General features: G+C 42.7%; 8 protein-coding genes and 1 pseudogene across 10 annotated transcripts; 4 read left to right on the forward strand and 5 right to left on the reverse strand.

The window, feature by feature from the left end:
• The first annotated feature begins 2,363 nt into the window (after positions 1–2,363).
• LOC111971009 (T-cell-specific surface glycoprotein CD28) lies at positions 2,364–13,863 on the forward strand. Its single transcript, XM_023997806.2, has 4 exons — positions 2,364–2,544; positions 7,562–7,918; positions 8,757–8,896; positions 13,647–13,863. Exons 1-4 carry the CDS (start codon positions 2,460–2,462, stop codon positions 13,767–13,769), a joined length of 705 nt encoding a protein of 234 aa, XP_023853574.1. The 5' UTR covers positions 2,364–2,459; the 3' UTR covers positions 13,770–13,863.
• Positions 13,864–16,230: 2,367 nt separating this feature from the next.
• On the forward strand, positions 16,231–24,469 carry LOC111971010 (T-cell-specific surface glycoprotein CD28). Of its 2 annotated transcripts, none has more exons than XM_023997807.2 (4): positions 16,231–16,642; positions 19,988–20,344; positions 21,106–21,281; positions 23,059–24,469. In XM_023997807.2, exons 1-4 carry the CDS (start codon positions 16,564–16,566, stop codon positions 23,179–23,181), a joined length of 735 nt encoding a protein of 244 aa, XP_023853575.1. In that variant the 5' UTR covers positions 16,231–16,563; the 3' UTR covers positions 23,182–24,469. The 2 variants fall into 2 exon arrangements, with proteins under 2 accessions (XP_023853575.1, XP_023853577.1); XM_023997809.2 differs by having other exon boundaries at positions 16,234–16,642; positions 21,106–21,245.
• A 9,049-nt stretch (positions 24,470–33,518) lies between these two features.
• On the reverse strand, positions 33,519–43,856 carry fastkd2 (FAST kinase domains 2). 2 transcript variants are annotated; one of them, XM_023997811.2, is made up of 12 exons: positions 43,770–43,856; positions 42,525–43,227; positions 42,115–42,218; positions 41,869–41,977; positions 39,855–39,978; positions 39,525–39,664; positions 38,093–38,265; positions 37,399–37,562; positions 36,903–37,130; positions 34,736–34,829; positions 34,431–34,545; positions 33,519–34,048 (listed from the first exon to the last, which is right to left on the reverse strand). In XM_023997811.2, exons 2-12 carry the CDS (start codon positions 43,158–43,160, stop codon positions 33,935–33,937), a joined length of 2,001 nt encoding a protein of 666 aa, XP_023853579.1. In that variant the 5' UTR covers positions 43,161–43,227; positions 43,770–43,856; the 3' UTR covers positions 33,519–33,934. The 2 variants fall into 2 exon arrangements, with proteins under 2 accessions (XP_023853579.1, XP_023853578.1); XM_023997810.2 differs by lacking the exon at positions 43,770–43,856 and adding an exon at positions 43,697–43,717.
• Positions 43,857–44,063: 207 nt separating this feature from the next.
• Positions 44,064–47,874, forward strand: mdh1b (malate dehydrogenase 1B, NAD (soluble)). Its single transcript, XM_070445980.1, is given in 12 exon segments — positions 44,064–44,106; positions 44,233–44,345; positions 44,472–44,606; positions 44,756–44,898; positions 45,180–45,205; positions 45,208–45,448; positions 45,630–45,656; positions 45,658–45,860; positions 46,118–46,259; positions 46,584–46,759; positions 47,351–47,490; positions 47,756–47,874. Coding segments are annotated over 12 exon segments (1,410 nt in total). The 5' UTR covers positions 44,064–44,084; the 3' UTR covers positions 47,798–47,874.
• Positions 47,875–49,534: 1,660 nt separating this feature from the next.
• Positions 49,535–53,807, forward strand: LOC111971015 (tubulin beta-4B chain-like). Its single transcript, XM_023997813.3, has 4 exons — positions 49,535–49,703; positions 50,016–50,124; positions 51,572–51,682; positions 51,776–53,807. The coding sequence occupies exons 1-4, from the start codon at positions 49,647–49,649 to the stop codon at positions 52,834–52,836; spliced, it is 1,338 nt and encodes a 445-aa protein (XP_023853581.1). The 5' UTR covers positions 49,535–49,646; the 3' UTR covers positions 52,837–53,807.
• On the reverse strand, positions 52,879–64,596 carry retreg2 (reticulophagy regulator family member 2). The gene is made up of 9 exons (XM_023997812.3): positions 64,270–64,596; positions 63,521–63,624; positions 63,232–63,262; positions 62,341–62,470; positions 62,077–62,161; positions 61,380–61,517; positions 59,004–59,092; positions 57,940–58,075; positions 52,879–55,977 (listed from the first exon to the last, which is right to left on the reverse strand). Exons 1-9 carry the CDS (start codon positions 64,515–64,517, stop codon positions 55,208–55,210), a joined length of 1,731 nt encoding a protein of 576 aa, XP_023853580.1. The 5' UTR covers positions 64,518–64,596; the 3' UTR covers positions 52,879–55,207.
• Positions 64,597–65,055: 459 nt separating this feature from the next.
• Positions 65,056–70,310, reverse strand: LOC111971018 (5'-AMP-activated protein kinase subunit gamma-3-like; annotated as a pseudogene).
• A 2,249-nt stretch (positions 70,311–72,559) lies between these two features.
• cnppd1 (cyclin Pas1/PHO80 domain containing 1) lies at positions 72,560–82,880 on the reverse strand. Its single transcript, XM_023997815.2, has 8 exons — positions 82,679–82,880; positions 82,050–82,152; positions 81,863–81,944; positions 81,655–81,775; positions 80,834–80,962; positions 76,854–76,915; positions 76,095–76,212; positions 72,560–75,262 (listed from the first exon to the last, which is right to left on the reverse strand). The coding sequence occupies exons 1-8, from the start codon at positions 82,739–82,741 to the stop codon at positions 74,609–74,611; spliced, it is 1,332 nt and encodes a 443-aa protein (XP_023853583.1). The 5' UTR covers positions 82,742–82,880; the 3' UTR covers positions 72,560–74,608.
• Positions 82,881–83,013: 133 nt separating this feature from the next.
• LOC111971019 (ATP-binding cassette sub-family B member 6-like) lies at positions 83,014–113,453 on the reverse strand. The gene is made up of 20 exons (XM_023997817.1): positions 113,261–113,453; positions 111,472–111,999; positions 109,416–109,559; positions 107,372–107,561; positions 107,036–107,128; positions 104,651–104,843; positions 102,831–102,952; positions 102,466–102,575; positions 102,143–102,208; positions 99,378–99,503; positions 98,525–98,601; positions 98,187–98,250; positions 97,488–97,573; positions 94,091–94,148; positions 93,823–93,927; positions 93,370–93,544; positions 92,895–93,007; positions 85,918–86,012; positions 85,555–85,623; positions 83,014–85,273 (listed from the first exon to the last, which is right to left on the reverse strand). Exons 2-20 carry the CDS (start codon positions 111,985–111,987, stop codon positions 85,114–85,116), a joined length of 2,562 nt encoding a protein of 853 aa, XP_023853585.1. The 5' UTR covers positions 111,988–111,999; positions 113,261–113,453; the 3' UTR covers positions 83,014–85,113.
• Between the last annotated feature and the right edge of the window lie 30,726 nt (positions 113,454–144,179).

The raw sequence follows: 144,179 nt of genomic DNA on the forward strand, positions 1-144,179 counted from the left end.
AGCGTCGCTGCACAGCTATTTCCAGGTCTCTCCAGAGATGGGTTCAAGTCTGGGCTCTGGCTGGGCCACTCAAGGACATTCACAGACAAAGCCAGTTCTGCGCTGTCTTGGCTGTGCTTACGGTCGTTGTCCTGTTGGAAGGGTAACCTTCGCTCCAGTCTGAGGTCTTGATCGCTCTGGAGCAGGTTTTCATCAAGGATCTCTCTGTACTTTGCTCTGTTCATCTTTCCCTCAATCCTGACAAGTCTCCGGCCGCTGGAAAAATTCCCACAGCATGATGCTACCACCACCTCCCCACTGAAGGGATGGTGCCTGGTTTCCTACAGACTTGACACTTGGCATTCAGGCCAAAGAGTTCAATTTTGGTTTCATCAGATGAAAGAATCTTGTTTCTCATGGTTTGAGAGTCCTTTAGGTGCCTTTTGGCAAACTCCAAGCGGGCTGTCATGTGCCTTTTACTGAGGAGTGGCTTCCGACTGGTCACTCTACCATAAAGACCTGATTGGTGGAGTGCTGCAGAGATGATTGTCCTTCKGGAAGGTTCTCCCATCTCCACAGAGGAACTCTGGAGCTCTGTCAGAGTGACCATCAGGATCTTGGTCACCTCCCTGACCAAGGCCCTTCTCCCCCGATTTCTCAGTTTGGCCGGGCGGCCGGCTCTAAGAAGAGTCTTGGTGGTTTCAAACTTCTTCCATTTAAGAATGATGGAGGCCACTGTTTCATTGCAACAGAAATGTTTTGGTACCCTTCCCCAGATCTGTGCCTCGACACAATCCTGTCTTGGAGCTCTACGGATAATTCCTTCAACCTCGTGGCTTGAGTTTTGCTCTGACATGCACTGTCAACTGTGGGACCTTATATAGACAAGTGTGTGCCTTGTCAAATCATGTCCAATCAATTGAATTTACCACAGGTGGACCCCCTTTTGCTCTCAGAACAGCCTCAATTCGTCAGGGCATGGACTCTACAAGGTGTTGAATGCGTTCCACAGAAATGCTGGTGCATGTTGACTCTAATGATTACCACATTTGTGGATGTCCTTTGGGTGGTGGACCATTTTTGATACACATGGGAAACTGTTGAGCGTTAAAAAAAACAGCAGCGTTGCAGTTCTTGACACAAACCAGTACGMCTGGCACCTACTACCATACTACTACCACACCCCGTTCAAAGGCACTTCAATCTTTTGTCTTGCCCATTCACCCTCTGAATGGCACACATACACAATCCATGTCTAAATTGTCTAAAGGTTTAAAAGTCCTTATTTAACCTGTCTCCTCCCCTTCATCTACACTGATTTGAAGKTGATTTAACAAATGACATCAGTAAGGGATCAAAACTTTCACCTTGTCAGTCTATGTCATGGAAAGAGCAGATGTTTGTGATCTTTTGTATACTCAGTATATGACAGGCACTAATTTGCAATATAGCCTGTGTCGTTAGCTTCGCTTTTAAAACAGATAAGGCTTAAGCAGACAGACAGAAAGATGGAGAACAAGAAGAAGCAYAGTGTGACCGCAGAGAAGATGCTGAGACATGCTGGCTGGGAGAAGCTCTGCGTTTGGTGTTCATGTAGGCACTCTGGGAAGATTCCACTCTCTTTAGTCTCAGTTGGTAGAGCATGATGCTTGCAACCCCAGTTCTATTCCCGCTGGGGACACCCACACCAAAAATGTATGTATGCATGACATGACTCTGTGTGTGTGTGTGTGTGTGTGTGTGTAGCTGTAGTGTGCAGGAGATCAGTAAATCTCTCTGTTCCCCCCAAAACAAACTATAGCATACTACATTTCCAATGAAGATACTTGTATGATATGATGTGTCTCTGGAAAATTCTTGCACAGAAAAATCATGACAAACAGGAAATGTTGGCCTATACAGTGACCACAACGAGATGTATGGTGATACGATTCGATGTAATACTCCCTTGTCTCTGTGATCATACCAGAGTTTTCCTGACTGTCTGTCACAGGAGACAGTCACATAGCAACAGAGAAACCTGGGTGGGTCTCTGCGAGTTCTACCAGAAGCAGTGAAATATGATATGGAGAAAATCAAACATGAGTAATGCGATACGAGGTTCCAACCCCATCAAAGGTCACACACCGGTAGAGCGCGGAAACTTCTGATGAAGTTCAGAGTGCACTGCCACAGAGTGCGGATATTTTTTACTCAAGAGTCTGTGCAGTCAGTCACCCAGCTAGATGTGCAGCAGAGAGAGTTGCTTACAGTCGACGAGGGCCAGATTGTTGTTCACAGTGAAGTGACAGGGAAGGATGTTATGAGAYGCACGCTGTCATCGTGTGACRAGCATGTGTTGTATGTTTAGGTAGAGCAGAGCGGTCACTGTCTCGTTCGGTTTGGCATACAGTGTATCATTACATTTACCCTGATTGTTGTGCACTGCAAAGGGATATCAGGGGAGCTTCAGTTTCACGACAAAACTGAGAACTTTCAAGATGATSGTTTACTGTATACCCACGATCCTCCTCTCCCTCTGCCTCTCCAGTGCTGCAAACATGATAAGCTCCCACAACTGTAACGGTAAGATCTGAGCCTGTTTAGTAGGGTGCAATGTTATAGAATGTTCATAGAGTATTGTGTAGAACAGATGTAAATGTCAGTCAGGTAGAATAAGAAATCGTTTCAGCTCTAATTATTACATTTCTGTCTGAATGTTTCACCATTGGACTTTGTCATTAACGTTCATCTATATTCTCAGTATCAACAAATGTCACATCAGGCATGATCCATAGCACTACCAGAACATTCTGATAACTAGAACAAAAGCCAAAGGTTGCCCAATCAAAGGGTTGCAGATTATTCAAGATTGCAATGTTCACCAAGCTGCATGGTTTTATCAGGTGTGGATGCTAGTTGCAGTGGTTTGGATCTCTCCAACACATTACTCAAACTACTGTAGTTAAACCCCAATTACAGATGTGGATATGCTTTAACATCTAGACTACAGCTATATTATGAATAGAATAAGCAGGTCTATGTACAGTTSAAGTCGGAAGTTAGGTGCTTAGGAAAGTTAAGTGCTTAGGAAAGAGACRCGTTCTGTCTCCTAGAGGTAAACGTACCGTGGTGCGAAAAGTGCAAATCAATCCCAAAACAGCACAGGACCTTGTGAAGATGCTGGAGGAAACCAGTACAAAAGTATCTATATCCACAGTAAAACGAGTCTTGGTCGACATAACTTGAATGGACGCTCAGCAAGGAAGAAGCCACTGCTCCAAAACCGCCATAAAAAAGCCAGACTACGGTTTGCAACTGCACATAGGGACAAAGATTGTACTTTTTGGAGAAATGTCCTCTGGTCTGATGAAACAAAAATAGAACTGTTTGGCCATAATGACCATCGTTATGTTTGGAGGAAAAAGGGGGAGGATTGCTAATATTATTCTGACATTTCACATTCTTAAAATAAAGAGGTGATCCTAACTGACCTAAGACAGGGAATTTTTACTAAGATTAAATGTCAGGAAATGTGAAAAACTGAGTTTAAATGTATTTGGCTAAGGTGTATGTAAACTTCCGAATCAACTGTAAGTAATGCATTGAATTGGCTGTTTCCTAATTTTGATAGGACTTTGCAGAAAAGAATAGGCAGGGTGACAGGGATGAAACTAAGTGACTCACGTTTTCTATTCCACACAGTTCTGTGACTGCCTCTCTCCACCACTTTATGAAAGCTCTCTCGCTCTCTCTCACGGAAMATGTTCAATGTGTGGGTTAAAATACAAGGAAATTACAAATAATGAAATATGAATAATCCAGATTTGGGGCTAGGTACAATATGAGTAAGTGAAAGCAATCTGAATTGTTTGAATCCCCTTGAGATTGCTGCCTGTCGCTTCATTGTTTGCTAGAGATGTCAGGTTTTCAGTTGTGATATTAACTTGTAGTTGGGATTTACATTTGGTTGTGAATTCAACATGAAATCCCCCCCCAAAAAAAGTTAGGTTGAAAAAAAATACTCTTATGCTCAGCAACACATTCAACGTCATCACATAGATTATATATAATCTAATCAATTTTTTAAAAACCTTTTATTAAGCCAAATCAGTTAAGAACAAATTCTTATTTACAATGACGGCCTACCAGAAGGCAAAAGGCCTCCTGGGGGATGGGGGATGGGGGCTGGGATTAAAAATATATTTTTTTATTTAAGTATAGGACGAAACACACATCATGACAAGAGAGACACCACAACGCTACATAAAGAGAGACCTAAGAAAACAACACAGCATGGCAGCAACACATGAAACACATCATGGTAGCAACACAACAACATGGTAACAACACAACATAGCAGCAGAACAACATGGTAGCAGCACAACAACATGGTACAGTACAAACATTATTGGTCAAAGACAACAGCACAAAGGGCAAGAAGGTAGAGACAACAATACATCACCCGAAGCAGCCACAACTGTCAGTAAGAGTGTCCATGATTGAGTCTTTGAATGAAGAGATGGAGATAAAACTGTCCAGTTTGAGTGTTTGTTGCACCTCGTTCCAGTCGCTAGCTGCAGCGRACTGAAAAGACGAGCGACCCAGGGATGTGTGTGCTTTGGGGACCTTTAACATAATGTGACTGGCAGAACGGGTGTTGTATGTGGAGGATGAGGGCTGCAGCAGATATCCCAGGTAGGGGGGAGTGAGGCCTAAGAGGGTCTTATAAATAAGCATCAACCGGTGGGTCTTGCGACAGGTATACAGAGATAACCAGTTTACAGAGGWGTATAGAGTGCAGTGATGTGTCCTATAAGAAGCATTGGTGGCAAATCTGATGGCCGAATGGTAAAGAACATCTAGCTGCTCGAGAGCACCCTCAACTGCCGATCGATCTATAAATTACATCTCCGTTATCTAGCATGGGTAGGATAGTCATCTGAATCAGGGTTAGTTTGACAGCTGTGGTGAAAGAGGAGTGATTACGATAGAGGAAACCAAGTCTAGATTTAACCTTAGCCTGCAGCTTTGATATCTGCTGAGAGAAGGACAGTGTACCATCTAGCCATACTCCCAAGTACTTGTATGAGGTGACTACCTCAAGCTCTAAACCCTCAGAGGTAGTAATCACTCCGGTGGGGAGAGGGGCATTCTTCTTACCAAACCACATGACCTTTGTTTTGTTCAGAACAAGGTTAAGGGCAGAGAAAGCTTGTTGGACACTAAGAAAGCTTTGTTGAAGAGCGTTTAACACAAAATCCAAGGAGGGACCAGCTGAGTATAAGACTGTATYATCTGCATATAAATGGATGAGAGAGCCTCCTATTACTTGAGCTATGTTGTTGATGTAAATTGAGAAGAGCGTGGGGCCTAGGATCGAGCCTCGGGGTGCTCCCTTRGTGACAGGCAGTGACTAAGACACTTTATACACTGCACTCTTTGAGAGAGGTAGTTAGCAAACCAGGCCAAAGACCAATACTCCTTAGCCGGCCCACAAGAATGGAATGGTCTTTGKYCAAGTCAATAAAAATAGCAGCACAATATTGCTTAAAATCAAGGGCAATGGTGACATAATTTAGGACCTTTAAGGTTGCAGTGACACATCCATWACCTGTGCGGAAACCAGATYGCATACCCGCGAGAATACTATAGACATCAAGAAAGCCAGTCAATTGATTATTGACAAGTTTCCAACACTTTTGAKAAACAGGGCAAAATAGAAATTGGCCTATAACAGTTAGGATCAGCTTGATCTCACCCTTTAAATAAAGGAWGCACCGTGGCTGCCTTCCAAGCAATGGGAACCTCCCCAGARAGKAGAGASAGGTTAAAAAGGTCRRAGATAGGCTTGGCGATGATAGGGGCAGCAACCTTAAAGAAKAAAGGGTCTAAACCATCTGAACCAGATGTYTTTTTAGGGTCAAGTTTAAGGAGCTCCTTTAGCACCTCGKACTMAGTGACCGCCTGCAGGGAGAAACTTTGTAGCRGGGCAGGGGAAAAAGATGGAGGAGCTTCGGGGATAGTCACATTAGAAGGGGTGGGAGATGAGGAAATGTTGGATGAGCAAGGGGGCATGGCAGAGTCAAATAGGAATCCTGACTTAATGAAGTGGTGATTAAAGAGCTCATCCATGTGCTCCTTTTCAGTAACAACCACACCATCAACATTATGGAACATTATTTAACCGTTTTCACAAACTTCTTGGGGTTAGACCCACAGAGAGAGAACTGCTCCTTAGAGTAACTAACGTTGGCCTTCCKGATAGCCTGAGTGCACTTATTTCTCATTTGTCTGAACGAGAGCCAGTCAGSCTGAGTAWGCGTGTGCCGAGCGATTTGCCAAATAGAATTCTTGAGGTGGAGTAACTCAGATCACAGTCGAACCAGGGGCGGAACCTGTTTTTAATTCTCATTTTCTTTATGGGTGCGTATTTGTTAACGATACCACTGAAAATATCAAAAAAGAAGGTCCAATTGTCTTCGAGCTGATTCTATACCATTTTACAGAGGCAAGATCATGAAGGAAGACTTGCTCATCAAAGTTTTTTAGCAAGCGTCTATGACAAGTCAGGACAGGTCGTTTCACTGAACAGCCATTACGAACACAGGCTGTAAAACAGTGATCTCTAAGGTCATTACAGAAAACACCAGACTGATACCTATCAGGATTATTTGTGAGGATAACATCAAGGGGAGTAGCCTTTTCTGGATGTTTGGAGTCATACCTTGTGGGATTGGTAATAATCTGAGAGATTTAGGGAGTCCCATTGCTTTAGGACTTGGTCAGGTGGTTTAAGCATGTCCCAGTTTAGATCACCTAGCAGGACAAATTCAGACTTGGTGTAAGGGGCCAGGAGAGAGCTTAGGGCAGGTAGGGTACAGGCCGGTGCTGATGGAGGACGATAGCACCCAGCAACAAGTCAACAAAGAGTTATTTTAAAGTGTAATGTGTAAAACCAGCAAATCAAATTGTTTGGGGACAGACTTGGTGGAGACAATCAAGCACTGTAGTTGTTCCTTGGTAAAGATTGCCACTCCACCACCTTTGGAAGATCTGTCTTATAGAAGATTTGTCTTCTAGAAAGGTTAACATCAGTGTTCCAAACACTCTTAACCACAWCTCAGTAATGACCAACACATCTGGATTGGAGCTGTGAACCCACACTTTCAATTGATACATTTTAGGTAATAAGCTTCTAGTGTTAACGTGCAGAAAACCCAGGCTTTTACGAGAGCAGAAATCAGTGAAGCAGATATCAGAGCACAAATCAGAATTGAGGCTAGCAACAGYAGATGGGCCAGGATGTGCATGCACATCTACAGATATAATCAGCAGTAATACAATCAGGTCACGGCAGAGGACAGGGAGAGCTCTGCAGTGTTGATTTATAACATTTGAATGTGCATTAGATGGCAACAAGATCATATTGTACAGCAATTTCCTTAGGTAACATGAATACAAAGCCGGCGAGAGGTGATTAGAATAGGATGGGAGGCCAAGAGTCCGTGTAACCAATAGAGAGTCAGAGTCCCGAGTGTGGGAACAAACAGGACACGCACAACTGACTGCCTCTGTTTGACTTTTGACCTTCCCTCACCAGACAAGCTCAGAACGTTCAATGTGGTCCGTGTGTCTGTCAACGGCACTGCATCGGTCAGATGCCCCAACCTGACAGGCAAGGACCAGGAGGAGATGAGATTCCACCTTTACCTGGGCTTGGTCGAGGTTGGCAACCACACTCACGACAATGCTCACAAYCACAACTCCACAGAGRCCGTGAGTCCTGTTGGGRAGGGTCTGGGGCTGAGGGTGAACAAACAGGACCATACGGTCAGTTTTGTCCTCTCTGGAATGACCACGGAGCGCGCTGGAGTCTATACCTGTGAGGGGCACCCCATGTACCCACCTCCCATTGAGAAAGTACCAGACGAGCCTCAGACCTTGGTCCTGGTTGAAGGTATGTTTACTTCAAAAGGAACTGATCTATACAAGCACACACAAATACACACGGGTGCGCACAGGCATGCACAAAATGCTATATATTGATTTACAGAAATAGATACACTTGAGTGTACAAAACATTAGGAACACCTGCTCTTCCATGACAWAGACTGACCAGGTGAATGGTATGAGCCCTTATTGATGTCACTTGTTAAATCCACTTCAATCAGTGTAGACGAAGGGGAGGAGACAGGTTAAAGAAGGATATTTGTGCTTTGAGACATTTAAAACATGGATTGTGTATGTATGCCATTCAGAGGGTAAATGGGCAAGGCAAAAKATTTAAGTGCCTTTGAACGGAGTATGGTAGTAGGTTCCAGGTGCACCGGTTTGAGTGTGTCAAGAACTTCAACGCTGCTGGGTTTTTCACGCTCAACAGTTTTCTATGTGTATCAAGAATGGTCCACCACCCAAAGGACATCCAGCCAACTTGATACAACTGTGGGAAACATTGGAATCATCATGGACCAGCATCCCTGTAGCACGTTTGACACCTTGTAGAGTACATACGGTGACGAATTGAGGCTGTTCTGCGGGGAAAAGCGCGTGTAACTCAACATTAGGAAGGTGTTCCTAATGTTTTGTACACACACAGTATATTCTAAGGATCTATTTACACTTAAAAAGCCAAACTGGCCAGTTTCCTGAACCTATACAAGCCTACTTCTGGACTGAAATGTATTTTCAATGTAAAAACGAAGTTACTCCAGGAGTAGGMTTATTCTGGATCCGGAAAACTGCCCCTTAAAGCTTAAAACTCACATATCTATCTCTCTCTTTCATTGGTTGGTCAGCTCTCCAGTGCCAGGCAAGGAAGACTGTGGGATGTGTCGATTCTGGAGATGATGGTGTCCCTGCTTGGGCATGGGTGCTGGGGTTCTGGGTCACCACCATCTATGGCCTKGTTGTCACGGTCATCGCCTTTGCCATCCGGGTGAGTGACATCTTGCTTCCTTTCCTCAGAGAGKGTAACTTGTCTTACATCCATGAKATGCTGCCTCCTGTGATGAAAACATTTAAGCAAGCCTTGGCATAATTTCAATGCACAATTAACTATTTAGTCCATTRWGAGGTATATACCTGTCTATTTAAGGAAMAATTACCTTGATTAACTCCTTAGTCATAGCTGCCTACTCCTGATGGCTTGGTTTTCTCAAATCATACTGTATGAGCAAAAATATATAGCTTCATCTGGAATGCTAAACCGGACAAGATAAAACGTTCTTATCTATAAAATGAATATGAACTGGGTGGGCTGAGATGATTAAATATAAAAGCACTAAACCTCTTAAAGCTTTACTTATACAAAAGTTTTACTTAGACCCAAATGGTTCTCAAGTTAAATTAAAGTAATCCTTGTTTAAAAATGGCCTTAATTAATTAATTGAAACCTTGTTCAAGTATTCTTTTTCAAATAAGCAATGCAGAGCTGTTTACAATTTCGATTTCATCCCCCAGAAAATAGAACAAATATTACAACACATTGTTGAACTCAAATGTCTGGTTGATAAAATACCTGTATTTTGAGGACCAGGATGTTGACAGCTGTGCCATAACACTTGCAAAATAGCTAGGAAGAGAATTTTGATGTACCATTCCATGGCACAGGTATATATATATATATATATATATATAGTACCAGTCAAAAGTTTGGACCTACGTACTCATTCAGGGTTTTTTTTTCTTCGTAAAAAGTATGGTCTACATTGTAGAATAATAGTGGACATCAAAACTATGAAATAACACATGGAATCATGTAGTAACCAAAAAAAAGTTTTAAATATATTTTTATTTGCCTTGATGACAGCTTTACACACACTTTGCATTCTCTGAACCAGCTTCATGAGGTAGTCACCTGGAAAGCATTTCAATTACACGTTGTGTCTTGTTAATTGTGGAATTTCTTTCCTCTTTAATGCGTTTGAGGCAATCAGTTGTGTTGTGACAAGGTAGGGTGGTATACAGAAGATAGCCTATTTGGTAGAAGACCAAGTCCATATCATGGCAAGAACAGCTCAAATAAGCAAAGAGAAACGACAGTCCTTCATTACTTTAAGACATGAAGGTCAGTCAATCCAGAAAATGTCAAGAACTTTGAAAGTTTCTTCAAGTGCAGTCGCAAACCATCAAGCCTTATGAGAAACTGGCTCTCATGAGGACCGCCACAAGAAAGGAAGACCCAGAGTTACCTCTGCTGCAGAGGGTAAGTTCATTAGAGTTAACTGCACCTCAGATTGCCGCCAAATAAATGCTTCACAGAGTTCAAGTAACAGACACATCTCAACATCAACTGTTCAGAGGAGACTGCGTGAATCAGGCCTTCATGGTTGAATTGCTGAAAAGAAAAAACTACTAAAGGACACCAATAAGAAGAAGAGACTTGCTTGGGCCAAGAAACACAATCAATGGGTTAAATCCTCGGGCCGACTCTCTTCTCTGTATACATCAATGATGTGCTCTTGCTGCTGGTGATTCTCTGATACACCTCTACGCGACGACACCATTCTGTATACTTCTGGCCCTCTTTGGACACTGTGTTAACTAACCTCCAGACGAGCTTCAATGCCATACAACTCTTAAACGCAAAGTCAAACTAATGCATGCTATTCAACGATCACTGCCCGCACCTGCTCGCCCATCCAGCATCACTACTCTGGACGGTTCTGACTTAGAATAGTGGACAACTACAAATACCTAGGTGTTGGTTAGACTGTAAACTCTCCTTCCAGACTCACATTAAGCATCTCCAATCCAAAATTAAATCTAGAATCGGCTTCCTATATCGCAACAAGCATCCTTCACACATGCTGCCAAACATACCCTCGTAAAACTGACCATCCTACCGATCCTCAACTTCGGTGATGTCATCTATAAAATAGCCTCCAACACTCTACTCAACAAACTGGATGCAGTCTATCACAGTGCCATCCGTTTTGTCACCAAAGCCCTATACACTACACACATTGCGACCTGTACGCTCTCGTTGGTTGGCCCTCGCTTCATCTCGTCACCTAACCCACTGGCTACAGGTTATCTACAAGTCTCTGCTAGGTAAAGCCCCGCCTTATCTCAGCTCACTGGTCACCATAGCAGCACCCACTCTAGCACGCGCTCCAGCAGGTATATCTCACTGGTCACCCCCAAAGCCAATTCCTCTTTGGTTGTCTTTCCTTCCAGTTCTCTGCTGCAATGACTAGAACGAACTGCAAAAATCTCTGAAGCTGGAAACACTTATCTCCCTCACTAGCTTTAAGCACCAGCTGTCAGAGCAACTCACAGATTACCGCACCTGTACATAGCCCATCTATAATTTAGCCCAAACAACTACCTCTTCCCCTATGGCCTTTTTTTTGCCTTTACCTCCCTTATCTCACCTCTTTTGCTCACATTTGTATTAGACTTATTTTTTCTACTGTATTATTGACTGTATGTCTTGTTTATTCCCTGTGTAACTCTGTGTTGTTGTATGTGTCGAATTGCTTTGCTTTATTCTTGGCCAGGTGCAGTTGCAAATGAGAACTTTGTTCTCAACTAGCCTTCCTGGTTAAATAAAGGTGAAATAAAAATGTAAAAAAATAAAATAAAAATGTAGTCTGGTGGAAATCTGTCCTTTGGTCTGATGAGTCCAAATTAGAAATTTTTGGTTTAAACCCGTGTCTTTGTGAGACGCAGAGTAGGTGAACGGATGATCTCCGCATGTATGGTTCCCACCATGAAGCATGGAGGAGTGTGAGAGGGCTTTGCTGGTGACACTGTCTGATTTATTTACAATTCAAGGCAACTTAACCTGCATGGCTACCACAGCATTCTGCAGCGATACACCATCCCAGCTGGTTTGTGCTTAGTGGGCTATCATTGATTTTTCAACAGACAATGACACCTCCAGGCTGTGTAATGCTATTTGACCAAGAAGGAGAGTGATGGAGTGCTACATCAGATGACCTGGCTTCCACAAATCACCCGACCTCAAACCAATTGAGATGGTTTGGAATGAGTTGGACCGCAGAGTGAAGGAAAAGCAGCGAACAAGTACTCAGCATATGTGGGAACTCCTTCAAGACTGTTGGAAAAGCATTCCTCATGAAGCTGGTTGAGAGAATGCCAAGAGTGTGCAAAGCTGTCATRAAGTCAAAGGGTGGCTACTTTGAAGAATATAAAATATATTTWGATTTGTTTAATTYTTTGAGGTTATGTGTTATTTCATAGTTTTGATGTCTTCACTATTATAGTACAATGTAGAAAATAGTCATAATGAAGAAAAACCCTTGAATGAGTAGGTGTCCAAACTTTTGACTGGTACTGTATATAAAATGACGAGTTGATAAATAAAATGATGCAAGATTCAACATTTCATGCGCTTCAGTTAAACCTCTTAAGGATCGGACCCTTTTTATCCCATTTTCGCCCAAAATGACATACCCAAATCTAACCACCTGTAGCTCAGGACCTGAAGCAAGGATATGTATATTCTTGATACCATTTGAAAGGAAACACTTTGAAGTTTGTGGAAATGTGAAGTTTGTGGAAATGTGAAAATAATGTAAAAGAATATAACATATTAGATCTGGTTAAAAATAATACATCATCTTTGAAATGCAAGAGAAAGGCCATTATCTGACTTTGGACTCTTAGCACAATTTAAATGTTGGCCACTAGATGGCAGCATTGTATGTGCAAAGTTTCAGACTGATTCAATGAACCATTGCATTTCTGTTCAAAATGTTGTATCAAGTCTGCCCAAGTGTGCCTAATCGGTCAATATATACACATGTTCAAGTACATAACTGTGCACTCTCCTCAAACAATAGCATGGTATGTTTTCACTGTAATAGCTACTGTAAATTGGACAGTGCAGTTAGATGAACAAGAATCTAAGATTTCAGCCCATATAAGATATGTCTATGTCCTGRGAAATGTTCTTGTTACTTACAACGTCATGCTAATCACATTAGCGCACGTTAACTCAACCGTCCCGAGGGTGGGACACCGATCYTGTAGATCGTTAAGAGGTTTTAAAATGATTGTACAGAATTCTTGCCAACAACAAAATGTTGAATATTTGGGGCATACAACCATCRCAGCTCTGCAGATTTTGATGTGAGGATACAGAATCAATAGATCATTTGTGCTGGTATTTCCCTCAAGTAGACGGTTTCTGGTCTCAGTTTCAGGAATGGCTGAAAAGCATAATAATCTAATATTGACCCTATAAATAGCATTGTCGGGAGATCGAGAGACCTGGTCAGTCATTTACTAACACTCTTAGTAAAAGTATTTATCTTCAACTCGCAATCTATGGATTCTTTTCGATAGATTCAAAATTGCATGTTAAACATCACAGCATAGTTGAAAGATGTTTTGCGAAGAAATACGAAGAGGGTGGCAAGCTGAGATAGGTGGGATGAGCTGAGGGAAATTGAGGGTTGGGATGTGGAACTGGAGACAAGTGGGAGTGAAGTTGCTGGGATGACGGTCAAAGATAAAAGTCAAAAATAAAGTCAAAATAAGCAAAAAATACAAGTTTAAATGACACAAAAAGTCAAATAAAGTCAAATAATGAAATATAGTATATGTATTTAAAACATAAATGATGCATGGAGACAGTTGTATACAACTACAACTGCATACATATACACAGCTCACCCTACTCACTCTCCACCTCTTTCTGTGAATTTGATCCTCAGCTCAGACTGAGGAGAGTGGAGTGTTCCCAGAGCGACTACATGAGTACCAAACCCAGAGCTCCACTCGGGTGGCCCAGGAAGAAGCAGGGGGTCCAGCATCCAATCCGAATGGGACGATACTGATCACGGTCATCCTCAGATCAGTCATTCTCATACAAAAGCTACACGAGAGTTGAGCCTTTATTGGCMCTTGAGAGCTGACTTCGGAAACCCACCAAGTTCTTTATGTAAACCAGTTCTTCAAGTCACATGGTGTACATCTAAATTGTACAACTGATTGTGTGTAAATAAAGATTGAGTTATCTTATAAGTGTTGATCAAATAATTATAGTCTGATGTAATATGATCTTCCGGGAAACTATTGAGAATGGACTCTTGAAGTTGTGGGCAGCATACCCCCAACAACAACAAATAATAYGAAATGAATGTTCATGTCTCATATCCCCATGCATACTGTAGTTAACGCGCACATACAAACAGGTTAAGCTTACAGACACAGGGACACCCTCAGTGATATGTAGTGCGCGTGTGGCGTAGCTAGAGGAAGACCCTAGTGAATGGGTCTCACGTGAAACAGTGGTTTCCAAATACGAGGGGACTAAAACCACATRCTCTCTCTCTGAGAGCCACTGTGATTGTCATGTATGGGTCAAMATAAGGGACTGTCCTACATTGAAACTGACACACTGAATTACAAATCCCTGCTTGTGTTTTAGGACATGACCTTGAYGTAAKGTACATCTCTCTATTTTCACTAAGGAGCACACTTAACTTGTGTAACTCGGCGGATAAGGAAAYGATAGGAAAGAAACTGCTGCAATGACTAAAAAAACAAAAACACCTAGCATCATTTCCTGTTTAAGGTTCCCTTGGAGGTTGTTTTTTTGTGCCATTGTGCACTTTTGTATGCATAAGAGGCACCGCTCCTTGATGTTGCACACCTTGCAGTTTCTATTTAGTTAGGGTAAACACACTGCAGCAGACTACGAGGGCTGTACAGGTTTCATGTCACAATGTARTAGTSACTATGTTCCAAATGGAAACCTTTTCKCTTTATAGTGCACTACTTTTGCCCAGGGTGTGCACTATAGGGAATAGGGTGCCATTTGGAACGTATACCGCATAAAGGTCTGAGGTTAACACAAGCGTARGAGATTTTTATATGTTTTGTTCTATGAGATAATATTAGTCAGTTATCATGAACTTCATGAATTATAAAGCCTTGTGTGCTGTATGTGTTTTTTTAAATAACATAAATGCTTCAAAATGACCAAGATTATCTCATAGAACAAAACGTATAAGATCTCCTAAGCCTGTGTTTACCACAGACTTATTTTTCGGCATTTAACCAAAAACTCAGTACATTTTCCCATAGGCTTTGTCCAACGAACCATGAATGAGTTTGTGCCTACAAAAAAAAAAATACAAAAAAAACCTGACATTAATATTGCTTTCAATGACGGACTCCCAATTGCTAAAGTGTTGCAAGGCCATTACGATGATCATGAAAGAATCATCCGCAGCGCTTCAGCCATGATATGACTGACAGTCACGTGTGAGTGTGTGTTTGTTCTGGGGGAAATTCTGGGTTTGGTGTTCATGTAGTCACTCTGGGAAGACTCCTCTCTTTAGTCTGAGTTGACTATCATTTACAGACAAATGTAATAATGAATCATGTCCTGTGGGGCCCAGTCGGTAGAGCATGATGCTTTGTATGTATGCATGACTGTAAGTCTCTTTGAATAAAAGTGTCTGCTAAATGGCACATATTTGATTATTATTTTATAAAGATGTAAATGTAGAGAGTGGCTAGGGTGAGCTACAGTAGGTGTGTGTGTGGGGGTAAAGTCTACACCTGTTGTATTCGGCGCATGTGACAAATCAAATTTGATTTGACTTGTGTATGTTTGCCTATAGCTGCAGTGAGATTTAAAGKAGACCAGTAAATCTCTCTGTTCCCCCCAAACAAACTATAGGCCTCTCAATTTCTAATTAAGGTATCTATCTGTATGATGTGAAGTGACTCTGGATAATGATGCTCACTGGAAAGTTTACTCAAAAATATCATGAAAAACAGGAAATGTTGGCCTACACATTCGCCACAACGTGGTGAATGGTTATACGGTTTGGCGCATTACACGTCTGTGATAATATAAGTGCAACATTATGTTAGTTTACCTGACTGACTGTTGCAGGAGACAGTCACATAACCACAGACCAAGTGCGATGGTCGTCACTGACAGGTGCTAGGTAGACCTATGTAACAACCGCGTGATGAGTAACTCTGCCTGAGACTCAAACACTTGCATTATGCTCTAGCTTAGCAGGCTAACACAGTCTTGTGGGCAAGACGCAGGTTCGAACCCCGGTCACTCACATTGGTGCCGTGGCCCAGGTGGGTCTCTGCGAGTTCTACCAGAAGCAGTGAAATATGATATGGAGCGAGTCCATATAACAGTCCCGAGATAAGAGGGGGAAATCAAACATATGACTAATGCGATACGAGGTTCCAAGCCCTAACACACAGAGAAATATCAAATTCGAAGGGCATCAAAAGTCACATACCGTTTGAGGGCAGAAACTTTGTGAAGTTCAGAGTGCACTGCCAACAGAGTGCGGATGTTTTTTACTCAAGAGTCTGTGCAGTCAGTCACCCTGCTAGATGTGCAGCAGAGAGAGTTGCTTACAGTCGACGAGGGCCAGATTGTTGTTCACAGTGAAGTGACAGGGAAGGATGTTATGAGATGCACGCTGCCATCGTGTGACGAGCATGTGTTGTTTGTTTAGGTAGAGCAGAGCGGTCACTGTCTCGTTCGGTTTGGCATACAGTGTATCGTCACATTTACCCTGATTGTTGTGCACTGCAAAGGGATAGCAGGGGAGCTTCAGTTTCACGACAAAACTGAGAACTTTCAAGATGAACGTTTACTGGATACCCACGATCCTCCTCTCCCTCTCCAGTGCTGCAAACATGATAAGCTCCCACTACTGTAACGGTAAGATCTGAGCCTGTTTAAAAGCTCACGCTCTATAATAGTTATGACTGAAAACACGATGCATAATGTACTATCTATCCAGGTGTAATGTATAACAAATTACTTTATTATTGCTGTGGAACTATTGTGAAAAAAGTGGCATGTATGTAAAATGTACATGTAACAACAAAATAAAAAGCTGGGGGGGGGGATATGGGCCAAAAATGTAAACATATAACAGATCTGGGTCAGTCCAGGATGGTGCAACGTTTGTAAAAAAGAGAATCGTTTCAGCTCTAAATTATTACATTTCTGTCTGAATGTTTCACCATTGGACTTTGTCATTAACGTTCATCTATATTCTCAGTTTCAACAAATGTCACCTCAGGCATGATCCATAGCACTACCAGAACATTCTGATAACAAGAACAAAAGGTTGCCCAATCAAAGGGTTGCAGATCATTCAAGATTTCAATGCTCACCAAGCTGCATGGTTTTATCAGGTGGGGATGCTAGTTGCAGTGGTTTGGATCTCTCCAACACATTACTCAAACTACTGCAGTTAAACCCCAATTACAGATGTGTATATGCTTTAACATCTAGACTGCAGCTATATTATGAATAGAATAAGCAGGTTTATATAATGCATTGAAGTTGTTGTTTCCTCATTTTGATAGTACTTGCAGAAAGGAAACGGCAGGGGTGGGGGTGATAACGATTCAACTAAGTGACTCACATGTTCTAGTCCACACAGTTACGGGACTGCGTCTCTTTTTGAAATCTCAGGCCACAACAGTTGTTTTGGAGCATGTTCAATGTGTGGGTTAAAATACTGTGAAATTATGCATATGAATAATCCAAACTTGAGAGAATAAAAAGACTAGGTAAGCCTCAGAAGCCATTTTCCTGTGCTGTGTGTCGTGTGGTGTGTGGTGTGTGTGTGGTGTGTGTGTGTGTGTGTGTTGTGTGTGTGTGTGTGTGTGTGTGTGTGTGTGGTGTGTGTGTGTGTGTGTGAAAGAGTGCACTGCACATTGATGGAGGAATGCACAGTGTGTGCAGAGGGTTGCATTCCACTGAATTGGGAGTAGTTTAACCAAAATATGCCACAAGACCTAGAATTGCCTTATGTGTTATCCCACACAAAACGTTTCACTGTTATAAGCTAACTTTTTGGAAGAATTTAAACAAAATGTTCAGGTTTGGGTTAGAATTAAGGTTAGGTTTAGAATTGGGCTAGGGTTTGGAGTCAGGGGTTAAGGTTATGGAAATAGGATTTTGAATTGGAATCAATTGTTAGTCCCCCAAAAGTCCTCACAAGTTAGAAATACAGTGGCTTGCAAAAGTATTCACCCCTTGGCATTTTTCCTATTTTGTTGCCTTACAACCTGGAATTAAAATATATTTTTGGGGGGGCGGGGGGGGGGGGGGGGGGGTGTATCATTCGATTTACACAACATGCCTACCACTTTGGAAGATGCAAAATATTGTTTTATTGTGAAGCAAACAAGAAATAAGACAAAAAAACGGAAAACTTGAGCGTGCACTACTCACCCCCCAAAGTCAATACTTTGTAGAGCACTTTTTGCAGCAATTACAGCTCGAAGTCTCGTGGGGTATGTCTTTATAGGCTTTGCACATCTAGCCACTGGGATTGTTGCCCTTCTTCAAGGCAAAATTGCTCCAGCTCCTTCAAGTTGGATGGCTTCCACTGGTGTACAGCCATTTGTAAGTCATACCACAGATTCTCAATTGGATTGAGGGTCTGGGCATTGACTAGGCCATTCCAAGACATTAAATGCTTCCCCTTAAACCACTTGAGTGTTGCTTTAGCAGTATGCTTAGGGTCATTGTCCTGCTGGAAGGTGAACCTCAGTCCCAGTCTCAAATCTCTGGATGACTGAAACAGGTTTCCCTCAAGAATTTCCCTGTATTTTGCACCATCAATCATTCCTTCAATTCTGATCAGTTTCCCAGTCCCTGCCGATGAAAAACATCCCCACAGCATGATGCTGCCACCACCATGCTTCACTGTGGGGATGGTGTTCTCGGGGTGATGAGAGGTGTTGGGTTTGCGGCAGACATAGCGTTTTCCTTGATGGCCAAAAAGATAGTGTCATCAGTCTCATCTGAACAGAGTACCTTATACCATATGTTTGGAGAGTCTCCCACATGCCTTTTGGCAAACACCATACGTGTTTGCTTATTTTGTCTATAAGCAATGGCTTTTTTCTGGCCACTCTACTATAAAGCCCAGCTCTGTGGAGTGTACGGCTTAAAGTGATCCTATGGACAGATACTCCAGTCTCCGCTGTGGAGCTTTGCAGCTCCTTCAGGGTTATCTTTGGTCTCTTTGTTGCCTCTCTGATTAATGCCCTCCTTGCCTGGTCCGTGAGTTTTGGTGGGCGGCCCTCTCTTGGCAGGTTTGTTGTGGTGCCATATTCTTTCAATTTTTTAATAGTTTATTTAATGTTGCTCTGTGGGATGTTCAAAGTTTCAGATATTTTTTTATAACCCAACCCTGATCTGTACTTCTCCGAGCTCCTTGGTCTTCATGGTGCCGCTTGCTTGGTGGTGCCCCTTGCTTAGTGGTGTTGCAGACTCTGGATCCTTTCAGAACAGGTGTATATATACTCAGTTCATGTGACACAGATCATGTGACAGATTGCAAACAGGTGGACTTTATTTAACGAATTATGTGACTTCTGAAGGTAATTGGTTGCAGCAGATCTTATTTAGGAGCTTCATAGCAGAGGGGGTGAATACATATGCACGCACCACTTTTCTGTTTTGAATTTTTTGAAACAAGTTATTTTTTTCATTTCACTTCACCAATTTGGACTATTTTGTGTATGTCCATTACATGAAATCCAAATAAAAATCCATTTAAATTACAGATTGTAATGCAACAAAATAGGAAAAACGCCAAGGGGGATGAATACTTTTGCAAGGTACTGTACATAGCTGTTTATGTGTGTGTGTTCAAGATCAAAGAGCCAAGAAATTTGGCAAAGGACAGGAGTGGAACGTTAGCTAAAAAGACTTGTAACCAGAGTAGGTTTCTACTAGCCTGGTCCCAGATCTGTTGACAATGACTCAAATGCTGTCATTGTCAAACTGAAAAGTCTGGCCTCACAGTAATCTGTTTGGCATGACAATTCCAAAAGGACTTGGCAAGAGAGCTGAAACAGACTGGCACCAAGGCTAGGTTTACACCTCATTGCACTCACCAAATCTTGCTGTGTCAGATCATTGATTTCTTCAAGTAAAGAAGAAGGGAAGTGTTAAAACAGGGCCCTTGTCTACTTCCCTTTGATATAATGCGTACAACTGACTGCCTCTATTTGACTTTTGACCTTCCCTCACCAGACAAGCCCAGAACGTCCTACGTGGTCCGTGTGTCTGTCAACGGCATTGCATCGGTCAGATGCCCCAACCTGACAGGCAAGGACCAGGAGGAGATGAGATTCCACCTTTACCTGGGCTTGGTCGAGGTTGGCAACCACACTCACGACAGTGCTCACAACCACAACTCCACAGAGACCGTGAGTCCTGTTGGGGAGGGTCTGGGGCTGAGGGTGAACAAACAGGACCATACGGTCAGTTTTGTCCTCTCTGGAATGACCACGGAGCGCGCTGGAGTCTATACCTGTGAGGGGCACCCCATGTACCCACCTCCCATTGAGAAAGTACCAGACGAGCCTCAGACCTTGGTCCTGGTTGAAGGTATGTTTACTTCAAAAGGAACTGATCTATACAAGCACACACAAATACACAYGGGTGCGCACATGCACGCACAGTAGTTCAAAATGCTATATCTTGATTTACAGGAATATACACTGAGTGTACAAAACATTAGGAACACCTGCTCTTTCCATGACAAAGACTGATCAGGTAAATCCAGGTGAAAGCTATGATCCTTTATTGATGTCACCTGTGAAATCCACATCAATCAGTGTAGATAAAGGGGAGGAGACAGGTTAAAGAAGGACTTGAGATATTGATTGTGTATATTTGCCATTCAGAGGGTGAATGGGCAAGACAAAGATTTAAGTGCCTGTGAATGGAGTATGGTAGCAGGTGCAAGGCACACCGGTTTGAGTGTGTCAAGAACTGCAACACTGCAGCGTTTTTCATGCTCAACAGTTTCCTGCGTGTATGAAGAATGGTCCACCATCCAAATGTCATTCAATTAACTTGACACAACTGTGGGAAGGCTGTTCTGAGGGCAAAAGGGTTTGCAACTCACTATTAGGAAGTAGGATGGTGTTYCTAATGTTTTGTGCACTCAGTGTATATTCCGATGTACTTGTGCTTAAAGGCCAAACGGGCCAGTTTACTGGACCTAGATAAGCCTATGTCTTTTACTTAAAATGCACTTTCAGTTGTAAAAGTAAAGTACCCCAGGAGTAGGCTTAATCTGGATCTGTAAAACTACTCCTTGAAGTTTAAAACTCACATCTCTCTCTCTCTGATTGGTTGGTCAGCATACCAGTGCCAGGCAGGAAAGACTGTGGGATGTGTAGACCCTAGAGTGCATGGTGTCCCTGTTTGGGCATGGGTGCTGGGGTTCTGGGTCACCACCATCTATGGCCTGGTTGTCACGGTCATCGCCTTTGTCATCTGGGTGAGCGACATCTCGCTTCCTTTCATCAAAGAGAGGGTAACTTGTCTTACATCCATGAGGTGCTGTGATGAAAACATATAAGTCATCTCTCAAGCCTTGGCATAAATTCAATGCACAATTAACTATTTAGTCCAACAATGCAATATAGTATTCAGTACCAGTCAAAAGTTGAGACACATCTACTAATCAAAGTTTTTAAAAACTATTTTCAACATTGTAGAATAATAGTGAAAACATTCAAACTATGAAATAACACATATGGAATCATGTAGTAACCAAAATAAGTGTTAAACAAATCAAAATATATGTTATATTTGAGATTCTTCAAAGTAGCCACCCTTTGCCTTGATGACAGCTTTACACACTCTTGGCATTCTCTCAACCAGCTTCACCTGGAATGTTTTTACAAAAGTCTTGAAGGACTTCCCACATAGGCTGAGCACTTGTTAGCTGCTTTTCCTTCACTCTACGGTCCAACTCATCCCAAACSATCTCAATTGGGATAAGGTTGGGTGATTGTGGAGGCCAGGTCATCTGATGCAGCCCTCCATCACTCTCCTCGGTCAAATAGCCCTTACACAGCCTGGAGGTGTGTTTTGGGTCATTGTCCTGTTGAAAAACAAATGATAGTGGGACTAAGTGCAAACCAGATGGGATGGCGTATCGCTGCAGAATCCTGTGGTAGCCATGCTGGTTAAGTGTGCCTCGAATTCTAAATAAATCACTGACAGGGTCACCAACAAAGGACCCTCACACCACCTCCTCCATGCTTCACAGTGGGAACCACACATGCGGAGATCATCCGTTCACCTACTCTATATCTCACAAAGACACCGCGGTTGGAACMAAAAATGTCAAATTTAGACTAATCAGACCAAGGTCTAATGTCCATTGCTCGTGTTTCTTGGCCCAAACAAGTCTCTTCTTATTATTGGTGTCCTTTAGTAGTKGTTTCTTTGCAGCAATTCAACCATGAAGGCCTGATTCACACAGTCTCCTCTGAACAGATGTTGAGATGTGTCTGTTACTTGAACTCTGTGAAGCATTTTTTTGGGCTGCAATCTGAAGTGCAGTTAACTCTAATGAACTTACCCGCTGCAGCAGAGGTAACTCTGGGTCTTCCWTTYCTGTGGYGGTCCTCATGAGAGCCAGTTTCATCATAGCGCTTGATGGTTTTTGCGACTGTACTTGAAGAAACTTTCAAAGTACTTGACATTTTCCGTATTGACWGACCTTCATGTCTTAAAGTAATGATGGACTGTCATTTCGCTTTGCTTTTTTGAGCTGTTCTTGCCATRATATGGACTTGGTCTTYTAMCAAATAGGRCTATYTTCTGTATACCACCCCTACCTTGTCACAACACAACTGAGTGGCTCAAATGCATTAAGGAAAGAAATTCCACAAAATAACTTTTAACAAGGCACACCTGTTAATTGAAATGCATTCCAGGTGACTACTGCATGAAGCTGGTTGAGAGAATGCCAAGCATGTGCAAAGCTGTCATCAAGTCAAAGGGTGGCTACTTGAAGAATCTTCAATATAAATATATATTAAGATTTATTTAACACTTTTTTGGTTAGTACATGATTCCATATGTGTTATTTCATAGTTTGTACAATAATAGTGAAGACATAAATGTAGAAAATAAAGAAAAACAATTGWATGAGTAGGTGTGTCCAAACTTTTGACTGGTACTTTATGTATTGAAAACATAAATGATGCATGGAGACAGTTGTATACAACTACRACTGCATACATATACACAGMTCACCCTACTCACTCTCCACCTCTTTCTGTGAATTTGATCCTCAGCTCAGACTGAGGAGAGTGGCGTGTTCCCAGAGCGACTACATGAACATCAAACCCAAAGCTCCACTCAGGGGGCCCAGGAAGAAGCACGGGGTCCAGCATCCAATCCGAATGGGACAATACTGATCAGTCATCCTCAGATCAATCATTCTCAGACAAAAGCAACACGAGAGTTGAGCCTTTATTGGCCCTTGAGAGCTGWTTGGAGATACAGACCAAGTTCTTGATGTAAATACGAAAGCTAGCTCTTCAAATGATGAGGTGTACATCTAAATTGTACATCTGATTGCGTGTAAATAAAGATTTGAGTTATCTTATAAATGTTGATCAAATAATTATAGTCTGATGTTATATGATCTTCTGGGAAACTATTGAGAATGGAGTCTTAAAGTTGTGGGCAGTATACTATATAAAACAATATCGCCTTGCATACTGAGCGAACGCACACGCCCACACACACAAATGGGTTAAGCGTACAGACACAGGGATATCATATCTGATTTGTAGTGGGTGTGTAGTGAAGAGGAAGACCCTAGCTCTGTGGTGAATGGGTCTCACAGGAAACAGTGGTTTCCGAATATGAGGGGACTGAACCACATTTTCACTCTCTGAGAGGCACTGATTGTCATGTACAGTATATGTATTTAAAATAAGGGACTGCCTTACATTGAAACKGGCACACTGAATTACAAATCCCTGCTTGTTTTTTTAATGGACTAATACTTTTACTGTACTTAAGTAGTTTTTTAAAAATCAAATCAAGCTGGTGCTTCAAATCGAGTATTCCCAAGCTACAGGCCTCTTTCAACTGTTTCAGTGTATTGCAATATTTTAGTTTTAACCATTGTTTACAGATTTTTATAGGACAACTTACAACTCGTCATTTGAGGGTTAACTTAACAAACTCAGCCACAAGGAAATGTTGAAATACAAAAAAACTGCTGTAATGACTAAAACAAAAAAAACACACACCTAGCATCATTTCCTGTCTACTGTTTCCTTGGAGGCTTGTGTTTTGTGCCATTGTGCACTAGAGTATGCATAAGAGGGCCTGCACCTTGATGTTGYACACCTTGCAGTTTCTATGTAGTTAGGGCAAACACATTAAACCAGCAGACTATGAGGGCTGTACAGGTTTCATGTCACAATGAAACAGTAGCTACATCCCAAATGGAACMCTTYTCTCTTTATAGTGCACTACTTTTACAWTATACATTACATATACTGTATGTATTCCTGCATTCGTGAAGGATTCAGACCCCTTGACTTTTTCCAAATGTTGTTACGTTACAGCCTTATTCTAAAATGTATTAAATTGTTTTTTTCTCCTCATCAATCTACACCACAATACCTTGTACCTGAGTTTAGACATTTTTGCAAATGTATAAAAAAATAAACTTCAAATCAAATCAAATCCAATTGTATTTGACACATACATGTGTTTTGCAGATGTTATTGCGAGTGTAGCGAAATGCTTGTGTTTCTAGCTAACAGTGCAGTAATATCTATCAATTTTACAACAATACACACAAATCTAAAGTAAAGGAATGGAATTAAGAATATATAAATATTTGGGTGAGCAATGTCAGAGCAGAATAGACTAAGATACAGTAGAATAGGATAGAATACAGTATATACATATGAGATGAGTAATGCAAAATATGTAAACATTATTAAAGAGACTAGTGTTCCGTTATTAAAGTGGCCAGTGATTCCATGTCTATGTATATAGGGCAGAAGCCTCTAAAGTGCTACTGATGGCTAACAGTATTCTAACAGTATTTAACTGTCTGATGGCCTTGAGATAGAAGCTGTTTTTCAGTCTCTCGGTCCCACCTTGTACTGACTTCGCCTGCTGGATGATAGCGGTGTGCCCGGTGATGCGTTGGGCAGACCGCACCACCCTCTCGAGAGCCCTGCGGTTGCAGATGCTCTCAATTGCATCTGTAAAAGTTTGTGAGGGTTTTAGGTGCCAGCCTTCTGAGGTTGAAGAGGGGCTGTTGCGCCTTCTTCACCACACTGTCTGTGTGGGTGGACCATTTCAGTTTGTCAGTGATGTGTACGACGAGAACTTGAAGCTTTCCACCTTCTCCACTGCAGTCCTGTTGATGTGGATAGGGGGGTGCTCCCTCTGCTGTTTCCTGAAGTCCACAATCAGCTCCTTTCTTTTGTTGACGTTGGGTGTGAGATCATTTTCCTGGCCCCACACTCCCAAGGCCTCACCTCCTCCCTGTTAAGCTGTCTCGTCATTGTTGGATATCAGGCCTACTACCGTTTGTGTCGTTTGCAAACTTGATGATTGAGTAGGAGATTTGCGTGGCCACGCAGTCATGGGTGAACAGGGAGTACAGGAGGGGGCTGAGCACACATCCTTGTGAGACCCCAGTGTTGAGAATCAGCAAAGTGGTGTTTTTTCCTGCCTTCGCCGCCTGGGGGCGGCTTATCATGCAGTCCAGGACCCAGTTGCACAGGGCGGGGTTCAGACCCAGGGCCTCGAGCTTAATGATGATCTTGGAGGGTACTATGGTGTTGAATGCTGAGCTTCAGTCAATGAACAGCATTCTTACATAGGTATTCTTGTTGTCCAGATGGCATAGGGCAGTGTGCAGTGCGATGGCATCGTCTGTGGATCTATTGGGGCGGTAAGCAAATTGAAGTGGGTCTAGTGTGTCAGGTAAGGTAGAGGTGCTATGATCCTTGACTAGTCTCTCAAATCACTTCATGATGGCAGAAGTGAGTGCTACGGGGTGATCGTCATTTAGTTCAGTTACCTTTGTTTTCTTGGGTACAGGAACAATGGTGAACATCTTAAAGCATGTGGGGACAGTAGACTGGGATAGGRAGAGATTGAAKATGTCCGTAAACACTCTAGCCAGCTCGTCTGCACATGCTCTGAGGAAGCGGCTAGGGATGCCATCAGTTTGGGCCGGCAGCCTTGCGAGGGTTAACACACTGTTGTGGAAATTCTTACACAGGGACACGAAGTCAATCTTAAATGAATCATTGTTTATTGTCAGTGCGCTGAAGAGGTTCCAACCAGCTCACTGCACCATACTACACATGTTAACCAGGAGCTCTTCCTGGGCATACCCAGCAGTTGTCTTATATACGGCTATACACAGACAAGTTATATTTGCATGATTTAGCAGAATTAATTAATCATTACCGTTTTGTTTCATAACATGTGACAGACCAACACCTCACGAGGCTTCTCCTCTCTAAGCTGAGACCTTGAAACAAAATGGAGTTCACGATCAGATTTGCGGAAAGGAGGGGAGGGTGGGTCTTGAAGGCATCCCAGAAGTTGGAGTAGCAGTGGTTGAGTGTTTTAAGCAGCGGCGAGTACTAAAGTCAATGTGCTGATTAGAACTTTTGTAGGATTTTTTCTCAAATTTGCTTTAATTAAATCCCCAGCTAACAATAAATGCAGCCTCAGGATATGTGGTTTCAGTTTTGCATAAAGTCAGTGACGTTCTTTGAAAGACGTTGCGGTATCGGCTTGAGAGGGGATATATACACAGCTGTGACTTTAACCAAAGAGTATTCTCTGGGAGATAATACTGTCGGCATTTGATTGTGAGGTATTCTAGGTCGGATGAACAAAAGGGCTTGAATTTCTTTATGTTATCACAATCACATCATGAGTTGTTAATCATGAAATATACACCCCCGCCCTTCTTCTTCCCGAGAGATATTTATTCCTTTATGCGCGATGAACTGAGAACCCACTGGCTGGACGGACTCAGACAGTAATATCCAGAGAGAACCATGTTTCCGTGAAACAGAGTATGTTACAATCCTTGATGTCTCTCTGGAAAGAAATCCTCACCCTGAGCTCGTCAACTTTATTATCCAGAGACTGAATTTCAGCAGTAATATACTTGGAAGTAGGTCTAGAAAGACACGCCCGAGTACCTTCCTCCGCCGGCTGTGTTTTAGATCAGCCTCTGGAATCAGTTCACTACCTGCCCTCCAGGACACCTACACCACCCGATGTCACAGGAAGGCCATAAGATCATCAAGGACAACAACCACCGAGCAACTGCCTGTTACACCCGCTATCATCCAGAAGGCGAGGTCAGTAAGGTGCATCAAGAGGGACCGAGAGACTGAAAAACAGCTTCTATCTCAAGGCCATCAGACTGTTAAACAGCACCACTAACATTGAGTGGCTGCTGCACCATACTGACACAATCCAGCTCACTTTAATAATGGAAATTGATGGAAATTGATCAAATAATGTATCACTAGCCACTTTAACAATGCCACTTAATATAATGTATATGTACAAGTGGGGCAAAAAGTATTTAGTCAGCCACCATTGTGGCAAGTTCTCCCACTAAAAGATGAGAGAGGCCTGTAATTTTCATCATAGGTACACTTTCAACTATGACAGACAAAATGAGAAGAAAAAAATCCAGAAAAATCACATTGTAGGATTTTTAATGAATTTATTGCAAATTATGTGGAGAAATAAGTATTTGGTCACCTACAAACAAGCAAGATTTCTGGCTCTCACAGACCTGTAACTTTTCTTTAAGAGGCTCCTCTGTCCTCTCACTCGTTACCTGTATTAATGGCACTGTTTGAACTTGTTATCAGTATAAAAGACACCTGTCACACCTCAAACAGTCACACTCAAACTCCACTATGGACAGACCAAAGAGCTGTCAAAGGACACGAGAAACAAATTGTAGACCTGCACCAGGCTGGGAATACTGAATTGCAATAGGTAAGCAGCTTGGTTTGAAGAAATCAACTGTGGGAGCAATTATTCAGGAAATGGAAGACATACAAGACCACTGATAATCTCCTCGATCTGGGGCTCCACGCAAAATCTCACCCCGTGGGGTCAAAATGAATCACAAGAACAGGTGAGCAAAAATCCCAGAAACCACACGGGGGGACCTAGTGAATTGACCTGCAGAGAGCTGGGACCAAAGTAAAAAGCCTACATTAGTAAACACTACCGCCAGGGACTCAATCCTGCAGTGCCAGAGCGTGTCCCCCTGCTTAAGCCAGTACATGTCCAGGCCTGTCTGAAGTTTGCTAGAGAGCATTTGGATGATCCAGAAGAAGATTGGGAGAATGTCATATGGTACGATGAATCCAAATAGAACTTTTTGGTAAAAACTCACTCGTCGTGTTTGGAGGACAAAGAATGCTGAGTTGCACTCAAAGAACAATACCTACTGTGAAGCATGGGGGTGGAAACATAATGCTTTGGGGCTGTTTTTTCTGCAAGGACAGGACGACTGATCCGTATAAAGGACAGAATGAATGGGCCATGTATCGTGAGATTTTGAGTGAAAACCTCCTTTCCTCAGCAAGGGCATTGAAGATGAAGCTGGGTCTTTCAGCATGAAATGATCCCAACACACCGCCCGGGCAACGAAGGAGTGGCTTCGTAGAAGCATTTCAAGGTCCTGGAGTGGCCTAGCAGTCCTCCAGATCTCAACCCATAGAAAGTCTTTGAGGGAGTTGAAAGTCGTGTTGCCCAGCACAGCCCCAAAACATCACTGCTCTAGAGATCTGCATGGAGGAATGGGCCAAAATACCAGCAACAGTGTGTGAAAACTTGTGAAGACTTTACAGAAAAACGTTTTGACCTCTGTCATTGCCAACAAAGGGTATATAAAAGTATTGAGATAACTTTTGTTATTGAGCCAATACTTATTTTCCACCATAATTTGCAAATAAATTCATTAAAAATCCTACAATGTTGATTTTCTGGATTTTTTCCCCCTCATTTTGTTCTGATCATAGTTGAAGTGTACCTATGATGAAAATTACAGGCCTCTCTCTTTTTTAAGTGGGAGAACTTGCACAATTGGTGGCTGACTAAATACTTTTTTGCCCACTGTATATACTGTACTCTATATCATCTACTGCATCTTGCCATCTTTATGTAATACATGTATCACTAGCCACTTTAAACTATGCACTTTTACATTTACATACCTACATTACTCATCTCATATGTATATACTGTACTCGATACCATCTACTGCATCTTGCCTATGCCGTTCTGTACATCACTCATTCATATATCTTTATGTACATATTCTTTTATCCCTTATACACTTGTGTGTATAAGGTAGTAGTTGTGGAATTGTTAGGTTAGATTCTCGTTGGTTATTACTGCATTGTCGGAACTAGAAGCACAAGCATTTCGCTACACTCGCATTAACATCTGCTAACCATGTCTATGTGACAAATAAAATTTGATTTGAATTGCCCTGGGGGATACGAACAAAGGATCCAATTCGGGAAAGTTGTAATGCTGGTGGTTCTGGTGAGTTACCGCCACTCTGATATCCAATAGTTCTTCCCGGCTGTATGTAATAACACAACAAAAATTCTGGGCTAATAATGTAAGAAATAACACAAAAAACWAAATACTGAAAAGTCTCCTAAGAGCTAGAAGCACAGCAGCCCTCTGTCAGTGCCATTTTCATCAGTATTTTTAGATAAGTATTCAGACCCTTTACTCAGTACTTTGTTAAGGCACCTTAGGCAGCGATTACAGCCTYGTGTCTTCTTGGGTATGATGCTTCAAGGTTGGCACACCTGCATTTGGACMGTTTCTCCCATTCTTCTCTGCAGATCCTCTCAAGATCTGTCAGATTTGATGGGAAGCGTTGCTGCACAGCTTTTTTCAGGTCTCTCCAGAGATGTTCGATCGGGTTCAAGTCCGGGATCTTGYTGGGCCACTCAAGGAGTCAGAGACTTGTCCCGAAGCCACTCCTGCATTGTCTTGGCTGTGTGCYTAGGGTCGTTGTCCTGTTGGAAGGTGAAGCTTCACCCCAGTCTGAGGTCCTGAGCRCTCTGGAGYAGGTTTTCATCAAGGATCTCTCTGTACTTTGCTCCGTTCATTTYCCCCTYTACTCTCCCAGTCCCTGCCGCTGAAAGACATCCCCACAGCATGATGCTGCCACCATGCTTCACCGTAGGGATGGTGCCAGGTTTCCTCCAGACGTGACACCTGGCATTCAGGTCAAAGAGTTCAAACTTGGTTTCATCAGACCAGAAAAACTTGTTTCTCATGGTCAGAGTTCTTTAGGTGCCTTTTGGCAAACTCCAAGTGGGCTGTAATGTGCCTTTTACTGAGGTGTGGCTTTCATCTGGCCACTCTACCATAAAGRTCTGACTGGTGAAGCGCTGCAGAGATGGTTGTAATTCTGTAAGGTTCTCCCATCTCCAGAGGAACTCTGGAGCTCTGTCAGAATACAGAGTAACCATTGGATTCTTGGTCACCTCCCTGACCAAGGCCCTTCTCCCCGATTGCTCAGTTTGGCCGGGGGGCCAGCTCTAGGAAGTCTTGGTTCCAAACTTCTTCCATTTAAGAATGATGGAGGCCACTGTGTTCTTGGCGACCTTTGATGCTGCAGACATTTTTTGGTACCCTTCCCCAGATCTGTGCCTCGACACAATCCGGTCTGAGCTCTAATTTCGAAAAACMCGTTTTCTCTTTGTCATTATGGGGTATTGTGTGTAGATTGATGAGGAAAATGTTTTATTTAATCAATTTTAGAGTAAGGCTGTAACGTATCTTTATTTTTTTTAAGTCAAGGGGTCTGAATACTTTCCCAATGCACTGTAGGGAATCGGGTATGATTTGGGACGCATTCTATACATCTCATCCATTTTTGTCAGCAAGTCTACATATGCACAATAGCAAGTTAATAAAGGAAAATAGTAACCAGTTATGTGACAAACATTGTGAAAACCTTTGACAGTTTCTCCAATAAATTAAACGMATTTTTAAAAACAGAAATTTTAGTAGATTCCTGTTTCTATGACATTTTATTTTAGTTACWGGCATGAATATAGACCACTTAGTTATCACATCAGTTCCCAACTCTACTAAATGACATGCCWATAATTTGAACAGTTTCACTCTTGGTAAGGCCACCAATTCATCACATCAGTATTGTTCTCAAGTGCAAACATATTCTATATGACTAGTGCCCTGATTTTGTTTATCATGTCACATGACCTGGATTTTAACCGTTATTTTAAGCCTTTTTCAAAAATGAGAATTTGACCAGAAATGAATTTTAGAATAACGTAAAAAAATGTGGAAAAGGTTAAGGGGTCTGAATACACTGTACGTATATATGCACAGCACCAGTCAAAAGTTTGGGCACACCTACTCATTCAAAGGTTTTTCTATATTTTTTACTATTTTGTACATTGTACAATAATAGTGAATACATCAAAACTATGAAATAACACATATGGAATCATGTACTAACTAAAACAAATGTTAAACAAATAATTTTTGATTCTTCAAAGTAACCACCCTTCGCCTTGATGAGAGCTGTGCACACTCTTGGCAKTCTTTCAACAATCTTTATGACATAGTCACCTGGAATGCATTTCAATKAACAGGTGTGCCTTGTTAAGTTATTTTGTGGAATTTCTTTCCTTCTTAATGCATTTGAGCCAATCAGTTGTGTTGTGACAAGGTACGGGTGGCATACAGAAGATAGCCCTATTTGGTAGAAGACCAAGTCCATATTACGGCAAGAACAGCTCAAATAAGCAAAGAGAAACGACAGTCCTTYATTACTTTAAGACATGAAGGTCAGTCAATCCAGAAAATGTCAAGAACTTTGAAAGTTTCTTCAAGTGTAGTCGCAAAAACCACCAAGCGCTATGATGAAGTTGGCTCTCATGAGGACCGCCACAGGAAAGGAAGACCCAGAGTTATCTCTGCTGCAGCGGGTGAGTTCATTAGAGTTAACGGCACCTCAGATTGCAGCCCAAATAAATGCTTCACAGAGTTCAAGTAACAGACACATCAACATKAACTATTCCAAGGAGACTGAGTGAATCAGGCCTTCATGGTTGAATTGTTGCAAAGAAACCACTACTAAAAGACACGAATAAGAGGATACTTGGTTGGGCCAAGAAACACGAGCAATGAACATTAGACTGGTGGAAATCTGTCCTTTGGTCCAAATTTGAGATTTTTGGTTGCAACCGCYGTGTCTTTGTGAGACTCAGAGTAGGTGAACGGATGATCTCTGCATGTATGGTTCCCACCATGAAGATTGGAGATGGTGTGATGGTGCTTTGCTGGTGACAAGGTCTGTGATTTATTTAGAATTCAAGGCATACTTAACCTGCATGGCTACCACAGCATTCTGCAGCGATACACCATCCCATCTGGTTTGCCCTTAGAGGGACTATCATTTGTTTTTCCAACAGGACAATGACCCAAAACACACCTCCAGGCTGTGTAAGGGCTATTTGACCAAGAAGGAAAGTGACCGAGTGCTGCATCAGATGACCTGGCCTCCGACAATCCAATTGAGATTGCTTGGGATGCGTTCGGCCGCAGAGTGAAGGAAAAGCAGCCAACAATTACTCAGCATATGTGGGAACTCCTTCAAGACTGTTGGAAAAGCATTCCTCATGAAGCTGGTTGAGAGAATGCCAAGAGTGTTCAAAGCTGTCATCAAGCCTAAGGGTGACTACTTTGAAGAATCTAAAATATATTTTGATTTGTTCAACACTTTTTTGGTTACTACATGATTCCATGTGTTATTTCACAGTTTATGACTTCACTATTATTCTACAATGTAGAAAACAGTAAAAATAAATAAAAACCCTTGAATTAGTAGGTGTGTCCCACTCAAAACACAGGGGGATGTGTGTGTCTGATATACACACAGACATGAAAACAACTTACACACACACACACTACTGTGTTAGCATCGGTTTTTGATACTATCACTCAGCGTGATATCTGTCCAGCAATTATGCTTGTCAGTTAACACTGTGACATTGTAATGGAGGTGACATGTAGGTTTGAACAGCTGTATGCCCCGCAGTAGCATTTTGTTTGGTTAATACATGATTCCATATGTGTTAGTTCATAGTTTTGATGTCGTCGCTATTATTCTACAATGTATAAAAAAAATAAAAAAATGAAGGCTGAAATGAGTAGGTGTCCAAACTTTTGACTGGTACTGTGTATAGTGGATGACTGTTTCTATCATTTTATTTTCAGCATAAGTGACAGTCATGATTATAAACCCTTTCTTTGTTATAACATCAGTTCCCATAACCACCTCTCCTCAACACATTTCAATGACATGGCATCAATCTGAACAATTTCAGGCCCAATCCCAAATCAACCACTAGACACTCACCCTATGCACGTGAGATGTAAGAGGATTTAACGGGTATAAGCAATTCATTCCAACTGGCCCTCTGGTAGGTTAGGTTGAAGTTTCACCAATCTCCACAAGTGCACAGGGTGTAGGGTCCATTTAGGATTGGGGCCTCACTTTGGGCAAGGCCACAGAGTCATCTCAAGTGACGTATTCTAAATGAGACACACAAACCCAGTAGAAACACGGCTCTGTCTCAATAGTCGACAGTAGCTTCTTCTCCTCGTCTCCTTTCCTTCCTCTGGTCAGGCTGGTCAGTTCCTTCAGGTCAGTGCAGGTGAAGGAGAGGAGGCGAGGATATGAATTTAGACTATTTAGGAATAACCCATGAGAGGTATTAAGATGCTTAAAGTTATGTTACTTAAAGTTAAGTTACTTCAACAGGATTGAACTTACTTAAACATAAACTGGAACATTTACGCTCCAACACAGATTCCTTCAAAAATATGAGGAGCAATGACACAGATGGGAGTTTGTTCCCATTTACTWTCTAGTTAAATAGTGAGACATCACGCAGTGAACTGTATAGTCCAGACACTCAGAGATATTCGACAACAGTCTTCATGTAGTCAATTCAGTATACCAGCAGTTCCTGTGCAACGAATGACAGGACCGGATCGTGACCAGACTGACCACAGAACCAGGTCGRGGTTCTCTTGACTGAACGAGCCATGTCCCCGCTCTCTCCATGTCCGTCAGTCTGTCATCTGTTCGACGTTAGCAGGTCTCTCCTSTTCTGGAAAGATCCGTGTTTTGAGGAACTCTGTTCTCTCCTCTTCGGACAGATTGTCCAGCTCGTGCTCCAACACCTAGGAATGGAGAGGAGGGACGGGAAATAACGTACTTAGAAATGAGGGATGWGTAAAAGTGGGGATACCTAGTAGGGGGCCTTGAAGTCGAGTCAAGTTCAAGATGGGCTCTGCAACATTTGTCTTATTTTAGTGTATTACAATGTCTCTCAAATATACCAAGTTAAGACTCATAAATAACAATGCTAAACATGGCTCACATTTCACCTTATCAAAATAGGATGGTACAAAGAGTTTCAATCAGAGGAGCATATCAAGTTCATCATCTCAGAAGGAAAATTGTTTGTTAATAAAAGTCAAACGAGAGACAGTTAAGACACAATCACATTAGCGAGAGCTTAAAACAAGAGCCTAGGCTACGACATTGGGGTGCAAGACTCACCACGACTGGGGTGTATCCTAGGACCGTCAGATGACGCATCTTGATAGCCAGGTTGCCACGGGGACGGGAGGTACCATAACAGAAAGAGGACGGGGGTGCGCAGAACACTGCAATTCTACAYCAGGGGGAGAGAATACAAGAATAGTTTGCTCCTAATTTGGATAACATTGATGTGACTGAAACAGTAATTGAATGAGTCTGAATGGCAGAGACTACACCCTAAGCTCTAATTCAGATGAACTGAATCATATAATCCTGTAAATTTAACAGATAGTAATTGTTTTCCCACAACATTAGTTAGTAACCTTTGACTGTGCTCAGGTGGAGGAAACTCGCCCTCAGATGGTGCCCTCCCTCCTGTGGCTTCTTGTAGAGGTTYGGGTTGGGTTATCACACCATCTGTAATACAACCCAGACAACTCGTAATATGACATCCTTTTATCAACAGAGACAATAACTCGCTAAAATAAAGCACAAGCACTGTTGAGCATTGGTGAAGAAATAATTGGGGGACACATCTTATGCTGACAAGTTCAAATACATTACCTAACTCAACACATAAGTAAAAGCTGTCCGACTATCTTGTCCCACATAATAAATACACAACATAATGACCCCAAACAGTGAGGGAACCAGGTCCCAGATCTGTTTGTGCTGTACAGCCAACTCCTATGGTCATTGTAATGCCAAACAACCATATGAGTTAGCTATCCAGGGTTTCCCAAACCCGGTCCTGGCCCCAACCCCCAGGTGCACGTTTTAGTTTATGCCCTTGCACTACACAGCTGATTCCAATAATCAAAGTGTGATGAGTTTATTTGAATCAGCTGTGTAGTGCTAGGGCAAAAACCAAAGCATGCACCCAGGGGGGGGGGGGTCCCAGGACCAAGTTTGGGAAACCATGAGCTATACAACACAAACAGATCTGGGACCAGGCAATGTTCCCTCTAAGCTCGGGCTGCCGCACAGAAGAAATAGCAGCCCATGCAGAAAAGCACGAGATTTACATTTCTAGAGTTTTCCCTTACTGAACACTATCAACGTTTCGCTCTACTGTGGGAATTGTGCTCGAATCAACACAATATTTTCTAATCAAATCWAATTTTATTTGTCACATGCGCCAAATACAACAGATGTAGACCTCACTGTGAAATGCTTACTTACAAGCCCTTAACCAACAATGCAGTTCAAGAAATAGAGTTAAGAAAATAAAGTCAAAAATAAAATAAAAAGTAACACAAAATAACAATAACGAGGCTATATACGGGGGTACCGAGTCAATGTGCAGGGGTACAGTTTAGTTGAGGTAATTTGTACATGTAGGTTGGGTAAAATGACTATTCGTAGATAATAAACGGGGGGCAATGTAAATAGTCCAGGTGGCCATTTGATTAATTGTTCAGCAGTCTGGGGGGGGGGGGTAGAAGCAATATTAGCCACTTTCAATGTAACATACCGAAACAAAATGAACTATGCAAGAGATTTTCTTGTAGGCAAAGCACATTGGAGTAGGATTCTATTTCATTGACAGCCACGACTCAGGCCCGTACTCTACACAGACTGGTGCGCCATAACTAATCAGAGCTGCAGTAGGCCTRTATGCAAATAGCCATTGTCATATATGGATCTGTGCCATTCACTTTGAACTGGAATGTGTTTACAGCATGAGCGTTAGCGAGTAGATGCGCTTGTTTTGAAAGCGAGAGTTGCATGTAGCCACCTGTGCACATTTGTTCATATTCTTTGCTAGTTAGTGAGTTATTAGCCCAGTTATAGCTAATTTCTCGCCAACAAATGGGGAAGTAGTTGCTTCCTACAAGAGCACAAAATGTGTGCATTTCTAGCCATCTTTGAAAAGCGAGTTAGGTAAAGAGTTTTTTTTGTCTTAAAGGGGCAGTGTTGTAGCCAATAGGCAAAGGGTAGCATMATTTGTTTGATTCTCTGTAATAATGGTATAGGAATAATAATGCATTTGATTTTGTAAAGTGGTTTCTTGCACCAAACAACAACATTCAGTCACCTTGTCTGAAGGACAAGTGGATAAACAGGTTAATGTCAAGCCCTGCATGTTTTTTCCCCAAAAGGCTCATGGAATGTAGGCCTACATTGAACACCACACATTGGCTGCTACTGTAGGCTGAATGATAGAACAGCTATTTCCATATTAAAACGTTTTACATTTTACATTTTAGTCATTTAGCAGACGCTCTTATCCAGAGCGACTTACAGTAGAGTTTTGGGATGCATTTTTCTCCATTGTTTTTGGCCACTCTGATAGGCCTACATTACGATCAAATAGCCATAGTAGTCTACTTGGCCACTTAAAAAACGAACTTAAAACAGGTACAGCCTCAGTAAACGCGCGCAAAAGGTTGCACAGAATTTTGCACTCAGCAGACCTGAAATTTGCTCAGTGCCTAAAAAGAATTTGAGGGAATATTGGGACCAAGCTAACAGTGAGATCCTATTTACCTATGAAGTATAGGCCTTCAACCATCACACCCTCCTGTAGCAGCCCTTCCTGGGCGATGCTCTGCAGGGTCATAGACAGCCCTGCGTTAATGGACAGGTCGTTAGGGGCTGGAGAGCCCAGAGCCTCGGGAGGGACGGTCAGGGGCTTAGGGAGAGAAGGTCGGTCCAGCCTGAGACACAGGTCCACCATCTGCAGCTTTTTTTCCATCACCTTCTGCAGCCGACCACCTGTATGGACATGGAGGACAAGGGATCAGCTGGTTGGATAGGTTTAAGTAAGATGGTAATCGCATCCTCTTGCCTTCTTATTGGCTGGGTAGAAATATTGCTTACACCCATTTCACTTCCTACAGGAGCATCTAAGGGGTAGGGGCTAGCAGTTCGATTTGGAATTCAGCATATCTGTATTATAATAATGATGTATAAGTGTTTTATTCCAAAATCRAATGATTTGAAAATCGAATCAGTATCTTTATTTAGGCTGACAGTGTCTGACCTCTGGCACTGATCTCCTTCAGTGTCTCCTGCTGCAGCAGCTGTTCCAATGGGGCGGCAGGAAAGTGGCCCAGCAGACACAGGCAGTAGACCACCTTCAGCAGCTCGGAGGCAGCCATCTTGGGAAGGTAGGACACCACCACGTGGGTCATGCCCTCCAGGAACCTATGGCCAGGGAGAAACCAGTTAGGTCAAGAGAAACATATAGAGTTAGGTTGCATTCAGCGGGATATGGTGGTAATCTGTATTATGTGACTCTTATGTGGCTGCTTTGAATATTGATTGACAACCCATCTCCATTTACAAATACAGCTGTAGCTGTGCACACTGCAAAAGTGCTATATAGCAGGGAGCAGAGATTACTGTAGGTTCCTTCAAAATGTAATGCGGTAACTACTGATCTGTAAGTAATTGAATAAGTGAGAGACCCTACTGCTTCAACTTTCACCAACCTCGACGAATCAGTAAATACTGTAACTTAAGGTTTGGGAGAATGGAAGCCTGCATTTAAGGTATTCAAACAGGGTATAGGCCTCTGTAAGTACAGTTAGCCATTCTTTAACTTCGCATATTAAGGTAATGCAGAGAAGAGGGGGGAGGGAGAGGGTATGGCRAGTTAGAGACCATAGAAATAAAAATGTCAACAATGTCATTCTATTTCTATAGTACATTCTATTTCTATGGTGGAGACTCACGGCTCTCTGTAGCCCTGTAGGTTGTGGTTTAGGGACGAGTAGGTCTTCAGAACGCTGAGGACGTCATTGAGCCCCAGGGCGTCCGGGTTCTTAGTCACTCTCTCTGCGAAGGCGTCCAACATGGCCGTGGGGCAGAACGCTAGATCCGCAAACGCAGACAGGAAGAGAATCAACTGGAACCGACAGAACACGTTAGAGGAGAGGAGTAAAGTTCCGATTTCAAACACAGGCTCTTATGGATCAATATCACCACTGAACAGTATGCTAGGTGCTAGAAGCTATGGGAACCTTATCAAAGGCCGGTTTATCAGTAACAGTGCACCCATGCTGCATAAATCTATGTGATTGTATTAGGGTTGGGCGATGTCAATCTTTTCCCCATCGTGATTATGCACTCCTAAAACATTGTGCTATACGATGGTATCACCCCCTACTGGCCAACCGCCTGCATAATTATAAACTGATTCGCATTTGTCCTATTCCATATTAGACCTAGGCTACTATGCGTTTAAGGTAGGTTGCACATAGCGAGAATAATATGAAAATAGGCCTATGCCACTTAGGCTACACATTGTTCTCTTTCACAAGCTTTCTTTAGATTTCTAACTACATTTTTCAATCTTGGTATTGTTGGCACAATTTCACTTCTTGTGGCCCGAAATATAATTTGGCATTCAAAATAAAGTTGTGATTGAGAATAGCACAGACTCCGACTTACATAGTTGTTCACATTTAAAAAGGAGAAACTTTAGGACAAACACGTTATTAGAATATTTGGGAAAAACTTTTCATAACTTTAATTGTCTTAGTGCTTTTATGATATTTCATTTAGTAGGATTAGACTTGACAGTTTGGTTCACAATGGGAAGAAKGGATTTTTTCTCTCGTCGCATGTATGCATTATTTCTGTTATATAATGCTTTGATCAACTAAGTTTTGTTCAAATTTCTCATTAAATGTTTACATCTTGCTATTGTTTGTTCTCTCTCATTATTACCGTAGGCCTACCATATTTGTAGGTTATTCAAAAACAACTAACAACTTTCTGAGATGATCTAACAGAGTTGAAGGCTAATTTTTTGATCATGAAATAGAGCGGCTGGAGAATTCATTGGCGAGAGAAAAAAATTTGAACATATTTTCTGAAAGAACATTTAGCGCCGCTTTGGTGAAACTTAGCAATGTCCATCGTCCTCGTGCATTCGGTAAATATAACATGAATTGAAATAGGCTACAACAAATAAGAATATAGGCAATATTACTCTAAATAATGTGGCTAAGGGGGTAAGCAGTATAGTATTAGTATATATAGTGTAGTATAGAATACTGTAGTATGGTAAATTATAGTATACATTAGTATGGTAAATTATAGCATAGTATACAGTAGTATGGTATATTATAGTGTACAGCAGTATGGTATAGTATAGGTCACCTGTTTGTTGTTCCACATGGCGATGCTGGAGGCCACGTAGTCAGAGATGGCGGTGAACAGGGCCACGTCTCTGGAGTGCAGCTCCTTAWAGGCCCTCAGCACATTCACCAGGCGGTGGAAGGGGACTCCGTGGACGTGCTCTGTGATGCAGGAGGGAGGAAAGAGTACAGTAGTCTATCACATATAAAACAGTTGCACCATTAGTTGAGAATGATGAGCCGACACTGATCAAATAACTGATCCTGTGAAACAAACACATGAAGCAGAGTACAGTGGCTTACGTCCACTTGTTTCCGGTCAGTCAAGTCTGGCATATAGGATGTGTCTCACCTGCAATCTTTCTGCTGCAGATGGCCAACAATGGCTTGGAACAGAAGCCCATAGAGGCCAGAGTAGTGATCATATACTGGGAGTTGGGAAGAGTGAACTGGTTTGCCAATGACAGGGCCTTTCTCTGGATGGAGGGACGGCAAGAGAAACATTGTTATTACTGGTCAGGGACCATATTCAAAATCTCAGAGTAAGACTGCTGATCTAGGAGTTTTAGGGCTGAACCCATTTCGTCGACCTACTATTTTTTTTTTTWGTCGGGCAGTTGCACAATTTATAAAATAAATGCTGCAGTAGCTGTTTTCAAAGTATTTCCGCCATTTTGTTTAATAGCTGGTAAATGAATCGCACCAAGTCTAAGAACTACGAATCCTATATAGCCTATTCCACCTCTCGCTGCAACACTGCCTGGCTGGGCTGTGCGCACTTGAAGAGCTGAGGGAAAGATTCATTTTTAGAAGAGCTGCGCACAGGCATAAAAGTCTACTGCAGTGAGACTTTGTCCTTGTGTTTCTTGGCTATTTACATTGTTTTTCCATGTTTGAGTTTCAACTGCTAAGGAAGAGAAGACAATGCTTCTACTATTCATACTCAATCTCACAGCAGGCACAAACATGTCTGGAGTCGCACCACCGACGTAACATCGTGAAAATGTTTGTCTCAGCTGTGATATCTTGGTTAAAAGAATCAGATCACAAAATGTTTAATTAAATAATATACAACATTACTTCTTACTAGAAATACATGTATTGTTTTAGAAACATTACAAAGCACTGTCATCCATTTTTTGTGTTTTGTTGGTGTAATTTTAGCAGAAAAAATACATTTTGTCTGGTAAAAATCAGTGGTTGGTATTTTTTTAAATATCTACCCGCCACAGTGGCTGGTGGACCAAAATGTTAATTTTATGCTCTGAGGCCTAGGCTACCGGCCTCAATGTAGCCTATTTGAAAAATCTTTCTATTTCTCCCCCTTTCTATAACCATTTGAGTGAAAGGGAGAAAAAAAAGTCATGCTCCAATTCGGTGGAAACATAAAATAGGCCTACTTGATTACTTCTTATCCCAAATAGYCTACAGCTGTATCTGAACAGAGTTCACTGGCGCAGGAAACTGAGGGTCCAGAATATTTTATACAATGTTGCAAGAGCTTCCACTGGACCAAGTTGATACAATGTTTCACGTTCCTTGCAGACAGGCCATGTGTAGCCAATGTGATTCAGGATATTTTCTACCTGCAGGCTGCAATGTTTTTATTTGTTGGCTTTATGTAGGATATTTTTACATAGTTGGCAATGGCAATAGAAGTTACTTTTAGATTTGTATACTTTTAATTTAGATATAATTTTTATTAATCACATGACAATGATTTTGAGATAAATTAAACTGTTCCACGACAATGCGCATATGAAAATCATAACTGGCATGCAGATTGGTAAGATAAATTGGTACTCCAAATGGAAAAGGTTGTCAACCCCTGGTGTAGCCTATTACAGGCAACTTCGGGAGCGTAATGGCAAAATCTGCGAAGGCGAGCAGCAGCGGGAGGAACAGTTTMTTTTATTCTGGTTAGGCTACCTTGATCTCTGGCTCCCTCATGAGTAATTTGTGTGTCTTAATTATTTAATCACAGCATGCTTAAAGCATCAGATAAGTTCAGTAGCCTGTGCAAATTATGTGCAAGCCTGGTTGATTTTATTAAAACACACAGGGTGTGTCTATACATGGAAAAATAGACATTTAAAAATTTCGACCAGTCGATTGGTCAAATGAACAGACGACTCTTGGTCGACAAATATTTTTTGTTGTTGTCAGGGACAGCTGTAAGGACTTTTCCTTTTAGATCACAATGAAAAAGATACAGAGAAGACCTAATCCGAGATCAGCACTCCTATTCTGAGAYGCTTTATGAATACTGGCCCAGATGTATATAGTTTGCCACAAGGTACCACAGGGTACAAGGCTCGCTAAACTGTGATTTAACTCAATGGCTCAACGGATGAGCCCTAACACACCTCCAGTTTTTTCTTCATGTCCACCGGGGTATCCCGGCCCATGTGGCGCATCAAGGTCTGCAGGGACATGACGTTCTGGATGCTCGGCAGTAGAGCCTCGATCATTAGCCTAGAGAACAATACACACACGGTCATACACTGTACTGGAGAAATACACTGGACCTGGGGGAGTTAAATAGGAAAAGGCACTCTAGTCATTTTTGAAGAATCACTGCCGCTGTTAAAACAGATGTCACTGGAACCCACCTGACTCCCTCCTTCAGTGCGTCCCCATTGGGGCTGCTCTCCAGGTGCTCCAGACAGGAAGCMAGCACTGACAGGGACTTCTCATCAAACTCATTGAGGTTCTCCTGTGGGGACAAAGCATGGCATTACACCATCATATAGGAAAGCTGCCCAGTGTGCATTTGAAAATATTGAGAGAGAGTTACAGCGCTACTCTTGGTGGGTGCCAGTCTGTGAGGTTACTGTTCACTGACAGGCTGGCAACCGGGCTAAGTCAGGACTCCAAAATAAATATAAAAATATGTAAAATATGAATTCCGCCAGACACAGATGAGATAAACACTTGCATGCTGAACAGCGCTAACATGACTCAAGTATCTGATTGGTGGCCTGGCCTGTAACACACTAACAACCTGTCTCCGATTGGTTACCTGGCAGACTCGGAGGAGGGTCTGGACCACGCGGCTGCGCTGCGGCACGCCCAGCTTGACTGTGGCCAGCAGGCTGTAGGCTAGGTCCTCGCTGCGCATGTGCCGCGCGTCCTGCATGGTCCTCTGGAGGAGCTCCTCGAAGCCAGCGTGCTCGAACATAATGCGCAGTTCGTAGCGTCGCTGCTCCTCCGACATCTTCTTGGTGGACTCCCAGCAGCGCGTCAGGCAGTTGCTCACCCGCCGGTGTGTGGCTGTGTACTGGCCGGCCAAGTCGAGCACATCCGAGGGGGAACCGCACTCCCTCAGCTGGTCATAAAACGGCACCCTTTTGGCTGGCTGGTCAGGGGATGTCCGACTTTGTGAAGACCAGGTTTCAGAGCTCTGAGTCTGTATGGAGTTGCCTTGCTTTCTTTCCACCACGTCCTGCCCATATGTTTTACCCTGAGAGTAATACCTCACGTTGTATATAGTTAGTCCAGCCAACGGTCTATGACTTGGTCCTGTGCTCCAGATATGAGACAGTCCTCTGTCAAAGCTCTCTATCATCATCTGAGGGCCACGGGGTTGCCATGGACGTCGGTGGTTGCATATCCGCAGGGCCCACCTGAGCAGCACCTCTGCTGTACGGGCTGTCATTGTGTTGTTTTGTTGCACAGATACCAGTCCACTGGGTAGTGGTTTAAAAATGCAATATGGAAGATATCTGAAATTATATAACACGATACATACAGTCAATGAGTGTTTCATACAGCAACACCTTTGAGTCATCAAAGTATCCTCTTGAACAGCTAACGTTAACGTTACTAGAACAAAAGGGAAAGCCAAATAACACAGCGTAGAATTGCACATGTGACATTACAAAGTCATTAACCTTAGATAAGTTTACCACTGTGCTTAGTCTTTCCTTAGCTAAATAGACTGATACTCGGGTCAATTCTGCATCTAAACGCGTGTCTCCACTATCTGAAAACAATAAAATGTTGTTTGTAAGACAATMATTACTTCCCATTGTGAAAATTGCAATGCGATGTAAATTGGTCACAAGGCCAACAAGCGCATGATGCTAGGGGACACTAGCTAGCTAACGTCGCGTCAAACATTAGCCAGCTAACTACAGTAACGTCAGCCAACTCGCTAAATGACAAGTTGCGCTAGCTAACTCACTCACTCACGTTAGAGTTTCCATACATTAAACATACATAACGACATGTCATCATATTTGAATATAAACGAATTTACCCTGACCTTATCTATGTTGTCCAATCCATTTCACATGCCAGTTGTCTGTGTGTGCAGCCATAATGGGTCCKTCGTCATCCATTACAAAACGACGTTACATCATGTTAAGTTTTAGTTCTTTGATATTTTAAATATTTATATTCATAATTTGTTTGGAAAATTATAGTGAATATGTATTGAATTTTCATATAATATTTAATATCACAATTCAAAAAATATTCAGCTAAACGTAGCGACTTTCGTATACATCTGTTTCCTATCGGACACAATTAAAATAACACCTCTGGTTTCCTAGCAACAACTGACATCCGGCCATCAAACATGGCAAAATTTGTACTTGCTGGTAAGACTTGTTTAAGTTTAGGTTGTATTAGCTATGTAGACATAAATGTCTGACTTACCTAAATGGGAAGAGCTTATGACCTGCTGGCAATGACATTCCGTACATGACAACTTGTTTTTCTCTCAGGCAAGGCAAATTGCCCGTACTTTGCCAAAGCTGAACTTCTTGCAGATTTACTGCAAAGATCTCTGCCAAAGTTCAGCATCCACACGCTCTGCATGCACCCCGAYGAGTGGCAGGTAGATGCATTTATTACATTCAGTCAATTCTATTTTCATATGGTCTCTTTACTTTGTCAGTGTGTAGCCTAAACTAGAGATATTCTGTCCAGACAATCTGTGTCACCCTCTCTTTCCACCTCCCAGCAATGGCTGGAAACCACTTGCAAGGAAAATGGCTGGCAGCATGAGCATTCCCCCATGATATGGAGGGAACTGATCAACCGTGGGGGTAAAGGAATGCTTCTAGGGGGCTTCAGCGACTTCCTAGAACATGTACAGGTAATGTTACTACATCACCCTTATTCAAAGATAACAATCAGTCTGGCATTGTTTCAATTATTACTTTGTTGATAATTCCACAATCAGTTGATTCAGCAAGAATAGAAACATCCTGATCAAATCATGTCAAAGTGCTGCTTGTCTTCCAGGCTTACTATGGCATCACCTCAGATATGACRACGGAACTGATGATGAAGATTGCAACAGAGAACCTGCTGACACGGGAGCTGTGCATGAAGGAGGAGGTGTACCATCAGAGCCTCATCAAGCCACTGCACATATGGATCAGCAGGTACGTAGGGTAGCTAGCTGCGTCTCAATGTGAGCGCAGGCTGGATCATTCCATTTCCAATTGAGTCCAATCGGGAAGGAAAATGACATTTCTATTGCCATTGAAATATGAAGTAAAATATTGAAAATGTTTGGCTCAAATATGTTCTTGTACAGAAGTTATAGGCAGCGAAGCATCCTAATCTACCAGACCAGTTTGTGCTGTCTGCCAACTCCTATGGCTTTAGGCCTACATCACAAACATATTTTAACCCACTGTTCCCTCCCTTTGCTACCCTGCAGTGCTCTTAACCCGACCTGCTACATCCTGATCCCCAGCTGTTTGCCCCTGGGTATTCCGGGACACCCCAACCATCAGCCCACCTGTTGGATGTGGGGGCCATCGAGGAGGACCTGCAGGGGGTCAGGATGGAGACAGAGGATCTGGCTCTCACACAGCTCCATAAAGTCACTGTCTACACAGAGCTGGACCAGGCCTTCCAACAAGCACACTTCATCATCCTCCTGGATGACAGTTGGCCTGAGTGTGGAGGGGAGGACGAGGAAGAAAAGCAAGGTGTGTAGTTCGAATGGCTCGCTGGGTTGATTAGAGCACGGTGCAAGCAACACCAGGGTTGTGGGTTGGATTATTGTATCATCCACTCCACAAATACGCTGAACATGTGTCAGTGTTGACAGTTCTGTAAGTTGCTTTGGATAAAAACATCTGCTAAATTACCATATTATTATTTTTAAGGTGAGGAATGTGTCGGAGCGTTACACAGTATGGGCGCCTTATCGACGAAAGGGCGCACAAGAACGTGGCGGTGATTGTGGCTGGGAACTCCTTGGTTAACCTGAAGTGCTCCCTTCTGCTAGAGAACGCTCCCTCGGTTGACAGCGGACGCTTTGTCGGCGTGGCAACTCAACTGGAGTACGAAGCCAGAGCCCACATTGCACAGAAGCTATCTGTGAAGACTGCAGGTAACAAATCAAAATTGTACATTTACATTAATTTTGCTCTTATACAGAGCGACTGAGTCAGTGCATTCAACTAAAGTAGACAACAACATATCCCAGTCATTCCAAGTGAAACTTCCCTCAAATCAAACTTTTAGCGCAATCATTTTTTACCATATATATACCATTTATATATTATCTATAAAATGGATAAACATTTTCACCTTAAATTGGAAAAAACCTCAAACCTTCAAGTGATTCTTCTTTATCGTCTCCGTCAGATGTGACAGATGTCATCGTTTGGGGCAACATCAGCGGCAGTTCCCATGTTGACCTGCAGAGGGCGAAGGTTTTCCAATACGAAGGGGCCATCTGGGGACCATCAGATTTTTCTCAGCCAGTCCTAAAGATGATATATGACAGGTAACTTAACTGTTTGCTAAGACATTATTGCCAAATTATGTTTATCAATGAATCTGTACTGTTCCTGCAGTCCAGATCTGTTTGTGCTGTGTAGCCGACTCCTATGGTCATTGTCATGCTAAAATGTCCTTCGGATTTGGCAAGACAGCACAGTCAGATCTGGGACGAAGCTACTGTTCCTGTGCTATTTCATACCTAAATTCAACACCATAAAATACCAAAATACCACTAAGTTTTGATAATATACCTCCCTGTCATCAGTGCTCTAGTTCTAACACACACATAGTACACCCAAACTTTTAAATACTTTTTTTTTTCTCAAAGGAAATGGCTACAGACTGACTTCCTGAATTTGGTCAGTTCCCAACGTGCCACTGTAGCCTCCAAGTCCCAGAGGACCACAGCCATATCAGCCACTAATGGGATCATTGCAGTTCTAAAGGCCTGGAACTGCAACTCTTCTGCTGAGGAGGTCCTCTCCTTAGGCATACTCAGCACAGGTTGGGTCAAAAGTCAATATAGTGACAGTTGCAGATAGGAGGGAATAATACTAGTCTGGTCCCAGATCTGTTTGTGCAGACTTGCCAACTCCTAGAGTCATTGACATGACTTGGCTATAGAAAGACTGYATCATTAAGCCTGATCCYAGATCYGTTTGTGCTGTAACATTAGCATTGACAACAGCCATAGGATTTGGCTATTAAAGCACCTAAAGATCTGGGACCAGGCTATGTAGTCATTTTTATATATTGTATCAGCATTTTATATAGTGTGTTCCAGGATAAGTTTCAATGTCACATGCACAAGTAGAGTGAAATGCCTTTCTTGCAAGCTCTAACCCCAACAATGCAGTAATCAATAACAATGTAATACTAAAAATAGCATAAGGTATAACAAAAACAAACAATAAATAAAAATAACACAAAGAAGTAAGCATACTAAATAAGTGCTGCCTATGAAGCCTATATTCATAAAGTGACCTCAGAGTATGAGTGTCTAAAAGGTCAAACTGATCCTAGATCGGCACTCCTTCTCTAAGACACTTTATGAATAAAGGCCCTGATATCTGTCTTCTCTTGGCCTCTCGGCAGGACAGTACAAYCTCCCAGCTGGTGTAGTCTTCTCAATGCCAGTGAGCTTCCAGGATGGTAGATGGTCCGTGTTGTCTGATGTCATCATTGGTGATGAGATGAGGGCCAAACTGCAGATTGCTGCAGACCAACTCAGGGAGGTGAGTATAGTAACTAGGACACAGGTACAGCAATCACATGTCTCATAGCTTAGTATGCTTCTGTGCCAGTGTTTGTAGATTATTTTCCAGGACCTCTTAAGATTTCAATTGAAAACAATTGTGGGGGGACCTGATCTGTACTAATGGTAGGGGAAACATTTGTACTGCATTGCCCTCATTCCTTTGGATTCATTGATTTTTCATGAACCTTTTATTGCAAAGTAATGTTCCATTTGTGTTTCTATTTTGTTTACACTATCCATAGGAGAAAGAGCTTGCATCAAGGACAAGAAAAGACACTGCATGAATTTAYACTACTTTCTGAAGCGCTTTCTGTCAGAGTTGTTATATGTTTGTTCAAAATAAACAAAAATGGTCTTTATACTTTTTGATAAAGACATCTGACATTCAGTTGCATATTAAAGGTTGAATGTATTTGGTGACTAAATAAATASTGATGACCTCAATGAATATCATCATCACTGGACTTCTGGTTGCCCCTCTCCCCACTGTATCCTTCTTCCCCACTGCATCCTTCCCCTTCAACTTATTGTTTGACCTATGAAGTTATTTTTACGTAGTTCATGCCATTATCAGATTCCATGTCTGTAAGCCTTATGTAACTGGTGGGGTGTGAATCCAAAAATCAAAGGCTGGAACTCCAAGGTTTTAGTGAGGAATGTTTGCAGAGTTGCATGTCTCGTTTTCAAGAGGCTGTCTTCATACATACCAGCCGAGTGTTCATGTCAGTACTGTAACACAGCATTGGGCTGGCTAGCTCACCATTTGTTCACACTGACACCCTCCTAGTGCTTTTGACTTTTGACTCAAATATGCAAAYGCCTGTGGTGAGTTGCAGGTCTAACATATGGCGTGCATTTCCTCTGCGGCAGTCTGTCTGTCTGACAAGGGTCCAAGTGTCCGTGGGTTAGAGCAACAGTGTGCATAAAACCTGGATCACTGACGGTATGCTCTATTGAAGCCACCGCGCAGCCATCTAGCTACTCCTCCCATATAAAAAAATATTTGGAAGCTATATAAATGCATTTATAAATGACTGCATTTGTTTTTTTACAATTATTATATTAGGCACCTTAAAGGCACCTTAATTTTTAAATGATATATGTGCTAAACATAACAAAAAATGACAGCTTTTGAGGGGGGGGGGGTCCTAATGTTACTGTCCCCACTACAACAACAAAAAATAATAGGTGGTAAATAAAAGTAATTTTGTCCTTAACATTTAATTGAAATACTGTATAATTCCATTCATTTCTATGGAAGACTGCCTACTGGGGAGTGCCTATTTGGCTGAGCGGTGGCTTCAAAGCCTCTCAATTGCCAACATATAGCATCAGCAATAAAGGATATGTACTCTGACAGAGGCTCAGTGGGCTATTCTTTATGTGTTTTGATGGTTGGGAATTAAAGAGGCTATAGGCAGCAGTGTCATCCACAGAGCAAATTAAAGAGGCTATAGGCAGCAAAGTGTCATCCACAGAGCAAATTAAAGAGGCTATAGGCAGCAAAGTGTCATCCACAGAGCAGTGCCCCTTAAGCAGTGGGATAGTGCCTTGCACAAGGGCCCAACAACAGGTTTGGGCTGTTTTCTGGTTAAGTAGCAGTTTCACATTGGGGTCAAAAAGGAATGGCTTCACACATGTTGTGTGTGTGCTACATTATGCAATTCTATTTATATCATGGTCCATAGGTAAACACTGCATGTAATAACATATTTTTAAATACAACATATTGTATATATCTATCCATCCACCGCTATCAACTGGCTGCATGTAAAAAAACAACAACAAAAAAAACATTCGTTGACTGGCTGGCGGCTGTCTGTCTTTGCCTGTGCTAGGGTTATAAGGACCATGAAAAAAACAAAAMAATTATATATATACATACACACACAGACATCATTGCTCACACACCCAAGCATTTATTGCTTTGTATGATAATGATGTAATTTTGATTTAGCCAATGGAATGCATGCAAAGACAAATTCCTCACGTGAGCTGAAGCTAWCTTTTCCCTCTCTTTCAACGGCTCGCTCGACTGTAGAAGCTTAGAAAAAGGCGCGTAGTAAAGATTACAGTTRTTGTCAGATGTTTACAAGTGATCTTTATTAATTTTCACGTCAACTCGATTTTAAMATGAGGGAGATTGTTCATCTGCAGGCCGGTCAATGTGGAAATCAGATCGGTGCCAAGGTAAGGCCACTTTTTTATTCAAATGTATTGCAAACGCAGTTGCATTTTCAAAGTAACTAACGTTAACGTTCGCGAGCTAATTTTGTGTCGCTAGCCTGCTCATAAGTTAAGTCCAAACTAAAGTATTTGCAATTTGTTAACCAAAGCTAGCGTTAGCTAGCTAACTATCTGAAATGTGTGGTTGATATGAAGAGTAAAATTTGGTCAATTGTCGATGGCTGCTCGGCGCCTWACTTTAGCTTGCTAGCTATAATGCTATGAGTAACTTTTACCCGCCGACGTGCCACTAACCACTCCATCATACTTTTGCAGTTTTGGGAGGTTATCAGTGACGAGCATGGAATAGACCCAACTGGCACTTACCATGGAGATAGCGATCTGCAGCTTGAGAGAATCAATGTGTACTACAATGAGGCAACAGGTAACTAAATGGAAAGGATCCTSTATGTACATAGGTAGCTAACTAAATTGTGACATTTTGAATAAATATAAAACATTAAAGTTGCGAGTTGAAGTGATTTTAAAGTGTATTTGCGCTGGTAGTAGTGTCAAGTATTCAAAAAATGATGCTGTGTTCTCTTTAACTAACACATTGTCACACTGTGTGATGTTAACAAATTMAAATATTGATATCAACCTGTCCARATTGTAGGATATGCTTCTGTAGTCACATTCTGCAATTGGCTTGCAATCAACTGCAGCAGTTTATTTTATATTTTGATCTGGGCATGTTCCAGCAGCTCAAGCCTCTGTTTATGCGCCAGTTAAGTGAGTTCAGAAAAACTAAGTTTGCATCTTAGAAATAGTTTTCACATWAACCTTATGTCCRAACTCAGATTAAGCTGAATTCAGAATAAAATGGGCCTGATTTCAGACCTTTCATGTAAAAAAGATTAGGGAAATCGTTCTTGCACAGCATGTAGGCTGAATGTTTAAATTGAACTATTATATTAATCTAACTATTCACAATAATTGTATTATTGTGTGCATACTCAGTGCCAACCGTGTTCCTGTTGGTCAGTCMCYAGGATYGGCTCATAACACCAGCCACACACACACTACATGATAAAGACCCCAAAATTCAGACACTGCTAGAACTTTGTTAGACCGTGCGAAGCGGTACTTAAAATCGGCAGACCTAGACCCTGTCACACTGAACGAGCCAAGACATCTGACAATCGTTTATGACCTAAGAATTTGCCCACGATGTGGACGTTTTCTCTAGGGTGGAAAAATAGTGGCATAAGACTGCTAAAATCGTTGTCTGCAAAGTTCTTAACCAGATTCCCAGATTTAACATAACCATAATATCGAAGTAAACTTGGAGTCACGCAACATGGTGTGTGGTCTCCCACTCCGACTCAGAGAAACAATGCTGTTTTAGGCTACAGATGAGATCTTGATGCTCCTTTCCAATAAAGAGGGTCTAATTCTGGTGACCTGATGACTGCTGTTTGACAAATACAAATATTCTCACTCTTATCCATAAATCTCATCATGTAGACTAGCCTACCCGCACTGTATCCGCAAGCTGTTGGCTAGAGTGCATGTACCAAGACCAGAGTAGGAACATTTGCTATTTAATGCAACAGTTTGACAAAACTATCGGTAGAGTTGAAAATGCAATTGGAAACACATTGAACTAAAAAAAAAATAAAAAAAAAATGGTATATGAAAACTTAAGTGAAAAAGTAAATGTTTTTGTGCATTGTTATCACACTGATTTTTATCCGCAACAAGTCAGTTGTGGAAACTTAACACTGGTGGGAAAATGCACATATTTTCTTAATGCAGATTTGACAATATTTGCATGAAAATCTGTCACAAATTAGCTGCTGACCCATAATGTGTATGTTAATTTATTTCAGGTGGCAAGTATGTTCCTCGTGCCATTCTAGTTGATCTGGAGCCTGGCACGATGGACTCTGTCCGCTCTGGACCATTTGGCCAAATATTCAGACCTGACAACTTTGTCTTTGGTGAGCAAATGCTTTGAAATTGCAAATTCATTTCACCTTACCATAGTAATATGTCTAGCCTACATCTCATTGCTTACTTTTTGTTGTTTAAAGGACAGAGTGGTGCAGGTAACAACTGGGCAAAGGGCCATTACACTGAGGGAGCAGAGCTGGTCGACTCCGTCCTGGATGTGGTGAGAAAGGAAGCCGAGAGCTGCGACTGTCTTCAGGGTTTCCAGCTCACCCACTCCCTTGGAGGCGGCACGGGCTCTGGCATGGGTACCCTGTTGATTAGCAAGATCCGTGAGGAGTACCCTGACCGCATCATGAACACCTTCAGTGTGGTGCCCTCCCCCAAAGTGTCAGACACCGTGGTGGAGCCCTACAACGCCACCCTGTCTGTGCATCAGCTAGTAGAGAACACTGACGAGACTTACTGCATCGACAACGAGGCCTTGTATGACATCTGCTTTCGCACYCTGAAGCTGACGACTCCCACTTACGGGGACCTCAACCACCTGGTGTCAGCCACCATGAGTGGTGTCACTACATGCCTGCGCTTCCCTGGCCAGCTCAACGCCGACCTACGTAAGCTAGCTGTCAACATGGTCCCATTCCCCCGCCTGCATTTCTTCATGCCAGGTTTTGCCCCCCTCACCAGCAGAGGTAGCCAGCAGTACAGAGCGCTGACGGTGCCCGAACTCACCCAGCAGATGTTCGATGCCAAGAACATGATGGCCGCCTGCGACCCCCGCCACGGCCGTTACCTCACCGTGGCCGCCATCTTCCGTGGCCGCATGTCCATGAAGGAGGTGGACGAGCAGATGCTGAACGTGCAGAACAAGAACAGCAGCTACTTCGTCGAATGGATCCCCAACAATGTCAAGACYGCAGTCTGCGACATCCCACCCCGCGGCCTCAARATGKCCGCTACCTTCATYGGSAACAGCACGGCCATCCAGGAGYTGTTTAAGCGCATCTCTGAGCAGTTCACAGCCATGTTCCGCCGCAAGGCCTTCCTGCACTGGTACACCGGAGAGGGCATGGACGAGATGGAGTTCACCGAGGCCGAGAGTAACATGAACGACCTGGTGTCTGAGTACCAGCAGTACCAGGATGCCACCGCCGAGGAGGAGGGTGAGTTTGAAGAGGAGGGAGAGGAGGATATGGGTTAGATGGATAAAAGGGATTTAAATAAATTTCAACTGCATTCCATCCCTTGTTTCAGTTCGTTCTTTTATTCTCTTTCACTGCACAAAGAGCTGCTGTCACTGTTTAACCTCTTGTAATTGCAATAAATCTTATCAGCATTTTCAAAACTGGTTTGTGTTCCTTTGTAGATGTAAAAGATCAAATTGATGAGTAGTTTCTGAAAAACAGGAGACAAGATACATTTCTTTACAATAGWACATTTCTTGTTAAGTGCCTTTATAGATCAAGTGAAGCAGTAAAAGCATAAGCAAACATTTCTATAACACATTTGTTAATATCTTTTTATAGTTAGTTACAGTGGGATTATAGTAAAACAAATGACCTTTTAAATGAAATCACACTAAATTGCCAATGAGTGTTATAGAAATTATATTTAAGCTGCAACATACCAATTGCATGCTTGCTACAAGTCCAAGGTCTTGCTCCCTCCAAGTTGAATTTTTAATGCTTGGTTTTCACATGCAATGTTAAATTGCTCTCATTGAGGGAAACTTTTTACAGAAGTGCTTGGAAGGCATTGGCCAGGAAAAAGGTTGGTCTATATTACAATACAGTGCACAGGGACAACTTGGGTTGGGGAACTTTAGGCTAAACATTGGTGGACACCATTTTCTACCTCTCATTAATTTGCATCTACATATTAGTTTCTATGTGCAACGGTATCTTCCATTGCACAAACTAAAGTACATCCCACTCCTGAGATTCAGATCAGATAGGCACACGCAATAAAGCTGTCCCTAGTTAAGTTGAGGGTTGAGCTGAATTCCCACTAGTAACCAATTTATGAAATGAAGAATTCCCATCATTGTTACATAGGACCTAGGTAACATACCTTTTTGACAGAGATAATGCAATGCATGTATTCCTATTACTTTCAATCATTTGTCATAGCGAATGGCAGTTGTATGTGGGATTGCCATGACAAAACCTGCATTATGAACCTTCTTTAGATGTTGGGTACCTAGTCTCTAGACAGACTGGTTGCCTCCCACAGTGTTACAAATGTTTTGCCCTAGGTCTGGGATTTTCAAGAGTATTAAGTACCCAGAACATTTTCAAGTTGTACACATTAAGCAATTGGTGGTGGTGAAGTAGCACTTGCATTCATTTACAAACATTACAGAATACAACTAACAAAATATAGACCGTTGAGATGTTGACGATGAGCAATTGAAAAGGTTGTCAGCATACCACAGTAAGTATGTTTTGTATGGGTAAAGAAATATTTTACCATCACCTGGTTTGAGGATTAAAAAAAATACACACTAAAATTCAAAGATCTATTGTAAATTATTGTTTGTGAGATTTCACAATTTCACTGAGTGTGGAATTTACTTGAGGGGCTTGCTGGTCATTAAATTGCCTTCAATAAAACTCCCAAACATACATATTTGTGCCTACAATGTCCAATACACCCTAATTTTGGTTAAAATAGATGGCATAAATCCTTTGTGTATGGCTAATAACTACAGTACTAAGTTTTGTTTGGGAGACTTCACAATTGAGTGCTGAACTTACTTGAGGGGTTGCTGGTTAATAAACTGCCTTAAATAAAACTCCCAAATGTACGTATTTGTGCCTACATGATGAAAACGTGTGATTTGCTAAAGATCTAAATCCATTGCAGATTGTAGAATCGACTTGGGTTACTGACCATAGAGAATCTTTATTACTTTCAAATTCCCATATGAGGACAATAGATTTCCATTAAACTGACCATTAAATAAAATAATTTATCATATATATTAATATAATCAAAAACAAAAACCTTATCTTTCTCTCAAAGAATCCATCTACATATAACCTGTTAATCATTTCCTTCAAGAAGGGTGGGTGTAGAACCCTATAGGCTGGTCCCATTGCAGATTGTGCTGTAATATACCCAACTCCATTTGGCATTACAACATACAGCACAAACATATCTGGGACGAAGCTCCACCAAACCGTTCTCCTGCCACCCAAACATATTACTAGTAGCTCCCAAAACTCAGATGGCTTGTTCCCTTGGTTAAACGCAATAAAAGCCTGTCAAACACAGGTGCCATCAAGCCCAAGCAACAAGTTTGATCCCAAATGGCACCCTATTCCAGCTATAGTGCACTACTTTTGACCAGAGCCCTATGGGCCCTGGTAAAAGGTAGGGCACTATAAAGGGAATAGGGTGCCATTTGGACTAATCCACAGTGATCGTGTGAAGGCAGAATCAACCACAGTGATCTCAATCACTAACCAACTGCCACTAACCACAGACACTTTGATAAGTGTACATATATATCTGTATAATGTATATCTACATAAAACAAAAACAGTAGGGTATGAGCGGTGATGAGGACGCTAGAAGGATTCCGGTTGGTGCGTTGGAGATGGGGGTGTGTCTGCRGGAGTGGCCACTCCCACTACCCCCTGTCCATCAGGACTGAGAAGACCCTCRTCCATCTGCTCCAGTTCACTTTGGTCCAGAATCTCAAAGTCCTCGTCCTCGGTCGGTACAAACATGTCRTCCGGCATCTCCTCGGCACTCCTCTCAGACTCTGCAGCGACCACATCCTGGTCCTTTTCTGCCTCCTCTGTCTCGGCGACAGGGGCGGGGGGGCTTTCCAGGGCGCTGGGGGGCATGTCGGTGGGCAGGGAATCTGCGATGGATGGGCCCTTGCTTGCCTCGGTGCGTTGCAGGGCCGACAGAGTGTTCTGCACCACGGTGGAGATTGCCGTGTTCACGATCTCCTCACTCAGGGCTTCCAGTGACTGCCTCGGGGCCTGAGATTCCCCTTCCCCCCCATGCACCACCACCTCCGCTCTCCCAGCACCCAGCAGTGGTCCCTGGTCCCCACCTGGCGGCCGTCCATGTCCRTTGAAGTGTGTGTTGACAAAGTGGAGCGGGGAGGCCAGGTGCTGGATGAGGAGGCTGGCGGGGCTCATGGGCTCCCCCTCCGAGGGCTCTCTTCCCCCAGCCGCGGCCCCGTCCCCTTGGCCCTGACCGGGGCCACGCAATGGGAAGTGGAGGAGGCTGTGCTCGATGGGGAACTCGTCAATCGAGGGGAATTCAGGTAGGTCCCTTAGGAAGGCCTCCTCTGGGTCACTGTGCACACTCTGCTGGTCCAGGTCTAAACAGTCACAGGAGAGAGAGAGGATGGGGTTAAAGGTAGTCAGCAATGCGTGAAGTAAATCGCAATATTGGGTTGACTTCGAAGAATGTGAATCGCAAGGCTGAACTTCTCTGCCGTTTTGGTCCAGCAGCTGTCACATTGCAGCAGCTTAAAGCTYGCCTGCACATGGCAAGATATTTTTTGCGAGTGAATATCTACAATATCCTGAGTAGCCGTTTAATATGCAGTGAAAATGTAATTCTGATATATAGTGAATGAGGAAGGAGTCAACAGCATACAGTTGAAGTCGGAAGTTAACATGCACTTTAGCCAAGTACATTTAAACTCAGTTTCACAATTCCTGACATTTAATCCTAGTAAAAAAAATCTACAAAAAAAATCGCTGTCTTAGGTCAGTTAGAATCACCACTTCATTTTAAGAATGTGAAACGTCAGAATAATAGTAGAGAAAATTATTTACATTCAATTAGTATTTGGTAGCATTGCCTTTAAATTGTTTAACTTGGGTCAAACGTTTTGGGTAGCCTTCCACAAGCTTCCCACAATAAATTGGATGAATTTTGGCCCATTCTTCCTGACAGAGCTGGTTTGTATGCCTCCTTGCTCACACACACTTTTTCAGTTCTGCCCACAAATGTTCTATAGGATTGAGGTCAGGGCTTTGTGATGGCCACTCCAATACCTTGACTTTGTTGCGCTTAAGCCATTTTGMCACAAYTTTGGAAGTATGCTTGGGGTCATTRTCCATTTGGAAGACCCATTTGCARCCAMGYTTTAACTTCCTGACTGATGTCTTGAGATGTWGCTTCAATATATCCACATAATTTTCCTACCTCATGATGCCATCTATTTTGTGAAGTGCACCAGTCCCTCCTGCAGCAAAGCACCCYCACAACATGATGCTGCCACCCCCGTGCTTAGAGGCACTGAGTTTGAAGGTAGGCCTTGAAATACACCTCCAATTGACTCAAATTATGTCAATTAGCCTATCAGAAGCTTCTAAAGCCATGACATAATCCAAGCTGTTTAAAGGCACAGTCAATTTAGYGTATGTAAACTTCTGACCCACTGGAATTGTGATACAGTGAATTATAAGTGAAATAATCTGTCTGTAAACAATTGYTGGAAAAATGACTTGTGTCATGCACAAAGTAGATGTCCTAACCGACTTGCCAAAACTATAGTTTGTTAACAAGAAATTTGTGGAGTGGTTGAAAAACGAGTTTTAATGACTCCAACCTAAGTGTATGTAAACTTCCGACTTCAACTGTATGTCTAACATCGGGTTATATGCTAGGGACGGGCATTTGAAATGATTTCACGATAAGATTTTTTTTCTTTTTTTCTTCAGATAGTCTAAATACATGTTTTAAAGAGTATTATTTTTTAAACTTCAATGGAGACCTGCTTGCGTAACTTGAGAGCCGGTGCACTTGCGCTCTGCTTAGAAGGGTGGGGGAGGGGCGATAGGGGAGCAGGGTGTGTGTGACAGTCTGTGTGGGGCACGGAGGAGGGAGAGAAAGTTGGCAAACCGACACACGCTTAGTTAGACAAACTTGTTGCTGCCATAGGTTATCTATCATACCATCTGCTAGTGTCCGTCTTGACTGCATCTAATCTTTGTATAGAAACTAGCTACAGTAGCCAGCTAAATTAGCCAGCTAACTAGCTAAAATAGCAAGGCTAATTGAGGCATCCTTGTTTACAACAACTTCATTCATATGAAACAACAGCCTACCAGTTGGTCTCCCACTTCATTTGCTACACATGGGGCCTCTGACTGTGGTGCCACTTTGATTGACCGACAATAACAACACGCTAGGCGAGTATTTTTTTAATGGGGCAAAACATTTTTGCTTCGGTTTGCACTAATGAATACACACCATTCCTTTTCTTTTGAATCCAAGTTGCACAGGACAGATACTTTGGAGGAAGGGCCTGCTGTGCTTGGGTACCTACCTTCACAGACGTCTGTGAGCTGTGGGGTGGTAGCTCTGGATACGGAAAAACCCCCACTCTCCAAAATGGATGCTTCCTCGTCAGACAGCTCCGAGTCSGTGATGGCCATTGCCAGGGCTGTGGTCTTTGCATCCACCTGACCAATGACATGGTACAATTGAATGACATCACCATTGCTCTTTAGTGAAAGGCTCTCGACAGAACCMATTCTAGAGCCCAATTAGGYCATTACAAAGTCAAGCCATAATATTTTCTTATCCTCTCAATTGTGAGGAAATGTCAACAAACATGAATTAAACCACATTCTGTAAAAAACTAAAACAAATATTTAGCCTTTCATTGAGGGGAATATCTTGGTTGAGTACAAATAATCTCTCATTCCTCCTGAAGTGTGCGCTTGTTCTATTCCAGACATATGTAAAAGCATTGGATTTAAAGGTATRGGCTAGAGGGAGTTTCCATTAACGTTCATTTCCTTTCAAATCCATAAGGGGAAGTGAACATTTGCATATTGCTGGGGAGAAAGGAAAGATTATCGGCACGCAACACTTGTCTAATTTTGAATCAGCCAAACCATTGAATCAGCAAAATGATTTGACAAGTCTCATGGAATCTAGGCTGAATGATAGAACAGCTATTTCCATGTTAAAATGTTATGGGATGCATTTTCTCCATTGTTTTCGATGGTAGGCCACTCTGGTAAGACTATATTATGATAAAATAGCCATAGTAGTGTACTTGGCCAACTGTTAAAAAACTAATTTAAAGCGGGTACAGCCTCAGTGTTCACAGTAAATGCGCMCTGGAAGTTGCACAGAATTTTCACAACATTCAAGTTTGCGCTCAGTAGACCTGAAATTTGCTCAGTGACAACATTTTTTGAGGGAACATTGCCCCCAACCCTAATTCTAACCTTAATAGCCTTTTTCCCCTTGTGGGGGCCGACAAAATGTCCCCAGTTGGTCCAATTTTTGTTCTGGTCCCCACAAGTATAGGTAAATATGTCCACACAAACACACGGTTCTAGTGCCCTGGTGCAAGATGGCAGACAATGTGGTGCTTACCAGGGGGGCAAAGCAGGACAGCTCCTCCTCGCTCTCGCTCTCTGTCTCAGCCCTGGGCTCATCCCCTTCCTCCACCTCCTTCTTCACCTCTGCAACACACGCACACAGTTTAAAGGGTAACTGCAGGATCCAAGAAGTTGAATTTAAGACATTTAAAATGTCACTTGGCGTACAATTTAATACAAATCGAGGTCTGCGCGCGCCACACCAGCTAATATACTTCTCCAGAAATGAGCCCATTTAAGCAACAGTCGTATTTTTAGGGCTGTCTCTTTCAAAGGTGGCTCATTATCAGGCAGGTGTGCCATTTCAGCAACGAGCCTGACGAATGTAGTAGTTTAGTGGCTACTGGCTAGACTAGGTGCCTGAAGCATGGGGTTGCCCATCTGCATTTGTTAGGCTACCCCAATGGACTAATCATCAACTAAGTTTCCAGAATTTTGGCTTCGATTTCAATACCAGCTTAGTACATTGATACTCAATACCATAACGATWAAAAAAATGCCTTAAAAAATGTCAAATATACAGCACTGTTACTATATAAAACACATGGTCAACCAGAGCTAGGCCACGGGGCGTGCAGGCTTTTGATCCAGCACTGCTCAAACACACCCGAGTCAGCTTAACAAGGTCGATTTGTAGAATCTGGTTTGTTAGAGTGGGGCTGGAACAAATGTCTACACACACACAGTAGCTCTTCTGGAGGTATTATGCTATAACAGACTACAACCAAAAAGGTGAAGAAAATAACTCCCTCATTAAATGAATCAGGTATCCAATGGTTATACTTGGTTATGTGCAATTTTTCAAAATAGGATCCAGAATAATTTGATATTTTTGTCTCTTTAGAGGTGAATTTTCCTGTATATTTGTTGTACATATTGGCCTAGGTGATAGACTAAGCTACATCATTTACCAACTGAGGAAGTGGGAACTCAAAGCACATTAGCGAGATTGCTAAATCTAAATACGATATTGTTTCTTTAGCCACGCAATTGATCGAACAGTAAATGTAATGTCCTACAAAAACGTTTCATTGGTAGCCTACTTGATGCATTCAYCGCAAAAGGTGCGCTCCGCTCCGTTGGGGAATCATCTCAATTACATACTGCGTTTGTAAAGTGTTTTTTTTCCCTTTATATTGACAGTTCCAAAATAAGTGTTACTCAAATAAAGCTGAGACTCTTTTAACAACAGTAACAGTAGTTGTTTGAAAAACTGTCTTTCACGCAATTATATTTCTAAATGTTGCTCAACTTTCAGTGTGCTTGCGCTTATCAGAATACATCTCTCCCTTCCCCTTGTGTGCAAAGAGGGGAGTGAGAGCCAGCAGCGAAACAGGGACAGAACAGATACTTTCATTGCAGGAAGCAGGTTAATCAAATAATGGTTTTAGCATGACTGTTGTGTAGCCTAATCACCGAAATTACAAACATAAGCAAAATTGCTTCGGTAGGAGGAGGGCGTCTAATTTTCGGTTTATCGTCCCAGCTCTAGTTAGTGTCGTCTATCAAATGGCATAGGCTACCTTGCTCTCTCTGGCAACGATGCGACTCACAGAGGCTCACATGTGAATAGGTCTTGAAAGAGTATTACTTGCGTTCAATTGTGTTTGTTTTTCCGCGGTGGCAACAATTAACGGAAACACTGTAGTCATCTCTGTTGCATTTAAGACCTTTGAAAGCACAATTTAAGACCTTYAAGGATCCGTGGAAACCCTAATCCTTACATGTCTGAAAATACATTTGCTCCAGCTGCCACACTAGTGGCACAAACCGGGAGGAGARCGATTTCYCAGTGTTGGGTTCTGAGAATAGGAAATAAACTTATTCATGTCACTGATGGAGTGCTGAGGTTTAGAGGGTCTACACCAGAAGTTAATGGTTATAGGAGGAAGGTATATAGTGTGTGCAATTAAGCTTGGAACGTGTTGAGTGCAGGGATCGATTACATGTGGCAGGCATTGATAAGGGGAGAGACCCATGGATTAGTGATTGGGGGGGGGGTTAGAGGTCAGGTCACCTTAAGGGAGAAATAAAAGTTCATGGCCTGTATCACTAGTGTCATGCCTAGCAGTAAAGAATTGTTTGTACAGATGTGTTGGAGGAGACTCCGCCTATGAGGAACGGTTAAATATCAGTGCTTGTGTGAAAATGTGTTTGTCTGAATGCAGCTATATTGACCCTCTGGGCAGAATAAACTTGGTTAAGCTTTCATCATGTCTGTTGAGTGTTTTACTCTGAGAATTAGAACCTAACACCAGGCAACCCTGACGTTCAGTGTTCACAGCCAGAGAGGGGACCTGGTGACGTGAATGGCGGCAGGGCAAACACACATGCACCATCAAACACACACACACACACAGTGTAAACTCACTCCTCTTATCGTGCTTGTGGTGCTGCGTGTCTCCCTTCATGCTGTAGTCCAGTTTCATCAGGATGGGCTCCAGGCCCGTGTACATCCGCTGGATCAGCTCGTGGTACACYACCAGAGGCCAYACCAACACACTCAGCGCTGGGCACAGGACAAAAAACAACCCCAACATGGCACTTAAGTGGCTTTTGACTCMCCATGGCAAGTGCAGCATCCGAAATGGCACCCTTTTGCCTACATAGTGCACTACGTTTGATCAGAGCCCATAGAGTTCTGGTCAAAARTAGTGCACTATATAGCGAATAGGGTRCCATTTGGAATGCARMCMAWYYTTWRKTTWAMCMRRRRAARGGRWWWWMYTYMRGGKYSKWWTYMWTWRKKRAMMMCSKWRSSRAAMCMWTTWMYYCMAAMSSYWMMAMYKTKSMAAWKKYYKRMYWMYKKKKKSMMYWWTKRMYWMSACCCTGGAATASYGAGCGTCACAAATGGCCAAATCMCAATACATTTCTAGGTTGGGGAATGGCAACACTATAAATGGTGGTATGAAGGTTGCATTTAGAAGTTATTGGCAATAACTTTGGTTGGCAATTGTTATGCAGTAGCACTGCTTTTCTTACAGACAACCACACCCATTGGCATACTGGTTGGTTGGTTGCCTTTGTGAAAAACAAGGAAAAAGGATTGAAAACGCAAGGCAGCTCACCAATGATATAGGATATCATGATTCCTGGTACGTAGTGTCCCACCACGGCGAGCACAGAACAACCASAGCACATCATGGCACAGAACTGGAGRGAGAAAAGAGGCACTTAACAGTATGGTAATTTAGCAGCTGCTTTAATACACTTCAACCTAAAGATGCCAGCTGACAATCAGTATATGTGGCCAACGTGGAAATCGAACCCACAACCCTGATGTTGGAGGCAATGAGCTCTAACCCACTGAGCCGCCATCAAACCCAACATACCTTTCCGTGGTTCTGCCTTTTGTACTGCAGCATCTCCTGGACGTAGAGGCAGCAGTAGAGGTAGCTCTCCACCAGGTGGAAACTGAGCTCTGGAATGCTGAGGAGCCGGGGTTGCATATTCATGGTCTCTCTGCAGTCAGAGAAAGAGTCCGTGGGATTAACAAATGAACACAAGCAGTACTAAGCCAGACCYAAAAAGCTTCAAGCGTCTCAGAGTAGGAGTGCTTATAATAATAGATAGGGTGAGCCTGATCCTAGATCAGCTCTTCTACTACTCTTTATAAATATGTGCCCTGGTGCTATTGACAGGTACAGAGCACCAAACAAGTAGGGAAAACRCCTGAATAATCACATGAGTCACTAGAACAGTAAAGTGCTTGAAGGTGTTATAGGAGCAGGGTGGAGTAGGATGTGTTTAAAGGCCCGGTACAGTCAAATTGTGATTTTCCTCTGTTTTATATACACATTTCCACACTATGAGGTTGGAATAATACTGTGATATTGTGCAAATGATGATAATGCCCTTTTAGTGTAAGAGCCATTTGAAAAGACTGCCTGAAATTTCAGCCTGTTTTGGTGGGATGGAGTTTCGGCCTTCAATGGTGACATCTCCATGCAGTAACTGAATGAATAAACCAATAAGAAAAAGTTCCAAACCTCTCTGCCAACAACAACTAATGTTACATTTCCCCTCCCCACTCAGACCACTCCCAGACAGTCCTAGCTAAATTCTTGTTGATTAATTGCTCTTKGCTAAGAAGYTATTTGTTTATTTTTGTACTATTTCAATTGAAAAACAATCACATTAAGGTACTTAATTGTTACCCAGAAATGATTTGACACAGATTAAAAACAGCTGCATTGGACCATTAATTGAGTCAAGATGTGTACCTTTCCATTGGGTTAGCCTCAGGATACTGAACTGTAGTGGAGAGAGTAGACAGGAGAGATTTTTTTCATCTAAGTCCAACATCATCAACAATACATTTTAGACCTCATAGAATAGGCTTGGTAATCAAAGTCATCAGAACAATGACATGTAAAAATCCAATCCAAATCATTCAACCATCTTATCAAAGCGTGACCTATACTAGCATTTCAGACTTCACACTGACCCCCGGGGTCAGGGGTGGGTGTGGCATGAGTAATGCATGCATGCACCTACTATGAACTTACTTACCGGTTGTAAGAGGTATTTTATGCTTCCATCTCTCCAGCTGCATRAGCCCTAGAATGGAAAGGCTCAGGAGGAAGAGAGGACGCAGGGACGTCGAAGACAGAAGCCTGTAAAACACACATGAAAACAACCCATGCCATTTTAAAATGTTCCTAGCTATTTACTAACGTTAAGTAGCTAGCTAGCCACTAGAGTGAATAGGCTGTCAGCTACCCCCCTGTCCTGGTTSAGGACAATACATGAAACAAGAACTGTCAACTTGGCCACGTTCAGTTGTCAAAACGTTGCAGATATACATGCCATGAATACAGCCATCATGATTCCTTGGTCTACATGTCGGAGAGGCATGTTTGTTMTACATTTTCACAATTCTATCTGAACGCTCCAAAAAGTCTTGTTAGCAAGGTAGGTAGATTTGACAGCTGTCAACTAGGTACTGTTATTTCAAAGACAGCTAACTTGTAGCTAATGTATGGTATTTGGCTAAACGTTAATAATTTAATTGATACTAGTAGGGTACATTTTGGCATACCAAACTACCAATTGACAGCGTTAAATAGCCACCTAGCTAGCGTCACTATCGTCCAAGGGATTATCGATGTCTCGCTGTCATTCAATCTAGCTGCACTACAGCAAGTATCTAGCTAGCGTTACTACTACCAAGCTAAAACAACAGTAGCTACAGTGCATCTTCCTATTCAGTGCAACATAACGGATTACATGAGTGATTCTTACTAATGATTTAGCATTACCAGAACAAGGTGTTCAGCGTGAGCGCAACAAAGATGCTGTAGAGCGGCCTTTCCCAAACAAGCAGCCTCTGCACCCATAACAGCAAAGGCTCATATTGCGATAGCCAGCCTTGRAGACGCTCTCGCAGTTGCACGAGCTCAGGGTTCCCATCCCCGCATACTGGCTCTGATCCTCCGGCAGGGAACARGTCCTCGAGGACGGAAGAGGAAGAAACAGAGGGGCGTCTAGCCTCCTCTCCGCTCGCCATTTTTTCCCCCACTTTGTTATGTTGTTTTGGTGATCACGGGGTATGGATAGGCGCATAGATCCACGCAGGCCCGTCATGGATAACAAAAAAAAAGTACCGATGTTACTGGTCGTCACTAGTTACCACAGCCACAAAGTCATAAACCCCGCCCATTTCTACAATTGCTCTTCTTAAAATGTGATTTTAACCCTAACCYCAACCACACTGATAATCTTATGCCTAACCTTTAAATTAAGACCAACATGAAAAATGTGGTTTTCATCTATTCTTACTATACAGCCATTTTTGACTTTGTAGCTGTGCTATCTAGTGGAAACACAGTTTACTGGCTCAGCATGTCACGTGCTTCCTTGTTTACTGCCCTCTTGGTTTTGMGAAAACAATASCTATTTACTGACATCTGCTGGATAAATTGGATACTACTATCCATTGTTACGTAAAATACAATTTATATTTCTATCTCCACTTGTTACCCTGARAAGCTTACATAAAACAGTGAAATCCATTGTGCAAGTCCATTATAAAAAAACAAGTCAAATTGATTTGAACATGTTTAATAAAGCACAAATTCAGCGCAACACAAAGTAACACAAACTTACATCATCAATTTGATAAAATGCAACTAAGGACAATTGTGTTTTATTGAACTCAACTGATACAGTTGATTGTTGCGGATTATGTTTCTCTCTACAGCAGTGCGATGACATTTTGAAAACGGTCTCCCTTTTCATCCACTTCACATTGTTCTCTCGTGATCTCAGTTTGATTTGCTTGAAATCTCTGGAAAAGAATAAACAACAGTGGAGATGCAATATGATCAAAGATTGGAATGATTATAACCAAAGCATATGATTTAAAAAAGGTTGTGCGCATTATATCAGCATAAATGTAGATGATAAGCTCCGTACAGATCCTTGCCATAGACACAAACCAATCTGAGAGATGCAAATGTACAACAACATGGWTGCATCCCAAATGGCACCCTATTACCTATATATAGTGCACTACTGACYTGAGATAGACTAGTGTCCTGTCCAGGGGCTGTACTTGTCCATCAAGCTGCCTCACGCTACACAAACAGGAGTTAGGCTCGTGCTCCTATGAGCCGTTCCGGCTTGCACAAGCCAAGATATTTTTTTACTTTTCACCTGAGCCCTATGGACAATGGTCAAAAGTAGTACACTACACTATACGGAATAGKGTGCCATGTGGCACGCGGATCAAATTGGATATCATCAAATCTTTATGCAGATACATCACCACATTCCTCRAGTGCCATACTGTAACTTAGYCTTTTAGCTGCAGCTAGTCCATAGAATGTCAACCACAAAGGCTTGGAATCTTCAAGATTCCAGTCCTTCTGAAAATCATTGGATTTATCCGGCGCCCCGTGCATCAGGGAACGATAGGTCAGAGGTCGTCATCATCACCCTTTGTGTGTGAGTGAGTGCATGTGCGTGAGTGCCCACTTGCATGTTGGTGCTTCGGGGTTGATATGTGGCTGAAGCTCAGAGAAACAGGGGGCAACGTATAGCAGCAGCAGCTGTTGTGGGGGGTCAAAGAAGCGTGTCTGACAGCCAGTCAGTGAGCTGGGGGGATCAGGGAGAGGAGAGAAAAAGAGTGTACCTACCTGGGCCAGGGAGGTGGGGCAAGAGGCGGTGGAAGATGTAGGTAGGGCAAGGGGGCCTGACTCMCACAGGTGCTAAGAGGCTAAAAGGGCGTCATTACCTGCCGGGGTTAACACCATGGCCTGGAGCAGGTCGGAGAGAGAGATGATCCCCCTGCACACATCCTCTTTGTACACCAGGACCAGCCGATGGACCTGAGGGGAAAGAATGGGGACAGGATGAGGACAGGATGAGGAGTGGAAGGGGAGAGGAGAGGATGGAGAGAGCAATGGGGCAGGATGGGGACAGGATGGAGAGAGGATGGAGGGCACGATTGGGAGAGGATGGGAACAGGATGTGGAGTGGAAGGGGAGAGGAGAGGATGGAGAGAGCAATGGGGCAGGATGGGGACAGGATGGAGAGAGGATGGAGGGCACGATTGGGAGAGGATGGGAACAGGATGAGGACAGTATGTGGAGAGGATGAAGAGTGGATGGGGGCAGGATGGGGTAGAATGGGGAGAGAATTGGTGCAGAATGGGGAGAGGATGGTGCAGGATGGGAGTGTGTGGTGGGAAAGGGTTGACCGTGGTTACACAACAAGGGCGTACCGGTAATTAAGTAGAGTAGAGCAGAGCAGTAAGCAACAGAGGGCTAATACCTATACAGTCTACAGCTAATACATTGAAATACATAAAAATACTAGTGGCYTAATGTCACAAACCTTCATAACTCTATTTATATTTCATTGTGTGGGCTAATAGAGCGAAATGTTACAGCATGTCATAGCCCATTACTTTTATGTATTTTTAAAACAAACTCATAGGTGGAGTGGAGAGGCAGGGCCACTGTGACAGAGGACATGACCTGGGTCATATTTAGTAGAGCACACCGTAGCAAAAATAAAAATAAGTGTTTCTAATTGGACACGTTCAGGTAGTCCCTCCCTGTTACAGCCTGTTTTCTTCCATTTGGTGCCTTATGAACACAACCCTGGGGGGAGCAGAGTGGGACACTAACCTCAGCCTTAATGATGCGATCGATGATGGCCTCCAGGGTCTCGTCTGGGAGGCACTTGATGACGCCCTCGACGAAACAGCAGCGCCGTCGGATGGCCTCCCCCATGGACATGTATGTATGTCTTCTGGGCGGTCAGATTCTGTCTCCGAGAAGAAGAGACGAGGAGAGGAGCGGCGAGAACAATTCAAAATGTACACAATGCACCAACAAAGACACAAAGGACTTTATTTTGTATAGTTTTCAGGTGAATTAAACTGTAAAGGGCAGTTTTGGRGTACTTACAATCACATCAAATCTGGAGTAGAGAGCCACCACCTTGCCTTGGTGTAGAAAGGACAGTGAGATACATAGCCTACCTACMTCTTACAAGTCAAACTTTATTTTGAAGGGCACCTACATAAGGACATACACATATACTGTACGAGTCAGTGTTCGACTTTGAACTAGAGATGAGGTTAACCCACCTTGCTCGTTTACTACGGGCAGTGCGGAGACCCTCCTCTCTACAAACACAGACAGGGCATCGTAGACTGAGGCCGTCTGCTGGACCGTGGCAATGTTCCGGAATGTCCCGATCCCAACATCCTGGATCGTCTTCTGCATGAAGCAGGGTTATGGGACTGTCTCTTTCTGTGTAGAGTACTTAAAAAAAAAAGAAGGAACACAAGGAATGTAAAAGCAACACATACAGTTCACAACACCACTGTTTGAAGTGGATGCCCAAATGATATGAGCAAAAACACACAGACATCTTCAAGTCATGTTGTCTTACAAATATATGGAGAAACTTGAGGATTCGCTTGTGCGTGAGAATGTGTAAGACATTTCCGGACACGGGATCGATAACCGGCAATCTGTGGATCTTATACCTCAGTAGGGAATAGATGGCGTCGAAGAGGCTGCAAAAGAGGAGGGGAGACTGAGTAGGCCAATAGTCACTGACATCCACACCTGGGTCATGTTGCAAAAACGTTTTGCTACAGTGTGCCCTAATGAACACAACCTAGAACACTGCCTGTAATTGACTGAATCCCAGCCTCAATTTCCTTAGTCTGTCACTCATTAAAAAAGTTATCAGCAAAAGTGACAACTCAGACAAAGCCAGGTGACAGGAGTTGGTTTGACTGAGAGCTGCGTAGCCTCACCTGGCGTCTGGAGTGATGCTGTGAAGACAGTGGTTGGAGTATTGCAGGTACACATCTGCAGASAGAGAGAAATAAACGGAAGGGAAAGTTACAGGAAGACATGTACGTATATACCATAGACAAAGAACACTGTATCATTTGCCTTCTCTAGCTTTTTTACTTGAATGAATCACCTCGCCATGTTCCAATTTGATGCCTCTCCAGCTCATTCATTTGAACCTGTGGGAGGGGGGAAACACATTGGACAACTTATATTATGAATGATGTCTGTGTCATTCACACAACCATGATCTTGTCTCCATTGAACATGCTTTTTAGTCCAGGACAAGGCTTAAAGGGATAGTCCACCCAAATTACAAAAGGGTTTCCTTACCCTGTAAGCAATTTATGGACAAGGTAAGACAGCAATCCATGCTTTGGTTTTGTTTACCTGGCCACTGTCACCAAAGGCTAACATTTAAGAATTTTTGTCAAAAAATCAATGCAGGTCAATATCCCCTGTTATTAGCATTTTGCATGTTTCATGTCCAAATCATCTTAAAGTACGTTTATTGAGCTACACAATCCATTTCAGACACGTTGGGATGATTTGGACATGAAATGTGAAACATGCTTATGTCTGGGATATTGACTTGCATTTGGTTAAAATACACACCAATGGGGACCTGTAGTAATGATGGAGAATGTTGATGAAATCTGTTATAGTCAGCATACCTGTGAGGACAATAGAGAGAGAGCTCTTATCACTGTTGGCATGGATACGCGCTAGTGTTTAGTCTTCATATCACACTATCCCCAAAAGCAGTCCAAGYTTGCAATCATTCAGGGAATTGCGTTGCCATAAGCAAGTAGCAAGAKAGCACCCCCTAATCTCTTCTCTTACCCACAAATCTCTGTGTCTCGCTATCCCAGAGAGGTGCAGCTCCCAAGCCGTTTGCTACAAGAGCGAAAAAGGCTTTCTTCACCTGCAAACATATGATTTTTTTTAACACAACCAGTTAACACCGGCCTTAGTAGTGAGTATGTTTTAGGAAAGCAGGAATGAGGGGGCCGCACATGAAATATCGCTGCGGGGAAAAGGGAAAACTGCTATAATTGTAGCTGTAATTACAGGAAAGAGGATTTGAAATGTCATACCAAAAGGGACCATGACCTTTCCCTTGGGAAGTGGAGGGAGATTAAATATCTGGGTTGAGTTCAGCAGGAAGAATATGTTCTAAAACGGGGAGGCACTACGTGAATTTGTCAAATAAGATCCTGTAACCTGTTGTAAAACGTTTTGCTACGATGTGCCCTACTGAACACGACCCTGGACTCTTTTTTTTTCTTCTCCCCCTTATTTTGTATTGTTTAGCTTCAACATACAAGTGAGTTACAGGACATTGGACTCTTACTTGTAGTGTTGTGTCAAATATGACCAGTTTACAGCTGGTTGGAATGGCCTCATAGCAGCAATGATTTTTCATGAACTTCATGTACATCTCAGCATCGGCCTCTGAAGTTATGGGGAGGTGAAGTGGGGACAAAGTTACACACACACACACAGACAGTTATAGATCCCCTATACACCTCATTCCACGAAACAGACACACAAGTGTACATGCACACACAAACACTGAAGGTTACCTGAATTACCTGCATTCTTCAATTGTTCACGCATCTCTTGAAACAAGATCTAGACCAACAGAAAGAGAACACCAACAACCTGAATCACTCCATAACACTTTGATAATGGTGCTCTAAAATCTGCTGGAATGAACCTCGAAGGAAAAACACTCAGGATCAAGGTGAACTAAGCTCTAAACCAAAAACACTGTTTACAATCCAATAGACTTTTTAMCCCAGCTTTATTCATTGTAGTCCAACATGTTTCAGTCCTACACACACTTCTCAAACACAAATCCGGCCAACTGTTCCATGACCTACCTGCCTTATAAGTATTTTCTCCATGAAAGAGTTGGCCACTACACACCCAACAACAAACGTTAGGTCCTGCTACATGCAGGCTCCTCTCCCCCTGCCTATCCCACAAACCAGTTTGGTCTATATTAGGAGCAGGAGTCTCAAGTGGTATGCAGAGGGCCAAGGGGATGGGGGCGGGGGTGAGGAGAGAGGCGCAGGCAGAAGAGGGGTGGGTTCATTCCTCTCTGACATATTCTACATAGTTTCTGTGTGGATTTTAGGACCATTACAGCGTGTCGTTGATGTGGTTCCTGAGTTGTGAAAACATTTTGCTAGGCATTGTAACTGATCTGATATTTTTTGCACAGAAGCACAGTGTCAGAAATGCTCACRCAGACTTGGCATACTAGGACTACATGAGGTACAGCAGTCAAAATGACGTGTTGTGTTGTGATATGGATACGTGCTGAAGTAGAATGCAATAGAGAGGTGCTGCAGTGTTTGGAAAGGCGTGCTATGACTCTGGTGATGGGTGTAACTATGTTGACTGTTTTGATTCAGCTGTAATGGCTTCCTGTTCCCATTGGCATTRTCTTGTTCATTGTTATTTGCACAAGCTTGAGGACAGCAGCAATAAAAGGAAATGAGGTGAAGTACACTTATGTTGTGCAAAGTTGTTGCTGGGAAAATTGCATTTTAATTGTGTTTCCTTGATTCCTCACATCCTCTCTCCTTCTCAAAAACACATTGGAGAAGATTGGGGCTCACATTCACAAAGAGTCTCAGAGTAGGAGTGCTGATCTAGGATAAAGTTATTAGCCTTTTAAAATCAAACCAAATCGTATGTCACATGCACCGAATACAAACGGTGTAGACCTTACAGTGAATTGGTTACTTACAAGCCCTTAACCAACAATGCTATAAGAAGTTTAAGAAAAATAAGTGTTAAGGTAAAAAATAGATAAGTAAAAAATAGAAAATAAAAGTAACAAATAATTAAACAGCAGCAGTAAAATAACAATATCGAGGCTATGTACAGGGGGTACCGGAACAGAGTCAATGTGCGGGGGCACCGGTTAGTTGAGGTAATATGTATGAGTTAAAATGACTATGCATAGACAATAAACAGAGAGTAGCAGCAGCGTAAGAGGGGTCTTGGTAGCCATTTGATTAGCTGTTCAGCARTCTTATGGCTTGGGGGTAGAAGCTGTTAAGAAGCCTTTTGGACGTAGACTTGGCGCTCCAGTACTGCTTGCCGTGTGGTAGCAGAGAGAACAGTCAGTCTATGACTAGGGTGGCTGGAGTCTTTGACAATTTTTAGGGCCTTCCTCCAACACCACCTGGTATAGAGGTCCTGGATGGCAGGAAGCTTGGCCCCAGTGATGTACTAGGCTGTACGCACTACCCTCTATAGTGCCTTGCGGTCAGAGGCCGAGCAGTTACTATACCTGGCAGTGATGCAACCAGTCAGGATGCTCTCGATGGTGCCGCTGTAGAACCGTTTGAGGATCTGAGGACCCATGCCAAATCTTTTCAGTCTCCTGAGGGGGCTTTATCGTGCCCTCCTCACAACTGTCTTGGTGTGTTTGGACCATGACAGTTTGTTKGTGATGTGGACGCCAAGGAACTTGAAGCTCTCAATTTGCTCCACTACAGCCCCGTCGATGAGAATGGGGGCGTGCTCGGTCCATGCAGTCGTGAGTGAACAGGGAGTACAGGAGGGGATTGAGCACGCACCCAAGGGGCCCCCGTGTTGAGGATCAGCGTGACGGATGTGTTGTTACCTACCCTTACCACCTGGGGGCGGCCCGTCAGGAAGTCCAGGATCCAGTTGCAGAGGGAGGTGTTTAGTCCCAGGGTCCTTAGCTTTTAGAAGACAAGAGGTGAAACCTGATCCTTGATTAGCAGTCCTTCTCTGAAACGCTTTGTGAATACAGCCCACAGGGCAGGAACCCCATATATTCTGCTCCAATGCATTTTTGAGGAGACGAAGATGTGAGGAATGAAAGAAATACAATTGAGATTCCAAAGATGATGGCTTAGGTGACAGTGCCTTAGCCTGGTCCCAGATCTGTTTGTGCAGTTTTGACAAAGACCATGTGAATTGGTAAGACTGCCCAAACAAATCTGTGACCAGGTTAATGTCGCCTTGCTTGACACCACACATGTAGATCAGCGCCTTTGCAATTCCTAGATGTGAGCTCAAATGGCATATTGTTTTCTAGGGTGTGTGTGTGTGTGTGTGTGTGTGTGCGTGCCAAGATTGAGCTATTCATCTCACAATGTTGACAACTCACATTACATACTGTCTGTCAAAGTGGACCACGTGGACAGCGATACAGACATAGATGACAAATGAAAACCAAACCTTTTAAGGGTCAAACATTTTATTACATATTTTTTTTTTTTACAGATTTCTACACATTGAATGTTTTGTACATTGTTTACAAAATTTAAGGATTTCGTGCTTCAAAATCTCAGTCGGATTTGAAAAGGTTTCATTTAGATGCATCCAGAAATTCAACAAAAGCCAAAGTTSATGTCCGAGGGACCACAGTGCCTCGTAAGAAACGTGTCAACGTAAAACCAAGTCAAATGTACAAATAATCACAAATTCCCTAGCAAGAAACTATCTTGAGTAGAAAAATATGAGAAGAGCTAAATGTTTTCCCGGGATGAGACATAGAAACAGTATTTACATCCCCATTCAAGAATGGATATCCCCATTCGAGGAATTCTATTTCTATGGAGAAAGAAGACATTTTCCATTTTTGAGCAGGTAGAGAAGACAAATGGTGTGTGAGTGATTGAGTGGTTGTTACTGTTGGTCAGGTCTCCCCAACCAAATGGGTATGTTAAAGAGGGATACTAATTAATTGCACAAATTGAGAAACAGATCTCTCTAAAAAAATAATTAAAAAAAAATAAAGTGTTTTGCACAATACAACTCACCCATATGAGGATGTTAGGTTTCCATGAAAAGGTTATTGGGATGAGAATCGCAATCATTAGATACATTTCCAAAACAATCATGTTTGATGTTAGGCGCCATCATATTCAAAAAAAAAAAAAAAAAACAGCAAACAGTAGACTGGTTATGACCTATTTCAGTTGTGTGGCGTTCTGTTGGACAAACATGAAATCAGAGATAGCCACTGCATTCTGTCATGGTAAAATAAATAGTTACTTGAAAGAAAAACCTAAAAGGCCGCACTCAGAGTTGCATCTCACCCAGTACTATCCAAGTTCAGGGTCACGTTCAGAAACAAATGYACTTGCTGAACTATCTTCGTTTACTGTTGCAAAGCGGTTTAAAGCATTTCACTACGATGTGCCCTAATGAACACGACTTGAGAGGGGCAGCCATACTGAGATATGAATTTAATGTTTTTTCCCCACTGGAATAAAAAATCATTTAAATCTMTACTGTTGTTCAGTGCAGGGACCAGTAGCCATCTGTGGGCTTTGCTGGTCTAGTTGTTATTAACAAACCAAAAAAAGCATAAATATGTTAACATTTTAAAAATAACAACTGCAATAAATGAGAAAATAATGACCCAAAGACTCCATGGCAAATCAAATGTAGGCTAGATAGTTGTCTCTAGCTTGAGTGCAAGTCTGTTTGTGCCATCATTCCAACCCCTTGTCACTCACTCATTGTCATGCAATGTTTGACTTGACAAGGAGAGCAATAGAGTTGGCAAGAGCACAAACAGACCTGGGACCAGGCTAAATGATCTCCCTTCTTAAAGCACTACAGTACTGACTTAGAAAGCAGCCTCGCTTTTGCCGAGACAACTTACTTTCTCAACACAWTCTCAAATAGCTATGATGTCGCATCAAAACTTAACTCTTCCATCTAAAAACCATGACTTAGCCCAACTCCCACAATCCCCCATTTTCAAACATAGGTAAAGAGTAGGTAGCCTGGGCACCAGTCTGTTTGTACCATCATGCCATCATTCCACAAACAAATCTGGTACTCAGGTAGTAACAAACGCTGTGTGAGTATGGTAGCCATGCTTAAACATATTTGTGTATTTTTAAACCAAACGTGAAATATTAGTTTGCCATGTACACACCTTCTAGAAACACCCATTGAAAAGCTGTGCGATCCAACCTTTGAAAAATAAAAGTTATAAAAGATAAGTGCCTGAACACAGAACTCAGATCACGCTGTTATGAGTTCAACTTACTTATTTACACCAATTCAGCTGGCAAACCACTGTACAAAATGTGCTACTCGCCTTATCTCAAATTTAGACAGTATATGCACACAAAAAAAAGCACATACAAAACTAAATTTCACTTTCCTTTCACTGTAACAATGCATTCTGAAAAACCAGCTGGTTTCATTTGGAGTCCGGTGTCATCGTCATTGAAGGGTAACGATAGTGGCTTGTTTTGTCCGTCTGTGTCTAGCTGGGCATGAGGAGAGATGGGGCTTTCTCGATGGGCAGCATGAACTGTGGGCAGCAGGGTCCGACACGGAGGGGTGCCATGCCAGTCAGACGGGAGTCCAGGAGCATCGGGGCGGCTCCGTAGAGGAGGGGGGCAGGGGCCAGCCACAGTGTTGCGCGGTGACCAGGGGGTCCAGGCTCAAGTAGTGGAGCAGAGGTGTTCCGTGGGCTGCACTGGATGGAGCCAGGAGGGAGGCTCCCCACTGTAACTGGGCAGCCGGGGCAGTGCAGAGAGGAGGCGGACAAGGCTGGTTCAGTGTCGGGCTGGGGGTGTGGGTCAGTGTGGCTTAGCGAAGTGAGGATAGAGCCCCATAGACACAGTATAGAGGTCTGGGAGGAGGTTGGCGAGCCGTGGTTGTGGTCGTCGTGGGTGTGGAGAGTGCCAGGCCGGCGGTTGTGACTGTCGTTGCCCAAGACGCAGCAGCGAGGGAGGTCGGATGCTGGACTGGGGTTCTCTGGGACTGGGAGAAGGCCTAGTGGTGGTGGAGAGAGGCTGGAGCTCGGCAGGTGGACTTGGCGGACTGGGGCCAGGGGCTGGCTGCTCCTGGGGAGGCTGGTGGCGATAAGGCCCGCGACACTGGTCAGATACACCAGCCCCAGCATGCAGGTCACCTGGAGAGAGGTGAGGACGTGGATTTAGTGTATTTCTTTCATTATGTTTTTCCTTTACCCCCCAAACTGACTACTTTCAAAAGTGTTGCTTCTTTCAATCAACACATAGTTTACGTGGGTTTCTGCAGTTTTCGGAAATTGATGCGATGGAAATGTTATACTTGTGCTTTTCTGATAACTAATTTCTGTGTTCTATTCATGTGCTGTTCTAATAACCAATTTCTGTGTTCATGTAAGTGACTGATTTAACGAATCCTCACTTATCAGTATCTACAATTTGGCAGTACGCCCAGACCTTGTTTTGAGAACAAAAGATATTTCAGTTTCAAGGTCCCAGCTTCGAGAGAAGAAGCCTTGTGAGGTACTGGTCTGTCACATGCATGACCCAGTACTGGTCGGTCACATGAATGAAACAAAACGGTAACGATGAATTACTGAATGCTAAATTATGCAAATATAACTTGTCTGTGTATAGCCGTATATAAGACAACTGCTGGGACTGCCCCAGCAGAGCTTCTGACAGATATTCACTATGGTGCATTAAGTTTGATGGAASCTCTCCAGCGTGCTGACAAACAATGATTCATTTAAGATTGACTTTGAGTGTCCCTGTGTAAGAATTTCCATGACATTGACACGTTACTTTCAGGTGTGTTTTTGTGACTAGCGTTGTGTCCATTCGGCACAAAACAGGAGAAAACATACTACCTGAAMGTGTCAAATAAGACATGCTATTTTCTATTTCAAAATGTTCTGCTACGGTGTGCCCATACTGAGCATGACCCACAACTCAGTCCTTCAGTGCACCCCACTGCCCCTGCCCCTTCCTCACCTTGGCAAAGTGCAGGTAGATGGCCGTCAGTGCCTGTCGCCATGCCGCCTGCTCCAGCAGCACACAGAGGTCAGTGTAGGTGAACCAGCCTCGCTTCATCCCCTGCTTCTCTGCAATACTGGAGTCACAACAGGCCGGAGTTAATATACACACACTCTATGCAAACACAGAGAGAGAGAGATGGACGTAGAACAGAGTCTGGCAAACAAATGACTACGCTCATGTGACACACACAACCAACCCTTTGTTTGAACTAGCAGCTCTGTATCAGATCTACAGTCCATATGCCAGGCAAATTTCCACAAGAACTTGACACTACTAATTTAGTTCTTCCCTGAAAAATCATGGGGCMTACAAAAATAGAAGTCTCTATGACATTCCCAACCCTTCATAGCCTCTTGTGTTTCTAATGGTTCTAATGCATTAGGAGTCACACACCCACCCACATGCCAATTTGTTTTTTACAAGAAGCCCAAACAGATTTGACTATAACAATCACTTCAAATCTGGCATACATTTGTATACGATCACATATACTGTATCTATCTCTATTATGCATAGGAATACTTTRGAACAGAGTTACAGAATTAAAAACACATGGAAATAATTTGCTGGTGTTTTTACATTATTTTATGTCCAACAACAAACTTAGGTGGCSAAATAAAAWMACCCATGGGCCAAATTCGGMCCGCAGGGCGACAGTTGGGGAAACCTGCACTAGCATGAAAAACTATCCATGTGAAAACAAGAACCACAAACCTGGTTTCTAGTTGATTCAGTATGCCAAAGTAGTCCACAGGCTCAGTGAAGAGGCTCCACTCCTGAAACACAGAAGTGAGAGCAGCGSTCAGATTGCAAATTCTGGCCATACAAATACAGTACAATGGGATTTAAATATTAGTGATGCGCGGGTTGACACAAACTACAGTCCATGTGGTTATAACCGCGGGCGGGWGGGTTTAGGGTCATGAAATATTGTGTGGATGAGAGCAAACTTCACTCAACTTTCCAGAGTTTTACCTGTTAGTTAACACGATTATGGTTTCCATTTACTGTGGGAATTGTGATCGAATCAACGCAATATTAGCCACTTTCAATGCAACAAACCGAAACAGAACTAACTATGCAAGAGATTTTGTTGTAGACAGAAAGCATCAGAGTAGGATACTATTGCATTGACAGGCACGACTCAGGCCCGAACTCTACACAGACCGGTGCGACATAACCAAATCAGAGCTTCAGCAGGCCTCGCCATAACCAAACAGAGCTGCAGTAGCCCTATATGCAAATAGACCATTTACTTTGAACTGGACTGTGTTCACAGCATGAGCGGTCGTGAGTATATGACGTGTGCACATTTGTTCAGATCCTTTGCTAGTTCGTGAGTTATTATCCCAGTTATAATTTCTAAATCACCAGTGATTGCTTCCTACAAGAACACAAAACTTAGAGCATTTTTTTTGTTTTAAAGGGACAGTGTTGTATTTTGAGACCGGCTTGAATAAGCTAAGTAGCCAATAGGCAGAGGGTAGTATAATTTGTCTGATTCTCTGTAATAATGGTATGGGAATAAGGACGTATTTTATTTTGTAAAGTGGTTTCTCGCGTCAAACAACATTTTCAGTCACATCCTTGTCTGAAGGACAAGTGGAAAAACAGGTTCATGTCAAGCCCTGTGTTTATTTCTAAAGTATCATGGAATATACAGTACGATTGAAAAGTTTGGACACGCCTACTCATTCAAAGTTTTTGTTTTGTTTATTTGTACCATTTTCGACATTGTAGAATAATAGCAAAGACATCAAAACAACTAATGTGGAATCATGTAGAAACCAAAAAGTGTTAAACAAATCAAAATATAGTTTATATTTGAGATTCTTCAAAGTCGCCACCCTTTGCCTTGATGACAGCTTTGCGCACTCTTGGCATTCTCTCAACCAGCTTCACGAGGAATGCTTTTCCAACAGTCTTGAAGGAGTTCCCACATACTGTATGCTGAATACTTGTTGGCTGCTTTTCCTTCACTCTGCGGTCAAACTCATCTCACACCATCTCAATTGGGTTGAGGTCRGGTGATTGTGGAGGCCAGGTCATCTGATGTAGCACTCCATCACTCTCCTTCTTSGTCAAATAGACCTTACACAGCCTGGAGGTGTGTTGGGTAATTGTCCTGTTGAAAAACAAATGATAGTCCCACTAAGCCCAAACCAGATGGGATGGCGTATCGATGCAGAATGCTGTAGCCGCCATGCTGGTTAAGTGTGCCTTGAATTCTAAATAAATCACTAACAGTGTCACCAGCAAAGCATCCCCACACCATCACACCTCCTAAATGCTTCACGATGGGAATCACACATGCAGAGATCATCCGTTCACCTACTCTGCTTCTCACAAAGACATGGTTTGAACTCATCAGACCAAAGGACAGATTTCCACTAGTCTAATGTCAATTGCTCGTGTTTCTTGTCCCAAGCAAGTCTCTTCTTATTATTATTGGTGTCCTTTAGTAGTGGTTTCTTTGTAGCAATTCGACCATGAAGGCCTGATTCACGCCGTCTCCTCTGAACAGATGATGTTGAGATGTGTCTGTTACTTGAACTCTGAAGCATTTATTTGGGCTGCAATTTCTGAGGCTGGTAACTAATGAATTTATGCTCTGCAGCAGAGGTAACTCTGGGTCTTCCTTTCCTGTGGCGGTTCTCATGAGAGCCASTTTCATCATAGCGCTTGATGGGTTTTGCGACTGCACTTGAAGAAACTTTCAAAGTTACCCCCCGGACACACCCCAATCATAAAATGCCTTTGGGAAGGGGCCAAGCAGAAAACGTGACAATGTCGAGTTGAAAATAAAGAATGGGGGGGCAAGAAAAGTAATGWTTGGGAAAGATTTGGTGAAGTGGTAAAATAGGATGATAGCAGTGCYGGCTATGTCATGTGTGATGATTGTGAGGCACTATACTTTAAATAGGCATATGACACTTCARGGAACTGTAGCCTACTGTTCAGATGGGTTAAATGGAAACTGAAATCTGGACACTGACYTTAGGTCTATAACCTCTCACATAGCATTAATATTAACTCCTGCAAAATGGAGCATTTCTTGCAATAAAAAGATACACCAAAYGTAGGAAACATTTTGACATGAGAAATATGATTTCATTCTTTCRGCATCTTGAGAGAAAGTGAATGCGCAGTTAGATAGTCTGTAGAGGTGCTACCTTTATCAGCATCATAAAAGCTGATAGTATTTCCACCACATTAAATATGCATTCAAGCCGAACTGACATTTTTTTTCAGAAACCCGTTGGGTCGTTTTCACAGCTTTCCATTTCCTTACAAACAGTCAAACTGATGCTATTTGGAAATTTACACAGMAAATATTTCCTTTGTTTTTGTTATTGCATTTTCTCCCGGTTCCTGAACGTCTTTGCTCCGTTAAAGAAGCAGACGACAGAAAATTGGACCAATGTCAACTAGACTGAAACGTTCATTCTATCGATTTATGACATTAATCTGGTGAGCAAGGGTTTATTTAGTCTTCTAGGGCAACAATGACAGAATAGAAGCTGCATGTATCGGCGTACACATCACGGACAAACTGAATTGGTCCACCCACACAGACAGCGTGGTGAAGCAGGCGCAACAGCGCCTCTTCAACCTCAGGAGGCTGAAGAAATTAGGCTTGTCACCAAAAGCACTCACAAACTTTTACAGATGCACAATCGAGAGCATCCTGTCGGGCTGTATCACCGCCTGGTACGGCAACTGCTCCGCCCACGACCGTAAGGCTCTCCAGAGGGTAGTGAGGTCTGCACAACGCATCACCGGGGGCAAACTACCTGCCCTCCAGGACACCTACACCACCCGATGTCACAGGAAGGCCATAAAGATCATTAAGTACAACAACCATCCGAGCCACTGCCCGTTTACCCCGCTATCATCCAGACGGCGAGGTCAGTACAGGTGCATCAAAGCAGGKACCGAGAGACTGAAAAACAGCTTCTATCTCAAGGCCATCAGACTGTTAACCAGCCACCACTAACATTGAGTGGCTGCTGCCAACATACAGACTCAACACCAGCCACTTTAATAATGGAAAAATGTATGTAAAAAAATGTATCACTAGCCACTTTAAACAATGCCACTTCATATAATGTTTACATACCCATCTCATATGTATATACTGTACTCGATACCATCTACTGCATCTTGCCTATGCCATTCTGTACCATCACTCATTCATATATTTTTATGTACATATTCTTCATCCCTTTACACTTGTGTGTATAAGGTAGTTGTTGTGAAATCGTTAGATTAAGTTACTCGTTGGTTATTACCGCATTGTCAGAACAAAAAGCACAAGCATTTCGCTACACTCGCATTAACATCTGCTAACCATGTGTATGTGACAAATAAAATTTGATTTGATCTAATTATAGACAAGATGACTAAAAAAGCCTACCAAAATGTCAGAAATTATAAGCAGAAACATATCTAAATCAGGCAACAACAAAAAAAAATCCTGCCCCTTCTGTCAAAAAATTGTTCTGCCATCTCTGACTTTATCCTACAGCGCATTTTCTATATTAGTGGGTTAGGGTCGGGCCTCAGATTTTCATTGCGTGCGGATGGGGGTGAACTAAAGGTTGACCCACGCACCACTATTAAATATATGGCTCTGAGTAGGACCACACATTTCTGGGCCTGTGGTATAGTATGTAATACTACGTATAACTTACAATGGCATCGAGGAAATTCATTTCCAGGGTGTTGACAGTCTGCACGTCCAGTTTCCCAGCAGCCCCCCACTCGTCGTTGAACACCTCCTCGTCCTCCCCTTCGTCRTACAAATACTTGCTGGCAACCATCTGGAGGAAAGGCGACACAGGATTAGGAGGTTAAGATCAGTCCATATGTCATAGAAAGCAAGTAGTGTTTGCATCCATCTCCTCACACATACTACACAGGAGATTCCATCTTATTAATTCTACTACTTGTTATTTTTGACTTGACAACTGTATTATTGTTATTGACTGATGTACTGCATTGTTGAAGAAGCTATTACATATGCATTTTGCTGCATCTTGTATACCTGCTGTAAACTGTGCGTGACAAATAAAATGTGATTTGATAACATGACAGAATGCTTTCCCAGACACACTCTTATTCCTACCCCTGGTCTAAAATGCACAATGCGGCGGCTGCGGGAAATTCTAAATTGAACAAGAATTGGGTGTAGTATATGGGTCTGGGCCCTACATGCCCAGCAATTAGAGAGAACCATGATCATAACAAGCAGTACTGTGCCCATCACATACATAGCCATGGCCTAATTCTGGTGAGAGGACCTAATACTTATCACATGCCTAATTCTGGCGGGACAACCAGTGAGTCCCAAATGGCACCCTATTCCAACCAATCAAAAAATAATTGACACATGCTTCGTAAACAACAGGTGTAGACTAACAGTGAAATGCAGATCTTGGGTCTRGTCATAAGCAGTACACTACAAAGGGAATAGGGTGCCATTTMAGACGCATRCAACCTTTAGCCCACATACCATGGAGATAAGGAAGAGGTCTGAGGAGGAGATCTTTTGCAGGTATTCGGGGTTCCTGTGTCGTAGCCTTTCGATGTAGACCAGGGCCAACATCATGGCACATGGAGAGATGCACGCCTCCCTGAAAAACAGACCAACTACATTAMGTTTTGGAGACCATTACATGCCCAGAAAGGATAACAAGTGTCAACATTCCCTGACAACATACCTCGCGACATGAGCAGCATATTTCTTGTGCAGTTTTCGAATTGGGCTAGGGGCAGATTTCTGAAAGAGTTCCACAGCGATATCTAGAAATCATATTCAGAACATAAGAACGAATCATTCAAATTCACAACATAATAATCTACAGTCACACATGGACAGGACATAACCTAACAGACAGAATAGCTAACCTGTAACAGGACAAGAAAGCGAATCTAGAGAGCCGTCTTGGTCCAGGCCATAGTACAATCGCTTCCGCACTCTCTCTGACAGTTTCTGATGTCCAGGAAGAAACTGTGAAGGCAGATCAGAGAGCAAAGTGAATCATTGAGCAAAGGGCCTACATGACAAAAACGAACCTGAAATAACGTTAGCTAGCCAACTTTACACAAGCAAGTCATGTCAACACGGTTGGAATAAGTTAGCTGGCTAACCGTTAGTAATCCCACAAATGGCCTCTTAGTCGGTTATCCTACTGTGTTTGCTGGCTACCGTTCTACGAGGTTAACGTTAGCTTCAACTCCACGACTTGCCACCTAAATACAGAACAGCCACAATCACATGTAGCTAACGTTAGCAGGCTGGTTAGCTTCGTTAACGCGTGAGCTAGTACAATACTGTACAGTAAAGCGTTAACCTTGCCGTGTTTTGAGGTTCAATTATAAGGCATACAACACGTTTTGTTTAACCTGGTATGCATATTTAAAATGCGATTATTACCAAATAGGTCCAAAACTCACATCAACCCGTTTGCGGTCATATTTAACTACCTAAACTAGCAAACTCAGCTAGCGTCACTCGCCTTGATAGGCTAACTTACCGTAAACTCCTGAAAGTCAGAAAATTGAAATGTCCGTTCACTAAACAATTCGTTGAAATCCATGCTGTCTATCCAACATTAGCCAAATAGTAGAAATAGAAAACCCTAGCTGAAAAAATATATATAAAACGGCGCCTGGTCTTACTCAGGCTAGCTATCTAGCACAGCAGTAACCCCCGTTGTGATGGCTGACAAGCCCGCTTATAAAACCAATCAGCAACTGAGATGGAGGGAGGGAACAGTTTTCAGAACAGTTATGCAATGTACTGTATGGATACAAAATGTCTAATAATATAAAGCTAGCAATATGATAAATTAGCAAAAACAGAGCCCACTTTGTCATTATACCATTTATTAACATGTATACAAAGAAAAAAAAACAACCATTTATGTATTTGACTTCCAGGCATGGACTGATACACATTGGAAGAGTGACAAAGGCAAAGATCACACTACAAACTATGCCCCCAAATCACATACAAAAAAGTTTGACATTGTGTCAAAGCAGTTATCTTTACAAAAACGTTGCATTTCTGGAAGGCACAAATGGAATGGCATCAAACACATGGAAACCAATGGTTTGATGTATTTGATACCATTTCCACCTATCCGCTCCAGCCATTGCCACAAGCCCGTCCTCCCCAATGAAGGTGCCACCAACCTCCTGTGGTGTCAATGTCACTCATGTCACAGATAACATTTCAAACTCATGGTGCATTAGTGTAAATAATTTGACTGCACCAGTTTGCGCACATTGTACACCTACAAATGATTGACTGCTGTACTGGTGGAGCAATTATTTGGTAGCATAACAACTYTAGCTCTTTGGTATTGCTTCTGCAGTCACACATGCTCAAACGCATTTGGGATTMATCTWWTTATTTCACAGTCTGCAATAACGTTTCATGATGTAACGTCTGCTGTGCACTCTATGGATGGTAAGTATGTCCGTTTTCACTTCCCCTTGATTAATGCAGACAGTTTCCAATTCCCGATTCAACCCCAAACCCGTAATCCTAGGGACTTCACGTAGATTTAAAGTCGCCATTCTCTCTCAAATAAACGAAAGTTTAGCTAAATGGCTAGATCTTCCCTTATGGCACTTTTAAAAATAAATTAAACAGAATTCGACAATAAATAAATGGAGTGTGATTATTATCAACAGATATTGACAAACTCCACACTGCCTTGGGAATGCAAGGCATAGATATTTACAAATTCAAACACAGACTAATTTCTTACATTAAAATAAAGATACACTTGACAGTAGTTCTGTACTCAAAACGGGTAGCAGCAAAGACAGGCTTGAGGATTGAGTTCATTCATAGATAAACGTTTGCTTTTCCGCTACTAATTTTGTAAATTCTATCGATTCTGTTCTCTTTAATATACTGCCAGTAGTTCTTATTGATCACCATTGATGACAAATAAAAGTTTTGCATGTATCAGTCAACACCTAGACTGTACTGTACATGAAAATGCCCAAGTCTGATTAAGGTAAAATTGATGCAGCTCTAAAAATCTAATTTACAATGAACCTGTTCAATAAGATCTCTAGATGCTGTAAATAAAACAAATACATTTCAAAACAAAAACAATTTCAAGTTTTGTGAGACACTGTGCCAAACTGCCTATACCTGCGCTTAAGGGTAGGTATTCGTCTACTTTGGACTTGCTGCCGCTTCTCTGGACGGCTGCAATCAAACGACTATAAAACAGCAAGAAGACGGATTATACTGACTCCTGGGTCGTGTTCATTAGGCACCAATCTCTCATGGACAGACGCACGTAACATAACTGCTATAGTAGTGTTTTTCAACAGACTGGGATGCGACAACAGCCATGGATCATTTGGAAAAATCATGATTTCGCAGGTGTTTGCATCGTTCAAATTTTGGAAGGGGAAGGAACATTTGGCTTCTAAACTTGCCCATAACTTGCAGAAAGTGTGGGTGTGTGTGGGGGGGGCTACAGCCCTGCTTCCGCTGCTCATTCTAGTGTCTTTTCCGACACGTCTCTCCCCAGAACTTTATCGAGCATCTGACTCAATTTAAATGTAGATGTTTTTTGCATTGGATATTAATTACGCACGAAACAGATCAAAATAGACTGCAATAAGGAGGGACTACCTGGACTTGTCCAATAAGAAACAAAACGTTTTTAAAAACATTTTCTGTTAATTAACCTAATGAACACGATCCTGAATACACTTAAAAACAACTGGCCTGAGGCATTCACGGCACAAACATTTTGATTGAATGATCAAACTTAAAATACCCAATAAATATGTGCCTAAAACTTCACTCATAACAGAATTAACCTCGATGGACGGATACCCTAAAAAAGACAAAACAGCCTTTTGAGGTATCTAATCCTCTCCCTGTGTCCCTCTTTGTTCTCCTCTGTCTCCATATTCTTGACCTCTCACTCTAGCCTCAGTGGCTCTTGTGGCCTGCAGTGACTGATGGGGGCTGTAGTTTCTCAGACTTCCTGTCTTTGGCTTCTGTGTCAGAGGCTGAGTCTGAGTCCTGTGCCTGTTGCTGCTTCATCCACATGTCACAGTACAACCCTTCCTTAGCCAGCAGCTCATCATGCCTGGGAGGGAGAAAGTGGAGAATATGTAGTTACAATGGGGACACACAATCACCATTACCATCATCAAGTACAATGTCAAGATGTTCCCACATGGGCACTATATGGTGTTGAGAATAGGACTATAGTGTGAGAAGCATCCAACATTGGCCTGTCCCATTCTTGGCATTTACATACATTCTTTAGATGTTTGTTTCTTGAAGAGCATAAAACAATATCTTGATTGGAATAGGCTTGTGGAGTGTGCAGCAATAGAATAAACACTCTTTCAACCATTCACTCACCGTCCTCGCTCTGCTATCTGACCGTCACTTAGAACAAGAATCTGGTCGGCACCGATGATGGTCGACAACCTGAAGACAGACAATTCACAATCTGACCAGGACAAATCCAAACCATACAAACTCAGCATTAGAGGGGAGAAATGTGTGTGTCCTAACCACAGGATGTTGTTGGCACCTTAATTGAGGAGGACAGGCTCGTGGTAATGGCTGGAGTGGAACGGTATCCAATACATCATGATGCCATTCCATTCGCTCCGTTCTAGCCATTATTGTGAGCCGCCCTCCCCCAGCAGCCTCCACTGATCACACTGTATGGGTTCCCTCTATACATGCATTTTGTTCCAACGGAGACCCGTCCCTTACCTGTGAGCCACGACGATGGTGGTCCGATTGGAGCACACTTTGGTGAGCGACGCCTGAATGTTGCGCTCCGTCTGTGTGTCTAGAGCAGATGTGGCCTGTGCAGGGGGGAAACTTTATGAGATAAGTAGCATATTCAAGTTCAGTGAACTCGTATTAATCCACTGTAACACAATACGAAAGGGTGTGGGGGCAAACATTGTCCCTCTTCAAATATGTTCAGAATGCATGTTTGTTTGCTTCTCGTTCTTGAAGAAATATCTGATCTGACATGGCTGGACTGGTGAAAGCTAAGTGATAGAGCCAATGCGTTCACCTAGGGTTGCACATTTTGGGGAATATTCAGAGGTGGAAACTTTCCGTGGGAAAATATGGGAATTATCACAAATATTTGCAAAGTAATATTAATACTATTTAAATGTAGATGTTTTTTGAATTTGATATATTTACCATATCATTTGGAGACAGAAACAGAAACCTTTTACCTTGTCATAAGTAGACATAATTGCAAATGATTAAATCCTTCCAATAGAAATAAAAAATACAATTTAGTTAAGAATTGAACTTTAATTAAATGAGTTCTCTTCACATGGGATGATTTCACCGAATAATAAAAGATAACAATGGTCATTATGGCCAAACAGTTCTATTTTTGTTTCATCAGACCAGAGGATATTTCTCCAAAAAGTACAATCTTTGTCCCCATGTAAAGTTGCAAACCGTAGTCTGGCTTTTTTATGGCGGTTTTGGAGCAGTGGCTTCTTCCTTGCTGAGCGGCTTTTCAGGTTATGTCGATATAGGACTCGTTTTACTGTGGATATAGATACTTTTGTACCTGTTTCCTCCAGCATCTTCACAAGGTCATTTGCTGTTGTTCTGGGATTCATTTGCACTTTTCGCACGAAAGTACATTAATCTCTAGGAGATTGAACGCGTCTCCTTCCTGAGCGGTATGATGGCTGCGTGGTCCTATGGTGTTTATACTTGTGTACAAATGAACGTGGTACCTTCAGGCGTGTGGAAATTTCTCCCAAGGATGAACCAGACTTGTGGAGATCTACATTTATTTTTCTGAGGTCTTGGCTGATTTCTTTATATTTTCCCATGATGTCAAGCAAAAAGGCACTGAGTTTGAAGGTAGGCCTTAAAATACATCCACAGGTACACCTCAAATTGACTGAAATTATGTCAATTAGCCTATCAGAAGCTTCTAAAGCCATGACATCATTTTCTGGAATGTTCCAAGACGTTTAAAGCTACAGTCAACGTAGTGTATGTAAACTTCTGACCCACTGGAATTGTGATACAGTGAGTTATAAGTGAAATAATCTGTCTGTAAACAATTGTTGGATAAATTACTTGTGTCATGCACAAAGTAGATGTCCTAACCGACTTTCCAAAACTATAGTTTGTTAACAAGAAATTTGTGGAGTGGTTGAAAAACGAGTTTTAATGACTCCAACCTAAGTGTATGTAAACTTTCGACTTCAACTGTACTTCTGTAAAATGATAGTCTAGAAACGAAAGCTTTGGTTGTCTTCCTCTCAGGCTTCCACGTCTTCTCGCTGGACCTCCTCAATGTCCACCTCTTGAACATCAGACTCTGAGGCCTCATCTTCACTGTCACTTTCCAAACTCATTGAGGATGGCTCGTTGTCAGGCTCAAAAAGCCTCAAATTTGCCCGGATGGACACAAATTTTTCAACCCTTGTATTGGTCAGCCTGTTGCGTGCTTTGGTGTGTGTTCCCAAACAAAGACCAGTTGCGCTCTGAGGCGGCTGATGATGGTGGGATTTGGAGGATGATGGAGGCAACAGGGGAAAGAGCCCAAGATCCACAAAGTCCCTTCCACCAGGTGGCTGATGAGATATGTTGGCACGACTGGCATATTGCATCTCCACCCCAAAGCTCTTGCTTGGAAGTGTACTCGCCAGATTGCCAAGAACCTTGCCCTCATCCAGGCCAAGGTAGCGAGACACGGTAGTGATGACACCATAAGCCTTGTTGATCTCTGCGCCAGACAGGATGCTCTTGCCAACATACTTGGGGTCCAACATGTACGCTGCGGCGTGTATGGGCTTCAGGCAGAAGTCTTCACGCTTTTTGATATACACTGCTCAAAAAAATTAAGGGAACACTAAAATAACACATCCTAGATCTGAATGAATGAAATATTCTTATTAAATACTTTTTTCTTTACATAGTTGAATGTGCTGACAACAAAATCACACAAAAATTATCAATGGAAATCAAATTTATCAACCCATGGAGGTCTGGATTTGGAGTCACACTCAAAATTAAAGTGGAAAACCCACAACTACAGGCTGATCCAACTTTGATGTAATGTCTTTAAAACAAGTCAAAATGAGGCTCAGTAGTGTGTGTGGCCTCCACGTGCCTGTATTTACATTTACATTTAAGTCATTTAGCAGACGCTCTTATCCAGAGCGACTTACAAATTGGTGCATTCACCTTATGATATCCAGTGGAACAACCACTTTACAATAGTGCATCTAACTCTTTTAAGGGGGGGGATTAGAAGGATTACTTTATCCTATCCTAGGTATTCCTTAAAGAGGTGGGGTTTCAGGTGTCTCCGGAAGGTGGTGATTGACTCCGCTGACCTGGCGTCGTGAGGGAGTTTGTTCCACCATTGGGGTGCCAGAGCAGCGAACAGTTTTGACTGGGCTGAGCGGGAACTGTACTTCCTCAGAGGTAGGGAGGCGAGCAGGCAGAGGTGGATGAACGCAGTCCCTTGTTTGGGTGTAGGGCCTGATCAGAGCCTGAAGGTACGGAGGTGCAGTTCCCCTCACAGCTCCGTAGGCAAGCACCATGGTCTTGTAGCGGATGCGAGCTTCAACTGGAAGCCAGTGGAGAGAGCGGAGGAGCGGGGTGACGTGAGAACTTGGGAAAGTTGAACACCAGACGGGCTGCGGCGTTCTGGATGAGTTGTAGGGGTTTAATGGCACAGCAGGGAGCCCAGCCAACAGCGAGTTGCAGTAATCCAGACGGGAGATGACAAGTGCCTGGATTAGGACCTGCGCGCTTCCTGCGTGAGGCAGGGTCGTACTCTGCGAATGTTGTAGAGCATGAACCTACAGGAACGGGTCACCGCCTTGATGTTAGTTGAGAACGACAGGGTGTTGTCCAGGATCACGCCAAGGTTCTTAGCGCTCTGGAGGAGGACACAATGGAGTTGTCAACCGTGATGGCGAGATCATGGAACGGGCAGTCCTTCCCCGGGAGGAAGAGCAGCTCCGTCTTGCCGAGGTTCAGCTTGAGGTGGTGATCCGTCATCCACACTGATATGTCTGCCAGACATGCAGAGATGCGATTCACCACCTGGTTATCAGAGGGGGGAAAGGAGAAGATTAATTGTGTGTCGTCTGCATAGCAATGATAGGAGAGACCATGTGAGGATATGACAGAGCCAAGTGACTTGGTGTATAGCGAGAATAGGAGAGGGCCTAGAACAGAGCCCTGGGGGACACCAGTGGTGAGAGCACGTGGTGCGGAGACAGATTCTCGCCACGCCACCTGGTAGGAGCGACCTGTCAGGTAGGACGCAATCCAAGCGTGGGCCGCGCCGGAGATGACCAGCTCGGAGTTGTAGGGAGGTCTGTATGACCTCCCTACAACGTCTGGGCATGCTCCTGATGAGGTGGCGGATGGTCTCCTGAGGCATCTCCTCCCAGACCTGGACTAAAGCATCCGTCAACTCCTGGACAGTCTGTGGTGCAACGTGGCGTTGGTGGATGGAGCGAGACATGATGTCCCAGATGTGCTCAATTGGATTCAGGTCTGGGGAACGGGCGGCCAGTCATTAGCATCAATGCCTTCCTCTTGCAGGAACTGCTGACACACTCCAGCCACATGAGGTCTAGCATTGTCTTGCATTAGGAGGAACCCAGGGCCAACCGCACCAGCATATGGTCTCACAAGGGGTCTGAGGATCTCATCTCGGTACCTAATGGCAGTCAGGCTACCTCTGGCGAGCACATGGAGGGCTGTGCGGCCCCCCAAAGAAATGCCACCCCACACCATGACTGACCCACCGCCAAACCGGTCATGCTGAAGGATGTTGCAGGCCGCAGAACGTCTCCACGGCGTCTCCAGACTCTGTCTCGTCTGTCACGTGCTCAGTGTGAACCTGCTTTCATCTGTGAAGAGCACAGGGCGCCAGTGGCGAATTTGCCAATCAATCCCTCATACCACCCTCATGGAGTCTGTTTCTGACCGTTTGAGCAGACACATGCACATTTGTGGCCTGCTGGAGGTCATTTTGCAGGGCTCTGGCAGTGCTCCTCCTGCTCAAAGGCGGAGGTAGCGGTCCTGCTGCTGGGTTGTTGCCCTCCTACGGCCTCCTCCACGTCTCCTGATGTACTGGCCTGTCTCCTGGTAGCGCCTCCATGCTCTGGACACTACGCTGACAGACACAGCAAACCTTCTTGCCACAGCTTGCATTGATGTGCCATCCTGGATGAGCTGCACTACCTGAGCCACTTGTGTGGGTTGTAGACTCCGTCTCATGCTACCACTAGAGTGAAAGCACCGCCAGCATTCAAAAGTGACCAAAACATCAGCCAGGAAGCATAGGAACTGAGAAGTGGTCTGTGGTCACCACCTGCAGAACCACTCCTTTATTGGGGGTGTCTTGCTAATTGCCTATAATTTCCACCTGTTGTCTATTCCATTTGCACAACAGCATGTGAAATGTATTGTCAATCAGTGTTGCTTTCCTAGTGGACAGTTTGATTTCACAGAAGTGTGATTGACTTGGAGTTACATTGTGTTGTTTAAGTGTTCCCTTTATTTTTTTGAGCAGTGTATTTCAGAACTGCAGTTTCCTCTGCTTGGAGCAACAGTGAAGTGGGCAGGGCAGTACGTATTTCTTCTCTTACATCTGCAAGCAGAGTCTGAACATCAGACAGGATGGCATTGTCTCCCTCAATCCGTGCAATGGCTACTGCTATAGGTTACAGGATTTTCAGGCTGCTTACCCCTCTCTCCCAAAATACATAATCTAGGAGGATCCTCTCGACGGGGCTGTCCATATCGGCAGACTGTGATATGGCCATTTCTTGGAGAGACTCCTTCCTCTCCAGGAGACTGTCAAACATGATGACAACACCACCCCAATGGGTGTTGCTGGGCAGCTTCAATGTGGTGCTCTTATTCTTCTCACTTTGCTTGGTGAGGTAGATTGCTGCTATAACTTGATGACCCTTTACATACCTAACCATTTCATTGGCTCTCTTGTAGAGTGTATCCATTGTTTTCAGTGCCATGATGTCCTTGAGGAGCAAATCCAATACATGACCAGCACAGCCAATGGGTGTGATGTGAGGGTAGGACTCCTCCACTTTAGACCAAGCAGCCTTCATGTTTCGCAGCATTGTCTGTCACCAGTGCAAATACCTTCTGTGGTCCAAGGTCATTGATGACTGCCTTCAGCTCATCTGCAATGTAGAGACCGGTGTGTCTGTTGTCCCTTGTGTCTGTGCTCTTGTAGATTACTGGTTAAGGGGTGGAGATGATGTAGTTAATTATTCCTTGCCCATGAACATTCGACCACCCATCAGAGATGATTGCAATACAGTCTGCTTTCTCTATGATTTGCTTGACCTTCACTTGAACTCTGTTAAACTCTGCATCCAGAAAATGAGTAGATAAAGCATGTCTGGTTGGAGGGGTGTACGCTGGGCGAAGGATATTCAGAAATCTCTTCCAATACACATTGCCTGTAAGCATCAGAGGTGAACCAGTTGCATACACAGCTCGAGCTAGACATTCATCAGCATTTCTCTGACTACGTAAACCTCTGATTCCAGGAGGACCACGAGTTGTTGCTATCGATAAGGTGTCTGATTCATCATTTTCAACTCAAATATAAGTCGAGGAACTTTTGTCAGAGGTTGCTTGTTGTGAGCGCTGAGGGAACTTTATGCACTTGGCCAGATGATTCTGCATCTTTGTTGCATTCTTCACATATGATTTGGCACAGTATTTGCAAATGTACACAGCTTTTCCTTCTACATTCGCTGCAGTGAAATGTCTCCACACATCAGATAGTGCCCGTGGCATTTTCCTGTAAAGACTAGAAAAAATGAGTAAAAAAAATAAAAAATAAAATTCCATGTACAGATAAATAGTTAAGCAGTTAGATTAAACAATTCCTGTGTAAGATAAATGGTTTTAAAATGAAACATGTTTGGGAACAGGTGAATTAACACTCCTCAGATAGCAGGCTCAAGCAAAAACTAACTAGCAGAAATTGTTAAGTTAGAAATGATTTAAACACACTTTGCTGTAGGCTACTATTTACTAGTTAACAAAAAACCATTTATGTCATATAAAATATATTCACCCCACCCAGTATTGTAATCAAAACATACCAGAAAGCATGTAGTCCTTGATTTGGACAGTGTAGTAGTGTGGACTGAATAGCATCTCATTAGTGTGCAAGATCTTGAGAATCAGCTGTACATGTGATGGAAGAATGCACTGTGCATGCAGAGGGTTGCAATTCCATTGAATTGGGGATAATTTAACCAAAATATGCCACAATACCTAGAATTGCCTTATGTGTATCCCACAAAAAAGGTTCACTGTTATAAGCTAACTTTTTAAAATTAATTTAAGCAAAATTCCCATGGAAAATATATGGAAAAATTCCAGAAATTTACCAGAAAGTTTATTACCCTTTGCAACCCTATGTTCACCTATCAATTTGTGTAAGCTCAGCGATAACTTCAAGGAGAGGAGGGAGGAAGTGTGTGTTTTTTAAGTATTTGAACGCTCCGGGGTGAAGTTTCACCTAGGTAAAGATCTAGGACCAGCTTCCCCTCCCCAATCCTAAACTTACAAAAAAATAAGAATAAAATGCAACTGACCCAAGATCATTGTCTCGGGGCATCTTCACCCTATACCTATTTGAACAGGGTCATTGAGCCTCCTGTTGGACCTTCCTGAAAGTTTACCTCATCCAGCAGGATGATCTGAGGGGCCTTGAGGATGGTGCGGGCAATAGCCACCCTCTGCTTCTCCCCCCCGCTCAGTTTCAGACCCCTCTCGCCCACCTGGGTGTCGTATCCTGGGTAGGGGGACAGACAGAGACAACACAGACACAAACGTCACTCACCTCATACAGTAACAATGCACCTGGCAGCTACTGTGTGAACTCTGTCAAACTGTCAAAATGCTTCGGCAAATGTGGTTGGTAAATACAAAACACCTATACAAACCCTTAAAACAACAATATTGAAACCCATAAGCCACTTTCAGGTTAACTACAAACATAAATATAATGACAACATACAGCTCTGGTTTCCAGGCACAGAATAAGCCTAGTCCTGGACTCAACAGAGAATCTCCATTGAAATCGTTTTTTAGTCTTGGACAAGGCTTAAATCGGTGTCCGGGAAACCATCAAAAGAGACCGTGGTATTTCCGTACCTTCTGGGAACGTCTGGATCTTCTCGTGAATGTCCGCGGCGATAGCCGCCTCCTCCACTTCGTGGTCGCTGGCAGAGATGCGTCCGTAGCGGATATTGTTGCGGATGTTATCGTTGAAGAGGACCGTGTCCTGGGGCACCACGCCGATGTGGGCACGCAGAGACACCTGCTTCACCTGCACCCAGATATCAAGAGACTCAGAATACACTATATTAATACAAGGTCACGTTCATTAGGTCACGCAATGAAAAAACATTTTCAAACATCCAGATAATAATAGTTTTTTCTTAATTTGGTGCCTAATGAACACGACCCAGGTGAATCATATTAACAATACTGTATAACTGAAATAGTACACCACCAATTTGTAACAAACCTAATGTTATATACAGCATGTGCTAACAAGACAGTTTGTCTGGGAACTATTTTCTTGCAACTGGGCAAATTACTCACCTTAGAGATGTCCTGGCCATCGATGCGGATGCATCCTCCCTGGACGTCATAGAAACGGAAGAGCAGGCGAAGGATGGTGCTCTTACCACACCCTGACTGGCCAACCTAGGGATGTCAACAAACACACAAACTGTTGAGAAGCAAAGAAACATCTGTACTACACATGGTCCAGACACAAACCATCACATGACTGATAGAGAGAAATCAAACACTGCTCAAGGGTGCGTAATATCTGGGTAATGCTCGGAAGCTTGGAATCTAATCTTACCAATGCAACAGTCTGACCTGGCTGCACAGTAAATGATACATCCTTAAGGATCTCCTTCCTTTAAAAAAACACACAGAAGCACAATATATATATTTAATCAAATCAAATGTTATTTGTCACATGCTTACTTACAAGCCCTTAACACTTATTTTTCTTAAAACTGCACTGTTGGTTAAGTAAAAAAATAGATAAGTAAAAAATAAAAGTAACAAATAATTAAACAGCAGCAGTAAAATAACAATAGCGAGGCTATATAAAAGGGGTACTGGTACAGAGTCAATGTGCGGGGACACCGGTTATTTGAGGTAATATGTACATGTAGGTAGAATTAAATAGATGGCTGGAGCCTTCCTCTGACACCGCCTGGTATAGAGGTCCGATATGTACTGGGTCGTACGCACTACCTTCTGTAGCGCCTTGCGGTTGGAGGCCGAGCAGTTGCCATACCAGGCGGTGATGCAACCAGTCAGGATGCTCTCCATGGTGCAGCTGTAGAACTTTGAGGATCTGAGGACCCATGCCAAATCTTTTCAGTCTCCTGAGGGGGAATAGGCTTTGTCATGCCCTCTTCACAACTGTCTTGGTGTGTTTGGACCATGATAGTTTGTTGGTGATGTGAACACCAAGGAACTTGAAGCTCTCAACCTGCTCCACTACAGCCCCGTCGATGAGAATGGGGGCGTGCTCAGTCCTCCTTTTCCTGTAGTCCACAATCATCTCCTTTTGTCTTGAACACGATGAGGGAGAGGTTGTTGTCCTGACACCACACAGCCAGGTCTCTGACCTCCTCCCTATAGGCTGTCTCATTGTTATCGGTGATCAAGCCTACCACTGTTGTGTCATTGGCAAACTTAATGACGGTGTTGAAGTCGTGCCTGGCCATGCAGTCATGAGTGAACAGGGAGTACAGGAGGGGACTGAGCACGAACCCTTAAGGGGACCCCGTATTGAGGATCCGTGTGGCGGATGTGTTGTTACCTACCCTTACCACCTGGGGCAGCCCGTCAGGAAGTCCAGGATCCAGTTGCAGAGGGAGGTGTTTAGTCCCAGGGTCCTTAGCTTAGTGATGAGCTTTGAGGGCACTATGGTGTTGAACGCTGAGCTGTAGTCAATGAATAGCATTCTCACATAGGTGTTCCTTTTGTCCAGGTGGGAAGTGTGGAGTGCAATAGAGATTGCATCATCTGTGGATCTGTTTGGGCGGTATGCAAATTGGAGTGGGTCTAGAGTTTCTGGGATAATGGTGTTGATGTGAGCCATTACCAACCTTTCAAAGCACTTCATGGCTACGGACGTGAGTGCTACGGGTTGGTAGTCATTTAGGCAGGTTACCTTAGTGTTCTTGGGCACAGGCACTATGGTGGTCTGCTTGAAACATGTTGGTATTACAGACTCAGTCAGGGACAGGTCGAAAATGTCAGTGAAGACACTAGCCAGTTGGTCAGCCATGCTTGGAGTACACGTCCTGGTAATCTGTTTTGGCCCTGCGGCCTTGTGAATGTTGACCTCTTTAAAGGTCTTACTCACATTGGCTACGGAGAGCGTGATCACAGTCGTCCGGAACAGCTGATGCGCTCATGCTTGTTTCAGTTTTACTTGCCTCGAAGCGAGCATAGAAGTTATTTAGCTCGTCTGGTAGGCTTGTGTCACTGGGCAGCTCGTGGCTGTGCTCCCCTTTGTAGTCTGTAATAGTTTGCAAGCCCTGCCACATCCAACGAGCGTCGTAACCAGCGTACGATTCAATCTTAGTCCTGTATTGACGCTTTGCCTGTTTGATGGTTCGTCGGAGGGCATAACTGGATTTCTTATAAGGCAACAATAGCTTCCGGGTTAGAGTCCCGCTCCTTGAAAGCGGCAGCTCTACCCTTTAGATGTAATCCATGGCTTCTGGTTGAGGTATGTACGTACAGTCACTGTGGGGACGACATCATCAATGCACTTATTGATGAAGCCAGTGACTGATGTGGTATATTCCTCAATGCCATCGGAAGAATCCCGTAACATATTCCAGTCTGTGCTAGCAAAACAGTCCTGTAGCTTAGCATCTGCTTCATCTGACCACTTTTTATTGACCGAGTCACTGGTGCTTTAGTTTATGCTTGTCAGCAGGAATCAGGAGGATATAATTATGGTCAGATTTGCAAAATGGAGGGCGAGGGAGAGCTTTGTACGCGTCTCTGTGTGTGGAGTAAAGGTGATCAGAGGGAAAAACCCTCTGGTTGCACATTTAACATGCTGGTAGAAATGAGGTAAAACGGATTTAAGTAAGTCCCCGGCCACTAGGAGCGCCACCTCTGGATGAGTATTTTCCTGTTTGCTTATGGCCTTATACAGCTCGTTGAGTGCGGTCTTGGTGCCAGCATCGGTTTGTGGTGGTAAATAGACATTAAGAAAATATAGATAAACTCTCTTGGTAAATAATGTGGTCAACAGCTTATCATGAGATACTCTACCTCAGGAGAGCCAAACCTTGAGACTTCCTTAGATTTCATGCACCAGCTGTTGTTTAAAAATATACATAGACCGCCACCCCTTGTCTTACCAGAGGCGGCTGATCTATTCTGCCGAAAAAGCGTAAAACCCGCCAGCTGTATGTTATTCATGTCATCGTTCAGCCATGACTCCGGGAAACATAAGATATTACAGTTTTATTTTTTTTCTCCCCTTTTTCTCCCCAATTTCGCAGTATCCAATTGTTACTGTCTTGTCTCATCGCTACAACTCCCGTACGGACTCGGAAGAGACGAAGGTCGAGAGCCATGCTTCCTCCTAAACACAACCCAACCAAGCCGCATTGCTTCTTAACACAGTGCGCATCCAACCCGGAAGCTGGCCGCATCTATGTGTCGGAGGAAACACCGTACACCTAGCGACCTGGTCAGCGCGCGCTGTGCCTGGCCCGCCACATGTGTCGCTAGTGCGCGATGAGACAAGGATATCCCTACCGGCCAAACCCTCCCTAACCCGGACGACGCTAGGCCAATTGTGCGTCGCCCCATGGTCCTCCCGGTCGTGGCCGGATGCAAAAGGGCCTGGGCTCGAACCCAGAGTCTCTGGTGGCACAGCTAGCACTGCGATGCAGTGCCTTAGACCACTGCGCCACCCGGGAGGCCGATATTACAGTTTTTAATGTCCCATTGGTACGTGCTCGTAGTTTGTCTATTTTATTATCCAATGATTGATTGTTGGCTAATAGGGCCGATTGTAAAGGTAGATTACCCACTCGCCGTCGGATCCTTACAAGGCACCCAGACCTACGTCCCCGTTCAAAGGAGAACGCTGGTACTATCACAACTATGATTATTCATCAAACTGTTTCTGAATCAGTCTCTGTGTATAGCCTACACATCAGTCCAAACGAGACCTGAATATACATTTTTTAAATCTTAGGACTTACCCGTCAGTGTAGTTAAAGTACACATTCTCAAACTCCACTTTTCCCAGTTTATAGAGAAGGTTCCCTGCGTTCACCGCATCCTTCACCTGAAGAGAAATCAAGATAAAGCACATAAAAAATACATTTCCCATAATGAAATGCAAAGATCAGATTCTGATCTCGATTGGTTTTGCTTGCCTCCTGCCTCCTCTCTTCTATCCTCGCCTCATTTGAAAAACGTTGAAAGTAATCAAAGAGGTGGCGAGGAGAAGGAACATGGAAACAAATAAGCTTTTCATGAAATGAGACTCTCTTTCTCCACTCACGCATCATCAGGAAAATGATGCGTACAGAAAAATAAATGTGTAAAGTGATAAAAAACTAAATATTATAGTGGTGCAAGACATTTTATAGATAAAAGGATAAGTAATGTATTGTTTTTAAATGTGTACATGCTTTTCTCCCCCAAGAAAGCAAACTTTAAAGGGATTTTAAAACACTTCCTTGCTACCTGCCACGAAGACACTATTGTACATTCTCTGTCGAAGTAGGTAATCGAGGATGGGAGAAGACTACCTACTTACGAATTGGCACTTCTCGATCACTTATCGGTTTCCGGTCACAGAGGGCGGAGGAGTGGAGGAGAGGACAGGCTTTTCCAATTGAGAATCTCCCATATACACCAAAAAGCTGGTCATTGATAACCAATTTCACAATTACCTCCTCTTCCTCTGTAAAAAGCTTAAACATGCTCTCCATGTCGATAAAGGAGCTCTGGATCATTCTGTGGAGGATGAGGACGTATGTATTATAAAGATAAAGATCACCTGTTGTGCATTATGGGTACTGTAGTACATGCTGCTATAAACAACGCCTTTCATAGATCTGTGTCAATAGTATAGCTTCATTTGCTTGTGTCTTTCTTGATCTAGTAAGACATGTGGAAGCAATATGGTGGAAACCTATCCAGTCCATTTAGCTATAAGTGATAGACATAAAATAAACTAGGGAAGGATGACACAAAGTAGAATTGAAACCCAGCCCATAACACCTCTCACCTGTAGTAGGTTCCAAACCAGTTGAGAGGGGTGTAGAGCTGGATGATGTAGGTGCCGAAGAGGACAAAGTCTCCAACCTGGAGATAGAGTGCATTAGCCTGGTTAAACCAGACTGAACACTTGGCTCACTATTGTTTCACTTCGTTCAGTTTGGTTTAACCAGGCTAAAGTTCACAGCAGCTGACTTGAATGTATACTTCATACACCACATGTATTACTGAGAAAAACATGTAATACCACAACACTGTGTCAAAGGGAAGTTTTTTAGCACATGTTCAAACATGCATGAAAACATACATACAGTAGTCTGTTTTGCATTTGTATTGATTGCTTTTGTCGGCTAGGCAAGTTACAAATAATTTCCTAATTAGAGTACAATAACGCTTTCTAATCTAATGTAGGACAGAGTCGAAAACAACATAGCCCTAGCATAGAGGAGAGAAAAGTGGATGAGTGGAGAGAGTTTGAGGTGGGTCAACAGGGCTTTTCACACTTCTGAGCCAAACCAAGCTGCACTGGTCAGGTTACACATCCAGACATTTACCATAGTTGCTGGAACCGTGCCGATAAGGACAATGTGAAAAGAGCCAGGGCAGTTTGTTTTCGGTCGGCTCGATAGTGTGAAAAGGGTAGTAGAATGAGTATCTAGGCCTTTAACGGGGAACTCCAGTATTTCACAACTTCATGTTCAATTGTTTCTCACCCTGAAAGTGGTTATTTAACAAAAACCAAACATGGATTATAGATTACAGTCCTGGCTCATAGATTATTGTCACGGTGAGGAACCATCTAACATTAATTTATAAAATACTCAACTTTCCCTTTAAGCTAGTAAGGGCTCCGAGCTCAGTACCTTAAACTTGCCCTCCTGGACAAAGTAGGCACAGAGCAGTGACCCGGCCAGTAGGCCTGAACCGATGATCAGGTTCTGTGTCTGGTTCAGGAAGGCCAGAGAGGCTTGTGTCTTCCATTCTGAGATCTAGGACGGGAGGGAACAGACAGACAAAGGCCATAAATGCAACATTGCAATCAAAAGAGTTATAGTCTGGTCCCAGATCTGTTTGTGCTGTCTGTTTGCACTGCTGAACAGACCTAGAACCAGGAAAATAGAGATACAAAAGCTAAAGAAATGTCTGCTGGTTGCAGTTCTAAAATCCTAAAACATAATTAATGATGGAAAGCTCTATTTAACTATGCTTCTGAGGTGGTCAAACACATTTCATATTTATCCTGCTACTGGTCACTGTTACGCCTGTTTACATGTATATATTATCATTAGTATTTGTCCATAACTATTTAAATATTTCTGCTACCAGTCACTTTTTAGCCCTGTTTACACGTAATATAGCTTTTTTGTTGTGTTACAGCCTGAATTTAAAATGGATTAAATTTCGATTTTTTTTGTCACTGACCTACACACACACCACTCAGGGATTTCACCATGAGGCCAATGGTGACTTTAAAACAGTTACATGGCTATGATAGAAGAAAGCTGAGGATGGACAACATTGCAGTTACTCCACAATACTAACCTAATTGACAGAGTGAAAAGAAGGAAGCCTGTACAGAATACAATACCCCATAATGTGGAATAAAATTTTTACAATTTAAAAAAATGATTTAAAAATGAATAGTTGAAATTACTTGCATTCAAAAAGAATTTAACCCCTTTGTAATGGCAAGTCTAAATAAGTTAAGGAGTAAAAATGTGCTTCAAAAGTCACATTAGTTGCGCGGACCCTCTATGTGTGCAATAAGTGTTTAACGTGATTTTTGAACGACTACCTCATCTCTGTACCCCACACATACAGATCATTTTAAGGTCCCTCAGTCAAGCAGTGAACTTCAAACACAGATTCAACCACAATGACCAGGGAGATTGATAGATAAAAAAAAAAAAAAACGCAAACATTGAATATCCCTTTGAGCATGGTGAGCTACACTTTGGATGGTGTATCAATACACCAAGTCACTAAAAAAAATACAGGCATCCTTCCTAACTCAGTTGCCGGAGAGGAAGGAAACCACTCAGGGATTTCACCATGAGGCCAATGGTGACTTTAAAACAGTTACATGGCTATGATAGAAGAAAGCTGAGGATGGACAACATTGCAGTTACTCCACAATACTAACCTAATTGACAGAGTGAAAAGAAGGAAGCCTGTACAGAATACAAATATTCCAAAACATGCATCCTGTTTCCAACAAGGCACTAAAGTAATAATGCAAGAAATGTTATCAAAGCAATTAACTTAGTACTGTAACTCTCCATATTTTCAAGCATAGTGGTGGCTGCATCATGTTATGGGTATGCTTGTAATCATTAAGGACTGGGGATTTTTTCTGTTTTTTTTTTTTTACAGAATGGAACTAAGCACAGGCAAAATCATTGAGGAAAACCTGGTTAAGTCTGATTTCCACCAGACACTGGGGAGATGAATTCATCTTTCAGCAGGACAATAACCTAAAACACAAAGTCAAATCTACACTGAAGTTGCTTACCAAGAATACAGTACATGTTCCTGAGTGGCTGAGTTACAGTTTTGACTTAAATCTACTTTAAAATCTAAGGCAAGACCTGAAAATGGTTGTCTAGCAATGATCAACAACCAATTTGACTGAGCTAAAATAATTTTTATAAGAATAAAAATGAGCAAATGTTGCACAATCCAGGTGTGGAAAGTTCTTAGAGACCTACCCAGAAAGACTCTCAGCTGTAATCACTGCCAAAAGTGCTCCTACAAAGTATTGACTCCTGAGTGTAAATATTTACATAAATGTTATATTTCTGTATTTCACTTTAAATACATTTGCAAAAATGTCTCAAGACACATGTTCACTCATTATGGGGTATTGTGTGTAGATGGGTGAGAAAAATATATTTAATCCATTTTGAATTCAGACTGTTAAAACAAGATGTGGAATAAGTCAAGGGGTATGAATACTTTCTGAAGGCATCCCCCTGTCACACTTACTGACACTCTTGCACACCCACCCACCCACATGCTTCTGCCATCCTGTTAACTATTATTATTATTATTTATCCTGCTACCAGTAACTTCCTCCTAATCCCTGCCTAGATGTGAATATCTACCTCATATACTCCAGTATCCCTGAACATTGTAAATGTACTCTGTATACAGATTCCGCTCTTATATCTTGTGTTATTATAAAACATTTTCTTATTTGAGCTACAAACTATTAAAAGCTATACAGTATAGGAAAAGCTGAGACTCCCACGAACACTCACAGGCCACACAAGTCGTTAGAAGGTAAGGGGTTCTTCTACATAGAAGATCATAGGAAATCCCAGGACAAAGTGTCTACAATACTGTAATAAGCTTACATAGTTGCTGTCACAAACCCCACACAGTTGTCACTGACTAGTTGGATATTCATTTCCCAATTAACAATTTCTGTAACTTACAGCATTCATATAAATTCATTTTTATCAGGTTTTTGCTTCGGCTGACCTTATTTTTTTATTATTGACATTTGTCAATAAAACTCATATAAAGTCATATAAATGAAAAAAATTACCAAAGCAAACACTTTGGTATAACTTTACACATATCTATATTTTCAACTCTTCAGTTTTACATCTATAGCCTGGATTACCTGATACTTCACAATAGCGTCCTCAAAACGGTTCACCTCGTAATTCTCTGCGTTGTAGTACTTCACCTGTTAGAAAAACATTACAATCGCAGCCATGAAGCAAATCTGAAGCTGCAAAAATGCAATATGTTTGAGGGAATCTTAATGTGCCACCATGGCAGGTGGGGGTTCTGGATTGTGTCCATTTGGCATCAAACAGACAAACTGGGTGGGACTACCTGGACTTTTTCCGTTCAATAATGTTAAAAAAAAAAATCTGTTACATGCCCTAATGAACACAATCCAACTATTGAGGTCAAAGGTCAATGAGACCATCTCGGTACCGTCTCAAAGTTGAGCAGGGAGTCCACCGCCCTGGTCTTTGCGTTGTTGTCCTGGGTGTTCATGTCTCGCCTGTACTTGGTCCTCCATTCCGTGATGATGATGGTAAGGGCTGAAGAGATATATTGATGGACCATTACAAAATATTACATTGGTATTACCAGACCACAGTCGAATGCATATGTAAAATAATTTAAAGTAGGTATGATTGATTTAGCTTGGAGTTGATTTAATTGACACTTTTGGGACTATTCCATTGGTGCAGGTCAAGTCATTTGAAAGTATTTCACATATTTGACTCAGATCGGATGATTGTTACTTTATAGAAATAACTAAATTAGCACTGGAAAGGAGGCCTTGTACTCACTGAGGTAGAGGAACATACAGACGAATACGATGAGTCCGAACCAGGCGTTGAAGTAGGTGATGAAGTAGATGATGGAGATGACGATATCTGCGATGGTGGGGAAGATGCTGAATACAATATAGCTGTGGAGAGAAAGAGAGGGAGGCCAGGTTTACCTCTGAATTAACACACAGACCGTCCAGAGGTTAGGATGACACTAAAAAACTGAGACATACTACAGGGGGATCAAAGTTGGGTCACATCACACTGGTTGGTAGTGATGGAAGAAATGGAATGTTGACTCAATTTTAAGGTGGATAGGAGAACAGTTTAATCGTTCTTTTTGACAATTGAGTAAACCCCTGAGGAAGCAGTCTCTCTAAGCTTTGAGGATAAAGTAATCACACCAAGATCAAACCAAGATCATGTATGTCCAGTGTTTCCCCTATATTCATGTAGCAGCAGTGAGCCGCCACTGCTAAATTGTTGCCGCGGCTCCCAAAAAAATGTACATTTTTTAATAAAAAATTATAGATATAAATAACAGTGCATTCAGAAAGTATTCATACCCCTTGACTTATTCCACATTTTGATGCGTTACAGCTTGAATTCAAAATGGGTTAAATATGTTTTTTGTTCTCACCCATCTAAAAATGCACACAAAATACCCCATAATGACAAAGTGCCAAAGTTTTTTTGCAAATTTACAGAAAATGAAATACAGAAATCTTATTTACATAAGTATTCACACCCTGAGTCAATACATGTACATGTTAGAATCCCCTGTGGCAGCAATTACATCTGTGAGTCTTTCTGGGTAAGTCTCTAAGAGCTTTGTTCACCTGGATTGTACAATAATTTGCGCATTATTCTTCAAGCCCGAATGATGACAAAACCTACAAATAGGCCACTCAGAAACATTCAATGTCGTCTTGGTAAGCAACTCCAGTTTAGATTTTGGCTTTGTGTTTTAGGTTATTGTCCTGCTGAAAGGGGAATTCATCTCCCAGTGTCTGGTGGAAAGCAGAAAGAACCATGTTTTCCTCTGGGATTTTGCCTGTGCTTAGCGCCATTCCATTTAAAAACATTTTTAACTCCCTAGTCTTTTCCGATTACAAGCATACCCATAACATGATGCAGTGGCACTAGGTGATGTGTTGTCTTGGATTTTCCTCAAACATAACGCTTTGTATTCAGGACATAAAGTAAATTTCTTGCCATTTTTGTTGTTGTTGCAGTTTTACTTTCGTGCTTTACTGCAAACATGCATGTTTTAGAATATTTTTACAATGTACAGGCTTCCTTCATTTCACGGTGAAATCCCTGAGCGGTTTCCTTCCTCTCCGGCAACTGGGTTAGGAAGGACACCTGTATCTTTGTAGTGACTTGGAGTATTAATACAACATCCAAAGTATAATTACTAACTTCACCATGCTCAAAGGGATATTCAATGTCTGCTTTTTAAAATGTTTTTGTTAAGATAATTTTTTCTCCTGAACTTATTTAGGTTTGCCATAACAAAGTCGTTGAATACTTATTGACTCAAGACATTTCAGCTTTTCATTTTTAATTAATTTGTTTTAAAAAAAAGTCAACGAGTGTCAATACTTTCTGAAGGCACTGTACAGTATATACACTGAACAAAAATATGAAAACGCAACATGCAACAATTTAAAAGATTTGACTGAGTTACAGTTCATAAGGAAAATCAGTCACTTGAAATAAATTCAATAGGCCAAGACTGGGAATACAGATATGCATCTGTTGGTCACAAGTACCTTAAAAAAAATGTAGACGCGTGGATCAGAAAACCACGCACAATTTATTATTTGGAGACCCACCTGAGCAGGCTGTTGATGGAGGAGGTGCCGCGGTCAATGCTACGCAGGACGTCCCCGGTGCGTCGGCCCAGGTGCCAGCGCAGAGACAGTGAGTGTAAGTGGCCGAACAGACGCACCTGCACCACCCGGTTGGTGTACTGCTGCACGCGGATCCACAGGAAGGAGCGCAGGTTACTGACAAAGCCGGACGCACCTAGGGAGAGAGTGAGGTTCAGGAAAGAGAAGAAGAGAGAGAGGCGGTGTGGTGGGTAAGAGTGGGGTTGGGAGAAGGAGAGAGGAGATATAGAGAGCGAGGGAACAAAGAGATAACTAAAATAACAGTACTCAAGGAGTCCAAGGAATGAATGGGTGTAGCAGAAAAGACAATATGGAGGTGAAATTCCCACTCACCAGGGCTCTAAATTAATATATATATATATATATAATATATATATATTATATATATATATATACACATACACATATATATACACACACCACCACACACACACACACACACACACACACAACACACACACACACCACACACCCACACACACACACACACACACCACATATATATATATATATCTACACACATATACCCAGAGCGGCAAAAAAAAATATATTTAGTCAGCCACCAATTGTGCAAGTTCTCCCACTTAAAAAGATGAGAGACTTATTTTCCACCATAATTTGCAAATAAATTCATTAAAAATCCTACAATGTGATTTTCTGGATTTTTTACAGGCCTCTCTGAAAATTACAGGCCTCTCTCATCTTTTTAAGTGGGAGAACTTGCACAATTGGTGGCTGACTAAATACTTTTTTGCCCCACTGTATATATATACACACACATATATACATATACAGTGGGGAGAACAAGTATTTGATACACTGCCGATTTTGCAGGTTTTCCTACTTACAAAGCATGTAGAGGTCTGTAATTTTTATCATAGGTACACTTCAACTGTGAGAGACGTAATCTAAAACAAAAATCCAGAAAATCACATTGTATGATTGTTAAGTAATTAATTTGCACATATATATATATACACATACATATATATATATATATACACACACACACACATTTTTTACTGGTTGGTATTTTGTAGCACTGGTGTTCGCAATTTTAAAAAGTTAGGAGCACCACATTAAATTTAGGAGCACCAGGAAATATATATATATTTTAATTGATTGATATATAGCCTATATTAGGCTTTTATGAATTATAGCTACTTTAGTAGCTCATGTTGTGCCTTAGAAACTAATATGTAACACTGCAAATACATTAGTTTATTATAAAAGCTAAAACGTTGATACGTTGAAACGTCATTGAAATTACAGTAATTTGTGGAATATTAGGCTTCTACATTGTGTAAAAGCACAATTTTCCTACTGAGAGACAAGGGTGTAATTGCAGACAGCAATTAGGGGTGTTTTTTTAATATAGGCGTTTCTCGATATCAAGTTACACCCACTGATGCTCGCCATTGGTCCGTGGGCTTTTCTTTCACGTCGGGGATAACAGTTGTTGACAACTGTAGCATTGTAGCCTAACCCTTTTCCTAACCTTCTCCCAACCTGCCACGCTATTTCACCTAACCTGCCACGTTATTTCACCTAACCTGCCACGCTAATTCACCTAACCTGCCACGCTAATTATCCTAACCTGCTATGTAAACAAATCATGTGTTGAGAAACCATCCATCGCATAACACCAGAATTGACCAATGACAGGCACCAATGGATGCTTCCTGATATCAAGGAATGACCACATCAGGAAACGCCCCGAATTAAGGTCTGCAATTACACTATATTGTTTGAGATGCATAAGATAAAACATTTTACACTGTCTCTTTAAAAAGTCAGGTTTGTGATAATGACATGCAAGATCTCTCATTCATTCATTGCTATATTCATTGATCTCCTGAAGAAGAGATCCCTTTTCCTTTCTTTCTGTGCCCCCAAATGTTTGGATATACTGGTCAAGTTACCAGGTTGTTAGCTAGCTAGCCAATGCAGTAACATGACCGAACAAAGTGTCAACAAATGGTTTGCGAGTAGTTTTAGAACGGCCCACAACATGGTTTATGAATGTAAAATGTGGTCCCAGCTATCCGCTATAGGAAGGTAAAATATTGCAGCGGTAATATGGGCCAGATCTTTTGACCTGGTTAGGCTAGAAGCAAGCCGATTTTGCTGTAGTAATGGTGCAACAATGGCGCTAACGAATCCGCTCTCGCTTGTTTCTCTAAGGCACTCGGAAACAACTAAGTCTTATCATTACAACAATTATCTGGGAGATTTTTTCATGCTCGTACAGAGCTCCCAAAACAAAACCTAGTCACAAAGCAAAATATTATTGACCAAATTGGTCGCACTTTAAAGCCCTGCACTCACCTGCCCCTCCACCTTGCAGGAACTTGAGCAAGACGTAGACACACACAGTGGTGGCCAAGGTCTTCCAGCTGCTTCCATCAGTCAGCTCATTCACTGTGACAGAAAGTGGGTTGACAATCCCAGGTCATCTTTTCTGCAGTTTTTCTGGGTAGATTATCATATGTCAGCCTCAATGATATCACAAAATACTTCTGAGAATGTGCAGCGCAGCACCAATAAAGACAACCTGCAACGCAACCAATAAGGCTGTGACAGCAACAAGTAGGAATTTAAAAAGGCATCCAGATAAAAGCTGGATATAGGGGAGATGTTACGAAACGAGGGATGCTCTCTCACCAATGTTCTTGTAGTAGATAGGCACAAAGACATTGATGACCCTCTCCAGACCCAGCAGGCACAGGCAGAGGAGCACCAGGCCCTGTAACAGCATGCTGCCTCTGGGCCACATGTAGGGCACCAGCAGACGCACCTTCTGCCCAAAGTCCTGCCAGGTAGACTGGGATTCCTCTGCCCTATTCAACAGGAGCTGGGGTACAGATAGAGATATTAGGGGGTTATTATGAACTTAATAAATACAGACAGAGACAATAAACAACAACAAAAAGGGTTGTGGCCGGGGACTATAATGCAGGCAAACTTAAATCGGTTTGACCTAATTTTTACCAGCACGTCACCTGTGCAACCAGCAGACTCCTGCTTACAAGCAAAAACTAAAGCAGGAAGTACCAGTGACTCGCTCAATACTGAAGTGGTTAGATGAAGCGGATGCTAAGCTACAGGACTGTTTTGCTAGCACAGACTGGAATATGTTCCGGGATTCATCCAATGGCATTGAGGAATATACCACCTCAGTCATCGGCTTCATCAATAAGTACATAGATGACGTCCCCACAGTGACCGTACGTACATATCCCAACCAGAAGCCATGGAGCTGCTATTTTCAAGGAGCGGGACACTAATTCAGACGCTTATATAAGAAATCCTGATATGCCCTCAGACAAACCATCAAAAAGGCAAAGCATCAATACAGGATTAAGATAGAATCCTACTACACCGGCTTCTTACCCTCATCGGATGTGGCAGGGCTTGCAACCTACTATGGATTACAAAAGGGAAACCCAGCCGTGAGCTGCCCAATGACGCAAGCCTACCATACAGGCTAAATGCCTTTTATGCTCGGTTCGAGGCAAGCAACACTGAAGCATGTATGAGAGCACCAGCTGTTCCGGATGACTGCGTGATCACGCTCTCCGTAGCCGATGTGAGCAAGACCTTTAAACAGGTCAAAATTCTCAAGGCCGCGGCCCCAGACAGATTACCAGGAAGGGAGGAGGTCAGAGACCTGGCAGTGTGGTGCCAGGACAAGGTCAGGGATTTGTGATGGCCACCTTGACTTTGCTGTCCTTAAGCCACAACTTTGGAAGTATGCTTGGGGTCATTGTCCATTTGGAAGACCCATTTGCGACCAAGCTTTAACTTCCTGACTGATGTCTTGAGATGTTGCTTCAATATATCCACATAATTTTCCTGCCTCATGATGCCATCTATTTTGTGAAGTGCACCAGTCCCTCCTGCAGCAAAGTAACCCCACAACATGATGCTGCCACCCCCGTGCTTCACGGTTGGGATGGTGTTCTACGGCTTGCAAACCTCCCCCTTTTTCCTCCAAATACTGTATAACTATGGTCAGTATGGCCAAACAGTTCTATTTTTGTTTCATCAGACCAGAGGACATTTCTCCAAAAAGTACAATCTTTGTCCACATGTAAAGTTGCAAACTGTAGTCTAGCTTTTTTATGGTGGTTTTGGAGCAGTGGCTTCTTTCTTGCTGAGGGGCCTTTCAGGTTATGTCGATATAGGACTTGTTTTACTCTGGATATAGATACTTTTGTACCTGTTTCCTCCAGCATCTTCACAAGGTCTTTTGCTGTTGTTCTGGGATTGATTTGCACTTTTCGCACCAAAGTACGTTCATCTCTAGGAGACAGAACGCGTCTCCTTCCTGAGTGGTATGATGGCTGCGTGGTCCCATGTTGTTTATACTTGTGTACTATTGTTTATACAGATGAACGTGGTACCTTCAGCCGTTTGGAAAACTTCAACTGCACCTGTACATATTACCTCAATTACCTCGACTAACCTGTACCCCCGCACACTGACTCGGCACTGGTACCCCCTGTATATAGCCTTGTTACTGTTATTTTATTTCTTTTTTTTTTTTAATGTAATTTAATTTAGTAAATATTTTCTTAACTCCATTTTCGTAAAAACTGCATTGTTGGTTAAGGGCTTGTAAGTAAGCATTTCACGGTAAGGTCTATCTATACCTGTTGTATTCGGCGCATGTGACAAATAACATTTGATTTGATTACTAGATTACCTGGCCAGTGCCGCCCTCCACGTCACGTTCGTCCTCGTTGATCAGGAGCATGTACGGTCTCCGTGGTAATCCCGGGGCCTTCAGGCCCAGGAAGAAGAGTGTGCCCGTGCCGACATAGCGCATCAACCACAGAGAAAATTCCACCTGAGGTAATGAATGAAAAATGCTAAGTCATGACTGAACCTTTAAAGGGGCAATCTGCGGCTTTGACCTGGAGAAATGGAACCACTCAAATACATAGACAGAGCTACGGATGCAAGGACTGACCATCCATGGTATCAAAATGACAGTTTTAACCATCTTTTAAGGTTATACACTGTTTGTTTACATTTACAATGTTTCGAAACATTAAAAGTAAAACAAGCTCATATGTTGGGTTCTCATGGGGTGTGACAGTTGAACTATGCTCATGAGGCATATATAACTTATAATCTTCGAGACTCAATGGGTATATATCATTAGTCCAAAAATGGATGTAGCAATTGTAGATTGACTCTTTAAAGGAATCTTGCACTCATAAACTATATTTTAGTGTGTTGTCCATTGATAATTCAATCCCAATGGGACTGTTAATACAATCCCAAAATGGTGCATGTCAGCCGTCAAAAAAAATAAAATAAATGGGAGTGTAGTATTTCTTTAAATAAGTGCTCACTGACAAGCTGCATAAAACACAGAAAAAAACATATTTCAATAATCCATTCAACACATACCATTTACATTTTAGTCATTTAGCAGACGCTCTTATCCAGAGCGATTTACAGGAACAATTATGGTTAAGTGCATTGCTCAAGGGCACATCGGCAGATTTGTCACCTAGTCTGCTCTGGGATTCGAACCAGCGACCTTTCGGTTACTGGCCCAACGCTGTTAAACGTTAGGCTACCTGCTGCCCCAACTTCAATGTGAGGCCGAGGTTATCATTCAAAAGTCATTTACTCAGGAGTTGTTGGATTACATTCAAGATTAGAGAAGAGGTGAGTCAGTGGTTACAGTCAGACTGACTATACAAAGTAAACTACTGTACACGTTATGACACAAAGTAAACAGTGGACTGTGTCATATACTTTGTGGTATAACAACCTATTGGAAGAACTAAGATGGTGAAAGCTTGGTAAAAAACTAATGAAGATGTGTTCAACTAAAGCATTCTGAATGCAACTGGGAGACATATCAGTAGCTGAGTGGGAAAACCAATGACAGACACAGGGAGGGACTAAGAAAAGGCGTGATCTGATTGGTTACAAAATGTATATTTGGGGGCGTGGCCAGAGGGAGAGGGAGTAGAATGGCAAGATGGGGCAATGACTCAGCACTTCTAGAGTTCCTCATAGCTGACTAATCATAATGGTTCCACCCCCTTCCACTGCTGTGTCATAGTTGGAATGCCAGTTTCTATTTTAGCAGTCTTCTTGTGAGAAAATGCTTTGTAATATATATATATATATATTTTTACCATCACAACAGTCATTACGAAATGGGATTCACGAAACATAAGAAACATTAAACCTAGCCTATGTGTCTAATTTACGCAGATACAGTATCACACCCTATGGGTAGACTAACTTACTTTTTAGAAAGCCCACTATTACACTAGTATAATGGAGTGTTAAAACTCAATGTTAAGTTTAATACTAATAGCCAGTAACATTATATGCCAACGTTTTAACAACCTCTATGAAACTAGGGAGTGAGATGGCAGTTTATCCTCACTGAGGGTTGAGCTGTGGGGTTAATTCAAAGAGGTGAAACGATTGAACGATGCAGACAGAAATGCAAGGAACAGATCTAACACCATGTCCAACTTAACCTGACAGTTAAACATGTTCATTCTACACAAATACATTTCTATCGGAAGGTCCTCTAACGCTACACCCTCCTGAACAGACCCCAGTGCCATGTTCAGTAGGCAAGGTTTTGAAACATTCAGATAGAAATACATTATGTAGAACAGACGTGTCTCTTTGAGTGATATGTAGAGGGAGGAGTCACGTCAGCTCTATTGGGGACATTCTATAATGTTAAACCCTCAACAATACCGCTGGTCCTCTCTCACCTGCTGCTGTGTGTTCTCCAGGCGCCACCACCAGTAGGGGCTGGCCCAGGAGACGAAGGCCAGGTTCTCCGCTGAAAATGCCACAGCCCAGAAGAGCAGCAGCACCGTGCTGTGGCCACGAGTCCGGTCCCTCACCAGCACCCTCTTCCTCTCCAGCCTTAGCAGGGCCACGGCCCAGGCCCAGCCCAGCATGGACAGGAGGCCGTACAGCACCACGTAGCCAGGGAGCTCCCCTCCTCCGGCCGCCCTCCAAACCAGCCCCCCCAGGAACTGCAGCAGGAGGATCAGGGAGACTGCCAGTTGGAGGCCATAGAGGCGCGAGCGCGGAACGAACTTGGGCTCCATCTCGGTGCCGTGGCGGCGGTAGCAGACGCAGTGGAAGGTGCCGAAGAAGGAGGAGAGGGTAAGCAGGACGGTGGGCACCAGGGTGAAGTAGAAGCAGGGCGAGATGCCGCCCTCCAGCCAGGCTTCAGAGATGGAAGCGCTGGCTTCACAGTAGCTTTGCACTACTACCATGGTGGCTGGGAGCTGGGGAGACAGGGAAGGGTAAGAGAGTATTCACTATAACAGACATATTACCACCACATTAAGCCTACACATAGGGCTCAATATCATAAACCTGGTCCGCATGTATGTTAAGAGATTTGAAAAAGGCAGGACAGGCAAAGGAAATCATACAGTTGATTGCATGAAATTCGTTTTCAAAAATACATTCTCTGCAGTATTTTCACCGGATCCTATTTGTATCCTACTCTAAACTGCTATTCATGATGAAATTGAACTAGTCTAACTTCTTCCATTCATGACTTCAGATCGCTGCTGGTGGAGTTAAGTTAGTCAACACAATGAACACCTGTTCATTATTTTGCAGAACAAACATGCTATACCCTACGTAATGTATCAGGGTTAAGAGCAGATTGAATCTCCATGAAGCGTGTGTGTTGTACTTTGAAGTAAAACACAGCAAGCATCTCTTCCTAGTGTATAATCATTCCACAGACCTAATAGGCCTAAGAGATCCAGGCCAACCCTGCTATATCGGGCTGTGAACTTTACAATATGGTTAGTGCTTCAGTCATGGCTCCTAAAAGCACCCCAGCCAGTCATCTGGAGTGGGCGGTGGACTAATTCTGATTCAGTCAAGGCACTTAACACATCACATTTCATCAACTGATATTCATTCAAAATATCATAATAGAATTAGGTTACAGTGGTATGCCGACAGATGGCTAATGTACAATGGAGTAGTTTGATATGTCGTAACGAAGCCCTCACAAGCTCCAGTTCAGAAAGGTCAGAGTGCATATTGTAATTTCAGCTAATGAAATGATTCATTTGGATGTATATAACGTATCGTAATGAAAGAACTGTACCTTATCATAACCCGCCCAAAACTATTAACCCCTATTACTCCATTGTTTATGTTTTTGTTGTCATATGACATTGAACTTTCTAAACAAATGTTTCAGATGTTGATCTCCTGGAATCATTTCTTGAGCACTACAGATATTATCATGGACATCAAGATGCATTTGCTCCAGTGGCATTGTTTAGCGTGTTTTTCTTGGTGGCCCGCTCTTTGACAGACAGAGCATATTTAAACAATGGGACAACAAAAACAGAGCGTCAGAATAACCTTAGCAGTAGAGTTTTTCTCTAACTACCATTTGTGAGACTTGCCTAGTTAAATCAAAAAAATACATTTGTGGCGTTATCTGTCTGACCTATCAAGATAGCTAGCTATCTACATTAGCAAGCTTAGATCTGTTGCTTTTAATACAACACTCACATTCTCAAGATAAGCTGGTGCTGGAAAGCAATTTAGTGAATTGAAGCTCCCAACAAATATCCCGTTTTACGCAAAGAGATTTTACAAGTCAAAAATAACAATAATGGTCATCTTTTTGTATCCACTTGTAAATTGTCTTTATTCTTCTTGCGGCATGCATGGAGCGACGTATTCCATGACTCAGCAATCGACATTTTCTTACAAAACACTACTGCCTGAACCGCGTCCTAGCGCCCCCTGGCTCACACGCATGTTCAAATATAATGTTACGCAATCTCATATATGGCCAGTAGATGACAGTATATACAAAGACATCATACCTCACACAAAAATGCCATCTGAACGCTGTGTCTCATCATAGCCTACAGACAGGAATAGGCCAACAGTATGCAGTCAGTCAATATACGAATATCTTAGCTACAGAAAAATAAGATGAATAAGAAAATACGTTTGATAATTCCTATCAAAAGGAGTAGAATTTTCGATGCATTACAAATCAAATTGTATTTGTCACATGCATTGTAAACAACAGGTGCAGAAAAACAGTGAAATGTTTACTTATGCCCCTCCCAACAATTAATTGAGAAAGAAATAGAGAAATAATAGAAAAGTAATAGCATGTAATAATAAAAGTAATAATAAATAGACAATTAGTAGAGATAACTTCGCTATATACGGTCGTGGCCAAAAGTTTTGAGAATGACACAAATATAAATGTTCTGCTGCTGCTGCTGCTAAGTCTGCTGCCTCAGTTTGTATGATGGCAATTTGCATATACTCCAGAATGTTATAAAGAGTGATCAGATGAATTGCAATTAATTGCAAAGTTCCTCTTTGCCTTGCCAATGAACTGAATTGGTGGAAGAGTGGGGCAACACTCTGCTCGGTCCTGTCCAGAATGCACCTATTATCCCATCCTCCCGAGTCGTGGCGCCTGTGGTCTGGGACATAGATGTGAACATTCGCCAGGCTCAGGAGAGGGAGTCCACACCCACTAACTGTCCTCCCGAGCGCCTCCAAGTTCCCACAGGGATAAGGGACCGGCTGCTGACCTGGGCACACACAGCTGTCGTAGCTGGACATCCAGGTATTTCTCGCACTACCCAATCCATCTCTGAGAAGTACTGGTGGCCCACCTTGGCGCAGGACGTCACTCATTACGTCAACTCCTGTTCCGTATGTGCCCAAACCAAATCCCCCCCGGAAGGCTCCAGCATGGAAACTCCTTCCCCTTCCCGTGCCTCAGCATCCCTGGTCCCATCTATCCATTGACTTTGTTACTGATCTCCCCTCTGACGGTTTCACCACCATTTTGGTGGTTGTGGATAGATTTTCTAAATCCTGTCGTTTAATCCCTCTTTCTGGTCTCCCTACTGCACTCCAGGTTGCTGAGGCACTATTCCAGCAGGTCTTCAGGCATTATGGCCTTCCGGAGGACATCGTCTCCGACCGTGGCCCCAATTCACATCACGTGTATGGAGAGCCTTCATGGAGAAGCTCGGGTTCACGGCCAGCATCACTTCCAGGTATAGACCTCAGTCCAACGGGCAGGTGGAGAAGATGTACCAAGAGCTGGGGAGGTTCCTGATGAGTCACTGTTAGGACCGGCAGGGAGAGTGGGCTCGATTCCTTTCGGCGGAGTACGCCCAGAACTCGCTACGTCAGTCCCCCCCTGGGTTGATCCCCTTCCAGTGTGTTCTGGGTTTTCAGCCGTCCCTGGCTCCGTGGACCCTGGGCCAGACCGAAGCTCCTGGGGTTGATGAGTGGTTCAGGTGCGCAAAAGAAATGTGGAGCGATGCTCACGTGAGACTCCAGCGCGCTGTCCACCATCAAAAGGAGCTGGCAGACCGGCACCACAGTGAGTCCCCTGTGTACCACCCTACGGATCGTGTCTGGCTTTCTACCAAGAACCTCCCACTCCGCCTGCCCTGTAAGAAGCTGAGCCCCCGGTTTGTGGGTCCGTTCAAGGTTCTCCAGAGGGTCAACGAGGTGACGTATAGGTTACAGCTTCCCAGTGACTACCGTATTTCACCTTCTTTTCGTATCTCCCTTCTCAGGTCGGTGGTTCCTGGTTCCCTAGCTGATGCTGTCCCCCACGACACCCCTCCACCCCCCTGGACATTGAAGGAGGTCCGGCCTATGCCGTCAGATCTCTACTGGACTCCCACCGTTGTGGGGGTCGGCTCCAGTATCTGGTGGACTGGGAGGGGTATGGCCCAGAGGAGCGGTGTTCCCAACATCATCTGTGATTTCCACCTTCGCCGTCCGGACCGGCCCGCTCCTCGTCCTCGGCGCGTGCTCTGTCCTGCGGCTGGTGCCTCGCGTCGGGGGGGGGGGGGGGGGTTACTGTCATGTGTACTCCCGCTCCTTGGTCCTGGGTAAAACGGCAGTTATCCATTGCAGCGCCATTCTTTCAATCACATGTCCATAATACAGCTGTGGTATATATGTAAAAGAAATCTACATCTGTAACAGCGGTTTCAATTAAATACATAGGTTATTAATATGTTGGAGAGGTCGGAATATCTTTCAAACCAATTCAACTAGCATCCACACGATACATGAAGCACGCAACCTTGCAAGCAATACAATCTGATCAGATTTAGCTAATAATCTGAATGAAACTCTGATCGGGAAACATAGGCCAACATTTCATATCTTTCATGTCCCTGCTGTTGTATTGCGATGCTACTGGCGGCAGAGAAGTCAGGCGCAGGAGAGAGGAAACTGATTTACAACGGTTGTGTTTAATAACCATAAACCACCGTCAACAAATAATACAATAAATGGGTCAAACAAAACCCGGTCAATACCAGCATACCGTTCACAAGCACTACAACAAACAATTACGGACAAGGACATGGGGGAAACAGAGGGTTAAATACACAACATGTAATTGATGGAATTGGAACCAGGTGTGATGGAAGACAAGACAAAACCAATGGAAAATGAAAAGTGGATCGGCGATGGCTAGAAGGTCGGTGACGTCGACCGCCGAACGCCGCCCGAACAAGGAGAGGGAGCAACTTCGGCGGAAGTCGTGACAGCTGTGCAAAAATGAACATTGTTGTTGTTCAGAGACACCTCACTCAAAACATTAGAAATGAACTATTTACATACATTATTGACTGTCACATTAGTTGGCTCTGAGAACAAGGCATGAAGTGGCACAAACTGCTCTGTGTTCCTCGCCAGCTAATATCATGCAGCGGGGAAGCTGGATGTTCCATTGGGACCAGAATATAAACAAATGCATAGAGGGGGCCCGGAGCTCCGTCAATCAGCTGGTGTACGCATTTCTCGGTGACAGGGTACACAATCCGCCACCCTGCCATTAAGCAGTGTGTTCCTGGGTGTAATGTAGAAGAAAAAAAAGGTATTACAAAAAGAAAAATCTCAATGACATGTATTGCTCAAATAAAGGTTTAAGGAAATACAGGCAAGCACCACATTACTACAAGACAAAACAGCTCACTTTAACAAACCTGATGGTCTACTTTCATGTAATAATTCTTTGGGGGAAAATGTAGTGGAATTGGATAATTTCTTTGTGTGGTGTGTGAAGAATCCATTTGTATGAGGGTACAAGTCACATTATTGTGAATTAGGCAGTTTTTTGTATTTAATAACCTTATAGTTTGGGTTATGATGATAGGGTAAGAAAGTTGTACTAAGCTCATGAGGCATTATATTCAATTAGCTGGGGATATATCATTAATTGAAATGACAAATCAAATGAAGTGCAGGATATCTTTGTGGCTTTAGCAAAATTCCTTAAAATAAACTTAACATATAGGTATTAACAAAATCCTTGAAAGCAATTTGACATATAAGTAACAAACTATTAACGAGAATCATTAAAAGCAATTTTACATGAAAGTAACACATTATTAAAGTAAAGTAACATTTTCTAAGAAAAGTTCAAATCCTTTTTCTCAAGTGGAGCTATTTTTAACGAGTGGACCTATCAAAACTTACTCAATATCAATGCTTTATGTCTAAAAAACAAACGGTGTACATTCATATGGGCAAACTCCTAAGACAAAGTCCCTGTTCAGGTTGTTTTGGAAATACTTAAAATGATTAGTATATGTATTTTTTGCGCTAAGGTATAGCTGCCCTACGCAATTACATTAGCTTTGTTACATGCAGAAAAATACTAGCCAGAAGCTACTGAAAGTAAAAAACAAAAACAAATGTGGACCTTAAACCTATTTGGATAATTTGAGGAAGTGAAAAAACTGATTAAAATGTAAGTCTTCTCTTTATTCTTCACTATCCTCTCTCTCTTCCCTTTATTCACTCTCCTCTTCCACTCTGCTGTTCTGCTGGCAAGCGTCTTGGCTGCAGACCTCATGTTCTGCAGGGAAGCCTGGTAACCTCTCCTGCTCTTCAGGGAAGCCTGTTCTCTTCTCCTGGTCTTAAGGTTCACAGTGATCACAGCAAAGTCCATCCCCAGCAGAGCACAGGCCAGCAGTGAAGAGTACACAGCATAGATCGTGGAGTCGATACCAAACGGGGTCTCTCTACCCTTCAATCAAGAGGGTTGTAGTTATTGATAAACAGACCATGTTCTTCTGGTCAGAGATGAGAGCACACCAGTATCCCCACTGTCCTCCGGTGAGGATTAAGTATATGGATTAAGTATATTCTTAAGTATATTCTTAATCCATATCTTACTTAGATGTACGTGTATTTTGGGTATGAAATACATTCATTCTGCCCTCCAAATCTTCAGGGAATTGTTTATACTTATCCATACATCTTGTTTCCAGAATAACATTGCCCACCTTTGTGGTCTTTCTCTACCACTCCACCCTGTTCTATTCTGGGACATCAGCTGCATGTAAGGGCAACCTCGCCTCAAAACTCTTTGAGGGGCTCAGACTTAGGGCACACCATTAGACCATATGGTATGATGACTCTTGATGGCGGCTTCTTCTGGCAATCATAAAACCCTGAGTGGTTGAGCATCAGTGATGGGATGACATGGGAGTCATTTCCTGACAATTGTCCATCCACAACGTATGATGTCTGCTTCCCTTGATGACTGAAGATTCTCCCCCCACCATGTCTATGTCCCATTGGGGTCAGGGTTGAAACAGGGAAGCACAGCCTTCTCTCCCATATAATGCTGACTTAACACTGACTCATACAGTAGATCGCTAAGAAGGTCTGACTGTAAACACAACGCTGTCCCTCCACTACCAGGCATTAAATGTGAAGTTGGTCATATGGAGAGAGGATCCGTTGTCAGCCAGCAGCACCCGGCCCCTTACTTCCTCCATGAAGGGCTTTGCGGATTCGTTCACGTCCCAAAAGTGCTTGCGGACCCATCTGACTGTAAAGTTACCATCTCCCCCAAGAATCCCCACACTGCAGGTCTACTTTCCCTCTCAAATGAGCATACATATAAACTGATGACACAGCTACAGTACTGCAGATACTGAGGTTGATGCTTTGCTGGAGTTTCACCTTGCCAGCTGTCCAGCACTCTGCCCTGTATAGTCCAGTGTCTGACGAGAGGTTCTGAATCAGGACAGTTGAAATGTTATGAATCAATTTCAGTTTCAGTCGATCCCTTAATTCGGCATTCAGTGTGGAATTTTCAGGTGAAGTGTCAGAAGAGTTCCATAAAAGCAGGCTCTCTTCAGATTCAGATTTAAAGATCAAACAGTAGTCCATTCCCACATTGAGATGATGGCGCCGACGGAGATGGCAGCATCGCAACTAGCTCTTAAGCAAGTCTGCAGTATGTTGTTTGTTTATGTACTATTTGTCTTACGTTATTATCTCAGGAATTGTTTTGTGTCATTACATACAGTCAGGAAGAACTATTGGATATTAGAGCAACGGAAACTCACCAGAACTTCCAGCATTACGACCAGGATTACGACTTCCCTGGACCGGATCCTTTGTTTGCTTTCCCCAGAGCAATTTAACTTATTCCAGAGGCTGACCCAAAACGATGAAGACGGAGAAGAGGTACTCGAGGCGGTCTTCTAGTCCTACTTAGGAAGCGTGCACATCACCCACCGCTCCCAAGTACTTTACTCGCTAATGTCCAATCTCTGGATAATAACCCGACCTAGAATATCTCACAATCAAATGCCGACCGTACTATCTCCCCGAGATCATTTTTGTCAATAATAGCCACAGCGGCCTACAGTATATTCTTAATCCATACCTTACTTAGATGTATGTGTATTTTGGGTATATGTTGTGAAACTGTTAGATATTACGTGTTAGATATTACTGCACTGTCGGAGATAGAAGCACAAGCATTTCACTAGACCCGCAATAACATCTGCCAAACACGTGTATGTGACCAATAACATCTGCCAAACACGTGTATGTGACCAATAACATCTGCCAAACACGTGTATGTGACCAGTAACATCTGATTTGATTTGACATGGTTGTAAAAAGCATCATTTTCTCCTCCTGCTTTAATCAAATAGATTTCTTAGACAGCATGGATGGTTCCCATCTGAGCAGCCAGAAGAATGCTAAGCTTTGTGACAGAATCCATTGAACACACTCTGTCTCTGCTAATGTGTTGTGACAAACCACTGGCGATATATCTGCTTTGGCTCAGTTATCTTGTGGGTCCCTGTGATGTCGAGCATAATATCTACTCAACTCTTTCTCTGAGGGCCTGGCATGTCAGAGAGGAGAGAGCAGAGGGCAGTGATAAAGGTCACCGATAGGTTAAAAGAACACAGATTGAAAATGCTGAATCATGATTGCATCAGGGGCCTGTTTCTTGCTTCAGTAGCATGTTTCATTTACATATCTTAAACAACCAGTAGCACTTTTCATATCTTCTTTTGGGCTGTTTCACGAACAGAGTGCCTTTTGTGTCCCTTTGTTATTTCAAGTAGAACTTTTTTTAAAAGCCTGTTATATTAAATGAAGTTCCCTTTAATAAAGACCACATGGAAAATGTAATACATCAGATTCCTTATGTTAACAAAGACTTGCTAAAGTACCGAAAATCATGTACCTCGTGTTTTTCTGATTTCTAAGAAGATTTTAACCCAAAAATGTATCCAAGTTTTCACCGTCATTGTAAAGCCTTGCTAGTTACTCTGTTGCTTTGACAAAGTCATTTCTGAAGATTATTATTCGTTTTAGGTGATTAGTGATTCAATTAAAGATCAACCCTGTTACGTGAATTGAACTCTTCTTTTAATATAGCAAAAACATTGATATTCTTTTTTTTTTATATATATCTTATGCCTTGATGTTGCAATACTTGTGACCCTGTGATGTTGAGCCCAAAATCTACTAATTTCTTCCTGTGAAATGCTGAGTGCCTGAGAAGTCGGTGTAGAGAGAGCAGAGTGCAGTGGTAAAGGTCACTGATGGGTCAAAACATAACAGATTGAAAGTACTGATGTGAACCCTGATTGCATCATGGGCCTGTTTCTGGCTTCTTGACAACTGAAGGTTTCCACATACATTGTTAGTGTTCTCATCTGAAAATGCTCTTTCTTACTTCTAACCTGACTAGGTGCTTCTTTATCCACTCCATCCGTGTCACAGAGACATGGGTGTGCAGGCTTATGTTCATGCCCATCACTAACACACCTGATTCAGGAATTGAACAGGAAGTGAACTAAGCAAAGTCTTCTCTCTGGACCATAAAACAAAAGCAGGTGTGTTACTGCAGGTCTGGACCTAAAGCCTGCACACCCAGTAGCCCAGGAGTGAAATCCTAAAATTGTATAGAATAATTGTAATAATTTACAATAGAAAAGAGTAACCTTATATTTTGGGTTATGATAGGATGAGACAGATGTAATAGATTCATGAGGCATTTAGTAGTAGTTATATTCTCCAAGAATCAATGGGTACTGTTGCAGAGCACTAGGTTAGGTCCATAAGGTGTCAACAATTTACTGTTAGTGGTGTTGGATATTGGGTGGAAAAAGTAAATGCAATGGGGTATAGAACAACACATGATATTACATTTATTGGCAGTTTTACGCTTTTTAAGAAGATACCTGCAATTAGATATTTCTGTTGTGTAAGTATGCTTTATATTCTACAGAATGCAGCAGGCCTAATCCTGGATATCGCAGTATATCGACTTTTTCATGATGAGAGCCACTCTTTAAGCCCTATAGCCTATCACCAGTATCCTGCTTTCAATTCAGCCCGAGGGACAAAGGAGACCAGAGATGGAATGAAAAGGCAGCTGTCACATCTGAGCTGCTTAAAAAGAAGGGGAATAAAAGAACCTTAAAAAAAACTGAGACTATAGTCCCATGTCCATCGCCGTGCAGCATGCGCACATAAGTAGGAATCGAAAAGGGAAATCTTATCATTTGGCCCCGCTCACATAAGGTCTAGAGAGTGGCTTATCTGCTTCATCTCTCCGGTCTTTTGTGTGAGTGGAAATGGGCCCTCTGTCAGTCAGCTACCGCTCACACGTCTCCTTTGTCCCCAGTGAATTCGATGGCTGCCATGGCCTGTCTGTCACAATGTGCGTCCAAAATGTCAACTTATGGGCTCTGGTCAAAAGTAGTGCACTACATAGGCATTAAGGTGCCATTTGGGACACAGACTCACGGGCGCTCATATCTCCCGTTCATTGTGGGGCTTGGCTCAACCTCCACTATGCAGCACAGCAGGACCGTAAGGCCCCTTTTAGGTACATATTTTATTTCTTTCATTCTTCTCCCTTTTTTTCCCCTTCTCCATGTCTTTGTTTTCCATCTGAACTGAAGTGACTGACACAGTTTGATGGGTAGAGTGAGAGAAGGATAGGGGGCGTTTCAATCTAAAGCTTTGGCACAGAGATGGTAGGCCTATATTCTTGCACTTTGGAGCATGGAGAAATGTTCCATTCAGATCTCAACAGAGACCAAGGGGATACCGGTTCATAAACCCATTCAGCTTCGTGGTATATCTTTCTTAGGAGGGGAGGGTTGTTTTGTTTTCAGCTCATATCCTCAGTTGAATCACACAATGAGATTGTGATATTAACACCTTTGGATGTCCTAATTGTACACAGTTTGTGTCGATGTTCCATCCTCATGACATAAAAAAATGCGGATGTCAAATTTCAGAATCCCAAAACGAGCAGGACATCATGTTTAGCACCACAAAGGCCGCAGGCTTTTATAAATCTACCCAGAAAATATGGGGAAATCATTTTCTACTTCTACTGTATCTTTGAATAAGTAGGAGAGCACGCCAAAGGTTGTCATTCTTAATATTTTCTGGAACTCCCCCGAAGAGACAAGCCAGCCTGCCAATATCAACTCTCTGTAAGATCATAATAAACAACACTGCCTTGACAAACCAACTTTGATAATGTCGGTTTCCACCGTGAGGGTAATCTTTTATCTTGTTTTAAACACAATATCCTGCCTAAAATTCTTAAAGTATTAGTTAATATTTCTTTTGGACAGGAGAGAAAGGGAAAAATAGGAATAGTGTTTCACAGGAAGTGGGTGGGAACGTGAATCGTAGACACGGGTACATGAGGGCTGTAGGTATGCCACTAACCACTATACCACAGCCTTTAGGTAGTCAATATACTTAACACACAGGTGAAGTGGTTTAGAAGGACATGTTGTTGGTCCCTGTAAGCTCTGTCCTCTTAATGAGGAGTGGGAGAGGAAGGGAAAGGAGGAGAGAGGAGAGGAAGAAAGAGGAGGGGTGAAAATAGGAGACGGAAGAGGAGGAGAAGAGGAAAGGATGGGGTGAAGAGGGGAGAAGATCTCTCTCGCTCAGTCAGGCTGTCGCTGACAAACACAAATAGACATTTTCTGCAAACACTGGACCTTTACCACACTCCTCAAGAGAGAGTGGGAGACAGCGAGAGAGAGGAAGAGGAAGAGAGAGATAGAAGGGGGAGTTGGAGAGAGAGATTTGCATACACAAAGAGCCAGAAAGGGAGATATGAAGAGAGAGTGGAAGGGGAGAGAGACATAGTGCCAAAGTTAAGATAAGCTTAATGAACACGTCAGTGAGCGTGGCTGTGAGAGAGACAAAAAAAAGAGAGGTAGCTTGAACGAGTGATCCATTAACTACACTGTAAATGAGATGGTGGGTAGCACAGTAAGGTAGTATGCCATGGACTTCTTCTTGACAAGCAGCAGCTTTCGTACATCTTTACTCATTTGATTACCATGACTACCATGCTATAGTGCGTTTTGGTCACTAGGGGCAGTCTCGTATCATAGCTAGAGTGACTCCGAGGCTTTCAGTAACCAAGGGTCTGAAAGCATTGGCAACTGGCAAAGGAAAGAACATGTTATTTTACTGTAGAAAACAGAAGCCAGTCAGAATAACAGCCTGTCTGTCTGCCTGCAAATGACCTGCTATGCGCCTATAGTTTTTAATACTTTCTGAAGGCACTGTATTCTGTTGGTAGTAATTCTGGTGGGATGTCCCTTTTAATAATAATACAGTGATACTCCTACACTGGAACTAATGTTATATGACAAGCAGCAGTGGTCACTATACTGTATTGTTGACGGTCATCTTGGGTGTTCCTGTTAGTCAGCATTTCTCCTTTGCCAAGATAATCCATCCACCTGACAGGTGTGGCATATCAAGAAGCTGATTAAACATCATAATCATTACACAGTTGCACCTTGTGCTGAGGACAATAAAAGGCCAAATGTGCAGTTTTTTCACACAATACAATGCCACAGATGCCTCACATTTTGAGGGAGCGTGCAATTGGCATGCTGACTGCAGGAATTCCCACCAGAGCTGTTGCCAGAAAACTGAATGTTAGTTTTTCTACCATAACCCAACTCTGGTTTTAGAGAATTTGGCAGTACGTCCAACCGGCCTCACAACTGCAGACCACGTGTAACCACGCCAGCCCAGGACCTCCACACCCGGCTTCTTCACCTACGGGATGGTTTGAGACCAGCCACCCCAACAGCTGATGAAACTGTGGGTTTGCACCACCAAATAATTCCTGCACAAACTGTCAGAAACCATCTCAGAGAAGCTCATCTACGTTCTCGTCGTCCTCACCAGGGTCTTGACCTTACTGCAGTTCGGTGTCGTGACCGACTTCAGTTGGCAAATGCTCACCTTCGATGGACACTGGCACGCTGGAGAAGTGCTCTTCATGGATGAATCCAGGATTAAACTGTACTAGGCAGATGGCAGACAGCATGTATGGTGTTGTGTGCACGAGCGGTTTGCTGATGTCAACGTTGTGAACAGAGTGCCCCATGGTGGCGTTATGGTATGGGCAGGCATAAGCTAGGGACAACGAACACAGTTGCATTTTATCGATGGCAATTTGAATGCGCAGAGATACCGTGACAAAATCCTGAGGCCCATTGTCGTGTCATTCATCTGCCATCACCTCATGTTTCAGCATGAGGTAATGCAAGGCCCCATGTCGAAAGGATCTGTGCATAATTCCTGGAAGCTGAAAAGTTCCCAGTTATTCCATGACCTGCATACTCACCAGACATGTCACCCATTAAGCATTTTTGGGATGCTCTGGATCGACGTGTACGACAGCATGTTCCAGTTCCCCGCCAATATCCAGCAACTTCGCACAGCCATTGAAGAGGAATCGGACAACATTCCACAGGCCACAATCAACAGCCTGATCAACTTTATTCGAAGGAGATGTGTCGCACTGCATGAGACAAAGGCCGGTCAGACCAGATACTGACCGGGTTTTTGATCCTCATCCCTACATTTTTTAAGGTATCTGTGACCAACCGATGCATATCTGTATTCCCAGTCACGTGAAATCCATCGATTAGGGCCTAATAAATGTATTTCAATTGACTGATTGACTTATAAGAGCTGTAATTGTAAAATCTTTGAAATGGTTGCTTGTTGAGTTTATATTTTTGTTCAGTGTATATGTATAGGCTGCAGCGTCTTGATGATCACATTAGTGGCCTCTCCCATCCCTCTGTCAAGAAGGCGAACATGTGAGCTAGCATAGCACATTGCTACAGAGTCTGACTTCGCCTTGACGTACTGGGTCACCTTTGGACATTACTTTCATTTCTATCATCATGCACTTTTACAGATACAGCCTACATCTAGTAACAGTTCAGAATATAATAATATATGCCATTTAGTGGATGCTTTTCTCCAAAGAAATTTACAGTGGCGCCTGCGTACATTTTCACGTGAGGGAATTTAACGCACAATCCTGACATTGAATAGTCATGCTCTACCAACTGAGCCACACAGTTCAGGGTCCCCAAAGTGAACAGCGGGTCTCCTACGGGTTCTATGCATTTATAGTCCCAATCATAGCAACTACAGTATGAATAATGACCTATAAGAAGTATAGGATTTGTTAAATTAAGTGTAAGGGTTGTGATCTGGCACTCGGAAGAGGGGTATCTTCTTTCCGCAAGAGTGGGTCCTACTCCCACTCTTGCGTGAAGCACGGGGGTGGCAGCATCATGTTGTGGGGGTACTTTGCTGCAGGAGGGACTGGTGCACTTCACAAAATAGATGGCATCATGAGGCAGGAAAATTATGTGTATCTATTGAAGCAACATCTCAAGACATCAGTCAGGAAGTTAAAGCTTGGTCACAAATGGGTCTTCCAAATGGGCAATGACCCCAAGCATACTTCCAAAGTTGTGGCAAAAGGGCTTAAGGACAGCAAAGTCAAGGTATTGGAGTGGCCATCACAAAGCCCTGACCTCAACCCTATAGAAAATTTGTGGGCAGAACTGAAAAAGTGTGTGCGAGCAAGGACGCCTACAAACCTGACTCAGTTACACCAGCTCTGTCAGGAGGAATGGGCTCTGTCAAAATTCACCCAACTTATTGTGGGATGCTTGTGGAAGGCTACCCAAAACGTTTGACCCAAGTTTAAATTATTTACGGCAATGCTACCAAATACTAATTGAGTGTATGTAAACTTCTGACCCACTGGGAATGTGATGAAAGAAATGAAAGCTGAAATAAATCATTCTCTCTACTATTATTCTGACATTTCACATTCGTAAAATAAAGTGGTGATCCTAACTGACATAAGAGTGAATTTGTACTGGGATTAAGTGTCAGGAATTGTGAAAAACTGAGTTTAAATCTATTTGGCTACGGTGTATGCAAACTTCCGACTTCAACTGTAAGTGTAAAACATTTAGTTACATATATTGTTTGTTTTTGTATGTTTTTGGGGATAAAGACAGAGGTGAAAGAGAGATAGAGAGATTGCTGAAAGAGCAGTGGGCTGGATTTAAACCCATGCTGGCAGACCGCTAGGCCACCTCAGGCCACCTAAGCGTCAAAAAAGAGCTACTCCCTCTGCCTCGGGGCAGGCCGTGACAGATAATGCATTTATGCATTACCGAGAGGGGATAGCCATCCATCATGTTGGTGTGTGATCGTTTGCAGGCAATGCGATCCTCCTCTGGGTTGTCTGTCTGTGGAGTTGGTGGGGATGGGGAGGCCTTGGGTAGTGCAGATGGATACAAGACAGACAGGCAGGCGTATGTGTGTCAGTGTGTGTAGGCAGACAAGCCAGGTCAGAGCATCTGGAGACAAGGGGCTCTCACTCCGTCAAACAGGGACGGTTATTTATTTGGTTTGGGGTATGGGAATTCAGGAAACATCTACTTTTTTATGAATAACGATGTGTCCGGCCGGCATGTTCCCCTGCCAATATGTTTCATGTTATGGTACCACACAAACATACATTGAACCACGCAAGTACATGTACACATACACACAATCACGCAGTACATACATGATGTCACACGCACAGGCATGCACACACACTCTTATCTGCCCATACTCTTTCTTACAAACATTGAATGCAGCAGATTTCATGAGTCATATTCGTAGGGCTAATTCTTTTATGGTACATCTTTTATGGAGTCGACAACCTCGCCCAGACTCAGCCCAGCAGGGAGCCAATGTCTTGAGTAGAGTGAAGCTGAGTTTCTTTCCTAGTCTGGCGTACAGTGGGGAATGATCTGTTGTTTCCACTACTATGTGAATATCACCTTGAATAGCTCAAAGAGCCATTGATGTTTTACACAAATATGCACGTATTTAACTCAGCCGTTACAATTTGTGTATTCAAAGAGTAGGAACATCTGGAAAAAATATCACTCCGTAGCTGAATTTTTTGTGTGCTAATGTTGAATGCCAGATGGTCCATTTCTGGGCACACATTTCTTCTTTAAACGTGATACTGAATGTTAAGTTTGACTCACCACTGACCTCTGTTCTTATGTTCTTTTGTTCATAGTAAATCACGTTGTGTCCCTTTTTGCCTGCCGTACAACTGCATTCATTTTAACAGCCATTGTTGTTTCTACAAGTACAGGTTGGACGGCTCCCATTCTAAATACAGAGCTCAGGATAGCACTGAATGTGCACAAATGCATACACGTGTGTGCGCAAATACACGTGCACACACATACAGCCCCCCCCCCCACATACAACTCCCACTCAAACACACACGTGTGAAGTCTGTGTTTTCTCCCCAAGTTTGTTTGCAGGACAGGCCAGGCAGGTGGTGGCGAGCTCCAAGGGTCCCTCCACTGGGCATTCACACAAATAAGCCTAGGGTGACGCCTTTTTATACAATTTAAAAAATAAAGACTGGATATTGATGCGTTACGTGGTATTTGGAGAGACATATTTTGCCCGGCGACTCTGGGGTGTTTGTTGTTTCGTGTAGTGTATTTATGGAAAGTGCAGTGCTGCCTCTTAGTGTGCGGTCTATACATGAGAGGAAGGCCTTTTGTGAGGCTTGCTTATCCCACAGAGAACTGTTTACAGCTAGTGTCCCACTGTCCCAGTGCTGTTTTGTCTTTGTCCCAAATGGCACCCTATTCCCTACACTCTTAGAAAAAAAAGAGTGTAGGGTTCTTTGGCTGTACCCATAGAAAACCCCTTTTTGGTTCCATGTAGAACCCTCTGTGGAAATGGTTCTACATTGAACCTAAAAGGGTTCTACCTGAAACAGAAAAGGGTTCTTCATAGGGTTCTCCTATGGGGACAGCCAAAGAGCACTTTTAGGTTCTAGATGTCACTTCTTTTCCCCCCTTTTTTTGTATATAGTGCACTTTTTTACTAGGGCCAATATTGAATAGGGTGCCATTTGGTATTTAGACTGCCTCTGAGGCACTGCAAAAGAAAATCTTGAGAGAGACTGATAACAGCATTGGGCCCTATTCTATTTTTCCTGTAGGTATGACAAAAATTAAACAAGACCTTATCACAAACACACCTTTCCTTTGTCTTCTCTCTCCGTTACCTTCATCCCCAGCTAATCTTTTCATTCTTGCACCATCTTCTAGCTATGTTAAACCCCCTCCTCTCTCAGTGTGTGCGTGCGCTTGCACGTACTTGTGTGTGTGTGTACGGAGTCTCACCACACTGTGCCTAGAGATTCCTATCTCCTTACTGGGCATTACATCTTCTCGCTAAAACAATACCATGCAGGAACATTCCCGGGATTTGCAAAGATAACTTCTACATTCCATATGTCCTTCCACAAATTTCTCATGAACACTTCCATATCATCATTCATAAGTGATTGAAAGAGGTTCTGATTTGGGTGCACGTGTGCGTATGCTTACCTGTGCGAGTGCACGTGTGTGCGCATGCTTCCGTGTGTGTGTTGTGTGTGTGTGTGTGTGTGGTGTGTGTGTGTGTGTGTGTGTGTGTGTGTGGTGTGTGTGTGTGTGTGTGGTGTGTGTGTGGTGTGTGTGTGGTGTGTGTGTGTGTGTGTGTGTGACCTGAGTGTGTTTAAGTTCAGGTGTGCGCATGTAGGAAGCAGTGGTTTGAATGATGCTAAACTGAATCTGAGCAGCTGACTGGGGTTGTAAATCTCCCCTGGGTGCTGTTACTTAGAGCAGCACAGAATCAGTCAGAGAGAGAGGGGGGGGAAGAGCTGAGAGGGGTATCGTCACAGTCATTACATAAAGTCCACACACGCCGGGCATATGCCCATGTGGACAAATGTGTGTGTGTTTATGTGTGCGCACGCATGCAGGCTCGCAGACACACACTGTCAAGGTCTGGGAACATACCTCCTACAAGGCATGGGAACGTACCGTCAACAAAACCCCTGCTCACTCAGTGAAAATGATCAGAACAAACCATCAGGCAACATTAAAAGAGTACATAAAGTAAACGTACCCATACCAGCCCCTATATACTGCAAACAAATACTACACATACAGTACATTAGTCACCCAAGCTTCACACTCTAAAAATTATTAAACAGTTGGAATATGAATAGATTGGCTAAATAATGTAGTTTGGGTAAATCGTTTATTGAAGAAGAGTGAATTCAGATGCAGATTATTTATGGGCAAACTTTGTCGGCTCAAAGGCTTTTTTTTCGGAACAAAATTGTCAATTCTTCCCGAAACAGATTGAAGTGCCATTGAATGGAGTCTGAAATGAAAGAGAAGTCATTTGAGAAAAAGTATGAGAATGCCATTTGAATTATTATCCGCAAAACAAAAGGCAAACATCTGCCTGACACATAATAAAAACAAAAGAAAGCTCTTGAGAACAATCGGCTGAATGATGGGCCTCAAGTTGCGTTCAGTGCATTCCGTTGTTTAGGGCTGACTCATTTCTATTGAAAGTAAAGGATTTTCATTTTGACATACTGTATTTCATATTGAAAATCAGCAATGAAGTATGTCACTTTGTTTTTCACCCAGATTCATATTGACTCACTCCCTATTGACTCAGGCCCACAGAATTATACCTACGGAGGAGCTGGTTCTATGAAAGAACTTTGAATGTCTTTGAACTTCAGAGAGTTGGCTTAACATTGGACTACCTAGCTAGCTAGTAAGCTTGTGTGAGCAGACCGGCACCAGAATTAAAATAAAAACACAACATTTCGTTATTTTCCAGTTTTCGGTTCTGTTCGCTGAATCGGTTCCAACCCCTGATTTGAATACAGATCTCAGAAAGTTACTTTTGTATTGGCTGCAGTCAAATAATGACAAGGCTGTATCTAGAACTACATGATGAAGATAGAAGTATAATGAATAGAGTACACACAATCTCCTATATTATTCCAATCTATCTGACAGTCATATTTGATGTCCCGACTTCCGCCGAAGTCGGTCCCTCTCCTTGTTCGGGCGGCGTACGGCGGTCGACGTCACCGGCCTTCTAGCCATTGCCGATCCACTTTTCATTTTCCATTTGTTTTGTCTTTGTCATACACACCTGGTTTCAATCCCCCAAACATGTCCGACTGCTAAAACAAAAAGAAGGGGAACCTTTATTTAACTAGGCAAGTCAGTTAAGAACAAATTCTTATTTACAATGACGGCCTACCCAAGCCAAACCCTTCCCTAACCCGGACGACGCTGGGCCAATTGTGCGCCGTCCTATGGGACTCCCGATCAAGACCGGTTGTTATACAGCCCGGTATCGAACCAGGGTCTGTAGTGATGCCTCTAGCACTGAGATGCATTGCCTTAGACCGCTGTGCCACTCGGGAGCTAAAAACAGTGGGGTGGACACGGGGATTGAACCGGTGTCTCTAGTGGGGCGATTTGCTATTCGTTAACATACTGCTTGTTGTGTCTCCTGTTTAATGCCCATTCAATTGACAGCAACTGGGCTATATTGTCCTCGGTCCAAGTGTTCTCCTCTCTCATTCTCTCGCCAGACAAATGACTGAGGGTGTTTGAGACTGTTGTAAACAGGCAGCGTTCAGGAGAGCTTAAGCGTTGCAGTGTTTAAGTATTGTGGAGTTGACATTCTCTGCCCTGTGTAATTAGGTAGCAGTTATTGACTCTGAAAGGCTCTTCAAATAGATGCAGTCAGAGAGAGAGACAGTGACAGAGAGAGGAGGAAAAGCGAGATCATGTGAACGAGATCATGTGAAATAAGCCCTACTGTGGAAGAGGAGGGTTCCACTGTCCTCCACTCATCATGGTCATAAAATCAAACAAACCACAGCACTATGGGCAAAACAGGACTTGGAACATTGACTTTTAAGTCTCCTTACCAACTCCTTTAGGACATAATGGAAGTTTCAAGGGAGGGTAAACAGGTAAACTGGGGAGGTTCTTTCTTGTCAGTGTGTTTCAATGGTTATCCAAGAATCTTCCGTTTCTACTGAACTGTAGTGCTGAACTCTTATTCCTGGACTCATCAGTGTTTCGGAGCAAGAGTGCTGATCTAGGATCAGTTTTGTATTTTCGATCATGATGAATTAGATTACATGGACATGGGGGGGACCTGATTCTAGATTAGCACTCCTACTCTGAAACGCTTTATGAAAAAGTTGGTTACTGTGTGATTGAGAGCATAGCTGATACAATATCAACAACATTGCAGAGGCATTCCATGCCAGACTGCCCAAAATATAATTATGATGTTTTGCGTCTTCCCCGAATTAAATTCATAGAAAGGTCCGGGATTCAATCCGATCATACTTTGTCAGCAATGTACGTTTTAAAGCCAATGTTCCCGTGTTCGCAGAGACCAAATTCACAGTAAATGCTGCAAGTGGCAGATTTGGTCACTGATAAGTGCCTAAATTGGAACGTAGTGGCTGTACAGTAACATTCTATTCAATACATGACGTCGGAGCCCAGGGTCTCCACTTTACAGCTCTGTCTACTATTCAACTGACAGCTGTTCTAAACTTGAGCAGCAAGTGCAACAAGAAGATTCCCCCATCCTCACAGCTAATTGGGCTACTTGGGCAAATGTTTTGTTGTCTGAGTGAGGGGAATGTGCACTTCACATTTCCGTATGATAAAATTCATGTAATTTACAGTATCAATGTTTATGATCACTATGTTTGATGTACAGTTACAAGGATGACATGGCATTATACCCTGTGTTGTTCTGAACAGAATGAGCCTATGTCTGTCGTATTGTGGAGAACATTTGCCATGGAACACGCACTTGAACGCACTCATGACTCCATTCTGTGGGCACCAAACGTGTTATCTCTGAAGTGCCTTGTGAAAGGCTATCACTGTAAGATCGTATTTTATAGCTAGTCATGTCAGCAATAGAATAAGCTTTCAAATGTTGCCCACCTGACCCAGATTACTGTTTTTGGATTGCATAAACAACAGTAATTGTGCGAGGGTGGGGATGCAGGGCTGTGTTCCAAACAAAAAACTACAAGAATGCTTGCTTCAGTTCCTCAATGGTACAGATAGGCGAGCAAAAACAAATCACATATTAATGAAATTACTTAAGAATTGTGCACACTTTGGAGAGTTGTGTGGCCACTTGGAGACACCAGTGAGACCTCTAATTCAAACCCTTGGCATTGTTTTGTCTTATGTTGCACCTACCCTAGATTTCCATGAATTCATATTATATTACTGAATGTATCCAGAGTATTTTCAGATTTCTTTATTGACAAATGCTGCAAAAAGTACAGTAAATGTAAAATGCACGTTAAATGTCTGGACTATCATTAAATGTGAAGACTTCTTTAAGTCAAATCAGTTCTCTAGGTTTAATTATTAGGTGATTAAACTAATCCTGTAAACATTAATTAACTAGGAAGTCGGGGCACCACGGGAAAATGTTTAGAGTTACAGAGTTATAATTTCCTGAATATAACTCTAATTAATTACCGTCTTCCATTAATGATTACTAATTGTTACCTTCTATCAGTCTCATCTGAACGTCGTAAAATTCTTTGTTATCTGCACAAACCCTAGTTTCAATAATGAATCAGCAACATACAAATTGGTTTAATTATGTATTTACTAACTAACTAAATAATCACGGAAATACATAACAAACAAACAGTAGATACTGGTTACTAACAATGAAAGAAAAGTCACTAGTGAGCTAAGCCGATATGACAGCTTGGTAGACAAAGGGAAGGGGGTGTGGACTGAGAAAGAGCGGGAAAGACATGGATTCACTACACACAGTCTGTACATGGATTCACTACACACAGTCTGTAATTATATTAATTGAAATGTTAATCCTTTGTCCATGAACGGCCGCTCATTCGAAAAGAAATTGCAATTTATATTTACGCCCGTATCTCGTTGTTTTCTCTGTTGGAATCCTCGATCGTTGTAGGCGGTTGTAGGCGGTTAGAATGGATACTTCAGATGTTCTCATGGAATAGATGCTTCGGCAGTTGTCGGTATTCTCGTCCTAGGTTTACGTCATTTCTAGCTGCAGTCTAGTAATTTGTGTCGTCTAGAATTTCTCACTTATTCTGTAGTGAATCGATAGTCTCACAGTTTAACCATTTCCAGCTGTGTAGCCAATACTCCATGTGGGATGGTTTTCTAGTCTTATCGTTTATAGGGGTCTTAACCATTCGCAACCACAGCTCATGCTGGGGTTTGCTTAGTCTGACGTGAATTGGGTCATCCCTCTCCAACCAATGTCTGTTCACTTGGGTGGGGCCACTGAGTCAGCATAACATTACTTTTGAAAACAATTCTCTCATTTAGAAGGCTAAAATTACATTTAATCTTTTCACAAATAGTTTCATATTTAAACATTTCAATTGCACAACAATTCCATGTGAATCTGAACCAGAATGTGTAGACTTTCCAAGATATCATTTATGTTGTCCTATCATCAGATATAATGTCCCAAACAACAACTGATCTGACATCATATTCTTAATGTACCAACGGACACTTTCAAAACTGGTTGGATTACAGAAATATTATTCCATTCCCCAACCTTTTTATGTTACTGTCTTGCGAAGTCTCTCTCTGTGGTAACAAAGGATTTTCGAATGTCCATTCTATAGTGTGGAGAGAGAGAGTTTCGGTATTTATGGGGGGGTCATAAACCGGTGGAGGGGGGGGGGGAGAGAAAGGTGGTATTATGACCCTCACCCAACAGGGCAAAGTCATGACAAATGTTTGGATTCAGTCTTGTGTCAGGTGAACTGTTGTGTCCTCACCTTTTGGTTTAATAATTTCTCCATAATCTCCAAAGTGATCCCTTTCAATTGCTACCATGGTTATGCATATGCTTCTCATATTTCTTCTGGTAGAAACATTTAAATTTGACCCTTTCCAATACGCACGCTCATGTTACAGATGGCGTCCCGAGTAAGGCCAAAATGTCACAAAGTTTCTAACTTTAATGAATTATTTCTCAAATTATTTTGAATACAGATTTCAAATGTATGCCAAACACCCTTCCCTCCAAGGACCTTTCTACAGATTTTAAAGAATATCCAAAACATCATGATTATCATTTGGCCAAACCGGCATGCATTTGCCCTGCATTATTGATCAAAGAGAATTAAAAAAATATATATAGAAAGTCAGAGCCTGGAAATATAAAATCAACTAATAAAAATGTTGAAGGATTGAAGGCTCTCAGTGTCACTCTCAATGGGCCTTGTCAGTTTCTGTATGAAGTCTATAATCATTGGCTTTGTCAATGTTGTATTGCCCTTCCTCTCTCTCCATGCAAAACCATGTCATTTAATATTCCCACATTCCAACGAACATCAGCTGCCTCTAATTGGGAACCATACCAAGAGCACCAACATAGAAATATATAACCTAGAACACCCCCTAGTCACAGGGTGTGACATTGCCTCTGGGAGGCAGGTAGAAAAGCAGAGATACAGTGCATTCGGAAAGTATTCAGACCCCATGACTTTTTCTACATTTTGTTACATTACAGCCTTATTCTAAAATTGATTCAATTGTTTTTTCCCTTCACCAATCTACACACAATACCCCATAATGACAAAGCAAAAACAGGTTGACATTTTTTGCAAATTTATAATAATAAAAAAATAATGAAATATCACATTTATATAATTATTACTCGGTACATTGTTGAAACACCTTTGGCAGCGATTACAGCCTCACGTTTTCTTGGGTATGAAGCTACAAGCTTGGCACACTTGTATTTGGGGAGTTTCTCCCATTCTTCTCTGCAAATCCTCTTAAGCTCAGTCAGGTTGGATGGGGAGCGTCGCTGCACAGCTATGTTCAGGTCTCTCCAGAGATGTTTGATCGGGTTCAAGTTTGGGATCTGGCTAGGCCACTCAAGGACATTCAGAGACTTGTCCCGAAGCCACAATTGCATTGTCTTGGCTGTGTGCTTAGGGTCGTTGTCCTGTTGGAAAGGGAACCTTCACCCCAGTCTGAGGTCCTGAGCGCTCTGGAGCAGGTTTTCATCAAGGATCTCTCTGTACTTTGCTCCGTTCATCTTTCCCTCGATCCTGACTAGTCTCCCAGAAACGGCCGCTGAAAAACATCCCCACAGCATGATGCTGCCACCATGCTTCACCGTAGGGATGGTGCTAGGTTTCCTCCAGACATGATGCTTGGCATTCAGGCCAAAGAGTTCAATCATGATTTAATCAAACCAGAGAATCTTGTTTCTCATGATCTGAGAGTCTTTTGGTGCCTTTTGGCAAATTCCAAGGGGGCTGTCATGTGCCTTTTACTGAGGAGTGGCTTCCGTCTGGCCACTCTACCATAAAGGCCTGATTGGTGGAGTGCTGCAGAGATGATTGTCCTTCTGGAAGGTTCTACCATCTCCACAGAGGAACTTTAGAGCTCTGTCATTGTGTGACCATTGGGTGACCATTGGGTTCTTAGTCACCTCCCTGACCAAGACCCTTCTCCCCCGATTGCTCAGTTTGGCCGGGCGAACGGCTCTATGAAAAGTCTTTGTGGTTCCAAACTTCTTCCATTTAAGAATGATGGAGGCCAATGTGTTCTTGGGGACTTTAAATGCTGCAGACATTTTTCAGTACCCTTCTCCAGATCTGTGCCTCGACATAATCCTGATGTTACACTCTTGGCATTCTCTCAACCAATTTCATGAGGTAGTCAACTGGAATGCATTTCAATTAACAGGTGTGCCTTGTTAAAAGTTAATTTGTGGAATTTCTTTCTTTGTGTTGTGTTGTGACATGGTAGGGGTGGTATACAGAATATAGCCCTATTTGGTAAAAGACCAAGTCCATATTATGGCAAGAAATGCTCAAATAAGCAAAGAGAAACGATAGTCCATCATTACTTTAAGACATGAAGGTCAGTCAATGCGGAAAATGTCAATAACTTTGAAAGTTTCTTCAAGTGGGGCAGCAGGAAGCCTAGTGGTTAGAACGTTGGACTAGTAACTGAAAGGTTGTCAAATCAAATCCCCGAGCTGACAAGGTGAAAATCTGTCATTCTGCCCCTGAACAAGGCAGTTAACCCACTGTTCCTAGACCGTCAATGAAAATAAGAATTTGTTCTTAACTGACTTGCCTAGTAAAATAAATGTTAAAAAATAAAAATAAAAGTGTAGTCGTGAAACCATCAGAAGACCCAGAGTTACCGCTGCTGCAGAGGATAAGTTCATTAGAGTTAACTGGACCTTAAATTGCAGCCCAAATAAATGCTTCAGAGTTCCAGTAACATACACATCTCAACATCAACTGTTCAGAGGAGAATGCGTGAATCAGTTCTTCATGGTTGAATTGCTGCAAAGAAACCACTACTATAGGACACCAATAGTAAGAAGAGACTTGATTGGGCCAAGAAACACAAGCAATGGACATTAGACCGGTGGAAATCTGTCCTTTGGTCTGATGAGCCCAAATTTGAGATTTTTGGTTCCAACCACTGTGTCTTTGTGAGACGCAGAGTAGATGAACGGATGATCTCCACGTGTGGTTCCCACCATGAAGCATGGAGGTGGAGGTGTGATGGTGTGTGGGGTTCTTTGCTGGTGACACTGTCTGTTATTTATTTAGAATTCAAGGCACACTTAACCAGCATGGCTACCACAGCATTCTGCAGCATTCTGCACATAAAAACAAACTATCATTTGTTTTTCAACAGGAAAATGACCCAACACACCTCCAGGCTGTGTAAGGACTATTTGACCAAGAAGGAGAGTGATGGAGTGCTGCATCAAATGACCTGGCCTCCACAATCACCTGACCTCAACCCAATTGAGATGGTTTGGGATGAGTTGGACCGGAGAGTGAAGGAAAAGCAGCCAAAAAGTGCTCAGTACATGTGGGAACTCCTTCAAGACTGTTGGAAAAGCATTCCTGGTGAAGCTGGTTGAGAGAATGCCAAGAATGTGCAAAGCTGTCATGAATGCAAAGGGTGGCTACTTTAAAGAATCTCAAAGATAAAATATATTTTGATTTGTTTAACACTTTTTTGGTTACAACATGATTCCATATGTGTTATTTCATAGTTTTGATGACTTCACTATTATTCTACAATGTAGAAAACAGTAAAAAATAAAGAAAAACTCTTGAATGAGTAGGTGTGTCTAAGGTTTTGACTGGTGTTGTATATTTGACTACATTGTGTTTTTGAAAAGTTGGTATTTAAAAAAAACCTACAAAACACAACTATTTTCTGTCCAGGTCTGGTTGCCATATTATTACCCAATGATTTAAGATAATCCATGTCATAACAACAAGACGCCCAGCGCTTCAAGCCAAGCCTCCTCCTCCACACTCTCTCTCTCCCCACCCGCAAAATGTGCATCGCGCTACACTTGTCTGTCCAATGCATGTAAATAGTTTGCCTGCTCCATAGCAAGCTGCTCTATCCTCACTGATTGGTGAAGTAATTTAATGTCAAAATAAATGTAAAAAATAACTGATTTCAGATGTTTAGAAAGGAACATAAAGGAACGATATAAAACTGTTACTTTCTTCTGGATCTAACCAGTTCAGAACTTTATTTTGTTGGTCGGAACAGTGGAACGGAATGAAACAAATAATGGTTCTGTTCACAACTAAACGATAATAAGATAATTTCGGTTCCAATCCCTGATTCAAGTAGTTTTGAAAACATAGTTACTGTATGAGATCTGTTTTCAAATAGTAAAAAAAAAAGTCATTATTTTTAATCTATATTCAAAGCGTTGTAGTCACCTCTGAAACAATAGTTACTTCCCACAAAGCATAGTTAGAACTACAGTTATCCCAGGTCTGATGGCCACATTGATGTGGTCTGATGTGCTTGTCTCATGTATTGTCTGTGGTGGCACTGTACACACTCAGTTTGTACAACCGATGAACAACACATTTGACACTGTTCTGATTGAGACACCGCACAATGGGTGTGTGTGCCAACAGTTTTGTGCAGACAAACTCTCAGTTGAATCACAAAAATATCTATTGTATCACAACTAGGGCATAGCCTACAAACCTACAAGCCACTGATGTAGACCTTTGGAACATCTACATTTAAAAAAGTCTAATAAATCCATTTAATATAGCCTACACAATCACAATAAATTATATATTTTAGACAGTTCTAAAGAAACATGATATGAAGAAAATGTTTTCTATTTCAGAAGAACAGAATAGCATACTCTGAGTTGTATTTATGTTAGGCCCTGATCTGGCTATGTCATATGGCTGTGGGTTACACTAGTTCATTAAGCAGACAAAATTTTCTTAGAATTCCGTGGCATTATTTTATAGTATAAAGAATATAGCTGAATAAAATAGAAAGTATATTTCCTGAAAACGATTTGAGGGAGTGCGCACAGGGGGCTATTCTGTTGATTCTAAAATGGCGCTGGAAGAAATGGCAGCAGTTTTACGGACGCCCAATCAATTGTGCTACTATGTGTTTTTTTTCGCGTTATTTGTAACTTATTTTGTACATAATGTTTCTGCAACCATATCTTACGGCAAAAAATAGCTTCTGGATATCAGGACAGCGATCCCTCACCTCGGAATAGACAAAGATTTTTTCTACAACAAAGACGACGCACAGGACATTCTCCAAACACCCCACAGGACCGACATACCCGTTATTTGCAAGAGGAAGCGACGCAGGTACAGAGGACAAAGAGCCGGATGCCTGGTCAGGGCCCGGCGAAGGCGACTGGGAAAGCTGCCGTTACCGTCAATACTACTCGCCAACGTGCAATAAATTAGACGAGGTACGATCACGAATATCCTACCAACGGGACATCAAAAACTGTAATATCCTATGTTTCACGGAATCGTGGCTGAATGACGACATAGATATTCAGCTAGCGGGACATATGCTGCACCGGCAAGATAGAGCAGCACACTCCAGTAAGACGAGGGGGGGCGGTCTGTGCATATTTGTAAACAACAGCTGGTGCACGAAGTGGAAGTCTCTAGATTTTGCTCGTCTGAAGTAGAGTATATTGTGATAAATTGCCTGGCCACACTACTTGCCTAGAGAGTTTTCAGCTATACTTTTCGTGGCTGTTTATTTACGACCACAGACAGATGCTGGCACTAAGACCACACTCAGTCAGCTGTATAAGGAAATAAACAAACAGGAAACCACTCACCCAGAGGCGGCGCTCCTAGTGGCCGGAGACTTTAATGCAGGGAAACTTAAATCAGATCTACCAAATTTCTATCAACATGTTAAATGTGCAACCAGGGAAAAAAATTCTAGATCACCAGTACTCCACACACAGAGACGCATACAAAGCTCTCCCTCGCCCTCCATTTGGTAAATCCGACCACAACTCTATCCTACTGATTCCTGCTTACAAGCAAAAATTAAAGCAGGAAGCACCAGTGACTCGGTCTATAAAAAAGTGGTCAGATGAAGCAGATGCTAAACTACAGGACTGTTTTGCTATCACAGACTGGAACATGTTTCGGGATTCTTCCGATGACATTGAGGAATACACCACATCAGTCACTGGCTTTATCAATAAGTGCATTGAGGACGTCATCCCCACAGTGACTGTACGTACATACCCCAACCAGAAGCCATGGATTACAGGAAACATTCGCACTGAGCTAAAGGGTAGAGCTGCCTCTTTCAAGGTGCGGGACTCTAACCCGGAAGCTTACAAAAAATCCTGCTATGCCCTGCGACGAACCATCAAACTGGCAAAGCATCAATACAGGGCTAAGATTTAATCATACTACACCGGCTCTGACGCTCGTCTTATGTGGCAGGGCTTGCAAACTATTACAGACTACAAAGGGAAGCACAGCTGCGAGCTGCCCAGTGACACGAGCCTACCAGACGAGCTAAATCACTTCTATGCTCACTTCGAGGCAAGCAACACTGAAGCATACATGAGAGCATCAGCTGTTCCAGACGACTGTGTGATCACGCTCTCCGTAGCCGACGTGAGTAAGACCTTTAAACAGGTCAACATACACAAGGCTGCGTGGCCAGACGGATTACCAGGACGTGTGCTCCGGGCATGTGCTGACCAACTGGCAGGTGTCTTCACTGACATTTTCAACATGTCCCTGATTGAGACTGTAATACCAACATGTTTCAAGCAGACCACCATAGTCCCTGTGCCCAAGAACACAAAGGCAATCTGCCAAAATGACTACAGACCCGTAGCACTCACGTCCGTAGCCATGAAGTGCTTTGAAAGGTTGGTAATGGCTCACATCAACACCATTATCCCAGAAACCCTAGACCCACTCCACTTTGCATACCGCCCCAACAGATCCATTGCACTCCACACTGCCCTTTCCTGCCCTTTCCTGCCCTTTCCACCTGGACTAAAGGAACACTTATGTGAGAATGCTATTCATTGACTACAGCTCAGCGTTCAACACCATAGTACCCTCAAAGCTCATCACTAAGCTAAGGATCCTGGGACTAAACACCTCCCTCTGCAACTGGATCCTGGACTTCCTGACGGGCCGTCCCCAGGTGGTGAGGGTAGGTAGCAACACATCTGCCACGCTGATCCTCAACACTGGAGCTCCACAGGGGTGCGTGCTCAGTCCCCTCCTGTACTCCCTGTTCACCCACAACTGCATAGCCAGGCACGACTCCAACACCATCATTAAGTTTGCCGACGACACAACAGTGGTAGGCCTGATCACAGACAACGATGAGACAGCCTATAGGGAGGAGGTCAGAGACCTGGCCGTGTGGTGCCAGAATAACAACCTATCCCTCAACGTAGCCAAGACTAAGGAGATGACTACAGGAAAAGGACGGGGCTGTAGTGGAGCAGGTTGAGAGCTTCAAGTTCCTCGGTGTCCACATCAACAACAAACTAGAATGGTCCAAACACACCAAGACAGTCGTGAAGAGGGCACAACAAAGCCTATTCCCCCTCAGGAAACTAAAAAGATTTGGCATGGGTCCTGAGATCCTCAAAAGGTTCTACAGCTGCAACATCGAGAGCATCCTGACTGGTTGCATCACCGCCTGGTATGGCAATTGCTCGGCTTCTGACCGCAAGGCACTACAGAGGGTAGTGCGTATGGCCCAGTACATTACTGGGGCAAAGCTGCCTGCCATCCAGGACCTCTACACCAGGCGGTGTCAGAGGAAGGCCCTAAAAATTGTCAAAGACCCCAGCCACCCCAGTCATAGACTGTTCTCTCTGCTACCGCATAGCAAGCGGTACCGGAGTGCCAAGTCTAGGACAAAAAGGCTTCTCAACAGTTTTTACCCCCAAGCCATAAGACTCCTGAACAGCTAATCAAATGGCTACCCGGACTATTTGCATTGTGTGCTCCCCTCAACCCTCTTTTTCCACTGCTGCTGCTCTCTGTTTATCATATATGCATAGTCACTTTAACTATACATTCATGTACATACTACCTCAATTGGGCGGACCAACCAGTGCTCCCGCACATTGGCTAACCGGGCTATCTGCATTGTGTCCCGCCACTCACCACCCGCCAACCCCTCTTTTAAGATACTGCTACTCTCTGTTCATCATATATGCATAGTCACTTTAACCATATCTACATGTACATACTACCTCAAATCAGCCTGACTATGTAGCCTCGCTACTTTTATAGCCTCGCTACTGTATATAGCCTGTCTTTTTATTGTTGTTTTATTTCTTTACTTACCTATTGTTCACCTAACACCTTTTTTGCACTGTTGGTTAGAGTCTGTAAGTAAGCATTTCACTGTCAGGTCTACACCTGTTGTATTCTGCGCACGTGACAAATAAACTTTGATTTGATTTGTTGAGTGGTTCACAAAAGTTTGAGTTATTAATATAACTTTAGTTGTTCGACAAGCGGCCAGTGGTCATTGTGCCCTTGGGCTAAATATAATAAATATAATTCCCTTCTCCTGGCTGCATGCTGAAGCACCTCTCACTTACATGGCTCTCATCACATGACCGGGTCTTTCTCACAGGCTACAAGTGAAGACAGACACATTGGAGATGCAACTGCGCGTGTTCTTATCCAATTCCGAGCCGCATATTGAAGATATTGGAAGAACTGTCCACATTTACTTTTCGTCAGCCAACAAGATGAGTAGGCCTAACGAGCAGCAAAAGCACTAGCCTATGTCAATCTAGTATCCCCCATAGTTCAAAAGTTGTGGGACGCAATAGATCCCAAATTAATACAACCATTAGCATCAACAAACCTGTGTTACGCAATGAGCCTGACTCAACAGATGAGAACATTTAGATTAAAATGTTGATAAACTATTAGGCTATTACTTTACATTGTAAGCGCACCATTGCGCACACAGTAATAGGCTATCAGCGTGAATGTTCCATTAGCAGGAAACCACCATTCTCAAAAGTGACCACAAATGCAATTATGCATGTAATGCTTTTATTATAAAGGCGCATTTTTATGGTGAAAATTATCTTCCCAAACTTACACGCTGCGTATGTATGTCATTTAGGCTCTACACCTGTTGTAAAGTGGATTAATGTGGTTCATTTTAACAAGTTATTAAGCCACTTTAGTTGTGATACAAACCTTATCAAAACATATAGGCCTTTGGGCTGGTTACATGAGGTGTTGACTATGATTTGAAAAAGTCGCAAAAAAAAGCATGCACTGTTTCTTGCCTTACTGCACACAAGCTGGGCATCATTCACAAGTGACAATACAGTATATCATTCACAAGTGATAGGCTAATATTGTCACCCATCAGACTATTCCTGATTTAATCTCGTCTTTACATATACAAAATAATATATGTGTGAAATTTGTTTTGATTTAGAACGGACCATTATCATGCACCTGTATCGAAACAGGGGCAGTGGGAAAAAATACACATGGTTAATTTTTATGCCAGCCAGGTAGGCTATACTCCTGTTGTAAAGATAAGCAATGTGCTTAATATTAGGAAAGTTGACAAGTAAATATAGTAGGCCTAGCCTATAGAAAGCTGGTGGGATCCTCCGCTTATTCTCCCGCAATTGCAAAGCCAATATAAATGTTGCGCAACATGAGCTCATGGGCTCTCATGAAGTATTTGATTTGATTTTCAATGACTGATGTCAGAGTGATTAGAGGGACAACAGAGTGCTGAGTAACAGGCAGTTAGCAAGTTTGGTAGGCTACTAATGACCAGCAGCATCAGAGCTTGGAGAAGCCTAATTACCGTGACTAAACTGTCACGTGGAATTTGACTGCTGTCCTGACTCGTGACCGCCGGTGTGGCGGTAATATGGTCACCGTAACAGCCCTAATCATGAGTGTGTATGGGGCCAGAGTGAAGTATTGTCTGTGGTGGCAGTTGACATGTTGCATTGAGGAGAAGAGGATATTAATAAGAGGATATTAAGCTGGTGACTTTGTGCAGACAACTGGGGACTGATTTTCTGTCACAGACAGTGAAAGTAGTAACAAAAGGCTATGTCAAATCTATGTAATTCCAAAAAGTAATTATTTAACAATTTCTAGTAACGCTGCACACTTCAAGACAGGTTCAAATCTGACCTTTCTGGTGTAAATAGTCACACATTGCTGAGGTGTAGTCACCTTTGAGGACACAAGCTCAAGTACACAGTACAAATATGATACATCATATAAAATATATCATATTTTAATATGTTTTTATTTCTTATTCAACAAAACTGTATGGATAAATGTGCATATTTTCTAAAGGTCTCTCTCAAACAAAATGTCTTCCCCCACTGCTGTGAACGTCACATAGAGCTCTAGTTTGGCTTCCTTAACTCGTTAGGAACTTGCCTTTCATCTCATATTAATCATGTCCATCTATGACAAACAGAAAGTTCTTTGTTTAAACGCCATTCATTATTT

The sequence above is a fragment of the Salvelinus sp. IW2-2015 genome, linkage group LG12, assembly GCF_002910315.2.
Source record: "Salvelinus sp. IW2-2015 linkage group LG12, ASM291031v2, whole genome shotgun sequence".
Classification (NCBI taxonomy): Eukaryota; Metazoa; Chordata; class Actinopteri; order Salmoniformes; family Salmonidae; genus Salvelinus; species Salvelinus sp. IW2-2015.

What these genes read in the sequence shown, in the direction of transcription:
- LOC111971010 (XM_023997807.2), top strand. Translation starts at nt 16,564, where the DNA reads ATGAACGTTTACTGGATACCCACGATCCTCCTCTCCCTCTCCAGTGCT. An exon ending in AAGCTCCCACTACTGTAACG is followed by an intron (nt 16,643 to 19,987) that starts GTAAGATCTGAG and finishes TTCCCTCACCAG; the next exon opens with ACAAGCCCAGAACGTCCTAC. An exon ending in GACCTTGGTCCTGGTTGAAG is followed by an intron (nt 20,345 to 21,105) that starts GTATGTTTACTT and finishes TTGGTTGGTCAG; the next exon opens with CATACCAGTGCCAGGCAGGA.
- LOC111971019 (XM_023997817.1), bottom strand. Translation starts at nt 111,987, where the DNA reads ATGGTAGTAGTGCAAAGCTACTGTGAAGCCAGCGCTTCCATCTCTGAA. An exon ending in CCCTGCTCAACTTTGAGACG is followed by an intron (nt 102,209 to 102,465) that starts GTACCGAGATGG and finishes TTTTTCTAACAG; the next exon opens with GTGAAGTACTACAACGCAGA. An exon ending in TCCAGGAGGGCAAGTTTAAG is followed by an intron (nt 98,602 to 99,377) that starts GTACTGAGCTCG and finishes CTCTATCTCCAG; the next exon opens with GTTGGAGACTTTGTCCTCTT.